The 144,179-nt window shown below is 38.7% G+C and overlaps 7 protein-coding genes and 1 pseudogene across 15 annotated transcripts in view; 3 read left to right on the top strand and 5 right to left on the bottom strand.

Moving 5' to 3' along the window:
* Positions 1–2,700: 2,700 nt before the first annotated feature.
* Positions 2,701–6,792, bottom strand: LOC122007077 (UDP-N-acetylglucosamine transporter UGNT1-like). 2 transcript variants are annotated; one of them, XM_042562840.1, is made up of 10 exons: positions 6,521–6,792; positions 5,360–5,436; positions 4,575–4,721; positions 4,345–4,478; positions 3,933–4,063; positions 3,807–3,851; positions 3,631–3,728; positions 3,361–3,468; positions 3,240–3,296; positions 2,701–3,160 (listed from the first exon to the last, which is right to left on the bottom strand). In XM_042562840.1, exons 1-10 carry the CDS (start codon positions 6,666–6,668, stop codon positions 3,086–3,088), a joined length of 1,020 nt encoding a protein of 339 aa, XP_042418774.1. In that variant the 5' UTR covers positions 6,669–6,792; the 3' UTR covers positions 2,701–3,085. The 2 variants fall into 2 exon arrangements, with proteins under 2 accessions (XP_042418774.1, XP_042418775.1); XM_042562841.1 differs by lacking the exon at positions 3,361–3,468 and having other exon boundaries at positions 2,804–3,160; positions 3,240–3,313.
* An 8,860-nt stretch (positions 6,793–15,652) lies between these two features.
* Positions 15,653–33,658, bottom strand: LOC122004713 (annotated as a pseudogene).
* Positions 33,659–39,991: 6,333 nt separating this feature from the next.
* Positions 39,992–44,442, bottom strand: LOC122007078 (ATPase GET3B-like). Its single transcript, XM_042562843.1, has 11 exons — positions 44,198–44,442; positions 43,665–43,876; positions 43,494–43,556; positions 43,244–43,354; positions 42,310–42,384; positions 42,137–42,205; positions 41,988–42,053; positions 41,038–41,112; positions 40,865–40,963; positions 40,545–40,679; positions 39,992–40,434 (listed from the first exon to the last, which is right to left on the bottom strand). The coding sequence occupies exons 1-11, from the start codon at positions 44,331–44,333 to the stop codon at positions 40,297–40,299; spliced, it is 1,179 nt and encodes a 392-aa protein (XP_042418777.1). The 5' UTR covers positions 44,334–44,442; the 3' UTR covers positions 39,992–40,296.
* Positions 44,443–70,527: 26,085 nt separating this feature from the next.
* LOC122007079 (protein-tyrosine sulfotransferase-like) lies at positions 70,528–91,348 on the top strand. 3 transcript variants are annotated; one of them, XM_042562846.1, is made up of 13 exons: positions 70,528–70,798; positions 72,694–72,765; positions 74,097–74,274; positions 74,366–74,437; positions 75,591–75,684; positions 85,963–86,106; positions 87,036–87,140; positions 87,233–87,377; positions 88,193–88,242; positions 88,317–88,382; positions 88,549–88,668; positions 90,758–90,895; positions 90,993–91,348. In XM_042562846.1, exons 2-13 carry the CDS (start codon positions 72,699–72,701, stop codon positions 91,128–91,130), a joined length of 1,317 nt encoding a protein of 438 aa, XP_042418780.1. In that variant the 5' UTR covers positions 70,528–70,798; positions 72,694–72,698; the 3' UTR covers positions 91,131–91,348. The 3 variants fall into 3 exon arrangements, with proteins under 3 accessions (XP_042418780.1, XP_042418779.1, XP_042418778.1); XM_042562845.1 differs by having other exon boundaries at positions 70,530–70,798; positions 75,396–75,684; positions 88,193–88,236; XM_042562844.1 differs by having other exon boundaries at positions 70,531–70,798; positions 75,396–75,684.
* Positions 91,349–91,943: 595 nt separating this feature from the next.
* Positions 91,944–92,534, bottom strand: LOC122004106. 4 transcript variants are annotated; one of them, XM_042559037.1, is made up of 2 exons: positions 92,277–92,534; positions 91,944–92,171 (listed from the first exon to the last, which is right to left on the bottom strand). In XM_042559037.1, the coding sequence occupies exons 1-2, from the start codon at positions 92,498–92,500 to the stop codon at positions 92,018–92,020; spliced, it is 378 nt and encodes a 125-aa protein (XP_042414971.1). In that variant the 5' UTR covers positions 92,501–92,534; the 3' UTR covers positions 91,944–92,017. The 4 variants fall into 4 exon arrangements, with proteins under 4 accessions (XP_042414971.1, XP_042414970.1, XP_042414973.1 ...); XM_042559036.1 differs by having other exon boundaries at positions 91,944–92,180; XM_042559039.1 differs by having other exon boundaries at positions 91,944–92,196.
* A 6,301-nt stretch (positions 92,535–98,835) lies between these two features.
* Positions 98,836–99,641, bottom strand: LOC122004107 (uncharacterized protein At3g28850-like). Its single transcript, XM_042559040.1, has one exon. It carries the CDS (start codon positions 99,637–99,639, stop codon positions 98,836–98,838), a length of 804 nt encoding a protein of 267 aa, XP_042414974.1. The 5' UTR covers positions 99,640–99,641.
* Positions 99,642–103,616: 3,975 nt separating this feature from the next.
* On the top strand, positions 103,617–105,239 carry LOC122004108 (homeobox-leucine zipper protein HOX21-like). Of its 2 annotated transcripts, none has more exons than XM_042559041.1 (3): positions 103,617–104,212; positions 104,283–104,528; positions 104,793–105,239. In XM_042559041.1, exons 1-2 carry the CDS (start codon positions 103,781–103,783, stop codon positions 104,505–104,507), a joined length of 657 nt encoding a protein of 218 aa, XP_042414975.1. In that variant the 5' UTR covers positions 103,617–103,780; the 3' UTR covers positions 104,508–104,528; positions 104,793–105,239. The 2 variants fall into 2 exon arrangements, with proteins under 2 accessions (XP_042414975.1, XP_042414976.1); XM_042559042.1 differs by having other exon boundaries at positions 104,816–105,239.
* A 36,107-nt stretch (positions 105,240–141,346) lies between these two features.
* The window catches only part of LOC122007081 (protein-tyrosine sulfotransferase-like), a 19,561-nt gene continuing 16,728 nt past the window's right edge, over positions 141,347–144,179 (top strand). For both annotated transcript variants that reach the window (XM_042562847.1, XM_042562849.1), the window contains exon 1: positions 141,347–141,648. The gene's annotated coding sequence lies outside the window, so the exon portion shown is untranslated. The remainder of the gene's footprint in view (positions 141,649–144,179) is intronic.

Here is a 144,179-nt window from a genome sequence, read left to right on the forward strand (position 1 = left end):
TAAGTTAGTCTGTTGTTGTCTGACACTTTGATAAAGTGCGCAGGAGAAGTCCAGACAGGTCGACGGGCCGACCAGATGTCTGGCACGAAGTCCAGCTAGGTCGACGGGCTGACCGGATAGCTGGCGAGAAGTCCAAGCGGGTCGACGGGCTGACCGGACGCTTGGCGAGAAGTCCAGCTAGGTCGACGGGCTGACCGGATAGCTGGCGAGAAGTCCAGACGGGTCGAAGGGCTGACCGGACGTCTGGCAGGTAAGTAAGGTAAGTCACTGGAGGGGAGTGACTGCGAGGACGCGTTCCCGGGAAGGGAACATTAGGCGTCGATCCGGCTTAGATCCATTTCGGATATCTAAGTCGAGATCGTGACTAGATTCCGGTCTCGGAAAGACGGAATCTAAGTCATACTTTGCTTATCTATAAAACTGTGCTAACAATCTTTGCTGCAGGGTACATTTTGCCTCGGACTAACCTTTTCTTGCAGGAGAAGGACTTTCTGGAGAAGAGGGGTCCGGGCGCCCGGAGGCAAGTTTTATCCCCAGGACGACGTTGACACTTGGAGCATGCTGGTTGGGAGTGTTACGTCACATTCCAGGCGCCCGGAAGGGATCCAGGCGCCCGGAGCAGCATATAAAAGAAGCCCCAGGCAGGAGCTTTAATAGATCTGCTTTCTGAGAACTCTGAGTTCAATCACTCTGCTACTCTGCGCTCCAACGACGTTCACAAATCTCCGACGACTCACTCCGATTTTCTTTTAATTCATTAGTTGTCGGTATAGCTTTGTTTTTCTTTCATTAGTAATATTTGTACGTAAATTGTAATTATCCGAATTGCTAGTGAATTGCCCAACGAAAGTACTCAAGGAGTACGGGCCTTCGAGTAGGAGTCGTCACAGGCTCCGAACGAAGTAAAAATCAACCGTGTTCATCTCTTTACTTCCTTACTTTTCCGCTGCGTTTTAACTCGAGATTTTCGAATCGATATTCACCCCCCCCCTCTATCGAATTCAACGGTCTTACATCTTCACTTTTCATCAGAAGATCAAATTCCCTGTGGGAGACCAGGTCAGGGAAGTTAGAGGTGAGCAATTGGTCTCTCGCAGGTGTTACATTGACATGGTGAAGGTGGAGGCTCGCAAGGCTCAACGAACTCTGGATGGTAGGGTCCACGTCATTCAAGAGGAACCTTTGCCTATAGCAGAGGAGCCTATCCCCTGGGAGGAGGTTCAGCTCTATCCTGATCGCTCGGAGAGCCTGATCCGCATATCAAGAGACCTGCCTATCGAAGTCAAGACGGACCTGGTCCAATGCTTGACTCGCAATAGGGACGTCTTCACTTGGTCACCCGAAGAACTACCTGAGGTCAAGCTCGAGGTGGCTGAGCATAGATTACACCTTCTGCCTGATTCCCGACCGGTCAAGCAATCTCGGCCGAGCAAAATAAGATCATCCAAGCTGAGGTGGATCAGCTCAGGAAAGCAAGTCACATTAGAGAGGTACAATTCCCGTCCTGACTCTCTAATGTGGTCCTGGTAGCTAAACCCAACAATAAATGGAGAGTATGCATCGACTTCCTAGATCTCAACCGCGTCAACCCCAAGGATTGCTACCCGCTGCCCAAGATTGATCAGATGGTGTACTCGACCTCAGGATGCAAAAGGATTTGCATCCTTAATGCTTATCAAGGATACCACCAGATTCCTCTGGCGCAGGAAGATCAGAAGAATGTTAACTTCATCATGATAGATGATACCTTCTGTTATACTGTCATGCCTTTTTGATTGAGGAATGCCGGAGCTACCTACCAAAGAATAATGGACAGTATATTTTGGGAGCAAATAGGGCGAAATGTGGAAGTCTACGTGGATGACATCCTCATCAAATCCACTCTGACCATAAATTTGATTACTGACATCGAAGAAACCTGCGGCACATTATGACAGTAATTGTATAAGGAATAATAGAAGCTTGACTGAATAAGTCCTGTGTAGGAAAAGTAAGGAAGGCATACTACCCAAATTTTTGAAGAATAGTCGAGGCAATGGTTTAATTGTGAGGTCCTTTACAGGTGAGGCTTTACAGGTGAGGCTTATTGGAAGAAAACAGACTAAGAATTAGGATAGAAAAACTTATCTCTTAACCTAGTCTCTCTCAAACACCTAGAAACACCCCAAAACAAGCTAAAATCAACACAAATCAACTCCCCGAGCACCCAAACTCATCCAGCAAACTTGAAACAGCCAAAACAGACACTTTGATTTTTAAAAACCAGCACCAAACTACTACCACAGATGTGGTTGGTGTATTTAAGCTGCTTATTTTTAAAAACTAGCACTACAGTGGTTATTGCATGTAATCAAATGAGAGAGAAGAGAGAAGAGAGAATTTTATTTTAATTTAAGAGGAAAGAGAGAAAAATTATTGCATGTAGACGAGAGAGATTAAAAAATTTCTCTCAAAACCACGTTAGGTACTGACATAGGATGTCGACCATGGTCACTCATATAAAGGTGTGCAGGATATCATTTCTCTATATATAATATTAGCTTGTGAGCATCAAGTATATTTTTTTTAAAGTTTAGAGTTTAGAATTTAGGATTTAGGATTTGGGTTATAGTATTAAAGTTAAAGGAATTAAAAAAAAACTAAAAAAAATACACATGATACTCATAAGGTGAGCACCATGCACATGCAATTCACATCCGATAACTCAACCCCCTTCTTACAACATGTATTTGATCACTTAATGGAGTTTAATTTTTAATGACAATTGAGTGGAGTGCTAATTCACGTATTAGCTGACCAAATGGAAATGGAGACTTAATCCTTCATGTAATGTTATCCCCAACATTCCATATTCGATATTTTACACAAAATATATCAGTTCAATTTGGATCGACACAAGAACACTACCATCTTGTCATCAAAATCTAGTGGAACTAGAGATTACTTATATCCAAATTGAACTTTGCATTGATGGAAGCCTTGTTAGATCTTCAAGACACCCACCCATCTCGCATGTAGCCATCGGAAGCCTATTTTCGAGTTCCATTAAGCGGTAGCTGGATGCATGGGCTTAGCTGATGAAATGCTATTTCCCCTTGAGTTTGCAGTACGCGTAGAAGCTTGAGCCGAGGAAACCAAGAGCTTGGCCAATAACATTCAACTGGAAGAAAAGCAGCATGGCACTTAGTTAACAGTGAGTTTAGAAAAGAATTGTAAACGAGGAAGAAATACGAAGTTACCATGTTGAAGGGAAGCCCACCGAACAACAACCAGCCAAGTCCGATGGTAAACAGATCCTGGAGCAATGTAAGTACTAGTTTCAACAAAAACAAACGCATCAGGAATGCAGGAAGAACTAACCTTCAGATTGCCGCACATTGTCTGTGTTAGTGCAGAGTTCAATGTTGTATTTAAGAAAATGCAGTAGTTCAAGAAAAATGCCAAAATGCAAGAAAATAGCATCACAATCTGCAAAGCAAATGAGGAAAATATTTCATGCTGTGGCATGTTGCTTAGATTTGTCAGTTTGCTAGTTTCTTCGGCTGCCTCTACGGTTTGCATATAGTTAATAACTCTGTATTTTTACTCAAAGACGTAAGAGAAGATTTCATTGTGTTGAAAGAAACTCACCTGAAAACCAAGAGAATGAAGATAGGGAAAGTTCATTGTGAGCTCCAAATCACCATGAATGTATGTCCAGAAAAGCAAAATCGGTCCACACACTATTCCTGAAAGTCGATTACACAATTTGAATACCACCTAGTTCACAAATTGTTGAATGATTTCGGTGGAATCAGAGGTTTTACCGTGACACCACATGAGCCCAAAACTATTGAGTCCACTGGTTTTACCTAAAACAAGAACATGAAACGTGAAGACTAATCCAATACACAGTGAAAGTAGGAAGAACAACTGGAAATGTTCAGATATACTAGTGCGGTTTATAGTTGCTAGATAAATTGCAGTCGTCATATTGGCGATGAAAACCATGATATAGCCATAAACATCGAAGGATAAGTCTCGAGCTCCAGCAACAATAGCTCCAAAGACAATCATTGCAACACTGAAAATCATTGGTAATGCCATTAAGCATTAAATATAATTAAGTAATACAGATGGACCACGAGTGCAAATGTATCTACATGCAATTGGGTGTTATACAATTTACTGTAAAGGAACAACTAATGTAAATGGCAAATTTGGTTCTAATGCTCCCTGCTTAAGCAGAGATTACCCTGAAGCAAATCCATTACAAATTTGAATACAGATGTGTATGATTCAATTGAATCTTTTTGCTCAGAAATGGTCCCAAACGCAAGACAATTTTAACAAAAATTAAGTTACCTTGCAACAATTGGGAATGAGTACTTTTGCCTTGTCATTAGGTACTCAACAGTCATTGTAAACACAACAGTTGTGCGCCTAAGCATGGTATACATTGGAACATTTACTCCACGGACACACTCCATAGTAGCCAACTTTAACAAAAAGCAGAAGACAATGTTATGTGATATGAAAAGCAGGAGAAGGAAAAACACAGGCAAGTTCACTGTTGAACTCTGTAGAATGTATACCATATAAAGCAAATATGCAAGGGAAAGAGGAAGGGTGAGCAACACTGTTTGAGGTGGCACAAGGCCTGATTTATGTGCTTCACCATTAGTAAAAGAAATTATCCTCCAACGCCTCATTGTATAAAGAAAGCATGTTGAACTGATCATCTGCAAGGCACGAGAACTTTATTTTGTGAAAATGAATATATATTAGACAAAACCAGATCCTTGCTAATCTCAACAAATGGGAGACTTGAGAAGTACTTGTTGGAGGATTAGGTGATGGGGACTATGTTCCTATGTTTTGCATGGAGAGAATAAGGGAAGGAAAACTAGGATTCAGGTTAAATAATATTAATTCCTAGAGATGTTTGTGGTTGCTTTGTATATGTGATTTTCTCACACCACAAATAATAAGTAAAAAAAGAGGTTGCAATCAGATGGCCAGAGTCCTAAAGTTGTATTGTCTAGCGAAGGATTCTCGTAGAAATAGGTGGTGTTGTATAAGCTCGAGACAAAGGCACCATGTGTAGAAGGCTCAAGGATGGACAAAATCAAAGGGCTATTTGTCTTTTTCCCCCCTTATTGTCTCTTCTTTATTCTCTTTTCAAGTAGAAGAAACAAAGAAAACTCATTTCCCCTCCTCCCTTCCTCACCACTATATTTTTTTATTTCCCTCTTCCTCCACTCAAGTAGACACACCCTAACTGATTCGTTGTATTCCTCTCAATATGATCAAGCTGTGCTAGTGCAGGTGGTTCAGCAAATCTTTGTTCAAGGAAAGAATAACAAAATTAATGGCATACCTGGGATAGAGTAATAACATTAGCACAAGGGAAATTATATGAAGATAGGGCTGCTTTATTGAACATAACAAGTAGAACTGCAAAAGAAAAAAGCCAAGTACATAAATAAAGGAGATAACAATCGCAGAAGTGACAATAATGCTATATCTATAAATATAAAAGATTAAAATCATTCTCAGTGAAGTGGAAATATACTTGTCATGACTAAATGCTAAATTGGAGCTATGTTATATATATATATAATATATATATATATTTTTCTTATGATTTTATATTATCTTTTTGTTTTTTGTTTCTTTGCTGATTTACCAATGGCCGGATAACATTTGTAGCCAAATCCAAACTGAGATGTGTGGTTGGTCTTAATTACCTATTATTTTACCTTGCATATTGTAAAACTCGTTTCTAAATAGAATGCAACATTGTTCCTATCTCACTTAACAAATAAAACATACTTAATGAGTGAGAAAAAACCGCTTCTAAATCAGAAGGGGCTCATAGAAAGAGAACTATTCCATTGGTTGCATCTGATTCAACCCATCTCCAAGGATAGCACTAAACCTGGAACAACGAGTCTGTGGTTCCAAGTCTTGAAAGGTCTTCCTGATGTGTTTTGACAAGAACTTCACTGCATGATATGCTAAGTTGAGTTCTTCTCTACTCTGCTTGTACCATTATTGAAGTTGGTCATTTAGATCTATCTACTCCAGATAGTGTGCCTAGCAAAGTTTGACCACTAATCTCAAACAAATCAAGCTTGTGTGTCGCAAATGCCACAACTAGAAAACAGAATAATATCAAATCTTCACAATACTTTCATCAGAAGTAAACAGTGTAATTGTGATTCAACCTGTTCCCATAATGAAATAAACCATTTCTCCCAAGTTTGTTAGTTTTTATGTGTTACCGGACTTTCCTTTCACTCAAGACTTTTGAAAACAACCACATTGGCAAAAAGAACATCTGAAAACGAGCTTAAAATCTGAGCGCGCTGCATAGTTAAAACTAACAAGGAGAAAAAAAAAAAGCCAATGTATTAAAGAAGAAATGAAGCTCAAGTATCGAAAGCCTTCTTCGCATACATCAAGAGGAAGAAGAAATCATGGAGGAAACATTCGAGGAGAGGAAAAGGCAGTAAGAGTTGATGCAGGAAACAAGGACCTGCGCAGGCCATGTAGGAGAGTGCAACGAAGGCACCTCGCCGGCTCATGGAAGATTCCCGGAGAATGGGGGCGGCGCTTTCGTCCACGGCCCGCAGAGGCGGCGGCGGCGGCTCCGATACCGGAAGCAGAACGCTGTTGAGCGTCATTTCCCCAGATCCTCCGATCTAACCAAGCTCTCAATCTCTCTATCCGACTAGTGGATTCGTTAACTTCCTCGCCTTTGGCCGGCAAGCGAAGGAACGGAAGAGGGAAGAAGCCGGGAAACGAACTGAGTCCGATCGCTTCCTCTAAGTTTGTCTTAATAGAAGCAAAAGATAAAATTTTGTTTTGCCCCCTTGGTTTGTTTCTTTGGCAAAAGACCCTCGATAATTTGAAATTGGTATAACAAATGAAAATATAACATAGTATTTAGAGTTATTTTAAAATTTAGCATCATCATCAGTGCTATGCCTTGTATTATATACTCATGATATTTTTTTAATATATTTTTAATATGGGATTTGTATTCTATTTTCAATCATTGTTTACTTTAGCATGAATGATAAGAAAAAAAATTTATAGAGGAAAAAATCCCATGAAAAAAATTTAAGATGGATATATAAATTTATACTTTCATTTATTTTTAATTTTTTTTAAAAAAAAATTCTCTCAAAAAAGATAAAAAATAGGTGTTCCCTTTCCTGCATGGATGTAGATGTATGATCCTCACTTATAAAATAAATAAGGATCATTCATCCCATCAATATATGTAAAAAGAACATCTTCTAGATCGTAAAATTGATCCAGAAAATCTGGTCTACCATAAATGAATACACTTTACATTTGTACATTTGTAGTCAACTAGGCACGACTTGGCCAGAGGCCACGAGCGAGTCGAGCCTTGCCTGTGACCTCGCCAGTGCCAACCTTTCTCGTCGCACTGCAACGCGCAAGACCGTGGATGAGGCGCAACCTCGCCGCAAGGTCACTCCCTCACACCTCACTTATGGCCTTAACCTCGTCACTAGAAGTCCGACAGGGAAAGGGTCGTGACATCCATCTGCTCACCTTTCCTTTCTCTCTTCCTTCGTTTACTTTTATTTTTTATTTTTTTATTTCCTTTTTATTTTCATTCCCTTCCCTAGGGATATATTTCTACGGTGTATTCCTTTCTCTTTTCGATCCGCATCTATGAGTAAACAGAGTATTAAAGTGATCAAAAAGTAATACACTAAATAATCATTATGCTTTTTAATTATTCACACCATTATTAACTCATTAACATTTAAAATTATAATTTAGATAGATTTGTTTTTTTCGTTTTTTAATCACGCCGCACTATTCTTCTTCTCCTTGTTCTTCGTTGCAGCCAATAAAGTGTGCACGAAAGGCAAAAGCGAAAAATCATACTAGGACAAAATAATGGAATAAGGCCGTTGAGTGGAGAGTAGAAAGAACCTCGAATCAAAGCTGGGAGGGGTCAATTATTGTGGTAAAAGATGAATATATTCATCCCAGCATTTTTGTCAATTTGTCTCAGGATCAACACGAAGGAGGTAAATCACAGACGACTACTGACTTTTGGAATAGTAACTAGCACATAATAGAAGTTATTTATCTCGATTTTATCGAGATTCGAATATCAGACCTCATTGTGATAACACCTCATGTGCTAGTGGGAGGGGCAGCTATTGCTCCAAGATTAGGATGTCAATTCGTATGAATCAGATTAATTCGGGTTGGATTGAAAAAAAAATTATAAAAAATTATGACCTGAGATCCAATCCGAACTCGAATATAATTTAAACTCCTAAATCCAAATTCAAATTTGACCAGTTCCAACTCAATTCAAATAATCCTATTAAAAATATTTTTTTTACTATTTTATTTATAATTTTTTATTTTTATCCTAATATTTTATCGTTATCCTACTAACATTGATATTGATATATGAAAATATCTTAATTTTTAAAATAAAATTTGATTTAACCTCAAAAAAAAATCTATTAACTTAAAAACCCTCCAATTCGAAAACCCCTAATCTAAACTTGATTTTTTTCGGATCAACTCGAATCATATCATCATATTTAGTTTATTTTTAACACGTTTATCTTATAAATATAATTGAGTTAGTACTTGATTAGTAAATTGTAAATGAATCAAATATTTCTTGTGATAAAATTTAATATTTATGTATGTTTATATTCACAAGGTCAATTTAACCTAAATGAATAAATAAAGATGGTATTCATGAATAATATCTATATTCATATTTATTCCATGAGTTTGTGAATCAGATTCACCAATAATTGTTTTAATCAAACTTGTAAATAAACAAAAATCTTTTCAAATAAACAAATAAAATTATAATATTAACATCACTGACCAATCAAATAAATTTAAAAAAATTAAACAACTTCAAATTCATATAAAAAATCAAATCAAATTTGAATAACTATTTTGAGATTTGGTTAATTTTAGATTTTTGATTATCTTATTAAAATTAAATAAATTTATAAAATTTTATTCGAATTAATTCATTTAGCACCGCCCTACTAGGCGCTATTTTTTTTTAAGTATTGTTTGTGTTTTGCCCTAGTGGTTAACATATTATTTGAGATGTAAAGTTCGAGCCCTCCTAATAACAAATAAAAATATAATATTTGTATAATATTACCTGAGATACCGTGTTCGAGTATGGGGCCACTCAACGATGAGATCAGTCATTATAAGAAATCACCCAAGTACCCCGCAGTTTGATCCCCAACTATGGCTCCCTTCGTTTTTAGAGTATGAGGCTACTCAGCGGTGGGGTCAGACACTATAAAAAATCACCCAAGTACCCCTACAGTTTGATCCCCACCTATGACTCCCTTCGGGGGGTTTTTAGAGTATGAGGCTACTCAGCGATGGGGTCAGTCACTATAAAAAGTCACCCAAGTACCCCCGCAGTTTGATCCCCACTTATGACTCTCTTCGGGGGGTTTTTGGAGTATGAGGCTACTCAGCGGTGGGGTGTCACTATAAAAAGTCACCCAAGTACCCGCAGTTCGATTCCGATACCGTCTTTATAGGAATTTTCCTCTAAATGGAGGACGCACCCAAAGGATGTTAGGCTTCTGAGCTGGCCACCGTATGTGCTTCCCGATTTATCCTGGTGGTCAATAAAAATTTTTTGTGGGACCGAATCGATCACCCCGATAAGACTTACTAAGATTATTATTTTTTCTAACTTTTTATAAGTTATTAAAATAATATAATATTTTTTAAACTCCCTAAGTGTAATATACACTAGATGAGATTTGAATCCTAGTTTACTCCATCTTTTACTACCATATCAAAGCCTCGTGGATGTTATCATAATCACTTTATTTTTATTTTTAATAATCCAAATATCTAATTCTTAAATTCAAGAAATCTTAAAGATGATCAATCAAATCCTATAAAAACTTCCCAAGTATAAATAAGAAAGCATGGATAATTAGGTCTCTATAAATAATCCAGCCTCACAAGTTTTGAAACTCCTCTAGTCTAATATGTCATAGATGAAATTTAAATCCCTGTTACTTAAAAAATAATCCATCCTATTTTTTATCATCACCTAGCCCGGGTGGCGGGCCGGGTGGCATCACAATCACTTTAAAACTAACACTTTGAAGGAAAATCGAAGCATCCAACACCAGTAACTGAACACTTATGTGCTGCTCATCATTCTTTTCCCACCAGTGCTAGCGCAGTGCCCGCAATCATTTCATCGGATAGAGTTCCCTACGTTTCTATGTCAAACCACTCATAAAACATCAAACTCCTGTAGCCATCGATGACTCGACCTACCATCCACCAAAAAAGATAGATAGTGGCATTGCACAGTCGACGGATGAGTAAAATTTTGGTTAAATCGAAATAATTAATTTAATTTATACGAGAGTTTCTTTTTTTTTTTTGTTTGTTGTTAAAAAAATATTTCAATTAAATCCATTCCATTTTAAGTTTTGAATTTTTAAAATTAATTACACTGATTTAATTTTTTATTGGATTGATTTAAGTTTTTATTAAAAAGCTTTAATATTTTTTTTATATTTGATTAATTAGTTATTAACTGAATTGATTAATTTATATAGGTTTAATTTATTTAATTGATTCAAAAAACCTAATTAGTTCAATTTCGAATAATTCAAATTATAATTATACTCTACTGTGTAGGATATCAAAAGCTTGTGAAGTAGTGATGCACTCACCTGCAATTTAAATCATTTTTTCATTCAAATTTCTAACAATATCAAAGTCTGAACTAGACAAAACATATAATAAGAACAATAATTATCCCAAGTCAATTATATGTACACTATGAATGACTGTGGTTGATAAACATGACCAGAAAGAATTTCAGAGCACTGTTTTCCTGCAAGAACATGTAGATTTCAGAACTGTTTTAAGTCCTGTAGATTAAACAAATTAATTAATCAAAAGGCTCCTCGATAGCTTAATTTGCATGAAAAAACATTGAACTGATGTTATATATAGTTGCCCACTACAAGCAACTAGTGCCTTGAGTCAAAAAGAGAATTCCCCTTTAAACACTTCATCTAGCATGTCTCCCAAGTGATAAGAGAAAAAAAAAATCCAATTAAAATATAATTAATTCAGTCTAGTTAGAATAAACTAATTAAATCATGGCCTAAATTTAAATTTTATTATTTTATTACTTTGAATGGGAATCCTAGTGCAATGGCGTTGTCTGTATAATTAAGTTATTCAATCATTTCTTTCTCAACTAATAATATAATTCATTCAATTTTTCTTGTGATATAGTTGATCAGGAAAAAAAATTTAATGCTCTTTAATTTTGATAAACTTAGTTCTACACTATACTATAATTGGAATAGATAATAAAATTTTATAAGCAATGTGAGGATTTAGAAAATATTCAACTATTTTCTTCGAGTAATTCACTACATTATTACCGGTTTGACTTCTCTTAGTAATGAGTATCAAATCGGAAAATAAATAATCCCCATTAATATTAAAAGAACTCATGAGTTACAATTTTTAAAATTCTTGCAACACCTCATCAAGTTTTATCATCCTTGTAACCCCTCTCTAAATTCAAAAAAAAAAAAATCAAATGTTTTCTTATATTTTTAAAATTTTCAAATTGAGATTTTATATAAAAAAAACGAGCTTGATTGATTGTAAAGATAAAGTGTTTTTTTTTTTTTTTTTAAGTTAGACGTTAGATATTCTGATTCGGCCGCTTAATCTGAAGGGTAATCAGTCTGGTCTTATAAAGATTTTTCATTGACTACTAGGATAAATCAGAAAGTGTTGATAGTGGATGATCCATCAGTCCAATATTCTTAAATCAACCATCTATTAAAGAAAATTTATCTGCTAATTCGTTTGATACTAAGATTTGATTGTCTAAAAAATTAAAAAGGTATTTTATTATTGCTCGGGGCAAAGGAAAAGTAGTTAAACATAACTCCATGCCCAAATAAAATATTTTTTTTTATCAATGTTGTTTCACTTCTATGTTATCATCAGACATCAGAGGAAGTCTCCTAATTATGTTCTTCCTATCCTCTCAAAGCTCGAAAAATCTGCACGTCTGAATATATCTTTTCTCATATCTTGATCACTTATACTAATAATCAGTAGTCAGTCCATAATTTACATATTAACCTAGGGACAAATTAACAAACGGTAAGGACAGACGAATGATTTTTTGCCACATAATTTAGTTCTTCCCACTGGAAAGAATTTGTGTGCTAATGCAGTGCCTGCAATAATTTCATCGGATAAGAGTGCCCTACATTTATCTGTCAAGCCACTCATAAAACATCCAACTCCTGTAGCCATCCTCCACTATCATTCGGAAGACAGGATTTCCCACTGGAAAGCCGTCTCGGCAAAGGCTCTAGCTACCCACAATGGAGTCATTGCAGATAGGGGTGTCAATTTCGGTTCCTCAACCTGATTCGAATAAATCCAAAAAAATATGGACCGTGAGTTTTCGGATTCGAATTAGAGATGACAATGGGTCGGGTTCGGATTGAATTTTATATCATCCGTCCTCATATCCATTGGGTATAGGATCTTCGATGGATATACTCATACACATTGAAGGATCGGATATCTTCTATAATTTTAATTTTTCTTCTTTCTATCCAATTATTATCATTCAACAAAAATATATTAAAATTAACATCCTATTAAAAAATATATATATAATTAAAAAAATAAATTAAACATCTATATAATTTCCTCCTAATATCAACAAAAATAACAAGTTGATTTGGGGAAAAGAAAATTTTTCTTTAATATATGTATATATATTATTTAATTGAGTATTCGGGTCGGGTATCAAGTATTGCTAGTCCCTCCATACCCTCCTCCATTCAGGTCGGGTATCGAATTCTCCATCTGATTCGGGTGGAATTGTCATCCCTAATTCGAATTAGATTGAGAATAATTTAATTTATATTCGGATTGAAATCGAATCGGATTTAAATCGATCCAGATGGATCCGAATTTATAATTTAAGATTTTTTTTATTTAAATTAAATTTTCTTTTAATTTAAGATGTTTTATGTAAGCAAATAGCATAATATTTAGTATACCAATATGAAATATTGAGATAAAAATAGAAAATTATAAGAAAATAATAAAAAAAAAATCCGTGTCAGGTAAGTTATTTGGGTTGATCGGATTAGCCGAATTTAACTTCGCGTTTAAGATATTCTGATTGCATTTGAATAGGATTCGGATTAAAATTTTTCATAATATTCTTACTTCTTCCATCTAATTTGAGTTTATTTAACTTATCCGAATTGACACTACTAATTATAGAGTTGTGACGGCCTTATTAGGAAATAACTGATCTAATGGAATTAATTTAATTTTTATAAAAAAAATCAATTATTTAATTAAATTAATTATAGTTTGAATTTTTAAAATCAGTTAAATTGTTTTTTTATTAAATAATAAAAATTTTAAAACATTAAGTTTTTATTAAAAAGTATTACGTTTTTACATTTTTTTTTAAAAAATAACTACTTCGATTATTAACGGAATTAATAACTTTTGTGTCGATTATTAACGGAATTAATAACTACTTCGATTTTAATGATTAATTTAATTTAGCGGTCCGATTCTAATATCAAAAGCTCGGGAAGTGAAGTGGTGATGGACAACCTTATGATCTGCAATTTATTTATTACATGTTTTGCAATTTTGGAAAGTTTTTCTTAATATTTTTTAATAATTAAAATATTTAATTCTTCAAATCCTTCAAGGAAGCGTAACTAAGCCAACCCATGCAAGGACAAATCAACGCCAGGTCATATCCATCAATGATGATAAAAAATGAATATATTCATCTCAGTGTTTTTATCAATTCATCTAAGATCAACACAAAGAAAGTAAATCACGGACGACTACTAACCTTTGAAATAAAATTAAGATAGGGTAAACTTTTTAACGTGACTGGTCCCATCGCTTTACGGCTCCATACCTCATAAATCCCCGAATTTTTTTTTGAGGAGCATCAATACCACGTATCCGACGAATAAAAAATTGATAAGAGGACTCGAACTCGGCACCTCAGTCAACATTACCCTAAATTAAGGACTTTTTAATTGATAAGAACTTGCGCAGATGGTAACTCGAACCTGACACCTTAGTCAATAAATAACAACATTATAACCAAAGGACCCCTAGTTCAATTATTCATCCCCTATCCAACAATGCTTCGATGGATAATCTCCTCGATTATCCAAGACATATGACACCGGGATGTACATTTCAAGAGTTTGAAAAACTTATAATCTTGACCATATGTTTTTTAATTTATTTTGATAATGGGTAAAAAAATTTTATGAGATCAAATTAGTTACCTTCTGAATTAATTGGATCATTACCTAAATTATTAAAACAAAACAAAAAACTCGAATGGATAACCAATTTCCGAACACAATGACTAAACCACCTCAAGCAATTAAGCATGAATTGTTATATGGTGAACTGATCTATACTTGAACATTCGAAGATATACAAAAGTTAAAAAAAAAAACAAAGAAAGAAAGAGGTAGAACAGAAAATGATTTGTAACTTTTAGATTAATTTCCTGCATTAATGATCATAGATAATGAATCTGTTTCGTGTAGCTGAAAAAAATAGCAAAACATAAATTAGTAATTTTTACTTTGACCGGTCTAATATTTACCACACTCAAGTCTTACTTGCACACGAGATAATTAATTTTAGTGCAAATTAAATCCGGGATTTACAAAAGAGAGCATTTCACTTAATCACATCATCTTAACTCCACAGTATGATTCGATATAAATCAATCCATTTACCTTAATTTTTTTAATCTACAACTATTTCACATTTTTATTGAAACTATTTTTTTTCGTTCATTTTGATTTACCTTTTCAACAATATCAAGGCTTGCACTAGTTAGAACAGGCAAAACATAATAACAACCCACTAACTGAAATCAATTATATGGATCATTCTATGCCTTTGACGAACTTTGTGATTCAGAAACATGCCCAAAGGATAAAGACACTATTTTCCTGCAAGCACATGAAGAACAGGTAGATTTTACAACTGTTTTAAGTCCTGTAGATTAAACAAATCAAAAGGCTCCTTGATAACTTTGCATGAAAAACATTAAACTGGTGTTATAGTTGCCCACTACAAGCAGCTAGTGCCTAGTGCCTTAAGAGTCAAAAAGAGAATTTCTCTTTAAACACTTCATCTAGCATGTCTCTGAAATGATAAGAGAAAAAAAAAATCCAATTTAAATTTAATTACTTTACTCAAATCAGGTATGTTTGAACATCCTTATATTGTTTATTTTGGTTTTATTGTTTTACATACACTAAAATATGACTCGCACTAGATCTTCACCCATACAAAGTTGCATGGGCAGATTGAACTAGTTGGTTTGTGCCTGGGCTAACTCGGGTTGGCAACCTGTCTAGCCATCCCTGTTCAGCCTAACCCGGGGACTAAGCTAGGCCGAACACAGCACGGCATAAATGGGGTTAGATTCATAGGCAACAGAGCCTGACACTTTGCATCTAGATGACTAGTCGAGCAATTCATATTCTGGTGATGATGACAGAAACCTCAAAGAAGAGGGTTGAAGAGCAGAAAGATTTCAGAGCACATAGAAACAATTCAGAAAACTAAATACAAAGAAGAAAAATATAAGATCATGCATCCCCTGCATCAGTTTTTCCTCCTATACCTGATGATTAAAGCAATGGAGAAAAGGTTGATGACTACTTGGAAGACCACTGTGCCAATGGATTTGCAACTGAAGCAACGAGTGTGGACAGATCTGATCAAGTAGTTCACCACTGTGCCAATGGCATACATATCAGTGAAATCTAGCGCAGCTATCAGTCAGATGTTTGTTTGTTGAACTTACCGACCAGCCTACCATTCGAAAAGATTTTGACTATCTTCCATGGCTGCAGATGAAGGTAGAAACATAAACCACGTTTAACAATTTAAACAGCTTATAGATGCACCAAACAAACTGAAGGGTGCCGAGAGATTCTCATGCATACCTGTTAGAGGAAAAGGGTTAACCTATGTGCTTGCGATGGTTTCCATCACCTCGGTGGTTGAACTGAATTAGAGGCTCCAGCAGCGGCTCCAAAAGACATGCTACTTGCTGATCCATTCTCGCAGGCGAATTACCACCCCATTTTGCTTCTGATTCTAGTGGCTCTAATACATATACACTGCCGTCTGTCATGCCTACGGCAAATTGATTCGGTTCTGATGGATGTGCAGCAATCACTAGTGGATATACAGTTATGCTGTCAAAAGAAGTTGGTAGCAACCTTTAGTAGCTGAAGTATTAAGAGACAAATTTGGTTATCTCTGACAATTAGCAACATAGTTAGCAGTTTAACAAAGTCGCTAACATGTTCAGAGAAGGATTTACAAGTTGGCGTCTTTTGGATGAAAGAAACATAGGAAAATATATAAATACATTATGAAAGATAGCCCAAAAAATTAAACTATAAGAAGATGGGGACTGCAATTTCATGTGATGCTGAAGAAATGCAAGTTAACAACCAGTTAGGTATGTGCTGCTAAAAGTTGTCACAAAGGCACCAATCTCGAAGCACTCTTAGCGCTTGCAACAAGTAATAGAGTATAAACAACATGATATGATAATTAAACATACCTGAAACTAACAAAATAAGCAGCTGGAAGGATGCGGCGTCTCAGACTGAGGTTGGCAGCACTAAATATACATATGGTGGCATCTAAAAAACTTGCATATATCAACTGATTGTCGCATGAGAATGTTGCATGTGCAATGGGAGCAGAACCCAAATAAGGAGACCACTGTAATAGGAAGGTCCAATTTTATATCATAATTCATATGCTACACTATTCACAATCTGACAGAAATACCTGCTTCACAAATTCTAATTTAGTAGTTTCATATAAAGCAATCTGGCTTTCATGCACAGCTAGGAAGTGTATTTGATCTTGATGGAACTGAACGCGTGTCTGAAATGGTTACTGCAGTACACCCAGAAGGAATTTGCAGAAACCTACTTCTCTGTTTCTCCCATCCATCAGTCCCAAACACACAAAGCTGCAAAGAGTACAGTATGAGCATTAAAAGAGGTGCGCCCATGGCATGCTTCTCACCATAACAAATTCTCAATGGATAAGTCCAAAATCACTAAATTGTGTGCAAATTAAGTATTTATATTACAAAGAGAACAGTCAATAACCTGAGCATCAGCTCCAGATGAGACCAGCACATTCAAAACATTTGAAAAAGCAAGACCAGTAATTCTCTTAGAGTGCCCTCTAAGTTTGCTCTTGACCTGCATAAGCATTAACTCCGAAGTTACAATATTCTTTATCCCACCTATCACAGGCTGTGGTAGTAGAAAAGTACCTCATCAACTCGGACATTATAGATCTGAATAGTGGAATCTTCCATTCCTATAACAATTATATTATTGTCTTGTGGATGAAATGCGAGAAAAGTTGCCGCAGGTGGAGGTGACATGAATGTTGTCATTGTCTGCCATGAATAACAAATTGGTTAGTCTCAACTTTAACTTAAGTTTTGTAGTGCTATAATGATCCATTTCTAACCTTAAATGTCATCATGTTGAATAGGGATATCTTCCCTCCTGAAGCTGACATAACATAAGAATCATTCTTTGAAAGTGCAAAGCAATGGACAGCTTTTTCAGGATTTGTGTCAGGAATTTTGTTAGTCATCAATATGCCGCTTGGTGGTTGCCACAACTGAGGAGCTATACCTGTTGTCGCCTACAGATGAAGTATGTAATTAGCAAACTGTGGAACAACATTGTATAGTATTATAGAAAAGATAGCACTTTGAGGAAGTATTGTTCATGTCTTCACCTATCCACTCGAATGGTGTTCATTACGAGGCAACATCCAGTGTACGAGAATTGCATTTGATGCTAAAGCGAGGATGGCAACACCAGAATTGGTGTAGATCAGTTTTGAAATCTGCAATAAGAAGTTCTAATCATGGCCTTCAAATATTTCTTCTTTACTGCTATACATGAAAATTCATCTTAAATTAACAATGGTCTACAAGAGCAACATATTAGAGCAGGCAGCATATTTATTATGTACATTTACTCTGAAACATTTCTAAATTTCGAGACTCTTTCTTCTGGACAGATTTGCCATGTAGAGAGACAGTAAAAGTTGGTTATGGATATTGTTTTAACTTTTGTTGACATTAAACTTATCAAGAATAAATGGGTAATATTTCAGTTCTACAAATGGCCTTAAATAGTTCACAATTCAGTTCTACAGATAACCTTAAATAGTCCACAAGTGGTAATAGTTTTCCCAACATGGAATTCCTTCCACTTGGTTCTAGATTAGTCCTAGATTATTCAGTGAAGGAAATTGAAAAACAATTTTATGAAAGATTTTTCTACAGTATCTATCTTAAACAATATGTACAGAGTGCTTGTAGAACAATCCAACAATAGAAAAGGAAACTAACTAGGCTATCATATCCCATCATGCATGGAATCAGATCCCATGATTTTTTGAATCAGATGATCATCTGATAATTTATAAAATATTTTTAGCTTAATTTCAGAGATATACATGGTTACAAAATCTTCTAACTGTACATTAATCATATTTTCCCACACTCCCCCCTCAAGCTAGTGAATAAGTGTTTATCATTTTCAACTTGAATACAATACTTTGAAACATTGAGTTACTTAACCATTTAGTAACTACATCACTAAGTTGTTCATGTGTAGATATGCAAGGGCACTCTCGAGTTTCTCCATGATGAAGTCTCTGTTAAGTTCGATGTGTTTGGTTTGATCATTTTGTACTGGATTGTTTAGCTATGCTAATCACAAACTTATTATCACAATAAAATTTCATTGGGTCATCCCACTTGATCTTTAAGTCTTCTACGACGATCTTTAACTAAAGTTGTTTACACACCTTGGGTCATTTGTTCCTTGCTCCACGTCATGAGGTTAACCTTCTATTGGCCATTTATCCGGTATCATCAACATTTGTATATATGCCTCTAGCACTAACCTCCATTTCTTTTGAACAGAATACCCTTTTCTGAAATCCCTTTGAGATACCATTCACTCAATGAGCTACTACCAGATCAGCTTTTTTCAAGCTGCATGAATTGTAATAACACTTATTGCATATACTATATCTGGTCGAGTATGAAACAAACAAATAAATAACTTTTCCCAGGTGTTACTATTTTCTTATCAACTGTAGCATCTTCCTCTATCATTTTAAATTTGTCAAATCATATCCGTGGTGATTACTTAAGTCTATATGTTTTTTTTTTAAAAAATTTACATACAATAATCCAAATTTTTTTCATATCTTGATGGGACCTCGATATACATTTCTTCTTCTAGTTCACAATGAAAAAATGCATTATTGACACCAAATTATTGTAACTATTGGATCATTAGGGGGTTAATACTCAACCATTTTAGATAGTTCATTTGTTTACAATTATAATTAATGGCAGCGAAAAAACAAATTACAGAATAATAAAACAAAGAACAATGCTATGTCAACGATTTTATATTGTTCATAATCCTTGTTCCTGTCTGAGAGTTGTCGGGTGAGTCACCAAGGAACAACTGTCGTGGGGAGGAGTCCTCATGGTCCGGTGGCGAAGCAAGCTTCTAGGATCTCTAAGAGACTTAGCAAGAGATTAGAATGGGGGCCAAGGTGGACCTCGACGCGGTCACTCCAATGCTCAAGTTAGAAATGGGATGGTCAGAAGAAAAACTTAGAAAGTAAAGGTTTGAGATGTGTAATGTGCGCGTACCTGCGCCCGCCTAAGAAGACTTTCTTTTATACCTTCTCCTAGGAGGCACGAACCCCACGTTCAGGCCGTGGGACTGTCATGTGGGTTATCACAGTATCCACATTCCCCGCTATTAGGAGGGGGAGCCAGCAACCGTATTAGGAGGTAGGGGGAAAGGGCTGAGCTGCCAAGCCAAGGGAGTTATGCATGACCAAGCTAAGGGAATTGTAGTTGAGTTAAGGGCGTCGGGCATGGATGAGCCGAGGGAATCAGGCATGACCGAGCTCAGGTAGTCAGGCATGATTGAGTTGAGGGGGTCCCTTTAATAGTTACGGATCATCCATTCACTCAAATTACGGTAATGCAAAAGTTTAAGCACCAAGGATAATTGGTGGTCCGACTGGACCCCAACCACTTCACAAGTGGACCACCAACTTGAGCTGGCAGCAAACTTGCTTAATGATGCCGTCAAAAGGATGGAAAATTTCAAAGTGTGAACGTGGTGGACCCTTACCACTACAACCCCTAGTAGTGGCAATACATAACGACCAGCTGTAAAGGCGGTGCAATAATATGAGCATCTAATAATGCTCTAGCTGTAAAGGTGCAATAATAAGAGCACCGAATAACTTTAGTGTGTCGTGTTGTACAGCAGATAAGATTCCCTCTTATCAGGATAAAAAGTAGAACCTGTCGATGGGGCCCAAGGAGCACCCGAGGTTCCTCTTTCTAATCCTATATAAGGAGGATATGTAAACCATTGCAGGGTATCAAGCAATACTTGAGCCCTACTTTGGTAATAGCTTGTAAACGCTTCTCTTCGGGGAATAAATCTTTGAGTTTGAAGTAAGCTGAGTCTGCAACATCAAGTAAGTTCTTATCTCAATTATTTTGAACTCGTGTTTTGATCCAACATCAAGCAATACTTGAGCCCTACTTACTTGATGTTGCAGACTCAGCTTACTTCAAACTCAAAGATTTATTCCCCGAAGAGAAGCGTTTACAAGCTATTACCAAAGTAGGGCTCAAGTATTGCTTGATACTCTGCAATGGTTTACATATCCTCCTTATATAGGATTAGAAAGAGGAACCTCAGGTGCTCCTTGGGCCCTATCGACAGGTTCTACTTTTTATCCTGATAAGAGGGAATCTTATGTGCTGTACAACACGACACACTAAAGTTATTCGGTGCTCTTATTATTGCACCTTTACAGCTAGAGCATTATTAGATGCTTATATTATTGCACCGCCTTTACAGCTAGTCGTTAGGTATTGCTACTACTAGAGGTTGTCGTGGTAAGGGTCCACCACGTTCACACTTTGAAATTGTCCATCCTTCTGACAGCATCATTAAGCAAGTTTGCTGCCAGCTCAAGTTGGTGGTCCACTTGCGAAGTGGTTGGGGTCCAGTTGGACCACCAATTATCCTTGGTGCTTAGACTTTTGCATTCCCGTAATTTGAGTGAATGGATGATCCGTAACTGTTGAAGGGCATTTGTGGTTTGAACAACTACTTGCCTTTGTAGTTGGTGGAGCTATTCCCTGATGCCTTGATCATCCTCGAGGGTGATCGGGTATTGTCTCTGTAGGAGCTTCTGGTATTGTTCATCCAGGTAGAGAGGTTGTCGAGTATCTTGATCATCTCCTGGGCCTCCTTGTTGGGCTTTTGCTGAACTTCCTCCAATGCTTGGGGTACTAGCTCCAGTCCTCCAAGAATCTAAGCTGGCCATTCTGAAATTAAGAGACAATTTATTAGTCTTGAAAGTGAATCTACTAATTGATTGTCTCTGCCTTCTATGTGTTCAAACTGGATGGAAATGCTAGTTCCAGTAATATAGTCTGTGAAGGCGAGCCACCGAACCCTAGAGGGTTTATTTATGGCAGTCTTCCTGAAAAAGCTTATGATCGCCTGGCAATCAATTCTAATAATCATCTCCTTCTTATCTAAATAATATATTTTGAGGGCTTCGAGGGAGTTTATGACGACATATATCTCTGCATCAATGGTAGATTTAATAGGAGAGTAGTTGCCACTCGCGTATGCGCACACCTTCTCTGAGGTTTTAGGATCATATTTACACCTTTTCCATTTGCATACGCCTCCCCATCCTTCAAGGCATTCGTCTACTTCAAGTATTATAAAACAATCTTCAGGAGGCACTTCTAAATCTGGCAGTTGTTTGACGGTCTCTTTAATTTTCTTTACTAAAGACCAATCCTGAAAATTCATCCTTTTGTCACCGGTAGGGAGTCAGGCATGACTGAGCTAAGGGAGTGGAGTCAGGCATGACCGAGCTAAGGGAGTAGAGTGTGGCCAAGCTGAGGGAGTCGGGTATGAATGAACCGAGGGAGTTTGACCTGTCTCAAGTCCACTTTGACCAAAGTCGAGCTCCTTTTCTCTTTAACTTACAACTCAACAAACTTTTGACTGACCGGGGGTGCCACGTGTAGGCTATCTATTTCCGCCACATCAATACTAGTTCCTACTCCATGGCCTATGATCCATCGATGAGCCACTTCTCGAAATTCACTATTTTTCTCCTTCTTCGAAACCTTTACACTCTTCTCTTACAAGCTGGAATTTAGGCTTAAGAAGAGTTACAACAATTATAAACAATTGAAACACAAGGAAACTAAGGCAAAAATTTGAGAAAGCATTTTAGGTAAAGCATTTTCGGTACTTCTCTCATTGCTCCTTTCCTTCATGTTTATAGATCAACAAATCATGATTTAAAATTTTGACATGTGTAGGAGTTTCGATCCCAGACCGGAATGATACAATTTCAATACCGTATTGTTCCATGACGATACAATTTTCATACTTTTTTAATTTTTAAATGTAAATACATATTATTTTATTTTGATTATTAAAATTCACTGATGAAGACTAGAAGAAGGAAGCCCATAACTAATACCATGACAAAAATTGAAAACAATTTACTGTTGTATCTCTCTTAAAAAATGTACAAAGTGGTTATATATATATATGACAAATGGAGGTGCTTGAGCAAAGTAGGTGTTGATAAGGAAGACCCGGAGTTGAGACCTCTTAATAGAGGAAGACTGAGAAGAGAGACTTCTTGGCAGATTAAGAAGACTCGAAAGTGAGGCTTCTTGGCAGAGAAAGATCTAAAGGAGAAGTCTCTTTGCACTTAAAGTTTGAGTGAGTGTTGAGAAATTACGAATGACATGTAATTTTAGGCTTTGGTAGACTTTCACTTAGGCGTAGATTCAATCAAAAAATAGGTGTTTCAAGGTCGTAGTCGATAATTGGGGCTAGATGTTAAGTTGACTAAGCAATAGAGTCAAAATGTTTTTCTCACAAGTTTTATTTCTAGTTAAGCCAACTAGACATTGAGTTGAATTAATTAGGTAGTCGAGTGAACCATTGTTTGAATTTAAAAATTAGACCATTCGAAGAGGATCTTATCAGTTTATATTGCAGATGAGTTGACTAAAGAAAGGAGTTGATAGAGAGGACTTCTGGGATCTATATTTTAGTTGACTGACTTATGTGATTTATATTTCAGTCAACTTGGAATGATTTTACTTAACTACAATTCAACAAAATAGCCGGTTGAAGTTTATCCAAGACTGTTTCAAAATTATAACTAGAGGAGCAAGAGTTGCTCGTCTAACAATTATTGTTATAATTAAAAGCCACCATTATAGTGCTCCACCTTGTTCCTTTTCTAATATGTTATAGTCCTTTATTTTAAGCGTCCAATTATGCTTTTCGAGATGACCTTGGTTTTAATTTTTTTTTATTTTAAAAGGTTTTTTTAAGAGGTTCTCTTCCTCAAATAAAGAAAAAAGATAGTAGGCTTTTAGGGGTGTCTTATGTTGCAAAAAGGTGATATTGCTCACCCCAAGCGGTCCAGTATCGTTAGCCCTATGGCTAGATATAGCAGGTAAATCAAATACCAAGCAAGCCCCCATATGGGAAGGCATTTTCCATGACTTCGCTTGCCTTCCAGGGGTCCCTTATGGTCCATAGACCGTGGAGTAGGAACCTGAGGTTTTGAACCACATCAAATCAATTTGTTTTAGCTTGATATTAAGTGACCCAACTGTTTTAAGTCTTATATTTACATCAAAAAAATTTTTGAACCTTAAGCCCGCTCCTAGTCATTCCTCTCTAGTCGCACCACTAATCCAAACATGCAAAGCGTAGTAAAGGAAAAAAAATTAAAGCCTCAAGAATAAGGCAAATATTTTGTGTGTGTGTGTGTGTGTGGGGGGGGGGGGGGGGGGTTGATGCTTGCACGAGCCTAGCAAGGTTGACATATCATAGAAAAAATCTGCAAATAAGCAGAATTAATTGAACCTAAATGAAAAGGTAGTTAGAAATGTGTTCCCCTTAAAAATCAGGATATGGTAACTTGAACCCATCAAGCAACTGGTACAATTTACAAGCTAAGGACTGAATTTTGAAGTATTTATACTATTTGTCTAGAAAGCCATTCAATGCACATAACTACCCAATATCTAATAAAAACTATAGAGACCTAGAGATCAAACCTTGCTTGTTCTAAGAATATTTGGGAGTCTTAAAGATCGACATTGAGCTGGTTCACTGACTTCAATAAGCTTCCAGATATTTGATTTGTCTATTGATTCATCAACAACTCTAGGTTTCACATCTACCATGTTTCTGACATCTCCATTCTATCAATATCAAAAACAATATTAGCACATTAGTCTATGAAATTCATGAGCTAGACTATAGATGAAATATAGCATAGTTTAAAAAAAATTAAAACTATATTTCAGAACATTGAAAAGAAAATCACAGACCATTCCGGTTATAGCCATAGGTGGAGCAGTTCTATCAGTTATTCCAGAGGTTGTTGCAATTTCAGCAGCAGTAGCAGCAGCAGACAATGGGTTTATTATAGGCTGTATCAGAGAGCAGAAATATCATCAAATTCCTCCTTGTCGGACCGTTGCGGCCGGCTAGGAGGGGATGGTTGGATATCCTGTAAACACAAAAAGACAACAAACCCTTCCTCGAACTCTTTAAGCTAACACTTGTATATATAAAGTAAGCTGATAAATTAAAAGCATAAAGAAAAAGCGAGGCACAAAAGGTTTACTTTGTTACAACCGATGTGGTTGTTAATCCAAGGAAGATTAAGCTTACTAAAGATCTCCTTCAGGCGAAGAAGCCTCGTACAGCAATGTAGCGCAGAAAACAGAAGCTAAACTAGAACAGAAGCGCACAAGTGTTTGGAATTACAATTCAGAGTTCATTAAAAAGCTTCTGGACCAAGGCTATATTTATAGCCTTGGTCGGGGCGCCTGGAAGGGTTCCGGGCGCCTTGGGGGGATAAAACTTATCCCCCAACGTTCAGATCGAGTCAAAACTCGATCTGGTCAATTTTACTGCTTAGGGCGCCCCGGAGGGTTCCGGGCGCCCCGGAGGGCTCCGGGCGCCCCGGAGGGCTCCGGGCGCCCCGGAGGGCTCCGGGCGCCCCGGACTGCTCCGAGCGCCCCGGAGCCCAAAGTCAATAGTTGTTGACTTTTTCGTCCGGGACTTCTTCTCTGGTTCAGTCCCGCCTCGGTCCGGTTCTTCTCCTCCGGATCCGCTCGCTTGGGTGATCTCTGCCATCCGGAAAAGGGCTCACCCGAACCCAACTTCCGGTCTTCTCGAGCAGCCTTCTGCTCCGGCTTCTCGTCCTTCTCGTCCACCAGCGTACTCATCCGCAGTCTTCGTCCCTCGGTCGCACCGCGTGCCGACCTTCTCGCTAGCTGCATCTCTTGCTCCCCGAACAATCTTCCGCTCCGGCTTTCGTCCCTTGGAACCACCGCACGCTTCCTTCTCGTCCACCGGGGTACTCTTCCGCAGCGCCTCGTCCCTCGGACGCACCGCGTGCCGTCCTTCTCGCTAGCTGCGTCTTCCGCTCGAGTACCTGTGCTCCTAAGCTCCTGCACACTTAGACACAAGGTTAAAACAACGCAGGACCTAACTTAACTTGTTGATCACACCAAAACAACCTTGGGGTTCCAACAATCTCCTCCTTTTTGGTGTGATCAACCCAAGTTAAGCTAGAGTTACAAATAGACATAGAATAAAAACAATTTATTGCAATAACATGCAACATGATAGAAAAAATTGAATTTCAAACATTTCAAATTTTAATTTTCAATTTTCTACCTCCCCCTAGACTTATACTTTCCCTTCTCCCCCTTTGATCACAATAAAAATAGGGTTTCAAGAAAAACAATCTAAGGGTTTGACACTTAGAAAAATTATAGAAATCTATTTCAATGTTTTTCAGAGAAAAAATATTTCCAAGTTAAAGAAAAAAATTCTAAGTCAAAGAATGACTTTTGAAAAATTTCTAAGTTTTCACCAAAAATAAATCTTTCTAAGCCTAAAAATTTATGCAAGAAAATTTAAGAAAATTGATAGCATTAGAAAAAATTTTCTATGCATTTATTTATTTATTTTATACTGATACTTATATCAGCAAGTTTTAAATTTCCATTTCAATTTTTCATAACTTCTCAAATTACACTTTTTCAAATTTAAAGCCACGAATATTAAACATGCAATAATTTGTATCATGTTAATTTCTATTATTTTTTGAATTTCAACTTCACAAAAATATTCAAATAGCATAGATTCTAACTTGATAAAATTTTTCGACAATATAAAAAATTCTTTCGGCAATGTGCAAATTTCGTTCGAAAGAATATTTTGTAATTTGCAAGAATTTTTTAACAACAAAAATTCTAATTTACAGGAATCTATTAACAATAGATTTCTTAATCCGAAACACCTTTTCGATGACTCAATTTCTAAATCGTAAAATTCTTTCGAGAGAGTAATTTGTAATTCGAAAAATTCTTCTAATTTGCATAATTCTTTTGTCAAAATATTTTTTAATTTGCAAATTTCTTTTGATAATATTTCTAATTTGCAAGACAAATTTGACAATTGATTTTCTAATTCAAAAAACTTTTTCGGTAATTCAATTTTTAAATCGCAAAAATCTTCAGGCAATTTTTCTATTGAATTAACCGGTTGTTCAGAGGGTAGAGACCATACCTTACTTACCTCGTTGGCCGTTGGTTCTCCCCCTGCTGAATTAATTTCTTCCGAAGATTCTCCCCATTCATCGATCTCGGGATGTACTTCGGCTGTTGGGGCTGTCTCGGTAATTTCTTCCGTCTCGGATTCTTCTGATGACGGCTTGATGTCTATTGAGGGGGACGGCTTCAATCGGTTCTTCGTAGAGTTTTAAGAACTTTTCCCAAAGTTCTTTTGCGTTGTTGTATTCGCCAACTCTATCAAAGTCTTCGTTTGGTATTGCGGTTAAAATGTGAAACTCTGCCCGACCGTTTGCCATTGACTCGTCACGTTGCTTCTTGTTCCATAGGCGTAGATCGAGTTCTTCTCCATTCGTTGTCTTTGGTGCTTCATAACCTGTTTTCATTATTAGAGAAATACCAATATCAGAGTTAAGAAATACCGTCATTTGTTGCTTCCAAGAAGCAAGCTCCCCCTCGAATGCTGGTGGGTAGTCGCTAGCTCCGGCCATTGTTTTGTTGCTTCAGACGGCGGTTAGTCCTTCTGAGGCGTACTCGGATCTGATACCACTTGTAGGACCATTGCGGTCGGCTAGGAGGGGGTGGTTGGATATCCTGTAAACACAAAAAGACAACAAACCCTTCCTCGAACTCTTTAAGCTAACACTTGTATATATAAAGTAAACTGATAAATTAAAAACATAAAGAAAAAGCGAGGCACAAAAGGTTTACTTGGTTATAACCGATGTGGTTGTTAATCCAAGGAAGATTAAGCTTACTAAAGATCTCCTTCAGGCGGAGAAGCCTCGTATAGCAATGTAGCGCAGAAAACAGAAGCTAAACTAGAACAGAAGCGCACAAGTGTTTGGAATTACAATTCAGAGTTCATTAAAAAGCTTCTGGACCAAGGCTATATTTATAGCCTTGGTCGGGGCGCCTGGAAGGGTTCCGGGCGCCTCGGGGGATAAAACTTATCCCCCAACGTTCAGATCGAGTCAAAACTCGATCTGGTCAATTTTACTGCTCAGGGCACCCCGGAGGGCTCCGGGCGCCCCGGACTGCTCCGGGCGTCCCGGACTGCTCCGGGCGCCCCGGAGCCCAAAGTCAACAGTTGTTGACTTTTTCGTCCGGGACTTCTTCTCTGGTTCAGTCCCGCCTCGGTCCGGTTCTTCTCCTCCGGATCCGCTCGCTTAGGTGATCTCTGCCATCCGGAAAAGGGCTCATCCGAACCTAACTTCCGGTCTTCTCGAGCAGCCTTCCGCTCCGGCTTCTCGTCCCTCAGAATCGCTGCGTGTTTCCTTCTCGTCCACCAACGTACTCATCCGCAGTCTTCGTCCCTCGGTCGCACCGCGTGCCGACCTTCTCGCTAGCTGCGTCTCTTGCTCCCCGAGCAATCTTCCACTCCGGCTTTCATCCCTTGGAACCACCGCACGCTTCCTTCTCGTCCACCGGGGTACTCTTCTATAGCGCCTCGTCCCTCGGACGCACCGCGTGACGTCCTTCTCGCTAGCTGCGTCTTCCGCTCGAGTACCTGTGCTCCTAAGCTCCTGCACACTTAGACACAAGGTTAAAACAACGCAGGACCTAACTTAACTTGTTGATCACACCAAAACAACCTTGGGGTTCCAACACTCCTTTTATGTAAAAAGAACAGGTAGTTTTTCCTATTATGATACCTTTGTTATGGTCTCCGAACCAACCCTAGTTGCATCAAAAGAATGATTTTCAAGTGCGCGCATCAAACGAAGTTCATCCCCATTTGCCAAAATTTTAATTCCATTATCATGTGTCGCAACAGCCAAAAGTGTTCCTTCCTTGTTGAATCTCATCCTTGGACTTGCCTAAAGTTACAAGTTGATACATTGTATCTAAGGCTTCTTTTTGAAAAGTATTGAAATATGAGGCCAGAAAAAAAAAAAAGAAGAGAGATTACTGGTAAGCCACCATCAGCATCAACAGTTGTCAGTAGATTGACACTATCCATATCCCAGAACTTGATCATGAATTTATCACCAGCTACCAAAAACCGGTTCCTTGTGGTGTCAAATTGCGCAACTTCTGAAGAACGTTTTCGGAAACCTTGGTAGGTCCTCTTCACTGCTCCTTCACTTTCATTCCACTCCACATCGAATGTTTCTCCTTCTTTACTAAAAATGAGGAAATACAAAACAAAACAAAAAATGTCAGCAGAGAAAACAGAGCCAATAGATACTTATTCTGCAAAATAATCCACTGCTCTAAAAACATACCTGGAACCATCAGCGCTATAAGACACCAGTTCCCTGGAGCATTATAATCCACCCTGGAACCCAAATTGGCATACAACCATGCCTTTATTTTTCCAGCACTGCTGTTGAAAAGATGAACTGCAAGTAAAAGAAGCAAAAAATAAAAAGAATAATAAACCTTAAACAATTCCCAAGAAAAAGTCAACATGTGAATCAATGGTTAAAGAAGAAAGCAATTCTACAAAAGCCAAAATAGTTAAACTACCTGATTGTTCTCCTTGTGATGTGGGCAAACAGAGTAAACAGGTGCCTCGTGGCCTTCAAAGGTGTACTGTTTGGTGCCACTAGTTGCATCCCACACCTAAAGTACCACAAAGCTTGATAAAAAAACTTCAAAATGACAAGCAAAAATACAGGAGAAAATCAGAGTTCTATGTCAACCCTAGTTGTCTTGTCATCTCGGCAGGTTATTATTGAAAGCTGCTTATTAGGATGAGCAAATGCAATATCATTGACACCACCAACATGTGCATCAATCTGTCATTTGAATGTCAGAAAAAATCAATAATAAGATTAAATGAAGCAAGGAAATGATTTAAATGCTCTAGTGCTCTCAAACCTCCAAGTGTTGTTTGATAACATCACCACCATGATAAGAATATATTTGCACTATGTGCCTTGAGTAAGCAGTACCTACACAATAATAAGGAATCTTACTAAAAAAAAGTTACTGATAGTCATCTTTATTTTGCAGTGCAGAATTAGCTCACCAAACAAGGAGCTGTCTGGACTCCATATTATGCGATTAACTGAAACAACAGAATCCTTAACCAAAGAAGCCTGAGTAACATAAAGAGGATGTCAGAAAAACAAAAACAGGAGTACACCACACAGCCTATGTTAACATACTATGGTACAAATTTATCGATCTTCTGTTACTAAAACCTTTTACAAGTGAACCATGGAAGTGTTGACATCTAATATGGTATGGAGAGGTAGAAGAAGAGTCAATTATAGGACACAACAATACAACAGTGCATAATATCAGTAAATGGAAGCATACCTGCACGGGATAGGAGAAGAGTCAATTATAAGAGGACACAAGAATAAAATATTGCATAATATCAATAAATGGAAGTCATACCTGCAGGGGCATGAAGCAAGTTCCGAGATCCCGAACCTTGAAGTTCTTCAGAACTAATCTCTCCCTAGTGCCAACATCCCATAATGCAATATCACCAATGTTTGTACCAACTATGATATGTCAATAAAGAAACCAAACTCAGAAAGAGAAGACCAGAAGTGCTAATATCTAAAAAAATAAAGGCAAATAATAGTTTACTGAAAAGTAGTACCAAGAAGAATGGTCTGCTGGATTGGGTGAAAATCCATGCTCATAGGGTTTGATCCTTGGCTCAGTGTTTGCACAACAGTTTTAGGCAAGTCCTCCAGGGAGAATGTAGCCGGGTTATGGTTCTGAGGATAGGAAACTGGCAGTATATTGACAGGCAGATTTACCTGAATCATATAGTTCAGGCTAACAAATAGTTAGGATCGCCTAACAATCAAAAGAATCAAACATAGCCAAAAGAGAAATAACTTGAGAGTAGAAAATGCCAAAAGACCTCGTCAGAAATCCCAAGGGGCCTTGCTCTTTTAGATACATGGTCAAAATCTACAGATGCATACTCAATAGAAGGGCGGGCTGCTGAAGGAGTCCTCATATGCTTCAGAATTGCAACTTCATTCAAAAGAAAAACCATCATTTGTGTCAAATTATTATTCATAATAACATCCTAGACTCGCTAGCATAATCCACAATATTACTGGGATTTGTAGATGCATTCAACCCAATAGGTCCACTAGAGACAGCTGAATGGGTCACAGCTGAAGGATTAGACATCCAACCAGCAAGGGGTGTAGGAACTGGTGTTGGAGCAAATTGAAAAGGCTGAAGAGGAAACACATTGTGGGTGTAAGTCAAATCTCAATAGAAGAATATGATAAACATAAATATACGAAAATTACCCCATGAGCACCCAATGGAGGAAAACTTCCTGCTTTTGGCATGGCTCCAAGAAGTGGATTGTTTGGAGCAAGTGCACCATTTGGTTGCCCACATGAATGGCCAACAAAAAGAGTTTTGATATCTGGATTTGGCCTAGGGTTCTTGCACAACTGATGTTGCCAGTTTAAACTGCCAAAGTAAACCAATTAGTGGCTCAAATACAAATGAACAAACCCCAGATAGTCCAAGAGTTAAAAGTTGAAACAAACTGATCAGAATGCTAAATGATAAAGATTTCCGAGCACTATAGAAAGTTTACCTTCACAAACTATTATATTTGCCATGTTCCTCTTTAATAAAGTATTGCTAATGAAAAAGTGTAAGCAATTAAAACTCACAATAACTTTGCCACATTGATAATGTACTAGCCATTACTTGCAAAAGTTTATATAATACAGAATCTAATGATAAGCATTCTTATGTGTCGTAGTATTCAATGTCATATACTCCAAACATTTTTCATTGATTTCTGCAAATCCAAGCTATGTGAAAAATGTCAAAAATAAAAAATACCATTATGTAGCACTTGAGATTCCAACAAGTCTCGCATAATTGCATATTTGCAAGCTTAACTAAATCATGCTACGTGGAATCCATAAAATGTCTGGGTGTCACAATTATTGAGGAGCACAAAGAGAATCACTTTATGGTTTAATGTGCAAAATGGAAAAATATAGAGAAGAAGGATGCACGGCAAGACGGCAACAATTCTAGAAAAGGAATCCAAATGAGAAGTCAAGAGAACAGAATCAAACAAACGAAAGATTATATTATCTGGAACTATTTGAAATACAAAGATCTAAAGGTTTGCAGGGTAAAACAACCAATAATTTACTCGGAAGAGACTTAACCACAGGAATACTTTTTATATTGTAAGATAAACACCAAACTTTATCGCATAGGATCATCAACTATGAAGATAAAAACAATTGTGACCTTCACAAGATCATGCTTTGGATTATTTTCCCATCTCTTCAGAAACATATCAGTGTGCAAAATCTAAGGTATGGTGAGCCACAGAGACAATTATAAGAACTTCTTACAGTCTTACCTCTGGTTAATCAACCCACGCAGCCTAGAATATTTTAGGTTTGGAAACTGCAGTTTCTCTTGGAACAAGGAGTTTGCTTCAATCAGCTTCTTAAGTTCAACAAGCATGATTGACCTTGCTGATTTGGTATCCCCATACTTTGAAAGTTGCTCATTTTCCCTAAAAAGCAAGGGTGCTGGCCACATGAGAAACAAGTAAAATATTGAAATATATCTATATATACTAAATGAATTTCAAACCTGAAGTTTTCTAAAATCAAAAGTTGTGTGATTTCCTTAAATAGCTCTTCACTAAATGAGGCAAAGGCCTTCAAATCCTTCACAAGGATTTCAACTGCCTTTGATCGGTCATGCCTACGAAAGAAAATAAGTTTGAGAAAACCAATGATCAGAAATATTGATATATAACGCCAAAAACTGAAGTCTACCTGTCCAGCGCTTCGAGATACTTCTGCTTCCGTATTTCAAAGAAAATTTTCATAGAGTATTGATTGTCATCAACCTTGGTAAATCCAGAGAGATACTTCTCAACATTATCCCAATTCCCATTCTGCACCTCGTCCTCAAAATATTTCATATTGACATAGAACCCAGACTCCTGCTCAAGCCTGTAGCCAAACCACAAAAGTATGATAAAAGAGTCAAACAACATCACAGGTAAACGCTAATCCTTCAGTCAAAAATTCAAACTTCAAAAAAAAAAAAACAACTTGTGAACTGTTTCCTTGAACTTCTCCTCATCAAGGAATTGCAATATCAGAAACACCAACTCTCTACTAAGTGATGACATCGCATCCGCTCATCTCCTCCTCCAACTCTAATTATCACACAAGAAAAATAAAACAATCATATCTTCCCGACGGTATCCAAAACACACAAAAAAACGTTTTGGAGCTATTCCGAAAGTCCAATATCAAGAAAAACTCAAAGTTAAGCCTCTGTCCAAAGCTAAACAACAAGCATGAATGAACAAGGCACCGACATATACCGCCAAAAATACTTCTTTTACTTCAAACAAGATCCGAGTCCGGCATCGGAGAGGACTCGACGCCTAGGGCTCCCACAGATTCTTACTACCACGCCAAAAATGGAGAATCAAGAAACACGAAGAAGAAACACGAGGTGAAGGCAGGCGAAAGTTGGAGAACTTTTCAGGGACGAAAAAAACGGAAGCCGTAACTTTTATCCGACGATTCCAACTCAAAAGGGGGAAGATCCGGGAGGGTATCCGAGCTCACCTCGGAGATGAAGAAGACCGGGGTCGGGTGACGGCGGCACCGGAGACAACGATCGATCCGAGCGAGGCGAAGACGGTGCACCAATAATTTAGATCGCAGACTGCTCCCTTCCCCAGGCAGGAAAGGAAGGAATAAGGAACTAGAGTCTAGAGATCGCTCTCCATCGGGGACGCCAGCGGGGCCGCATTTAAAGGCCGATGAACACATATTTGATACGTCTACGTACTTATCAATTTATAGAATTATGAACACCGTTGATAAATGTTCACGTTGGATTGATAAGCCAACTGACCAACTGACGAGAGTGGGTCCCGCCTCGCATTTGAGGCTACTAATCTCCGGATTAGCCGAGTGAGCTCAAACAAGAAGAACATCTTTGTCCAATAAAACAAAAGCACGTAAGCTTAAGGTCCGCAAGGCTTGCTGAGGACACGCGGTGATCTGCGATTCCTGGATTGGCTCTGCACGCATCTTGGAGAAACCTGGGTTGGACGTCTGTCGGCTGACCTGGCGGATTTCAATAAATCTATCAATAACCTAATAAATTTAATAATAAAATAAAAAGTGTCCCTCTTTACTCTTTAATTATAAAACGTAAGTTATTTTTGGATTACTCTAAATCCGTATCTCTCTATATTAATGTCCAAGATAAGTGATCATAATGCCCCTGGTAATTTTTGTTGGTTTGATCAGCTAAAATTTTTTATCCTTCAATTAAAATGTATACATGTACATGCATATAATTAATGTACACATATGATATTACTAAAATACCCATATGTACACTTACATGTATTGATTCTAGCTGATCAGATTCTGACCATTTAGCATTATCCAATGCCCCCAGTCACAGACGGTGTGATAAGTAAAGGATAGGATGGTATATTCATGTAATTAGATTTTGATGTTTTTCCATAAGGTATATCAAATGCCCATGATGTTTAAATTACTAGTGTTGTTGGACCGTCTGTAGAATTTATTTGTACAATTAAATTTATCTAGTGGTTAATATTGATCCATCCATCTCAAAAATTGATCAAATCATAAAAATTAAATAGCTGGTTAAAAAAAAACTATCATAATGCATATATTTTATAAATGATATTAACAAATAAGACTTTTGAAGCAGTAAATATTAATATATAAAAGTTAAAGGTTTTTAAGTTTAACAGTAGAATAATATATATATATATATATATATTTGATATCCTGCGCGCCCGCACAATACGTGACTGTGTGCACGCGTAGGATATCAACTGTATATATAGAGTCTTAATCTCCTGTGCGATACGCACAGTGCGCGACTGGGAGATCAAGCTTTGTTTTTTTAAAAATTTTTTTATTATTTTAAATTAAAAAAATTAACATTTACTTATATAAATTTCTAATACATTAATATATCCCCTCAACATATTACAATACTCAATAAATACTTAAATTAATTTTATTTTAATTTTTTTAAAAAACCAAACACTATAATCTAATTGAGAAACCTGAACCCCAGAGGTAAAATATAAAAAAAAATAACTTTGATACTATAACCCAAAGTCTGAACCCTAGAGGTAAAATCTAAAAAAAAATAGCTTTGTTACTATAACTCAAAGCCTGAACCCTAGAGGTAAAATCTAAAAAAAAATAGCTTTGATACTATAACCCAAAGCCTAAACCCTAAATAGTTTTGATACTATAACCCAAAGCCTAAACCCTAGAGGTAAAATCTAAAAAAAAAATAGCTTTGATACTATAACCTAAAGCCTGAACCCTAAAAATAAAATTTTAAAAAAATATTTTAATTATTTTTTTTAATTCAAAAATTAAAAACAAATTAAAAAAAACCAAAACTAGTTAAATCCTGCGCGCGCGCATAGTCGCGCACTAGACATAGTAAAATAATTAATAGTAAAGATATCAAGTTAACATATATAAAATTAAAGTTTAATAGTACTCGACATAGTAAAATAATTATTAAAATAGAAGATATCGAGTTATCTGTAATTAAAAGATTTAAGTATTTAGAATCCTTTTTATAAAAGAATGGAAATATTAATAGAGATATTTTATACAATAACAACAACAACAACCAAGCTTTTTCCCACTAGGTAGGGTCAGCTGTATGAATCCTTTTACGCCATTGAGCCCTATCTCCTATTATATCATCATCTATATTTAAATAAATGTTATCTTGTTTTATTGTTGCTAACCAAGTCTTTTTTGGTCTTCCTTTTCCTCGTTTGATATGTATGTTTATCATAGTTTCACATTGCCTAACTGGAGCATTTATTGGTCGTCTAAGTACATGTCCGTACCATCTTAAACGTGTCTCTCGGAGTTTGTCCTCAATAGATGCAACTCCGACTTTCTCTCTAATGTTCTCATTCCTTATTTTGTCCATCTTCGTATGTCCACACATTCACCTTAACATCCTCATCTCTGCAACTCTCATCTTATGCTCATGTGCTCGAGTCATAGCCAACATTCAGCTCCATATAACATAGCAGGTCTAACAGCGGTTTTATAGAACTTACCTTTAAGTTTAAGAGGTACTTTACGGTCACATAAAACACCCGACGCTCCCCTCCATTTCACCCATCCTACTTGTATTCTATGTAAGACGTCTCTCTCAATCCTCCATCATTTTGTAAAAATGATCCTAAATATTTAAATCTCTCGGTTCCGGGCAACTCGTCCTCTCCTATCTTAACAATTGTTTCATTACTTCTAATATTGCTAAATTTAAATTCCATATATTCTGTTTTTAATCTACTAAGCTTAAAACATTTCCCTTCTAGTGTTTCCCTCCAAGATTCTAGCTTAGCATTTACTCCTTCACGTGTCACATCTATCAAAATAATATCATCTGCAAACAACATGCACCACGGTACTATCTTGAATGTGCACAGTGAGTTCATCCATAATTAGTGTAAAAAGATAGGGACTTAGGGCTGATCCTTGATGTAACCTTATCTTTATTGAAAATGCTTCAGTTATTCCGCCTGAAGTCTTTATTCTGGTCGTTACATCCTCATACATATCCTTAATTAGTTCAATATATGTTACGCTAACACCTCTCTTTTCTAAAATTCTCCATATAATTTCTCTTGGGACTCTATCATAAGCTTTTTCTAAGTCAATGAATACCATGTGTAGATCTTGTTTTTGCTCCCGATATTTTTCAATTAATTGTCTAAGGAGATGTATAGCTTCTATTGTCGACCTTCCAGGCATGAACCCAAATTGATTTTCTGTCACTGTGGTCTCCTTCCTTAATCTTTTTTCTATTACTTTTTCCCAAAGTTTCATAGTATGACTCATTAGTTTAATATCCCTATAGTTTGCACAATTTTGTATGTCTCCCTTGTTCTTATATAAGGGAACTAGAGTACTTATCCTCTATTGATCAGACATTCTTTTCGTTTTCAATATCATGTTAAATAATTTTGTAAGTCATTCAATACTTTGTTTCCCTAAGCACTTCCATACCTCTATCGGAATATTATCTGGTCCAACGGCCTTTCCATTGTGCATCTCATTTAAAGTTTGTTTTACTTCTGAAGTTTGAATTCTACGATAAAAATTAAAATTTCTATGCTCATTTGACCTAATTAAATTACCTAAGTTAAGTTGGTCACCTAAACCTTCATTAAAAAGTTGATGTAAATACCTCTTCCACCGCTCTTTTATTTATCCATCATTTACTAATACCCTATTACATTCATCTTTAATACATTTTATTTGACTAAGATCTCTTGTTTTCCTTTCTCTCACTTTAGCTATTCTATAAATATCTCTTTCCCCTTCTTTTATATCCAATTTTTGATATAACCGTTCAAAAGTTTCATTTTTTGCTTCACTCACTACTTTCTTAGCTTCTTTCTTAGCTATTATATATTTTTTTAAGTTTTCCTCGTTCTTACAAATATATAATTTCTTAAGCTATTCGTTTTTCCTTCACTTTCTCTTGTACTTTCTCATTCCACCACCAAGATTCTTTACTTAATGGTGCATGTCCCTTTGACTCACCGAGTACACTCTTAGCTACTATTTTCAACTTTGATACCATCTTATCCAATGTTGTATTAGAGTCATCGTATATCTCACCTAATGCTTGTACTTCTACCTTCTCCTTAAATATATTTTGTTTTCCATCCTTTAACTTCCACCACTTAATTCTAGGAATTGTATATATTTTTTTTCTATTGATACTATGTTTGAGGCATATATCCAACACTACTACCCTATGTTGGGTAGTTAAGCTTTCTCCAAGGATGACTTTGCAATCTTTACAAATCTTTCTATCCTTCTTCCTAACCATAAGAAAGTCAATTTGCGATTTATTATTCTCACTTTTGAATGTGACTAATTGTTCTTCTCTTTTCTTAAAAAACGTATTAGCTAATATAAGGTCATATGCTATCGCAAAATCTAATATAGTTTTCCCTTCCTCATTCCTCGTTCCAAATCCATAACTCCCATGTACTATCTCATATTCCTCATTTTTCACTTCGACGTGCCCATTTAGATCACCTCTTATTAAAATCAATTCACTTGGTGGAATATTTTGTAATATTTCATCTAAGTCCTCCCAAAACCTTGATTTGGTAGCTTCATCTAATCCTACTTGTGGTGTATATACGCTAATTATGTTCATAGTTTCTTTCGCCACTATTATTTTAAGGGCTATAATTCTATCCCCTTTTCTAACTACTCCTACAACTTCATCCTTTAACAAATTATCTACAATGATACCCACTCCATTTATTACTTTACTCTTTCCAGTGTACCATAACTTAAAACCCGAGTTCTCTATCATCTTTGCCTTCTCGCCTATCCATTTTGTCTCTTGTACACACAAAATACTAATTTTTCTCATAATCATCATATTTACTACCTCCATTGATTTACCAGTAAGAGTTTCTATATTCCATGTTCCAAATCTTAGATTATTAGTTTTCTTATCATAGTTGTTCTTATCTAACCTATGGTGTGAGAACTTTTGCGTATTTAACACTACACCCAAGTTCTCATGGAGATGTAGCGGTCCTTGCTAAGACGTTACAGTCGAACCCTGTAACGCGAACTCTTGCATATTTATCACTACACCCGAGTTCTGGTGATGTAGCGGTCCTTGCCGAGACGTTACAGTCGGACCCTGCAACGTGTTCCTTCCGGGGAACAACCTAGTATTAGCACAATAGTTTAATGGATTCATTTATTGAATATTTGTCATAGTTTGACGCTGGTTGGCAACCTAACGCAACCCTCCTCCTTTATTCGGGCTTGGGACCGGCCATGACCGGCCATCATAGGCGGAGTTTAGAGATATTTTATATATGATAAAATGGATAATTAAAATAAAGGAAGTGTTAGATATTTTTTATTATTGTGAGGTACATATAAAATAAAAGAAAGTTTTATAAAATGTTAGTTAGATTTACTATATATATTATATGGAGTTGAATATTGAGTTATACGAATATAACATGAAAGTTACAAAGATAAGAATATTAAGATGAATATGTAAATAACATAGAGATTATTATATTGATATATAATTAGATGATCAATAAATGTCTTAGTTAGGCGATATGACATTAATCAAGAAAGAAAGATTAAAGAAAATCTAATCAATAATACTAAAATATGATAAAATTCATTTGAATATAGATAATCATACAATATAGTCCGGTAAAAATTCAAATAGTTAATCCCCACTTATCAAATAATTAATAAGATTTGGCATATTCATGTAGAGAATCTATCACTATCTAATATATGAGAAAAAAATCAATAAAATAGATAAACTACTACTCATAAATTCAATAAAATAAAGACAAAAGATATCTTAATGTATCTTAAACTTATTAATTTAAAATTATTATCTTTATAATTAAAAAACTATTCAAGAAGAAAATGCTGGTATCCTTTGAATATCCCCTCAGTTTTGAAATATTTCACATGCCAACTAAGCTTTTTGGGTTCATCAAAAATTAATCTTAAAATTTATTAGAATAAATATCCATACGGGTATAAACTACGTTAACTTGTGGAGGTTTTATTATGTTGATATTTAATTCAAATATGTCAACAACTCATTAAATTATGTAAAAAAATAAAATTTATCATCCTTACAGTCCTCCCTAACAACTATCTCAAGAGGGAGTACATAAAAAAATCAAAGTTAATCATCACATGAGAGAGTAATTCTTTGTCGCCTCATGAATATAGCCGAGTTAGTACACAGATGACAAAGATATTTCATTAAACAACAGTTTCATAGAGTTCATTATCCTAAGGATTAAATACTCGTTCATGTCTACATAAATAGCTACAAAATTTCAAAATTTTGTAGTCCCTTTCGGATTAAAGTCATAACAACCAAACTTCAAATTTTCATTTTTTTAACATTTACGGTCTCATTTATCAAAACAATATCATTCAAAACCAACAAAACTACGATATCGTATTTTGAATATGTCCAATGAATTTATCGATGATTAGTGTAAAAAAGAATACTTAGATAAACAAAATGAAAAATAAGATTCTCTTTATCTCCAAGTTGATAAACCTTCGAATGTGCTAATCAGTTGCACCACAAAGGCAAAATATATTTATGTCCTCATAAACTTGTTTTGGGGAAGGCAAAAAGTGAGGGTTGGGGGTATTCTTTGACAAGGTTTGAATCTCTATCTCATGTGAGGTACATAAAATGCCACCATGGATTTCTGGTATTCTTCATAGACTTCGATTGGCATCCATGAAGCGATGGCTTTGCTGCTTAGTAACATGATGTTGCGCTAGGACGAAATCCACAGTTCGAATATGTGATCATTTCCATACTATGTCCCCCATAAACCTTAGGGCAGGAACACCTCTGATTTCCACATCAACCAGCGGTGCTTGGATTAACTTCAATCCTAGCAGCTCGGGATCATTATAGATCATTTCAAGCGCACGCATTTGATCCTGTTCAAAAAGATATCATGACATGAGAGCAAGGTATAGAGATAGACATGATCACATAAAGTCGAGGAAAAATAAACAGAATTCTCGATACTGTGGGTTTTTCATTTTACCTTCCTTTTCATGGCACAAAACTTGCAATCAACAGCAGATGGTGGGAGAACCTGATTGACGACAAGCCTCTTGACTGGTACATTTTCTTTCTTCAATGAAGCACGCAGTCTTGATGACTCACTGACGGCCATGACCTTCAGTAAGATAAAGTTTATTGAATATAATGCATAAGAAACTCGCATGTTTGCCAACATTAGAACAATAAAGTTGAAGGACTAAGTCTGTAGCTACTACCTAAAGCGCAAGGCTGATACCCGTAGTACAGAAAAGATGGTAGGGAATGAAAAAAATATGGATTTAATTTAAGGCAACATCTTACTGTTGGGATTGTGACGATAACGAATTCAGTTGATTCGGTGTCACGGAAAAGCTCCCGCACTTTTATCATCCTCTCCCTTAGTTGCTTAAGTTTATCAGCCTATGCGAGTACACAAAATAGAAGTTAAAGGTATTGCTAGACGTAGTTCTGCTTTGTCTCTATAGCAAACTTACAGCATCCTGCTTTGGTTCTTCTTGTCCAAAAACAGATTTAATAGCCGATGTTGCCGAAGATATCTTTTCCCTTAGCTGGGAAAGTACACAGCAGCATATTTTTCAAAGAAGCAAAGTAGAATAATGTCTTATTTCAGGTAAATAAATAATTTGAAACTTATGGATGTGCCTTGTTAGCATACACTTATGAACTAGCAGGTAGACACGAAAACATTGAAGTATGGTCAAAAGGCATGAGTAGTTTTAAGCATTATCTCTTGATCTTTGGAAACCAAGAGGACGAAGTTCAGAATAGGCTAAATCAAAACCCCAAGTTGTAAACCCATGACAAAGCTAACCCATGCATATCAGAACATAGTGTTGGATGAGATAACAGAAAAGGCATGAACTTTATGTGCAAGGTAATGGGAGAAACCTCCATATAGTTAGTTATACGAACAATATGCCCCAGCAAACTACACGTCCGATGATTGTATGTGCAATTCCATCTAACATGGAGTTTTGGCCTTCTTATCCTCATTCACCTTTTTCGTACCTTTCAAACATGAAGGTTATAGCAACATAAGTTGTTCAATAAGCGTTACCATTCACCTTCTTAATTCAACACAAACAAACATGATCTACAAACAAGTTAATTCAGCAAAGCATCAAAAGAATCATGATAATCATCAACCCTACTGCAACAAAACTGATCATAATATACATTCAAACCCCGATACACTTGGAAATACGAAGTTCATAGATTTAAGCATAGAATAGATCCAATATTATTACTAGTGGAACATGCTAATATACTGAAACAGAGTCCCTTTATGCCACATTGTTTTATTATTAATAATAAGTCAACAAATAAATAGATAAAATAATTTAAGGTAAAAACTAAGGTGTATTTGACAGGAATGTAAAAGACTGTGCTGAACATAATCAAAGTGTCATTCTAGAAAATGTACCTTCAAAATTTTGCCAATTGAAGCATCCAAAAAGTCTGGCAAGGATAACAACCGAAGTGTATGGCCCTGTAAGATATTACAATCAAACTTCCAGGAAAAACAAGAAAGAGCACCAGGAATAGATCCCCCCTTCAACTGAGTATGCTTACTGTTGGAGCAGTATCAAAAACAATACGGCTGAAACTATTGTATTCTGGTGCTTCAACAAATTGCATAACCTTCAACAAGAGTATACACGCTTAGTTATCTGTAAGTCTTAAAAAATTGTTAATCAACAGCCCCTTTATACTCAGAACTACATATTTTGGCATATTATCCATACCTTTGAAATTGCAATAGCTTCATCTAATCCTGGAGGGGGAGTGTCCAACAACTCTCCTAGTTTAAGCTCTCCTAGCTATACCAATAAGAGGATATATACAAGTTAACCCAAATGAACCTATTTTAGTGAGTGAACTGACCAACAGAAGAATACCATCTTTATCCAAAAAAGGATAGTATAAAAAAAAGGTTAATTTGATTCAAGAAAAAAAACAGGCACATCACATGCATCATTGACACAGGTTATTATGATTTAAATAAATTAAATACTTCAGCAGCTACTTCATTGAGTTTTTTGACTTAATATTAATAAGGTATTTAATAGAAACACATATTGTGTGCTTATTATGATAATTCAGCTTTGTTGACAATAAAGAATCAAAGATCATAACAGTTTTGTATAGCTTTAGATTTTCTTGGACTCATTTTGAATCTTTTTGATAACTGTAGAACAACTGAGATAATCTGTATGAAGTTTCATATGAATAAGCCTTATCCAAACAAATTAGTGAAAAATTGTACAGAGATATTTCACATGGCTAAAAATTGGTGGGTCACATATTTTGGAGTTCTTCCTATTTTTCATTGTTCATGTCCAGCTCAATTGATAAGAACTGATTGTTAGGAAAATTATTTAAGATTCTAATGAAGCTCTGCCAAATTTTATTATTTTCACAACCCAGCTAATTGAAGCTGATATTTATGCAAACTGACTGATACTACTTGATATTTATCCAATATAAAATTACCTTCAGAACAAAAATTCTTTTTTATTTAATGATTCATGTGAAAGTGGAGCATAAGTTGCCATTGGATTATAGAGCCTAAAATGTGAGGGATTCTGTAACCAGATCAATTTGTATGACTGTATTCATGAATATTTTAAAAGTCCACCTCGGAAAAAATAAAATCTAAGTATTAAGATAGCATTGCACCTGTTCAACAAGCATTCCAAGACCCATACTATCCATAAAATCTTTAACCCCTGAACTTCCACTTGTTTTATTTGCAGAACGAAATTCTTCCCTTGCTTTCTCAGGATTTATCTGTAAACAAAATACACAACTTACATTTGTCTACTACAAGAATGACAATAAAGAAGCATAAAGGTATACTTATCAGCCTAGGAAAATTTAGAAGTTCAATTCCTAATAAATAAACTAATTTGGTTGATTTTGTGCTTACTTCAAGTGCAAACAATGGTCCATCCAGCCCATCCACAGGCATCAAGGTTCCTCCACTCAAATCCTAAAATAGCCACATATTCAACACTAATTACCACAACACAAATGAATTAAAAAACTGTAGTTGGATTCTAAAATTCAAGCAAAAGAAGAAGCACTGATGATTGCATACCTGTGCAAATGAATCGCTTAATGAATGAGCAGGATCTGTAGACACGACAATGGTGGGATGACCATTATTGGCGAACTTAACAGCTAGAGAAGCCGCACAGCTCGTCTTTCCGACACCCCCTTTACCCCCAAGCATGTAGTATTTTCTCTTAGTACCAGCAGCCATCTCATCAAACCCTGCCACATCTTGCTCAGTGGAAGCTACCGCTCTCACTGTAGACAGTGCGCACATTAACTGAATGAGCTCCTCGACACCAATTTGGAAAAATCCAATTTTCTGCAAGAAACTACTGCAACAATACGACTCGACGAGAGGAAAAAAAAGGCGAAATGCAAACTTGTGAAGGGAAAAAGGCGGGAATGAAGAAACATCGAATATTTGACATTTAATTAAAGGAATCGACTCTCTCGAGCCCTAAACACTGGTGTAAGGCATCAAATTAGAGAGAGGCCAAGGAACAAACTTTCAGCCCTAAGGCTATTACTCGCTAAGAATCTTCACTGTTGAAACAGATGAAATCAAGAAAAAAAAACCTCGCAGGGAGCGATGGATGAGGAGAAATGACCGCAGGCGAGAGACGGCGGGAAACGCCGCCGGCCGAAGCAACGATCTGCCAGAGACCGAGAAGGAGTAGCGGCAAGCGAGTTGGGGAGAGGGAGACAGCAACATGTTAGCTCCGTAGGAGAAGGTCGAGGAGGGTGAGGCCGAAGGGAGCAGAGGAGACAGACGACGACGGGTTCCCTACGCCATTCGGCAGGCAAAGAGCAGCCTTCGTCTATCCGCCACCTGAATCGGATTCGGGTTCCGGAGAAGGAACGAGTCCGGATTGTCTCGATCCATTTAGATTTCAAGTGATATTTTTTAAAATCAGATACATTTTAAATTGTATTTTTAAAATTCATGTAAAACTTATATATATATGAGAATTTATATGCTGCGGTGATTGTGGTGCGGTGAAAATGTCGTGTCGTCCACGTCAGCTGCGGTGCCGTGAAAGTGAACCAAAGAAATAAGCGCGTGAGAAAAAAAAAAAACATCGCAGCGAGAGAGAAGCCGCAACCTCAACCCTAGCGCCTCTCGCCCCCCCTCGCCGCGCCTCTGATCTCCCTCGCCGCACCTCTCACCCTCGCCGCGCCTCTGATCTCCCTCGCCGCGCCTCTCGCCCTCGCCGTGCCTCTGAGATTTGCTGTAGCTCTCTCTCGCTGCGCCTCTCGCCCTCGCCGTGCCTCTGAGATCTGCTGCAGCTCTCCCCACCGAGCGCTGCTCTCTCCCTCGCGAAGCTCAGCTTTCTCCATCGCCGAGCTCTGCTCTCTCCATTGCCGAGCGCTGCTCTCTCCCCTCTCCTACCGCCGCCGCAAGTCCCCTCCTGCCTAAGCAAGGTCTATTGAAGTTATCCTTGGTTAAAGTTTCAGTTGTATTTCGTATCATTTATCCTTGGTTAAGGTTAGATTGCTTTTGAATACAATCATGCTTGTCTTGGCTCAGCTTGGTTTCCATTCCTATGAGCAGGTCTATTGAATTTGCCAATTCAACATTCTGATCTCTTATACACGGGAATCCTTGGTTAAAGTTAGATTGCTTTTGAATACAACCATGCTTGTCTTGGCTCAGCTTGTTTTCCATTCCTAGTTTATTTTACTATGATGTATGCTAAAATTATAGTCATGTTCTAGGGTTGATAATTGCTAGTTGATAAAATTAGATTTATAATGTAATTGACCTACTGTGAGATACTTGGATTAGGAGTTCCATTCCTAGTCATTAACTTGATCAATTGACATTTGTTTTGTCTTTTTTATTCAATTATAAAAATATATAGAGTTGAGACTAATATATCATATAAAAAGTGTTTTACTTACCAGTGATGATATAGTGACTTCTAAATATTAAAAATGTAAGGCTACATAGTGTATCACTTTTCATCCTAATAATGTTTTCTCTCATGAGCAACGTGTACTTGATTTGTCACTATCTATGCTTATGCCTATGCCTATGCCTATGGAAAGACCTTTAATTTTATGTTTAACTTAGATGATGTTATGTTAGAATTTGATGCATCTATATTATAATCACTTTTATTGGAAGAGTTTTTATTTATATCATGTTTATAATTTATTTATCTATTGTCAAATAAAATGCGAGGGCGTCCAGAAATGGAAGAAAATAGAGTTGATGATCAGGAATTCATTCCCCAAGTTGCAGATGATCGAAAGCCAAAAACTGGAATGGAATTCTCATCTCTAGAGGATGCATATTCGTTCTATAACCAATATGCACGAGAAGCCGGATTTAGTTCAAGGAATAGCACGAGCAGGAAAAATAAAATAACAAATGAAGTGACATGGAAACAAATTGTATGCTTCAAAGAAGGGCATACAGATCTAATGCGACACAAGAAACATTTAAACCCTGATCAACAAATAAGGGAAAGAGCACGTGGCACAGTTAGAATGGGTTGTAAGGCAAATATTACATTTGTCAAGAAACAGATGGGACCGGATTGGGTTATTTGTAACTTTATAGAAGCTCATAATCATCCACTCTCGACTCCATCAAAGGTGCATTTGCTACGCTCACATCGTAGTGTTTCGGCAGCCAAAAAAGCATTGACAAAACAATTTTCAGAGGCCAATGTACCAACTTGTCAACAAATGCGTTTATTAGAGATAGAGTATGGAGGCCCTGAATGGGTAGGTTGTACAGAAACTGATATTAGAAACTTTGAGAGAAATCTAAGGGATGAACAAAAGGGTATTGATGCTGAAACACTTATCGAGTTTTTTACATTCGAACAAGAGAAGAATTCAGCTTTTTTCTTTGCCTACGAGACTGATTCTGATAACAGATTTAGTAGATGCTTTTGGGCTGATCATGTATCAAGAAGGGCATATAGTGTATTTGGTGATGCTATTGTATTTGATACAACTTATAACACCAACAAATATGGTTTGATTTTGGGACCATTTGTAGGAGTTAATCATCATCATCAGACAATTCTTTTTGGTTGTGGGGTTCTTAGTGATGAGAAAACTGAGTCTTTTGTTTGGTTGCTTACAAAGTTCTTAGAAGTCATGCCTAAAGGTGCACCAAACATTATCATTACTGATCAGGATCCTGCAATGACAAAAGCTATTGCACAGGTTTTGCCTCAAACAGTGCATCGCTATTGTTTGTGGCACATATTGAACAAATTCTCAGAAAAATTAGATCCTTTGACTTTTCAAAACTATTATCACAGCATAAAGAACGTCATTGCAAATTCTTTAACACCTGATGATTTTGAAAAGTCATGGGAAGAGACTATCAAGGAAGTTAACTTAGAGAAAAATGATTGGTTGTCCTTGATGTATGAATTGCGACACAGATGGGTGCCAGCATATTTTAGTCATGTATTTTCTGCAGGAATGTCAAGTAGCCAAAGATCTGAAGGGTCACATGCATTTTTCAAGAAATATGTCTCAAATAAGAACTCATTAATGGATTTTATCACACGTTTTAATAGAGCACTAAGACACCAAAGACACAATGAGTTAGTTGCGGACCATATCGATATGAATGAGAATCCCAAAGTTAATACAACCTGGCCAATGGAAAGTCAGATGGTTAAGCTGTACACAAAAAAGAAATGGCTCGAATTTCAAAGTGAAATGATCGAGAGTCATAGTTATTATGTGCAACAGACATGTACAGGAGTTGCCTCAGCAGTTTACCACGTGATGAAATTTCAAAGTTCCTCTTCCTCAAAATCAAGAGTGCTCACGCATGACAAACAAAGGGATTACATATCGTGTAGCTGCACCAAATTTGAGTTTGAGGGCATTCCATGTAGACATATGTTAGCTTTTTTTCGTATCAACCAAGTGTTTCATTTGCCTGATATGTATATACTCAAACGATGGACATGATATGCTAAAGTTGGAGCAATATATGCTTTAGGAGAGCAAAATGTCATTGATGATCCAGATTCAGAAAGATATTTGATGTCGAGGCACTCGAGGTTATCCTATAAAGCTTCAGTGTTAGTTGATGATGCATCTTTGAGTAATGAGAGGATAACCTTCTTGGAAGAACAATTTGATTGTATCTACAACAAAATTCAAGAGATGTCCATTAATACAACATGCAGTGATAGAAGTCAAAGAAAAAAATCCATGGATGAGACACTTGGTATTATTGATCCTTCTGTAGTACGAACTAAGGGATGTGGGAAGAGATTAAAATCATCAAAGGAGAAATCAACATCAAATTCTAGGCTTTGTCATGGATGCGGACATCGAGGAGTGTCATATGACAAGCGTAACTGTCCCAATTTGCAACGAGGGTATGTGTCGATTTAATTTTTTATTTTTATTATATTTTTTCTTACAAACAAACTTATTTGATTATTGTATATGACAATATGTCAATTATTAGATCAATTGAAGATAATAATCATATCAGTCTTGACGACACATATGAACCGGATTTGGGATCTATAGTCGGTACTATCAAAGTTTTAATTTGTTAAATTATAGTGATTTATTGTTTATTGAGATAATGAAAATAATAAATTGTCTTTATTTTGCAGGTTCAAACAACATGAGATATGATGTTGTAATTATCCATGGTTGGTAATTTATTGAGATAATAAATTATCTTTAAATTATAGTAAATTGTCTTTACCTAATTGTCTTTCTAACAAAGTATCTATGCATACTATCATACCATGCTTAGTACCCCAATGGTCCACTTGGTTTACATACTATCTTTTTTTTATGTTGTTTCTTGTTGTACATATTTTTACATACTGCTGCCAAATCTCATGTTTTGATTGCCAGTGTAACTATAACCAGAAAACTCATGTTGGACAACAACAATTATGAATGTTGAACTGTTACTTGGACAACAAAGCTTCAACTGGACGATATGATACCATGTTTTTTACTTGAACTGTTACTTGGACGATATGATGTAATTGATTTGATCAAATGAATTAGAACCATCATCTAATTTTACTGGTTCTCCATTGCACTTCAAATCTGTGCTAATTGATATTGATGGATTGCCATATCATCAATATATAGTGAACAAGGTGTCAAATGTCAGCAACATCCACATTTTCAAATCTGGTTCTCCATTGCACTTCAAAAAGACTTTTTGTATTGATTATTTTGAACTTTTTCATTGAATTTATTGTGGCATAATTTTATCTAACGGCATATGCATATTGCTATATTCATGTATAGTAATTGCTTAGTCTTATTTAGTCTTAAGTATTTTCTAATGGATGTAGGTTGACAATGGTTACTGCAAGGATGGAAAGGATGCATCACTCATGTCCTCTCATTATGGATGCACTAATAATATTCTTCAAATGTAGTTTGCCTTGGTTGTGGTTGAAAGTTACTTGATCCGGATGCAACTGACGGGAGCTAAATTTCACAAGCAAAGTTTACTAATGTAGCAAAGGATTCATGTTGCATTCCATAGCTCTAGTCTCCTGCACTTAGTTATCGTACTAGATGATGTGTTATTCCTAGTTAGGCCATGTATTGTATTACAGTTGTTCAGACTTTTTACTGTACTAATTTGGTATCTGGTAAATTCTGTTTCTTTAGTGAAGACAAGTAATTCTAAATTAAGATTGATGGGAAGATACTTTTGTTTTGTTACAAGATTATTGATTTCAAACTCACATGCTATATAGATTTCGAGTAATATTGCACCAAACATGACTAAGTTTGTAAAGGTGTAAAGATCAAATTTTGCCTTCTCCATTTGCATTGCCAGGCCATTGGACAAAAATGAACAACATTTTTAGAATGTTAAGCTGTTGTTAGGTGAGTCATCAAAGTTTTTTATTTTTTATTTTTTCTCTTTTTATTTGGTCGAAAGGGACTTAAAATGATGCTAGTCAATGGCCAATGACCAATCTTGATACTAGTCTTCGAAAAGGCTCATCATATTCTGAATGTTTTACAAAATGTTAACTGAATCTCTGGCAGTGTGTCAGTGCTAGAAATTGTTTCTCTAATGTTCAAGGAAAGAAAACATTTTTGTTACTGATTTTCTCTATTTATAAAAAAAGTGAAAAGACCATTGATTTTCCAAAAAGAAAACTAGATCATGGCCCCAAGTTTTTGCCGGTTTACGTGCTTGGTCTGAGCCATTTCATGGCAATTGGGCACTGAAACTTTGCTAGCCCTTGCTGTTGATACAGTCTGACCTGGCTGTTGTTTTGATGTTGACACTGATTTAAGTTTGTATCAGATATTAATTAAACTCAGACTGATTGATGATCAAGGTTGATCATGAGGAGAGGAAAAGTCCAAGTACGGATACTTGGCACGCAAAGTCAGAGAGGGCTCGGTAGCTCGTTCTCTGGACCGGACGAAGTCGGAGAGGGCTCGGCAGCTCGTTCTCCGGACTAGGTCAGAGAGGGCTCGGTAGCTCGTTCTCTGGACCGGACGAAGTCAGAGAGGGCTCGGCACTGCTTCTCCGGACTAGGTCGAGAGGGCCTCGTAGCTCGCTCGACCGGAAGACGTTAGGGTTTAGGGTCGATTCTAACATTATTATATTATGGAGTGTCGCACCCAACGATCCAAATGACATTGTTGTCCTTACATGTATTAAATTTTTAATCGATCGGAACCAGATAAATCTAAATTACTAGAATATAAATTTATTTTATTCGATCATATGTACATCATAATAACTACAAAAGTTTTTGTTATCTGATCATGATTATAGAATTATAACTGCTAATTACGATTTCTGGTTATCTGATCGGTCTGTGGACCGATCAGTAACCACACAGAAGCATTCTGTGGGTTATCTGATCGGTTTACAGACCGATCAGAAAGAAGCGCTGGGATGCGCTGGGACTCAAAGCGCTAGGGGGGATCGGTCTGTGGACCGATCCACCCATAGGCTGATCGGTCCACAGACCGATCAGACACTTCCCAGACCGATCAGGATGAGTCCTGATCGGTCCAGAGAGCTATGGATCGGTCTGTTGACCGATCCACAACATGTCGTTTTGTTTTTCTCTGATATGTCTGATTCACTTCTGATTCACCTGATCAAATTGATTGGATTTTTAAAGAAGACTATTCACACCCCCCTCTCTAGCCATCCGAAGGTCCTAACACTTGCAACATGTGAAAAACTTCAACGAGCTTACAAGAAATCCAACAGTTGCATCTTTTTCATCAATAGAGGACAAGAGTTGCTAAATTGCACCATCTGTGCATTGGCTATGAATGAAGAACAACTAATTCCTGCTTTCACTAATTCACCATCTGTGCATTCACTAGAATACAGTAGTTTTTACTTTCGTCACACTTACTCCGATCACTTTTTAGTGCCAAATACCTGTACACTAAGAAAGAGAAGTAACAAACTACAAGTAGAAGGCAAGATAAATGATGTCGAAGTAGGAAAGAATTGATCACCTCAGTCTTTCCAACAAATGTAATGGGTTCTAAACCTGCAACAAGAGGGACTCTAATTGTACAAGATTAAATGTTAAATTACCATGCAGAAGTATGTCAAATACATTGATTCAACTCTGTCAAATACATTGATTCAACTAATAAAAAAGTCTACTGTCAAATACATTCATCCAATTAAATAAAAAAGTCTACCATAAATTACATTCATCCAACTAAATAAAGAAGTCTACCGATTAATCACTAATATTAACAGAGTCAATTTTTTTTTTAATCTCTTCACACATCTCGGCGATCTTAGCTGCATTACGACGATATTCATCAGCTAAATCTAGCTGGCTTTTTATCAACTTCGCTAGTTCTTTAGTCTGCTTCATTTTTTCACCAGAACTTGAGGATGGAGTTGAAGTTGAACCCAAAGTTGAGCTTGAACATTTTTGGACAGTAGGGGCAAAGAAACCATGTTGTCTCTCCTTGTATGTGTAAGACCGTTAGATTCGACAGAGGGGGGGTGAATATCGATTCGAAAATCTCGAGTTAAAACGCAGCGGAAAAGTAAAGAAGTAAAGAGATGAACACTGTTGATTTTTACTTCGTTCGGAGCCTGTGACGACTCCTACTCGAAGGCCCGTACTCCTTGAGTACTTTCGTTGGGCAATTCACTAGCAATTCGGATAATTACAGTTTACGTACAAATATTGCTAATGAAAAAGAAAGAAAACAAAGCTAACCGACAAACAATGAATTAAAAAGAGAGCCGGAGTGAGTCGTCGGAGCTTTGTGAACGTTGTTGGAGCGCAGAGCAGCAGAGTGATTGGACTCAGAGTTCTCAGAAGACTGATGTTTTGAAGCTCCTGCCTGGGGCTTCTTTATATCGCCCGGCGCTGGATCTCTCCGGCGCTCGGAATGTGACGTAGCACTCCCAACCAACATGCTCCAAGTGTCAACGTCGCCTGGGGATAAAATTTGCCTCCGGGCGCCTGGCTCCTTTGCTCCTGCAAAAAGTGTTAGTCCGAGGCAAATAAACCCTGGCGCACAGTTTGTTAGCACATTTTACAATAGTAAGAATTAAATTAGCAAGTAGTATGACTTAGATTCCGTCTTTCCGAGACCGGAATCTAGTCACGATCTCGACTTAGATATCCGAAATGGATCTAAGCCGGATCGACGCCTAATGTTCCCTTCCCGAACGCGTCCTCGCAATCACTCCCCTCCAGACGCCTCACTTACTCGCCAAACGTCCGGCCAGCCCGTCGACCCGCTGGACTTCTTGCCAGCGTCCGGTCAGCCCGACCCGCTTGGACTTCTCGCCACCTATCCGGTCAACCCGTCGACCTAGCTGACTTCTCGCCAAGCGTCCGGCCACCCCGTCGACCGCTTGGACTTCCGCCAACTATCCGGTCAGCCCGTCGACCTAGCCGGACTTCGTGCCGGACATCCGTCACCCGTCGACCTGTCTGGACTTCTCCGCACACTCGATCAAAGTGTCGGACAACAACTAACTTAACCTATTTGTCATTCATCAAAACCTGGGTTAGACCGTTAGTGCTACCCGCACTAACAATCTCCCCCTTTTTGATGGAATGACAACCTGGTTAAGTTAGTGAAAGCATATGTACGAAACAACATGCATTTGTGTGGTTTTTAAAGTTAGTTTGAGTTTACAAATTGGTTTAGCTAACTTAACCACCTAACCCTCCTCCCCCTTTGGCATTCATCAAAAAAGAACAAGGGTAAATAAGCATAGTGTTTAAGTTACCTAATCATGAAAAATAACTGAGTTTGGTTCAAAATTCAAGGATAAAAGTACACTCTTTAAATCCAAGAAAAATCAATTTGACTTTGGGGGAGCTTAAAAAAACTTGTTTAACGCATTTGTTCTTTAGCTTTTGAAAATTTGCTAAGTGTAGATTGTCTAATTTTCAATCATAAGTGTATAAGGTCTAATGTTTCAAACCAAATTTCCAAAACAAGTTTGAGAAAAAATATTTTTCAAAACTGATTTATTTTTCAACACTAAGTTTGTAAAAGATTCAATTTTCAAAATCAAAGAAGATGATTTTGAGAAGCTTAGTTTGTAAAATTTAGCTTTGAAATTAAGATCATATTTTTAGAATGTATTTGTAAAATTTTTTTTCTAAAATCAAATTTTCAAAGTGTAAAAGTGTTAAAACCATGGTTTAAAATACTTGAAAATGTCAGTTTTCAAAGACTAGGAAAAATGGATAAAAAGTTTGTGAGGTAAAAGAATTTCACAATTTTAAACAAGTTGTTTTTAAACTTTGATTTTCAAAATTAAGTTTAAAATTCAATTTGGAAAACTACAGTAGTTTTATTTCTCCCCCTGAAATTGATACTTAACTCTAACCAGCTGTCTAACCAATTAGGTACTAACTAACTATCAGAAGATAGTAGCTTTCACTAGGTTAGTCAGATTAAGGAAATTATAATCAGTCAGTGTTTGACTTGACTGATGAACTTTAATCTGATTAATATCTGAATTGTATTTAACGTCCAAACTTATGTTGATGCACTGGAATAAGCATCTTAAGTCCAGACAGTTGGCCTATGCATCTCACCCCTTTCTATGTTTATCAAACACAAGCAAGGTAAACCTAAGATGTTGGTGAGATGCTCAAAAACTAGTCCTATGGGTACATGCTTTCTAAGGATGTAAACCTAGTCTAAGGCCAAAACTGTTTTTGAAAATCTAAAAATGGAAAGTTTTGAAAGCAAACAAGTTTAACCTATAATTTGATAAAATCATTTTTGAAAGTATTTTTTGAAATTTCATAGTCTATTAAGATAGAACATATTCAATGTAAGTTTGAAATGCCACTAGATAAATCCAAAATATTTTACAAATAGTGTAGCTACAGAAGTAGATCATCACTAAAGCTACTGAGATGATGAAGGGGGTGGTCCAGATCCCAAGGATCGAAGAAGTGCCATCAGCTCAGTGTGGCGGGTGTCCCCGGCAGCTCGTAACTCGGCAACCTCTCGTCGTATGTCCCGATGAAAGTCGGAGTTCTCCTGCTGGAGACTCGCCATGGCTCTCTCTAGTCCGGTCATACGGTCGGCTAGAGTGCGGGGAGCGTGTCGTGGTGCTCGAGCTGGGGGTGGTGGTGGAGCCGGTGCGGCTTCCTCCGGAAATAGTGCGAGCATGAACTCGTCCATCTGTGCGTCTGGATCGGGCTGGTGTTGTGCCCCCCTCCGCCAAGTCATAGTCCCATCATCTCTATCTACCTGGATGTCGGCTAGGGAAAAGTTCCGAGAGGATATAACATCGAACTCGGTCATATGGGCAACGTATCCTCTAGTGACATCAATGTGCAGCGAGGACATATAGGCTGTCAGAATGTGACCAAATGGCATATGGACTCGACTGTCAGTCACGTATCCGGCTGAGTAAATGATGGTGGAAAAGATATGTAGGCTAATGTCAATCTCTAACCTATGAATCAGGGCATAAAGTAGGAATGAATGGAATGGGCGCATCACAGCGATGTCCCGAGTGGTCAGTGGTAAAATGCAAAGAACTACAACCCTATAAAGAGCGTAGTCCTGAACTCTAAGTTCTACTGACCTAAACTGTGTCACAGTGGGATCTCTCGCTCCCCCAAAAAAATACGAATACATCGTATCGAGAGTAATATGTGAGTAGGGATCGTCGAACGGTAGATCCCTCGGAGGATAGCATAAAAAGGGGCAAGTAGAAGGACGCAACTCTAAAAACTCTCGGATAGTCGTAGGGGAAAATACGATATCAGTGCCTGCCGCCCTAGTGGTATAGGTGAAGTCGTCTACTTTTACTAGGTTATTGCAAAATTCGGCACATAGACTTATGTTTATTGGACTGGTACATTCGATAAGGTTCCTTAAATTGTAGTGGCCTATAACCTCTAAGGCAGAGGGACATGACCTTAGGAAGAACGCTCTATCTATGCAAGTAGTCCTAATGGCCTTATAAATTGTGGACTCAAATTTAATCCTAAGTTCGTCTGTGGGAAACCTAGGGTCTGTACTAGCATTGGAGGGTCCAGCACCAGTATTTGTTCGTTTCCTACTGTATATAAAGAATATTTAAAAAAATTTAGAAGACAAAAGAAATTTTTAGAGAGTGGAAGAGTGTTTTACCGAGGAGCCATCGAAGAAAAAAAATATAGATTTGACGACCTCGGTTGAATCGCAACAGCGTCGTCACCGCAAGAAGATTTTGATTTAGAGTACTTTCGCACTGAGGTTCAAAGTGAACCTTGGCAAAAGTGAGAGGGAGTGGGGCAGATGTTGGGGGCGCCTGCTGCCCCTTATTTATAGGGGACTCCGGGCGCCCGCCCCTGGTTTTGGACTTCCTTTTTTTTTTTTGAAATTAATTTAAGTTAAAGTTTTTTTGAAAATAATTTTTAAGTTAAAAAATTAAGTTAAAATTTTGAAAATAATTTTTAAGTTTAAAATTTTTAAGTTAAAATTTTGGAAATAATTTTTAAGTTTAAAATTTTGAAGATAATTTTTAAGTTTAAAATTAAAGTTTTTAAGTTAAAATTTTGAAAATAATTTTTAAGTTTAAAATTTTGAAGATAATTTTTAAGTTAAAATTTTGAAAATAATTTTTAAGTTTAAAATTAAAGTTTTTAAGTTAAAATTTTGAAAATAATTTTTAAGTTTTGAAAATAATTTTTAAGTTAAAATTTTGAAAATAATTTTTAAGTTTAAAATTTTGAAGATAATTTTTAAGTTTAAAATTAAAGTTTTTAAGTTAAAATTTCGAAAATAATTTTTAAGTTTTGAAAATAATTTTTAAGTTAAAATTTTAGTTTTTAAGTTAAAATTTTGAAAATAATTTTTAAGTTTAAAAATTTAAGTTAAAAATTAAAATTTTGAAAATAATTTTTAAGTTTAAAATTTTGAAATTAATTTTTAAAGCCTTATTCATCTCACCCGAACTATATTATCAATCAGGGAAACCTATGGTTTTGTGAGATGAAATTGGTTTGATTATAGAGTTTTGGTTTAACTAGTGTTAGATTCAGACTTAGCTTTAGTTTCCACAAATAGGCATTCTTCGGATAAACTTCTAAGCTTGGTGAGTCTCATGGACATCATTAGAAGTAACCAACCTTTCGAAGTTTTCCGAATAGTCCTATCCACGGAACTTAGTACTAAATCTTGGTCTAATTGGTTAGGATTCGTTTAAGGGTAGCTTCGGTCAGTTCCACTTGGCCAAATGCACCAGATCGAAGTCATATCTTTCTAGACATGCGATGCCCAAGCTTCCCTAACGTACTATCATCCAAAAACTTCACCAGTACCATGAGTCAAGTTAAACTTGGTCTCTTTTTACTAATCCTAATTACCCTGTCGGATTAGTTTGTTTTGGGTTACCCTGTCGGGTATGTTAGTTTTGGAGGTGCCAGCTATTCTGGAGCCTCCCCCTGAATTATTGGCCCTTAATTTAGATTTTGGGTTTGTGTCGATTCTTTTTATAGTTATAATCAACTTGGTGATAATCTAAATTTTGTTGAGTTTTGAATTTTGATTTTAAGTTAAATTTATATTTTAGTTTTTGATCTGATTTATTCAAGTTTATATAATGTATTTTATCTTTAAGTATATAGAATTGATTAAGTCCTACTTGCGTGGTTAAGCACGCTTTCGGGACCCAAGCTTGTTTAGTTGCTTTGTGTTGGGTTAATAATGATTTAAAGGTTTTGTTTGAGTTTGACTTATATCCAAGTCCGGTTTTATTATAGCATGCCTTTTGGTTATTTAGAATTAAATCTAAATTTTTAGATCTTGTTGTGAATTTTTCCAACAATTCTTTTAACTTATTAATTTCATTTTTAATGATAAATTCTCCTCCTCGTGTTCGATCTTGAGTTGGATTCGAATTTTTAATTGTTCCTCGAGGTTTTGATTTTCCTCAAGAAGCGATTTATTTTCATTTTCCAACTTAACTACTTTTTATTTAAACACGAGATAATTCTAAAGAATTTACGATTTAAGTTTAGGTATACCTCTTGAACCTTCGGAAACGAGTGCGGACTCGTGGCTCGATTCGGGTTCGGACCCGTCTTCCGATTCCTCCGATTCGCCTTCGTTTCAACTCGGAGCCATCAGCGCGAGGTGACTTTGGTGCTTTGCCTTTCTCCTTCCGATTCGTCCGAGGAGGAATCGTCCCATGTTGCTTTGAGGGCTTTCTTCTTTGTTGACTTTGGTTTGTCAAGTTTCAATCTTGGGCATTCATTCTTGTAGTGCCCTTTTTTACATCCGAAACATGTGACATTTCTTGAGTCTGCTGGCGAACCGATCTTCGAAGATCCTTTGTGAAGCTTCTCTTTTTCTTGGTGAACATTTTCCTTACCAGTTCACCAGGTGTTCTTCGTCTTGAGTCTTGATCGGAATCTTCTTGATTCGGGTTTGTTCTTCTTTTCTTTAGAGGAACTCGCAAATAAAGCTACACCTTTCTCGATGTTAGTTTGCTCATGAAGTTCTAATTCACGAAAGAGTTCATCCAATTTTAATTTAGATAAAATTTTGAAATTTTGTAGGCATCTACGATTGATGCCCACAAATTGTTTCGGAAAAGCATTTAACGCGCACTGATTAAGTCTCGGTTCTCCATTTGGTGGCCTATCGCGTGGAGACCGTTGAGGATATCTTTGACCTCGCGTGGAGTGACTTGCCGCTTTCTCCTTCCCGCAATTTTATATTAAAAATTTTATTTAACAGCAAATCTCTTTTTGTTACCTTTGCGCGCTTGTTCCTTCGTGCAGCTCGATCAGTTTATCCCAAAGCTCCTTAGCGTTTTCATGTGGTCCGACCCGGTTCAGTTCTTCTCGTGTTAGTCCGCAGTGTAGAGTATTGATGGCTTTGTTTTCAATTGATGCCTTTTTCTTTATATCATTTGTCCATTCTTCATGGTCTACTATTTTCCCGGAGTTGTCTACTGGAATTTTGTAAGCCTTTGTGATGCACATCCATTGGTCGTAGTCTGTCTTCATGTAGACCTCCATTCTCCTCTTCCAGTACGAAAAGTCATCCCCGTTGAATAGGGGAGAACGTACTGTGCTGAAGCCTTCTTGTTGAGACATCTTATCCTGCACACACTAAATTAACTGGAAAAAAAATCCCAAGACTTCGTCTTGGATTAGCAGTGCGGGAGAAATAGAAACTCTAAGTTGGTGTTGTACCAATTTTGATTTTAAATGCAACGAAAAAAAAAACTTCCAAAAAGATAATAATATCAGTTTGGAATTAAAAAAAAATGATTTCACCCCCTGTCTGATTGGTGGTTGCACCAAATCAGAGCGGTACCTGCTCTGATACCACTTGTAAGACCGTTGAATTCGATAGAGGGGGGTGAATATCGATTCGAAAATCTCGAGTTAAAACGCAGCGGAAAAGTAAAGAAGTAAAGAGATGAACACTGTTGATTTTTACTTCGTTCGGAGCCTGTGACGACTCCTACTCGAAGGCCCGTACTCCTTGAGTACTTTCGTTGGGCAATTCACTAGCAATTCGGATAATTACAGTTTACGTACAAATATTGCTAATGAAAAAGAAAGAAAACAAAGCTAACCGACAAACAATGAATTAAAAAGAGAGCCGGAGTGAGTCGTCGGAGCTTTGTGAACGTTGTTGGAGCGCAGAGCAGCAGAGTGATTGGACTCAGAGTTCTCAGAAGACTGATGTTTTGAAGCTCCTGCCTGGGGCTTCTTTTATATGCTGCTCCGGGCGCCTGGATCCCCTCCGGGCGCCTGGAATGTGACGTAGCACTCCCAACCAGCATGCTCCAAGTGTCAACGTCGTCCTGGGGATAAAATTTGCCTCCGGGCGCCCGGACTTCCGGGCGCCCGGAGCCATTCCGGGCGCCCGGACCCCCACTGTTTCCTACCTGCAAAACAGTGTTAGTCCGAGGCAAATAAACCCTGCAGCACAGTTTGTTAGCACATTTTTACAGGTACGCTCAGTAATAAAAATTAGCATCCAGAGTATGACTTAGATTCCGTCTTTCCGAGACCGGAATCTAGTCACGATCTCGACTTAGATATCCGAAATGGATCTAAGCCGGATCGACGCCTAATGTTCCCTTCCCGGGAACGCGTCCTCGCAGTCCTCCTCCAGTGACTTACCTCACTTACCGCCAGAGGCGACCATGACGGGCCGTCTGATCCTCAGGTCGCTCGAGCTCATGGATGTCGACATTTTTCGGTCGGGTCTTCCTAAAGACTTCTATCATACCGGTCAAGTCGACTTCGTCGTCAAGTAACGGTTATCCTTAGACTGGATTAGTAGTAAGAAGGGTGGGTCGCTACACCGTCGACCTGTCTGGACTTCTCCTGCACACTCGATCAAAGTGTCAGACAACAACACAACTAACTTAACCTATTTGTCATTCATCAAAACCTGCGTTAGACCGTTAGTGCTACCCGCACCAACAGTATGAACTAAAAGTTCTTAATGCTTCCTCTTTACTCAGATATGATCTATGCAATGCACTGCTATATCTGTTAACTTGAGTATGAGTTTCTTCCCAACTATCATAAACACCGGGATTCCGTCCAACAAAAACTACATATGTTTTTCCCTACATTACAATTAATAAACATTTCAAAAATAAATGCTAATCTTATAATACAGATTTTGAAATTCAAATAGGAAGCAAAAATCAAATCAAATGGCTAACCATTTGAGTAATGAAATCCAGCTACGGCATCAACCTATTTAATTCAATATAAAAGTTAAAATTCCATGAATCAAACATATTGCAAACAATAGAGAATTACATAATCCAAATATAATTTTCATCTGATTCTGTTAAGTGTTCCATCTATCTTAACCTACTTGAACATTATTCATTGCACTTGTAATAACTTTGTCAAGTAACCAACACATGCACACTTGAGAAATCATATTAGTAACCACACAATATAGTCTGTCTTAAATTTTTAACCAAACATCAAGACTAGTTAGTTGAACTCGACCACTTGTGTGTGATTGTATCAAAGATCATCCTAATTTCTTAGTTTCTCCAAGTATCACTTAATTGATCGAACTCGAACACTTAGGAAACAATTACACCAACATGTATAATCTTCCTTGAGTAGTATAAGGATTCTATCTATACCAATTTTGAAAAATTATTATTCAGACATTGTGCTAAGTGTCAAGAATGGTGAACCAAATCCTTGGAAGAACATGGAGTTGAATTTTTATTTCTCCTGTTTCTGCATATGTACTCCAAAATATATGCTTGGTAAGAGGTGATATTTTAATGAAACTGATTGTGAAGGTGAAACTTGTAATGTGTGTAATGAACCTTGTTTGATACTATCCATTGAAGTGGAGGCTAATGTTAGTTAATAAGGATGTCAACAACTATGGAAAGAGTTTCTTATCTGGTAATTAATGGACCTTGTTCAAGGAAAAGAGGAGAGGACCTGTCGTCGCTTCTGCTAGGGCTCGCGGCAGAATAGAACCTGTCGCCGAAGAGAGGGATAACTCGGCGCTTCTGCTGGAGGGGACTCGCGGCGACGGCAGGAGAGGGGAGAGAGCGAGAGGCACGGCGAGGGCGAGAGGCGCAGCGAGAGAGAGCTGCAGCAGATCTCAGAGGCACGGCGAGGGCGAGAGGCGCGGCGAGGGAGATCAGAGGCGCGGCGAGGGCGAGAGGCGAGAGGCGCGGCGAGGGAGATCAGAGGCGCGGCGAGGGGGGGCGAGAGGCGCTAGGGTTGAGGTTGCGGCTTCTCTCTCGCTGCGATGCTTTTTTTTTTTTCTCACGCGCTTATTTCTTTGGTTCACTTTCACGGCACCGCAGCTGACGTGGACGGCACCACATTTTCACCGCACCACAATCATCGCAGCATATAAATTCTCTCTCTATATATATATATATTATTGTTTTTGAGAACATTAGAGAAGATAAAATAGAAATAAAGAAGTGAAAAAAGGGAAATTTTATTTTTTTCATTAACAATCTTGACTAGTTTCGATGAGTTCATCAATAACACAAACAGAGCAAGGTAAGACAAACCGTGACTATTTTGTTATGCCAATAAAATCCTAAAAAATATTAGAAGAGGAAGAAGATAGGAGGGTTGATGGTTGTTTGATCTTGTTGCTAGAAGAGGACAGCAACTAGTATTACATTTCTTGCTTGCTGGAGAATGAGAAAGGAGAAGAAAAAAAGCTCTTGTGCTTTAGAAGAGGAGAGGAAAAAGGATAAGAAAAGGAGAAGAAGCAAATGAGAAAAAACAGGAAAAAAAATAAAAAAGAGGAATGAACGAAGGGGTGATATACATTATGGTTGGCATGTAAAATGCATAGGGAGAAGAGGGAGAAAAATGAGAGAGAAAATGAAAGGTTTCGTAAAATATCCCAATTTTTTTAAAATCGTTTGAACTCGTTTAAACATTAAACTTGGTATGGTCATAACTCAACTTCAAATCAATTCCAATTTGAACCAATATAATACTTATCTCCATATCTATTTGTTGAATTTAGTTCAAACTCGATTCAATTTTAATTTAGCTTTCTTACTTTGTGCCCTACGATTTAGTTTATCCATTTATTATTATATATTTTATTTTAAAATTCAATACTTTATATTTCAAATCATGATATTTCCTCGTAGAAGTGGTACCAATGGAACTTAGGTTATGAAGTTCTCAAATATGTGATCAATTTTAATTTTATGATGATGAATCTGTAACGCCCCGCCCCTCCTGCTAAGGCGACGGAGGTTACTTACCCATACATACCTACTTATTACAGCGGAAGTCTTATTTATAGAAGTTAAAAACTTTTATTTTCTTTAAAATCAACATGACTAATCACCTGGACATATAAAACCGCATAGCATACTTAACATGATTTGTAAGTCATAATGCCCAAACACAAAATTAAATGTCATGTAGTCATAAAGCAGTAACATAACTAGGTATAGTTCTTATTAAATAAAAAGCAGGTCTTTCTCCTTTAGCCAAGGCACTACCACACACATCCTTCTAGCCCCTCCTGCTGCTCCCCTAGTTCATCCATTCTTTGCCTTTATCTGTGGTACAAGAAAGTAAGCTGTGAGCACTCATGGCTCAGTAAGTTCCTTTCCTACTCACAAAAACCGTATACCATATCAAAATCACAAGACATAATACATGGAGGCAATTCATCATATCATGCAGCATATCATGGCATATCGTAACATAAACGTAAGGTATCATGACATAACATAATATAATCATCAATTGCACCCTGACATATCATAACATCATCATAAATATCATGACATAATCATAAGGTATATGCAAGGCGAATTCCTAAAACATGTATCATGAAAACATATGCAATATGTCCTTTGAAAACTTATAATATACATACTTAAACATAATCTTAACATGATTAGGGCCCTGACTTGTACCACATACATAAATGCGCGCGTCCTATGTAGGTCCAAGGTAGCAAGTCTTGAACCCTACAAGGCATACATACTAGGCCCGTTTTTTAGTCCATCGACCTAGGGGCACTTAGGATCTCATCCCTAACGAGACCCGTTTCTTAGTCCATCGACCCCGGGGCGCTTATGGAGCCCACCCTTGATACAAGCCATACATAAAGTAAAATAGCATGCTTTTACATATCATGGTTCTTATATTTTCTTGTACATCGTGTCACTTATCATATCATACCATATAGACTTTTGGGCACACAGCTCATCATAATGGTATGTAAAGATTTGGGCACACAGCACATCATATCTTTTATGCATAAATTGGGCACACAACACATCATATATTTCATGCATAAATTGGGCACACAGCTCATCATATATATCATGGATAAATTTGCACATAGCTTCATCATACATAATACACACCATAGCATAAGGGTCTCCATCATATATAGATCATAAGTGTGCACAATCAACATAGAAGCATAGAAATCTCAAAATCATGGCATATAAGATTCATGGAAAACATAATTCGATTTATAACCCTAATGTCTTTTAGTGGCCGAACCATATAGGTTGAGTTTTTTTTTTTGTAAAACTTCATACCAACATGTGAACCCTAAGTAAGCATCATTTCTTATACCATAAGAACTATCATGAGCAAGTTTAGATAGAGTTCTAGGTCACTTAAGCTTACAACTTATCATGGCCGAAATTTATCAAGCATACATTGGGTTAAAAACTATCATTCAAGCTTGTGAACCCTAAACAACCTTCATAGCAAACATTTTAAGGAATAACATGAGCATGGTTGAGTTAAGTTCCAAGTTTCCTAAGTCCTACATCATGTAATGGCCGAATGTTATAGGGCTTAAAATTTAAGTTCAAGTGTCCTAAAAGCATGAGAAACCTTAAACAACCTTCATAGCAAATATATCAAGGAATAACATGAGCATAGTTGAGTTAGGTTCTAAGTTTCCTAAGCCCTAAATCTTGAAGTGGCCGAAACATGTAGGGCTTAAAATTAGGGTTCAAGTGTCCTAAAAATATGAGAACCTTAAGCAACTTTCACAGCAAATATATCAAGGAATAACATGAGCATGGTTGAGTTAGGTTTCTAAGTTTCCTAAGCCCTAAATCTTGAAGTGGCCGAAACATGTAGGGCTTAAAATTAGGGTTCAAGTGTCCTAAAAACATGAGAACCTTAAGCAACTTTCATAGCAAACATTTCAAGGAATAACATGAGCATGATTGAGTTGGGTTCTAAGTTTCCTAAGTCCTAATTCATGAAGTGGCCGAAGGTTATATAGCATGAATTTAATTTCCATACAACAATAAACATAAGCACATTAGATTAGCTACATAACATTTCATCAAGGAGATCATGAGCATCTTAGATTTGCTTTAAATTCTCCTAGGCTTTTTAAGAACAAAAATCTAAACATAGCCGAACCTTCATGGACATAAAATAGAGTTCAACTTAACATATAATCATGGGCATATCATAATAGTTTCATATCTTATCTTAAGGAGATCTTGGCACACTTAGTTTTAAATTAAAGCTCTCCTAGGCCCTTAGTTCTACCATGGCCGAATACTCATGAATCTAAGTTCTACGAAACATTTTAACATAGATAAATCCTTACCATAAAATACATGCTACAAGAGAAATATCAAGCATATAAATTTTTAGATCCTTTCATTCTCTAGGTCCTTCCTTTGGTCTTATCTTGCTTAGAATTTCTTCTTGATGTTTTCTTAACCTTTTCATGTGACCGAATCTTCATAGAAAAATAAGAGCTATTGTACCACAGGTGAGGGGAACTTACATCCTTTCGCTTGTGGTTTTTCCTTAGAGAGAAAAGTGTTCTAGGTGATAAGGAAGGTGGAAGCTTCTTCTTCTTGTACCTCCTCTTGTTTCCTTTACTTGTAAGGGCTAGAACTTGAAGTTGTTGGAACCCCAAGGTATTTTGATGTGATCAAACAAGCTAAGTTAGGTCCTGCGTTTGTTTAACCCTTGTGTCTAAGTGTGCAGGAGCTTAGGAACACAGGAAGTCGAGCGGAAGATGCGACTAGCGAGAAGGACGGCACGGGAGAGAGCCGATGGGCTCGGTGCGTCCGAGGGACAAGGTGACCGCGGAAGAGTACACCGGTGGACGAGAAGAACGTGCGCGGCGTTCGAGGGACGAGAAACCGGGAAGGAAGGCTGCTCGAGGAGAAGACTGGAACATGGATTCGGGTGAGCCCTATTCCGGATGGCCGAGATCACCCAAGCTAGTGGAGCCGGAACAGAAAACCCGGACCGAGACGAGCTGAACCAGAGCGGAGCGACTGGACGAAAAAAGTCAACCAGAGTTGACTTTTGGGGTCCGGGGCGCCCGGACCGAAGTTTTTGACCAGATCGAGTCAAACTCGATCTGAACGTTGGGGGATAAAGTTTTATCCCCCCAGGGCGCCCGGAACCCCTTCGGGACGCCCCGACCAGTGTTATAAATATAGCACTGATTTGCACAGATCATTTAACTTACTTGTAATCAATTTCTTCTGTGCTTTCAATTATGTTCTTTTCATTTGTGCTGTCAACGTTGTAAAGAGGCTACTCCGCCCAGAGGAGAATCAGATAGTGCGCTTACATTCCTTGGATTAGCAATCCCCTGATTGCAAACCAAGTAAAACTCTGGTGTCTGCGTTTCTTTACTTAGTCTCTTTTATTTATTTATTACAAGTGTTCATTATACAGTTGAAATCCGAGAAAGGTTCGAGTTTTATTTTGTAGGGCAATTCACTCCTCCCCTCTTGCCGGCCTCCAAAGGGACCAACAAGTGGTATCAGAGCAAGGCGCTTCAGGAGGACTAACCGCCGATCGAAGCAACATAGATGGCCGGACCAAGCATTGTTCCACCAAAATTCGAGGGGAACTTCGCAGACTGGAAGCGTCGTATGGAGGTATTCCTAAAAACAGATTTTGAAATTTGGTTTGTTATGAAATATGGTTTTGTAGCTCCAATAGATAAAGATGGAAAAGAAAAAGAAGAGAGCGATTGGACAAAGAAGGAGCAGAATGAGTCGGTAGCAAACAACCGTGCGGAACATCACCTGCTGAGCGTGTTACCGCCTCAAGAGGTCAACCGCATCGGAAACTATTTATCTGCTAAAGAACTTTGGGAGAAGTTCTTGGAACTCCACGAAGACACGTCCGAAGTGAAGCTCGCTAGAAGGGACATCCTCCGCAACAAACTGATGAACATCCGTCTGGAGAAAGGTGAGAAAGTAGTCGGTCTATATGCAAAGGTAAAAGAACTAGTTACTGGTCTCGAAAACCTTGGTGAAATGGTAACAAACCGGGGCACTATACGCTACGCGCTCAACGCGTTTCCAAGAACTCCAGAGTGGACATCAATCGTCGATGCTTACTACATCTCAAAAGACCTGGAGGTAAGTACTTTAGAAGAGTTGTTTTATACCCTTGAATTACACGAAACTAGATATGCAGAGATATCAAAGGACACTACACAGACTATGGCGCTGAACGCAACCAACAAGGATGAACCCGAGTCAGACTCCGAAGACGATCAAGAAGCATACATGGTAAGAAACTTTAAAAAGTTTTTTAGATCTAATAAATTTAAAATGCAGAATAAAAAGAATCAAAAAGGTAGAAGAAAGGTACGGTGCTACCAGTGTCAGAAGGAGGGAAGACTGCCCAGAACTCAAGAAGGTCAAAATGAAGACACCCAAGAAACACAACCTAAAAGCAACTTGGGACGACACTTCTTCATCCGAATCAGAAGCTCAAGAATATGCCGGGATATCACTAATGGCAAGCTATGAAGGACAAAGTACATCAGAACCCAGCATCGATGAAGGGGGAGCGACCTCAGATGGAAGTAGCGAAGCAGGGGGAGATTCAGGCTTCAAGTCTGATATGGTAAGTGAGGTATGCCTCTTACCCCCTGATGAACTTTACTTTGGAATCAAAGCTATGACTAAATCCATGTATAAATTAGAAAATAAAAATGTCAAATTAGAAAATGAAATTTTAGAAACAAAGAGAATTTTGGCAAAATCATGTCTTATAGAGGATTTTGAAAAATTAAAAATTGAAAATGAAAAACTAAAAGAAGAAATAAAAAGATTGAAAACATCTAATGGTTCAAATATTTATACTTTTAGAAATTATAGAGGTTTAAATTGGTATTATAGATTTCATCAAAGTCAAATTAGAAATATATCAAAAATCTATATACCTAGGAAATACTTGGTTAATCCTGTAGGTAGGAACCTCTACTGGGTTCCAAAAACCTGTTTAATTTAAAATTAAAGTCAGACTTAGCATTTTCAGCAAGAAAATTAAACAACTAATTTCTTTATGAGGCTTTGTCTAAGGAAGTGGTTGTTGCTCCAATAACCAAGAAGGCCTAGTGTCTCGCCACGACCTGAAAGTCAAGTATCGAAATGAAAAGTTTAATTGACTAACTGAAAAAGCATTAGTTTTAATTATTTAATGCTTTAAAAGAGTTATTCAATTTGTGTTAGAAAATATTTTAAAAAAAAATTATCTTAGAAATTTTTATAAAAATTGACTTAGAAATTTTTTTTTTTTTATGAAAGTTATCTTAGAATTTTTTTTGCCTTATAATTTTTCTTAAAATTGACTTAGAATTGTTTCTTATGAATATTAACTTAGAATTTTTTTTAGAAAAGTTTTTTTTGGGAATGTTACAATAAGTTTCAAACTTAAATTTTTTTTTAACACTTATGACTATTTTTATCTGAAAAATGTTTTACTTAAATTTTTCTCGAAAGAAAAATTTTGAAGAGTGTCTTTACTTAGACATTTTTTTTACACTCAAAGTTTTGTTTGAATTTACCTTAGACTTGTTTATAACCCCAATTTTTATGTGATCAAAGGGGAAGAAGTATGTTAAGTCTAGGGGGAGGTAATATAATTTTTCATTTGAAAATATTTGGACTTATTTGAATATAAATTGTTTTTATTGCATGTGTTTACCCTAACTTAACTTGGGTTGCTCACATCAAAAAGGGGGAGATTGTTGGAACCCCAAGGTATTTTGATGTGATCAAACAAGCTAAGTTAGGTCCTGCGTTTGTTTAACCCTTGTGTCTAAGTGTGCAGGAGCTTAGGAACACAGGAAGTCGAGCGGAAGATGCGACTAGCGAGAAGGACGGCACGGGAGAGAGCCGACGGGCTCGGTACGTCCGAGGGACGAGGTGACCGCGGAAGAGTACACGGGTAGACGAGAAGAACGTGCGCGGCGTTCGAGGGACGAGAAACCGGGAAGGAAGGCTGCTCGAGGAGAAGGCCGGAACATGGGTTCGGGTGAGCCCTATTCTGGATGGCCGAGATCACCCAAGCTAGTAGAGCCGGAACAGAAGACCCGGACCGAGACGAGCTGAACCGGAGCGGAGCGACCGGACGAAAAAAGTCAACCGGAGTTGACTTTTGGGGTCCGCGGCGCCCGGAACCCTCCGGGCGGCTCGGCCCGAAGTTTTTGACCAGATCGAGTCAAACTCGATCTGAACGTTGGGGGATAAAGTTTTATCCCCCCAGGGCGCCCCGACCAGTGCTATAAATATAGCACTGGTTTGCACAGATCATTTAACTTACTTGTAATCAATTCCTTCTGTGCTTTCAATTATGTTCTTTTCATTTGTGCTGTCAACGTTGTAAAGAGGCTACTCCACCCAGAGGAGAATCAGATAGTGCGCTTACATTCCTTGGATTAGCAATCCCCTGATTGCAAACCAAGTAAAACTCTGGTGTCTGCGTTTCTTTATTTAGTCTCTTTTATTTATTTATTACAAGTGTTCATTATACAGTTGAAATCCAAGAAAGGTTCGAGTTTTATTTTGTAGGGCAATTCACTCCTCCCCTCTTGTCGGCCTCCAAAGGGACCAACAGAAGTTTCCTTCTCGGAAATTAGCTTTCTTGGAGAAGAACTTAACTTAGAAATTATTAACTTAGAAATTGGTATGAGGAGAGGAAAGGGGTTTCTTGGTTCGGTGAGAATGAAGAAGGGAGAAGGAGGAAGAAGAAAATGAATTAAATCCCTTGTTTTTCTTCTCTAACCCTATTTATTCCTTTGCCAAATGAAACATGTCCCCATTCATTCCCTCAACTTCTCTTTTCCCTCACTCCTTTAATTCCCACGAAAATAGAGAGAGGGAGGGGAGTAGACAATCCCTCTTTTGCTTGCTCCATTTTCTTAACCAAGAGGGAAAAGAAGGTAAGCAACTTGGTTTTCTCTTGTTCTTTTTGCTTAGCTTTCTTTTCTCCTTTAACTAAATTTTTCCTTCCTTCCTATCCAATCATTTCTCCTTATCCTAATGGTTATCATTCATAAATTTATTTCCATGTATTGTGGGAGGTTCAAGGTTCAATCCTTGACCTCACCTCTTTTTATTCTATATATTTTTTTGTTTTTATTTTCCTTTTTCTCCTATTTTATGCTTTAAGGAAAATAATATTCCTACACTTATAATTTCGTGGATGTTAACTACTCAAATGTGCACCCTCTCTCCTTAAGATGGTTACATGTGTGTATATATATATATATTTCTTTTATTTTTAAATGTAAATTAGTTGATAGACTAGTCTTATATTTGAGAGGGTGTTTTATTTTTATTTTATTAAATTATGAGAGGTAAAGTAAAAGGTTGGTAAATAATGAGGTGCAAAATGATTTTTAATCTTTATTTAATTGAGGAAATGCTTTGAAAAAATTAAATATTTATTCCATTAATTTAAATACCTATGTGATTTTTAATTTTCAACGATTATTATAATATACGGACTATTTATTTATAGAAAATAGTGGTGTTATAGTGAGGTGGACATTGCTTATAGTGGTCTGTTTTTTAATATATTTATAACAAGATAGGTTAATACGTAATGAGTCGATCATTTGGTGGGATGGGATGAGGAGGACTGACCCATTATATTAGTGGATTGGAAAATCCTTAATCTAATTCAACTTAAGACCGGTTGTAGATTCGACGAGCTAACCCATGAATCTATCGCAAAATAATTTTTTTTTAAAAAATATAAATATAAAGATTAAAAAAATTAAGTTTAAATTACATATTAAGCTCATGAGTTTATTAAAATTTTCCACTTTAGGAGACAAATTTTTTTTTTTTCAACTCATGAGCCTACCTAAGTCTGTCGCGGATTAACCTACGTAGGTTATGAGTCTAAGTGACTCGGTCTATCTTGACATATTTTTAAATAGATTGATAAATTTTTAATTTAATATATTTAAATTATTTAATAAGATGAACTAACGCCATAGACCCAATTTAAATTGATGATCTAATTACCGGGGCTTAGGATTCATTTGGATAAGATGAGAGGAAGGTTTATTGCCGGAAAAGAAGTCAGGGAAGCAAAGAAAATGAATGGGAAATTAAGGGTGCATTTGGTTTGTCCTATTTTTATTTTCTGAAAAACGTACGTTTTTCAATTTTTAGAAAATAATTTTTCTGTATTTTTCGTTTTCTTAGAAAACGCTCTCTCGTTTTCTTAAAAATGGACGTGAAAAATACAAACCAAATGTGTTTTCTATTTTCTCAGAAAATGAAAACATAAAATAACATAGAAAATATAAACCAAATGTTCCCTAAGTATTTATGTTTTTTTAATTTGGGAGATAGAGTATTCATTAATGGTAACGTACGAGAGGAAAGAAAAAGAGATTGGAAGGAAAGTGAGGGGATGAATGTTAAGCATATAAAGCTATAAAAATACACTCACCTCCAAAATTAGATATTTATTTGATTGAATTAATATTTTAAATTAAAAATGAGATTGAAAAGGATTGAGAAGGAATATTTAGAAACAGTTATAAAATTGGAAATGCAAAAAAAAAAATCTTTGGATTCACTTCCCATTACTTATCCCCAAATTGAGATATAAGAAATTGGGGAAAGAAGGTTTAAAGCTTACCGATCTCTGCCTTTACCTTTTCACCTTACTTACTCACCCCCCTTCCCTCTCCTTATTTACCCCCTTCCCTCACTTCCTCCCAAACAGGCCCTAATTCTTCGCTGATCGGCGGCGACGAAGCGGCGGCAGTGGCCGAAGCTGCACCGTCCTCCCGCCCCCTCTGGAAAGGAAAACTGAAGAGTTTCTCTTTCCTCTCGCGGTGGGTGGGTGGTGTCTTTCCTGGATTTGCCTTGCGTGGCTTGATCACATTTCTCTCTTCTTCTTCCTTATCGTTTTTCGCTCACGGAAATTGCAGGTATCAGAACGTTTGCCTTTGTTCTTTTTTATAATTTTTTCTGGCTTTGACTCCTCCCATCAGACTGTGGCTGCTTGATTGTTATTGTTCTGATTCTTTATTTTCATGCATCCAAGAAAATCTTGTTGCTAACGTGCTGCATGTTGGAAAAATGTGCATAGAACATGACTACGACTTGTGGCATTAAGACTGGTATAAAATGTAGGAGGGGTTGCGAAGCTATGGCTCGGATTATACTAACCTAAGAGCTTCTTGACCGTGTTTGGGGCGTAGCGTGTCCACGTGAATCAGCCAAAGGTTGTCATAATCCTCTTTTGAATTCGTGACTCCACGTGTCACATGCGTTTGCTTTGTTTTGCATGCCACATGTATTTGCTTCTACACATACCTTGCTTGCATGCATGCCTTGAGGGGACGAAGGGAGAATGCTTAGGAATGGTAACGTGTGTGAGAGTAAAAAGTGTCCCAAAAACTTCATTGACCCAACAAACATGATTCAGTTGGTTTATCCCAGCATAAACTTTGTTTAGCCCTAAACTAATTAAAATATGTCCAAATCGAGCTTAGTTTATGCTTGCTTGACCCTAAACACTACACCTACCAATGCGTCCAACTAAATCTAATTTGACATCAAACCAATCTCCAAAAGCTAAATTATAGATTCAATTCAGTTCAATTAGTAGCCAAATTCAAAATCTAATTACAATAAAAAAAATTAAATAGGATAGAAATTCCATATATACCGCACACAACCTATAGTTGTTTTCCCAAATCTAGCATATCTTACATCCTTTTTCTCAATTCTAACATAAATGGCTACAATTTATGCTAGAATCCAGCATTTGCTAACTTTTTATATATCTGCTGTTAAAACATTGATGTGGTATTTACATGACATCATGCCAACTTAGTAAATGCTGACATGGATGCCAGAATGGATTAATGATGACAGTTGGTGCAGCAAGAAAGATGATGATGCTGTTGCACGTCGACAGTTGATCATCAACCAAAAAGATGATTGCTGCCATTAAATCATAGATTTATGCTAACATGCACTTTAGCATTTTGCTGAGTTGGCATGATGCCATATTAGCATTTTAATACCAGATGGATGGAAAATTAATGGGTGCTAGTTCTTAATATGTCTTGTGGATGTTATGCTAGATTTGAAAAACAAAAAATGAAAAAAAAAATGTGTTAGATTTGAAAAAATTCTAAAAGTTGTGCTACATTAATGTTTAAAGTTACAAGTTACAATATGATAATTTTTCCTTGATTACAGTGCAAGAGTCACAAGATCAATTGACCACAATGTTTAATTGCTTTGGTACGGAGATTAAAATTTTGAGCTTGTACCAGCCATGCTTAATAAAGTTTGTGCTTCCCCCAAAATGATTAATTCAAATGTTTTTTTGTTGTCTAGAAGATTTGTTTAGTTTTTTCCTTTATTTGCACTGTGCATCTTGCAAACAGTATCCCTTTTCTTCATGCCTTCAAAATTTTCTCATTGCATGAGCTTTTGGATTTTAGAGAACTGCATGTGGCAATTTATGTGTCATTAATAACCAGTTGACGTGCACAAATGGTTAACTCAACTTTGCTGTGAGTTAGTTGAAGATCTCTTTGGTTTTCCATTTGTCTAACCACCTGTTCAAATCAACCACCAATTGTGAATCTAAATCCAAGTCTGAAAGTGTATCTGCCGAATGCCAATCAAATACTTCTTATCTGATATATGATTTTGAAATAATAAGTGATTATGCTCAATATCTTTTCTATTTAAAGCAAAAAGCTTTGATGGATATGTCTAACTGTGGTTTCTGTTCTTTCTAGTATGTCTTATCATCCTTGTTTGGATATTCGTTGTTGCTTCATTGATTCATATTCTTCTGCAGGCATCATGACACCAAGATGTAAAGGAATGTCACAAATATTCATATGTGATTTATTGATCTTTATTTATTTAGGTATGGTCGCTTATTACTTTGTACATGATTTATAGACTCAAGTTGCTTTTTCCATACAACATTGATATACTCTTATGTATTGTCTATTTGTCAAGCAATAGATTAGTTTGACTAGGATATTCGTTCTGCTTTCTCCTCTTCATTGTTGTGTTTCCTGAAGTTGAATGGACAGTAAATGTTTTTTTTAGTATTCTAGTTTTTGCAAATTATTCTGGATGTTGCTAGAAACTAAATGTGTACACTTGATCTATATTTGGATTCTTTGAATGAGTTCCATGTGCAAATTTAATCAGATTTATTTCTTTAGTTTTGGAAGAACTTTTCCCTTTTTAAGGAGAGCATCTAGAGATATGGTTGTTCCATTCCTCTCTTCATAGTTATAACAAGTGAATTGGAAATCCAACCAGAGATTATGTGGGCCATCTGTTCATTGGTAGATCTTGACTAGCTAATTGGTCAGATGCCCAATTAATTGGTCTAGTTGCATATTTATCACATCCATTTACATAAAAATCTTTCAAAACCCTCAACAACAACAACAACAACAACCAAGCCTTTATCCCACTAAGTAGTGTCGGTATATGGATCTTCCTATGTTATTGGGCTCAATACCCCATTATATCCTCATCTATATTTAAATGAGTTTTATCCAAAACCCAAAATCTACTTATGAAAAATTATAATTATATATAAACTAATGTAATAAAAATTAATTTACTGGCAAGCGAGGAATAAGTATTGATATAAAAAATAGAACAACCAATTTACAATCATATTTTAAAGAGGATGCTATGGTTTTTATAGGTGTACTTATCATTGGGGTCAGTTAAATTATGGAAAATAATTATGTTTCTACTACAAATTTAATTATGGGAAATCGTCAGTGAACATTTTTTACTTTTCAAATGACAAAATTGACACAGTTTTCCAAAACTGGCCTGGTCTTATGGGTTTGTGAAAACTGGCCGTTCAAATCAATTTTTGTTTTTTTTTTTTACATTTGAATTGTTGACTAATCCAAGCCAAAGAGTTATCAGGTTCCAGTTTTGTCCTGTCCAGCTGACTGTTTGGTCTGGGTTTTATAACTAAGACTTTACCCCCTTTTCTTTTTAAGTGTCTTTTATATACTCTAGAAAGGGCTTATTACACACGTTGCAAATTTTTATTCATGGTTCAATTAATTTATCATGGACAATAGCATACAAATTATCATATTTGATATTGCTTGCACAGATATTTTATTTTAAACCACAAGAGTTTTGACTTTTTGTCTGATAAGCTGTGATGGGCCTCTGCACTGACAACTGATTTGTAATACTCACTTGTGGCAGCATCAACCGTATTAACGGTGTCTTCTAGTGGCGATGGTTATTTGCACTGTGAAAGTATCATGAGAAACTGGGTTGATTCTTCCATTGAAACAAAAGCCCATACAAATGAGCTGATACTAGAGGATTTATTGTTTTTCCTGCATGTTCCAAGAACTGGGGGCCGAACATACTTCCAATGGTGAGTATTTTTGTTCTTGATGTGTATCAAGTCAGATCATATCTTTCTTCAGCTGAGTTGGTTTGCTGGTAATGAAATCAATTACTGACAGCCTTTTGAGAAAGCTTTACACGAGTCCTCAGGAGTGTCCACGTTCCTATGACAAATTACGACTCAATCCAAGGTGATTTCTGGGTTTCATTGGCTATATCATGTTTATATTTTATTCTATATCCGTGACTTGAAGTCTGCAGTAAAAATGTTATTATGATGCTTTTGCCACTGTATGGAACTTGCTGTCCTCTGTTTAATCAGTGAGCCTTATAGTTTGATTTAGAATGGGTACAAGTCTTACTTCTTTGGCCAAAGGAGAAATGAAACTGCATAAAAACTAGGCAGAAAAATTAATCCAGCTTGTGTAAAAGTTATTGCTGTTACAAGTTTCTCCTGAATTAATTTATACTAAAATTTAATTCATTAATTTATATATTTGTTTTCCTTTTTCAACATTCTCAAAGCAAAGTTAGCCAGTAATTGGATGGTAGGCCAAGCATGTATATATCGTGAGTTATTCATTGTGTTATTATCATGTGCAGTAGTGTCTAGCACATTTACATTACAGAAGTTATGACAAACAAATGATAATCATGGAAGAAGTGTTTGTCACCATGTTAGTGCTGCATTAACTGTTATATTGTTTTTTATTAAATTTGATGCAATGAAAAAAAGAGGAAAAACTGAGTAACAAGTGTAAGATGAATTCTTTATTTTACAATTAGATTTTCTGTTTATTTTGAAGTTTCTTTAGAGTTATTCAGTATTCTAGAAGCTATCACCTAGGACAAGGGAAACCGTATCCTTGGTTCAAAATTTTGCTTAAATCCTCGTTGTCTCTTTATCTAATGTCTTACCAAGTTCTTTTATGCTTTACCAAGTATTGATAGCATTAGAATAATAATATGGCTTAGTTGCACGCTGTTTCTTTTGCTAATACATAAGTTTTCTGCGTTAACTAATTGTCTGAGAACATCAGTAATCACTGGAGTAGCACTCGACCTTTGTATAAATAAATAAATAAAACAGATTTATATTATTACTCTTAGGTGATGCTTGACATTTATAAGTTGAATTTGGTGGTCTAGCAAACCAAATTGCAGATTGATGGTTGCCCATGATGACTATAGCTTGCTATCCAAATTACCAAAGCATAAAACGTCAGTTGTAACAATTTTAAGGGATCCGATTAACCGTGTGTTCAGCACATATGAATTCTCTGTCGAAGTTGCAGCTAGATTTCTTGTGCATCCAAATTTAACTTCAGCAACCCAAATGTCTAGACGGATACGCCCAAAATCTCATGGTGTTAGTACACTGGATATCTGGCCATGGAAGTATTTAGTTCCTTGGATGAGGCAGGACTTATTTGCAAGGGTATGCTTTTCTTCTCTGTGCTGCCTACTGTATATTATTTGTTTGTTTATGATCTTCACTTTCTTGTGTTACATTGATTGTCTTCTTTCTTGTTTTTACATGTTTTTTTATTTTCTTTTATATTGAAACGTGCTCTACTCTTATTATCTTATTAAAACACACCTTGATCATTTCTTCGTGCTATACATTCTATTTTATAATTTCCATCCCAAATGTTTCATGGGTTTGATTTCAAAATCAATTTATGCAATGTTTAAAATATGGTTTCCACTATAATGTTACCATAAAAGTAACATAATTGATAAGTAAACACATAATTACAATAAAATACATTATATTTTAGGTTGTAATGAAGAAAACTTAAAAGGTATAAAATATAACAAAATCAAAAATTCATTTCATATAAGCACTTTGCAAAAAATAACAATATATCATAATAATCAACGTCTCATGCTAAAATATCAAAACATGAATAATTAGTGTCATACAACAATCAAGTAAGAGTATAACAATTATGTCTAGTCCTCTTTAGTAGGAGAAAAATTATAAAAGAAGAAATCCTAATCAAATTCTCATCATCGACACTCTCTAGACAGTACCCCTTTAAATCAATGACTTCTTCATCGATCTTGTTGAGGGACCAACTAGCCTAAAGCTCCCCTTTGTCTTAGAAAGCTCATTAGCTCATAATGCATTTGCAACTATATCTCTTGTGAAGCCTCAGGACTACTTGCTCTTTTAAATCTCCATTTATCTATTCTTAAAAACACTTTTCACTGTAAGGGATTTCTTTCCCATTCATTGATTCTTTATTTTTTGCATTAGACTTCAAAATTCTGTGGCGGAGTTTCAAATTTTGATTGAAACGATGTTGTGTTGGTATCATAATGTTGTGTTGGTATCGTTCCGATGTTTTGACGTATGGTGCCAGATCAGAATTGATGGGAGCAGGAATGAGGTGAAAAATAGAAGAGAACACAACTATATACGTAGCTTTGGAATGTGTCCAATCTGAAATGGTACAGGCTAACACAATACAATTTTTATTGAAGTGTTTTGTAGCATGCCAAGGGGCAATGCATGACAGTATGACATGATACTCATTGACATAACTAAGGCAACAACACAACATGATTGACATGCTGAATGATAGATTATTGATTAGTATTGAGTTTTGGTAATTTAGAAGGGGAGCCTTGGCGCAATGGTAAAGCTGTTGCCATGTGACCAAAAGGTCATAGGTTCGAATCCTGGAAACAACCTCTTGCAAAAAGCAGGTAAGGCTGCGTACAATGGATCCTTCCCCGGGGCCTGCATGGCGGGAGTTTCGTTCACTGGGCTGCCCTTTTTTTTTATATATATATATTGAGTTTTGGTAATTTATTGGAATTATACGTTTTGACTGTGTTGCTTGACACAATACAAGGTTTCAAGCAATGATTTGCATTAAATTGGACATAGATTTTTCTTTATCTTCTTTACTAGTCTATTCTTTTTCTTTGTATGAACAAATATTCGTTTAATGATTGACAATTTATGTGCAACAAAAAATATTCAAGATATAAACAATTTGAGTTTGTTAAGGTCACTGTTCAACTTACCCTTTCAAATGCACTCCAATTCCTCTTACACTAAGAGGAGTATAAGGGGAGCTATATGTTAGCTTAAGAATCTTGATAACTGATACGGAGAATAGGAAGAGTGGCCATGAGGGCAAAGAAGGTCAAATTGGCAAGTTGAGTTGTGCTAAAGCTAAGGGAGGTCAATAACCATCTTTCCTGACTAACCCGACTAACCAATCCTCCAAGGCCAAACTGCTACTTTTTCGGGCTGATTCGTCACTTTGGCCGATCCGTCACTCTTCCTGCCTAATCCGCCAATCTTTTTGGTCGATTCGCCACTCTTCCTCGCCAATCCGCCACTCTGACCGATCTACCACTCTTTCTGGCTGATCCGAGTAGATCAGTTTTCCTGACCGAGTCGAATCCTCAAGGTGGTCTACATCCTTTATCAGAGGTGACTCCCTTCGAAAGCAAGGTCCGATTGGACGATGGAGGGGACTTAGTTGTCCTATCAATGGTTCACCGACTCAACACTCCTTTTTGGCGTTTTCTTCTACGGATGACAGAATATTCTATATGCAAGCAGTATATTAGAAGCTTCCACCCTGCCAAACGCAGGGATTGCGAGTCCATTTTGGGAAAGGGTGCATCTTTATGGTCTGCACTTTTTTCGAAACACTTTGAGATTCATGCACAAACAAAAGTAATACTATAAAAGGGGGTTTCCATCTACAGGCGCAGGTATGCGATGCTACACAACTTTACATACTCATAGCTTCATTTACTGTTTATCGCCTTTAACTGGATCATTGAATTGAGCGTCGGAGTGCCTGCGCCGGGGACTCCCTCCCTGGACTAGTTGCAAATGCTCCTTTGGACACACAGGACCGTTCGAAGTCATCTTTTCTAGCTTGGAGTCTTCACATAGTCAACACCAGAGCTACCTACCTAGCACGTCATCTTCCCCACTTTCAGACAGGATCATATTTGGCACGAGAGTCCAGAATCGACCTATCGACGCAAGAGTCTGAGACTTGATCATGAGAGCAAGCTCACTTATAACTTGGCCGAACAGTCCGAGAGTCTGGACATGGGCGCATGAGCAAGCAAGCTTATAACTCGGTCAAGCGGCGCGAGAGTCCAGAATCGGCAAAGTCATAATGGACAACATCCAAGTGGCCCAATTCTAATCACATGCAAAATTTGGTTGGCTGCAATTAAATTTGAATGAGGCAAAAGATTCATTCCATTCGGCACTTTCCAGGTTGGCGTTCGATCGGCAAATCAAAGGACCAAATATTTAACACTGGTCAACTTCACTCGGCAATTGATTGCCAAATCCAATTGATGAATTCCATTCGGCAAATCCAATCAATAGTAACCGATCGACAATTAAATTATGAGTGACAAATTCAATCAGCGTGGTCTCCAAATCCGATCGACAAACACCATTTGGATCGCATGCATCAGACAATGTCTCAGTAAAAGAAAAATTATCATCCAATAGCTTCAATTTGGCAGCTTTAATCTAAAAAAAACCATTTGAAGGTTTTGAATCGTTCGGCAAATCCAATTGGCCGCAATGGACGAACTCAAGAACCAAAATCCGATCGGCTTCCATTCATTCACAATTATGCCAATCAAATTCTAGGGCCAAAGCTGCTTGGCAGTATTAAATGGTCACTCACTCAAATGCGAATGAAAGGAACGTCCGATCGGCAAAGACTTGGCAAATTCAAGATAGAGTCCAATTTATATAGTCTATAAGTATTCTAAAGGGCCACTTGGCTGGTATTCCTCAATCGTCAACTCCGATCGATCGTTAAATTGGTAACTCCAACTCAGTCATCCTAGACTCTCGGACCGTTCGACCGAGTTATAAATGAGCTTGCTTTCACGACCAAATCCCAAATTCTCGGACCGTTCGACCTAGTTATAAGTGAGCTTTCTATCACGACTAAGTCCCAAACTCTCTCGCTGATCAGCCGAGTTATAAGTAAGCGTGCTCTCATGACCAAGTCTTAGACTCTCGGACCGTTCGACCGAGTTATAAGTGAGCTTTCTCTCACGACCAAGTCCAGACTCTCGGATCGTATGGTCGAGTTGTAAGTGAGCGTGTTCTCATGATCGAGTCCTAGACTCTCGGACCGTTCAGCCGAGTTATAAGTGGGCTTGCTCTCACAATCAAGTCCCACACTCTCAGACTGTTTATAAGTGAATTTGCTCTTGCGCTCAAGTCTCAGACTATCTGAACTTCGTTACCTTGTGAGATGGCGACGCTCACCTTTCTTATTCATTTAGTTCATGGTTATGGTGAATAGTGGTCTCAACGTGCCCTATGGAGGCCTATGACTCAGTTTGCCTGGGACGACAAGTTATTCTCATGTCGTGATTTGGAGTGGTTTGAGGCCCGCCCCACTCTACCCAATTGCGACGAAGTCGGGTGTTCTATAAGTGGTCGGTTGGGTCAGTCGCTTGAGGGCGGGGGTCAGAGGATCATATTCGCCTTTGGGAACTATGTCAAGAAGAGTGAGGCCGGTCCATGACTGGCTAATGCGGGTTTTGGAGAACCATGGATCTTGACCAAGTCCCAGACTCTCGCATCGATTGGTCGAGTTATAAGTGAGTGTGCTCTCACGACCAAGTCTCATACTCTCGCGCCACTTGGCCGAGTTATAAGCTTGCTTGCTCACGCGCCCATGTCTAGACTCTCGGACTGTTCGGTCGAGTTATAAGTGAGCTTGCTCTCATGACCAAGTCTCAGACTCTTGCGTCGATCGACCGAGTTATAAGTGAGTGTGCTCTAAGCTCCAGACTCTTGTGTTGATAGACCGAGTTATAAGTGTGTTTGCTTACGCACCCATGTCCGACTCTCGGATCGTTCGACCGAGTTATAAGTGAGCTTGCTCTCACGACCAAGTCCCAGACTCTCGGACCGTTTGACCAAGTTATAAGTGAGCTTGCTCGCATGCCCAAGTCACAGACTTGGACCGTTCGGTTGAGTTATAAGTAAGCTTGCTCTCATGACCAAGTCCCAAACTCTTGCGCCGATTGGTCGAGTTATAAGTGAGCGTGCTCTCACGACCAAGTCCTAGACTCTCGGACCGTTCGACCGAGTTATAAGTGAGCGTGCTCTTATGGTCAAGTCATTCGGTCGAGTTATAAGTGAGCTTGCTTTCACGCCCAAGTCACAGACTCGGACCGTTCAGACGAGTTATAAGTAAGCTTGCTCTCATGACCAAGTTCTAGACTCTCGCGTCGATCAACCGAGTTATAAGTGAGCGTGCTTTCACGACAAAGTCCTAGGTTCGTCCGAGTTATAAGTGAGCTTGCTCTCACGACCAAGCCCCACACTCTTGGACTGTTCGATTGAATTATAAGTGAGCTTGCTCTCACAATCAAGTCTCAAACTCTCGCGTCGATTGGTCGAGTTATAAGTGAGTGTGCTCTTACGACCAAATCCCAGACTCTCAAACCATTTGGGCAAGTAATAAGTGAGAGGGCTCCAAGTCCCAGACTTTCGCGTCGATCGATCGAGTTATAAATGAGTGTGCTCTCATGACTAAGTCCTAGACTCTCGGACCGTTCGACCGAGTTATAAGTGAGTTTGCTCTCACGACCAAGTTCCAGACTTGGATCGTTTGACTGAGTTATAAGTGAGCTTGCTCTCACGCCCAAGTCCCAGAGTCTCGGACTGTTCGACCGAGTTGTAAGTGAGTTTGTTCTTACGACCAAGTCCCAGATTCTCGTGTCAATCGGCTGAGTTATAAGTGAGCGTGCTCTCACGATCAAGTCCCAGACTCTTGTGTCACTCGGTTGAGTAATAAGCGTACTTGCTTACGCGCCTATGTCCCAGACTCTTGGATCGTTGAGGTATAAGTGAGCATGCTTTCACGACCAAATCCCAGACTCTCAGATTGCTCTCACGACCAAGTCCTAGACTCTCGTGTCGTTCGCCGAATTATAAGCATGCTTGCTCACGCACCCAAGTCTTAGACTCTCAGATTGTTCAGTCGAGTTATAAGTGAGCTTGCTTTTACGCCCAAGTCCCAGACTCTCGGATCGTTCGACTGAGTTATCAGTGAGCTTGCTCTCACAGCTAAGTCTCAGATTCTTGCGCCAATCGGTCGAGTTATAAGTGAGCACGTTCTCATGACCAAGTCCAGACTCTTGTGTGCCGAGTTATAAGCGTGCTTGCTCACACGCCCATGTCCTAGACTCTCGGACCGTTCGGTCGAGTTATAAATGAGCTTGCTCTCACGACCAAGTCCCAGACTCTCGTGCCACTCGGTCGAGTTATAAGCGTGCTTGCTCATGTGTCTATGCCCCAAACTAATGTCGCTCGATCGAGTTATAAGCGTGTCTGCTCACGCACCCAACTCCAGACTCTTGTGTCGTTCGACTGAGTTATAAGCATGCCTACTCACGTGTCTGCTCACGTGCCCAGAAAATCTAGACTCTTGGTCCTTGGCTGCTCACTCGGCATGACTCGGTTGCTCACTCGGCACGACTCGGCCGCTCGCTCAGCACTATTCAGCTGCTCGCTCGACACTACTCGGCCGCTCGCTCGGCACGATTCAGCCGCTCCCTCGGCACGATTCAGTCTCTCCCTCGGCACAACTCAACCTCTCGCTTGGCACCACTCAGCCGCTCGCTCGGCAACACTCGGCGATCGACATTTTCAAACTCAAGTTCCAATCACAAAGCTTCCGATCAACAACTTTCAAATTCCAATTTAACTTAGCAGTTGGAAAAAATCCACTTGACAGGCTATTTCAATTAGCATCTCAAATTAACCAATCGACAATTCTCAAGCAAAGCCGATCGACAACTTCAAACAGAAACACCCATGCGGCTGCAATCTGTAAAACTACAAATCCCAAGTGGCAAAATCCACTCGACTTCAATTGGGATCTAGTGGTCAAACCGATCGGCATTTCACTAGTCCAATTGGTTAACACAATCTGACAGCTTCAATTGGTTCAGTAGTCGAGTGAAAAAGTCCCCCAATTAAGAAATACCTATCAGCAACACCATAAATCTTCCATTTAGAAGCTTCTCATCCAATCATAGGGTTATGCAATTAATTCCAAATGACAGCTTCACTGAGCATTCAGCATTTCCAATGAAAATTCCAAATCAAACTCTAGATTGGTAAAAGCCATAGGCAAGTTCCATGCCAATTTGAAATAGGAAAGTTCGATCGGCTTCATTCGACAATTCAAATGGAAAATTTTCCATTCAGTTGCAAAAAGACCACATCTGATCGGCTTCCATTGAAACAATTTCCAATCAGCTTCGGGTGACACAATCCACTGAGTAATCCCAAAACAGCAGATCGGCATGATCCAACCACAAATGAAGGGGTCCAACTCAACCTTGGCCCTGTAGTGGGAATGCAATTCAACCTTGTGAGGGGTTTAATCCAGTCTGTCAGACTCGTGCCTCCTTCGACTAGACTTGAAGGGGAAACTTGTGATACGGAGAATAAGAAGAGCAGCCACAAGGGCAAAGAAGGTCAAATCGGTAGGTTGAGTTGTGCTAAAGTCAAGGGAGGTCAATGACCATCTTTCCCTACTGACCCAACTAGCCGATTCGCCAAGGCCGAACCACTACTTTTCCTCGCCGATCCGCCACTCTTCTCGGTCGATCTGAGCCAATCAGTCTTCTTGGCTGAGTTGAGTCCTCGGTGTACATCCTTTATTAGAGCCGACTCCCTCCGAAAGCAAAGTCCGATCGGACGATGGAGGGGACTTAGCTGGCCTATCATCACAGCATATTAATGGTTCATCAGCTCAACATTCCTTCTTGGCGTTTTGTGCTATGGATGACAGAGAATATTCTATATGCAAGCTGTACATTAGAAGCTTCTACCCTGCCAAACACAGGGGTTGCGGGTCCATTTTAGGAAAGGTGTTAGAGCATCTTTATGGTCTGCCATTTTTTTTTGGAAACACTTTAAGATTCATGTATAGACAAACAATAACACTATAAAAGAGAGTCTCCATCTACAAGCACAGGTATGCGACGTTACACAACTTTACATACTCATGGCCACTTTATTCATCGCCTTCAACCAGATTACTGGCTTGAGCGTCGGAGTGCCTGCGCCGAGACCCCCAAACTGGCACGGTTACTAATACTCCTTTAGACACGCAGGACCGTTCGAAGTCATCTTTTCTAGCTTGGAGTCTTGCATAGTCAACACCAGAGCCACCTACCCGCCGTGCTATCTTCTCCGCTTTTAGACAAGATCAATAACCATCATTACAAGTGGTCAATACCCAATCCACACATTGAACACCAATGTTCTATCATATTAAGGGGTCAACAATATTAGTAGAATCTACAATTTATTCAAATGACTGTGTTATTCGATGATACCCGAGCTGAAATCTTCATTTTTCTTATATTTTTTGATTCAAAACTAATTGCTTTCCAAAGAGTTCGGATGCATCATTCTATGCCAACAATTCCACACTATCATATTATCTTTAAATGGTAGAATTGGGAAAGAAATGCCCCTATAGAAGTACAAGTGAGTATATTATTCATGATAGAAAATCATAAGGATTGCAATTTCTTTTCTTTCATTGCAAACTTTTATAAATGCCCAAGCAAAGTTGAGGATCATGTTCTCTTCGGATAAGCGAATACAATGCTCTAAAAGTTTATTAAAGGTATGAGTGTAGACAAAATGACCTTTTGAAGAATGCAGAGTTTTTCTTACAGACTTGTGAATCCCATTATTAAATATACAAAGGGGAAATTAGATAATGCTCTTAATATTATTGTTTATTACCTCAATCCCTTTTCCTATTATAAAGACTATGGAGAGACATACTAATGTGGATTATATACTCATTTGTGTAGAGAATTTCTTTCCTTACCCTACCATCTAAGCTAATGCGATGTGTGGAATTGAAGGCATATGAAGAGTCAACCAACCTTTTTGAAAGGCAATTAGCTATGAGAGAAAGTTCAAACAATAATGAAAATTTTAGCCCTTGTCTTAGTAAATTAGTATTGTTATTTTGAATACATTTCAAATTCTACTAATATTGTCTATTACTTAAATTGATAACACAATGGTGTTTATTGTTTTGATCATGTACTCTTCATTCCTAAAAAATGACAATGAGGATTCTTAACCTAACATGTAGTTCCTTTGGGTGTGACACAAATAGGAGTGCATTTGAAAAGATAAGTTGAACAATGACCTTGACAACCTCAAATTGTCTATATGGGAATATTTTTGTTGGATATAAATTATTTACCAGTAGATGGTTATTTAATCTAACATGTTTCCTCCAAATGGGACGCGCAACCACGTGATGTTGGGCTTTAGGGCCACTCGCCGTAAGCGTTTCCTGATTTACCTTGGCAGCCGGTGGGAAACTTCCGTGAGGCTAGGCTAGTCACCTCATGTTCAGTGTTACTTGGTTCATCATATACAAAGAAAAGGAATAAATTAATTGTAAAGACGATGAATGATGTCCAATTTAATGCCAATTTAAAGAATTACAAAATGAGAAGGAAAGACTCCCGCTGGAGTCAAAAAGTCATAGAGAATGGATGAATGGAGATTTAAAAGAGGATTAAACTATTTGTGAATGAAGATGAATTAGTTCCTAGACCAGGCCTGGGATTTAGTTGTAGAAGCCTTATAAGCTAATGAGATTTTTCAAGGAAGGGGGAGCTCTAGTTTACTAGTCCCTCAACAAGTGGAGAAATTAATGAAAAAACAATTGATCCTGAGGAAGAAAGTGAGAGTGATGTTGATGAAAAATTTAATGACTTTTACAAGAGTGGACTAGACTTGACTTTGATGAATTTATTTGATTATACCATAACACTAGTTGTCCATATTTTAATACGCTAATTATAAACTTGGTTGTTATGACATATTGTTTTTCATTTTCTTTCAATGTGTCTATATGGATCTATGAATTTTATATTTTATTGTCTTTTATACTTTTTTGTTTTCTCATTGCAATATGATATATGATGTGGTTTGGTGTTGTTACATATTTATTTATCAATTATGATTTGACTTGTTTACTCGATTGTAAATTTGTTTTGATTATTTAGTACACTTTGTTAGATATGTATGTTAGCAATTTTTATTGAGAATGCATATCTAATTTAATTTAATAGTTTTCTAATGTGACCACGGACCACCTAGGCTCCCCCTATCGCCTGAGTGCTAGGTAGTGGTCTGTTCACCTGCTGCTTAAGCTGTCTTTTTAAACCTTGCCTCTAATTGTTGGGTATGCTTTGATATCCAATTGGATATGATTGATTATTCAACCTTTAAAGTTATGGAGATAGCATCTAGTAAAACACCTCATCTCTCTTTCACATCTTTCTCCCGCCTGTACATATTTATTGAATCCTTTGATCTTTTGACTTGCCCTACATTTTCACCATGTTGTCTTTATCAGTCATAATCCTATTAAATGCTATAACCTGAGACATCTTTATTGATATGGAAAAACAGTAAAAACAGTCGGTCAGTGGAGAAAATTCAAATTGGCCATCAAGGCCTAGACCTGATAGTTACATTAAAGGTTGTTGTTTCACCAATGGCATTGAAAAATCATGAATCTGCCAGATAATAATTGAATTACTAATTAGCTTTATGGAAGTTTTGCTTTCTCATTCTTTTTTGTTTGATATATTTATCTCACCACTTTATTCTCAATGTTTTGTGCAGAGGCATGCTAGAGAACTTGGAAGATTTAGAAAGACTGAAGAGATGAGTAACCCATATGACGTGGAAGAGATGGCCATGCCCTTACAAGAGTTCATTAATGACCCAATAGCTCATGAGATCATTCACAACGGAGCAACTTTTCAGGTGCTATAGTACATTGTTGCTGGTGGCATTATGATATTTAGTTATGATTCTTTCGTTGTTTACTTGAGTTAATACTGAATGTCTAAAAGCCAACAATATCTGTCTGCCCATGCAAAATTAATGCTCATGTGCTGTTTCTTTATTCTTAACAGATTACAAGTTTAAATATTAATTCACACTATTAAATTGGCTTTGACATGAAGGTTCCTATGCCCAGCCAAACAAACATACAAAAAAAGAGGGGATATGCTGGTGCATTTGATGTTTGGCTGAACTCTTTCATTGTTTCTTGTGTTAACAGTGAATGCTTCATGGCTAACACAACTAAAAAGGCCAACACGGGTATTTTTACTTGTGAAAAATGTGTTCTCATGTTCATTTTCTTCATACCATCTACTGACCCAAATAAGTTGGTCATAGGCTTGTAATGACGATCGAGAACGATGATCATTACCTTTATTTTTAAATAATATTTTTTTACTCATTTAGTTTGTGTTTTTCAGTTGTCTTTGGACATTTTGTAAACAATCAAAGGAAAAAATAACTCCATAATAGTTACCCTCTTCAGTATCTACATTCAGTGGCAGTTCTCCACGCACCCCCCTGCCCCCTGCCCCCTTCTTTGTATTGGCATCAGTAACATTCAATGTAAATATCATTTGTGTTTCAACAGTCCTATGACTATGAAGGTGCTTTGGCGATCTCATCCTACTTTTATCCTGTGATGTAGTTTCCACTTTTTATTGCTTAAGTACTTCTTCATGCTGTGTTTATTCTCATTTTGTTAATCGATTGTGCTCCATATTTCTCTATAAGGTTACTTTTGTGGCCACTTCCAGTTCCCAAGCAAATTACTTCCATGAGACTTATCGCATGACTGTACGAGTAATATGGAGCATATCTGTTAATACTGCAATTTCTTATGACAGGTAGCAGGATTAACAAACAACTCATATTTAGAAGAATCACATGATGTCCGCAATTGTGTTAGGAAGCACCCTGAATTTGGCCATTATGTTCTTGAGGTCGCAAAGGTGCATTTTGGAAAGGACTGATGCCATTGTCTTACAACTGCTGCATATCAATATTTGTTTTAACTAGTAATTACAGCGTTCTAATGGTACAGCATAGGTTGGATCATATGTTATATGTTGGTCTTACTGAAGAGCACAAGAAGTCTGCTAATCTGTTCGCTGAATTGGTTGGAGCACAAGTTATTTCCCAGTCTGAAGCCTTGAGCTCTACTGAGCAGGAAACAACCAACAAAACTGGTACATTATCGAATTAATTCATGCTGTTACATGCAGAATCAGACAATCATGTTTACCTACGCACCTGCTTAAATTTGATGTATATTATAGATTAGTGTTATTATTTGTGAGAATAAGTAACACTCAGAGAGAATCTGAATTTTGAAATTCCAAAATAACTACTAATAGGGCCAATTATGTTCAATTCTCTCTCTAGCTAAATAATACCCACATATTTAGTTAAATGCCATGGACTATTGGCTAAAAACTATTTACTAGAAAGTGAAAATAATAATCATAAATGAAGGATCAGTTTGACATTTTTCCTAAGATGGAAAAACACAAACTGTTTACTGCTTTTCTCAAAATACCCTTGGCCTAGTTGCTATGCTTTCGACAACCAAGTCAACTGCCCTTTTATTAATCTCCTCGATTCCAACTTCTTCGACAATGGTAATGTTTGGCTCTCCCTTGCTTGTTGTCCTTTCCCTCGACATCACTAACAGAGTTGTTGCCGCAGAGTACCTGGTTCATCCCCAACCTTTTCAGCCTTAGGAAACAGATCCTAAAATCAACAAGCAAAATATTGCATGTAAATAGTTGGAAACTTGTAGCAACAATAAGGATCAACGGGGATGAATAAATTCCATTTCAACTCACCCCAGATTAAGTTTTGAGGCATGACAGAAATGAAAGCTTAGATTGTAGATCCTGTTGAATAATTTCTTATTAGTATGCTATTGACTCAGTTGTAAGATCTTGCATATCATGCTAAAGTGGGCCTGAAAATTAATGAAAATTGTGGAGCATCTCTTATGTAGATATCTTCTCTGCAGAACCTAGCTTTTCTTCTTCAGATTCTGCTGATGGACTAAACCAGGTCGAGGTAGTTCAAAATAGAATTATTTTATGCATATTATTCTGTCAATAATGTGCTAAACTGCTCTGCATTTATGATAGGATATTGCTGGCTATCCAAAGAAAACCGAGGTTCCTTCACCACATGATGAACCAGGAAGAGAAAATGTATTACCTCTTAATATGTAATTTAACTAATTAGTTCTCATTCTTTTATTGTTCATTTATGAATTTAAAACCTATTGTTATATTGTTCTAGTAAATAGTATCCTCTAATTCTTCTTGGAATGCATTCTATATTCTTCTAAATCAAGCATTTCTTCGCCATTTATAGATGACAGTTGGAAAATTGATGGAGGCATATGAAAAATGCAGTTCCAATTTACGGAAATCTCAATCAACCCGACGCACAATGTCTCTGAAAAAGATTTCCCCTGTGAATTTTTCAAAGAAGGTATATGACAAGAGATAGTAGGAAGTCATGAAATAGAATAGTATGTTTCTTTAACTTCTTTTTTAATCTTATTATTTGTTGCACTTTCTGGGTGAGTTAACAAATTTTTTTATAAATTTGATGAAAATTATTGGTTTAGTTAAACTTGTTTCACCTCCTTTACCTCTTATTTACTTAACCTTGTGACATCTAGTTATTATGTCAGAAATAAGCTTAGTGGGATGAAGGTAAATCTGTGTGCTTCTGCCAATGAACCTAACAGCATAGTGGGCCTCGACAAGAGCTGGAATAGTTTTTAGCAGCTGGGATTGATGAAACCAGAAGGGTTGGAGTCTCTTTTATAGGCCTAACAATAGCTTGGTCTTCTGATACTAGGTGTAAACTAAATTTGGTTTGCAAAAAAGAGTAAAAATTAAAACTAGAATATGATTCACAATAATTTTTAAAACCAATTATTTAAAATAATCCATTATCATTTGCATCATGTTCTTCTGCCAAGGAGAATAGTTTTGCTGCCATCTCTTGGGTTGTGCTTTCCAAATGTACAAAGCAGTTGCATTGCCATCTTTGTTCTGACCTTCCAAGTACAACATTTCTTCATTATATCTTTATTGGTTGTCCCTTCCAATGAGAGGAATTGTTATATCTTTTGTCTGTGCTATGGTCTCTGATCCTGTCTGAGTCTCCAAGGAATCAAATTTCTTTATCATCTTCTTCTTGAGGCATCTCTTCCAACTAATAGGAATTGCCCCATGGTATATGCCAATTAATCAATCAAGGAATGCTGTTAAATTTAATTGGCCATCAGATATAGGTAGTTTGTTTCCTAATTTATGCCTAATTCTATGTTCGTGATTATTAGGGTATATGACATAGTTTGCCCAACTCAGCTGACCAACTATGTCTTGATTGAGTTGGATTAGAATTGAGAAGATCCAATCAATTTAAAGCAATTTCTTGACACATCTTTGACACGATGACGAGTGGCTGCACTGCTGTTAGTAGAGACGCAAGCACAGTGCTGATGGAAACATAAGTAGTTGGAGTTACAAGTGGTTGCTGCTCTGCATGACATGATGACAAGTGCACAGGAGGGAGGGAGGGAGGGGGGTGAGTGGTGTGAAGGCAAGCAGTGTGGGAATTACGATAGGGAGAAAATGGACTTACAACAATAACCAAGTCTTATCCTACTAGGTGGGGTCGGGTATATGGATTCTTGTATATCATTGAATTTTATCCCCCTATTATATCATCATTTATATTTAAATAAATTTTATCTTGTTGTTGTAAAACCTATTAAAATATGGGCAAGGGATTAAAAAAACCTATTAATAGGTATTAGATTAATAAAAAGAAGCAACTAGTATACATTTCAGATTAATATTAGGGGAGATAGGATAAAAATTTGTTTGAATGATTAATTTATTTAATGGATTAAAATATGATTTGAGGATGTTATTTAGGGGTTGTAAGAAATACTAATTAAATGTAGAAATTTAATGGATTAAAAAGTTAAACAAAAGTAATTACAATTTTATAGGAATTATGCTAACCAAGTCCATTGTTGATGGTGCCACAATGAATTTATTGGACCGGTTTACTTAATTTATCAATTATTGTTTGAATCAGCTCTGTAAAGTAGAGCATGGTGATACAATGGTGCTTAGAAACCTGGTTTCAGAAGCTTCTTTTCCTAATTTCGCAAAGTTCTACTCTGGGTATCCTAAGTTCAATGTAGGTTTTGTTGATGCATTTTTAAGCAACATTGACATGCTAATTAGGATGGTAGCCACGTTCCAACACGAAGATCCATCTCCACACTGGAGTGATGAAGTCCAAGAGAAATTTTCTTTTACTTTAATCGCCTTTTCTTATTAGACTGTCTGAACATTAACTATTTCTGAAATTCCAAGTTACTTCATATCTCGAGATAACTTCACTATATCGGAGGGTGGTTGTCTCAGAAAGTTATTCATCAGATTGTATACATGTTTGGTTTTCTTCTTGCTTTTGGCTAATTCTTCACTCCAGTTTAAGGATGGGATTAAAGTTCCTCTGAGCTAAACATGCAAGGAAATTGTATTTTCAGGCACGCCGTTCTGTTCCTGCTTCGATTCTTGATCAAATACAATATCTGAACAGTCTTGATGTGGAACTTTACAAACATGCTCAAGATATATTCAGGCGGCAGGAGAAACATGTGATGCAAAATGATGACAACCAAGAGGTTAGTCTGTCGCATTAAACTTGTAGTTCAATATTTGATGTCAAAATCTATATTCGAAAGCAAATGCTTTGTATGCTAAAGTATCTTTTGTTTGCAGGAACTGCAGACATCAGGATGTGGCAGCTTATTTAGTTGCTCGGCATGGAAGATTTTATCGATCATTGCATTTCTTGCTGTTATTGTTCTTGTGATACTAGTAACTAAACGCGGGAGAGCGGGTAAATTGAAGATGTGATTCGAAGAACTGAAAGTGGATAATTTTGTTTGTATGATTGGAGAATGTTTTGACAAAAAAAAATAATGGCATGTCCTACTGGTGTTGTGTTCCGGTCCACTTGAATCGACTTGGCCAATTGTACTATGTTGATTATATTGATCAACCCACTTGGACCGTCTCCTATGGCAGTTGTGTAAAAAGAAGATTCATGCAATTAGAGTTTCATGTTTTCTTAATTTAATTTTTGAAGAATATTTTATTTATTTATTTTGATATTTTGATTTTTTTTTTATCTTACAATGAACTATGTCACTCAGTAAAAGCAAAAATATTCAATTTCACGGAAATTTTTGGCCTTGGGAAGTGTAGGTAGGTCTTCACGAATGATTTAGCGTCTAGGGTGGTAAATAAGTCAAGCTTTGGAGGATTGAAATTTGTTTTATTTTTTATGAGTTTGAGTTTAGTTTAAATTTGATTTAAACTTGATTTATTTAGATGTTATCAAGTTTACAATTCAAGTTTAGTTTGAATTTGATTCATTTGAATATTATCGAATTCTCAATTCAAATTTTTTTTGATTATTTTAAATTTTTATTTATTTAATTGATTATTAAATTTAATAATTTAAATTTGTTTGTTTATTTTATTTTATTTTTATTTATTTAATATGTTCATAAAATTTTTATTAATAAACATACAAAAAATTATACATGAATATTATTTATAAAATTAAATATATATATATATATATATAAACTTATTTATTTAGTTTAATAAGTTATTTAAACTTATTGCATATTCTAGTTAGTTTGATTCATAAAAAACCGTCGATTAGTATGTTTTTAACTAAAAAAAAATTATGAAAAATTGTTTTCGACAAATTAAATACATACTTTTCTCAAGGATTATTCCTGAGAATCTTTTAGTGAATCTTTCTGGCCTTCAGATATGAAATATATCAGCAAGAAACAGAATGGGACAACAAAATAAGCTGCTATCTTCAAGAACTCCTCTGTCTCCTTTGAGATTGCTCCAATGCGAGACCAATCTCCACTGTACCTGGTTCCACTTCCATAGAAAACATCTGTAATTTCTACTTGGAAAAGAAGCACGATTGATCGCTAGCTAATGAGCACACAAAATTAAAGGAGTTGAGTTACGTACCCTGCGTCAAGGAAGCCCAGTCCAAAGGCAGCGACGGCCGGCCTTGCGAGGGTGGAAGCGGCGGCGCTGAGAGAGAAGGCACTGGTGGTGTTCTCCTCTGCTTTGGTGCCGCCGCCTTCTGCCTCTTCTTTCTTTGCCCGTGTCGCCGGAAACTGCCTGGCGGCTCTCTTCCATGGCAGGGCAGGAGGAACGAGACAAGAGGGAAAGCTCGTCGACGATGCCATCGAAGAGGGGACAGCAATTCACAGCTCAGCGGTGGATAAGGGAAAGCACACTATTATTATTTATTTATTTATTTATATATATATATTTTTAACCTTGACAGAAAATGGAAAAGGCATCCAATTTAATTTTTGTTAAATATCAAAATAATACTTCATCTGTGATTTTCAATAGAAGCTACCTCTTTATACATCTCATAACTATTTTAGCATTTCCTCTTCATATGTGAGAAATATCCTTCGTCTAGTCAATTTCTTGATTTATCTTTTTATAAATCATTGTAGAGCTAGTGTGGAGTGGCCGATGTTAGAATATGACTATTTGTTAAATCATAACTATTTTAGTTTAACGGGACTCTATGTGATGATAAACGGACAGATGGATTCTCACGTTCAAATTAGAATGTTAAGTGAGAATCAGGGAGGAGGCTCCTAGTAGAGATATTTTGATGTTCAAGTTAGAATGGTAGTTGGATGAAATGGATAAGATGAATAATATAACAGTAATGTGAATGCGCTTATGTGCATGCATATTTGGCCAACAAAAAGGACCCATTTTTATATCCCTTCTCATAACCTCCACAATAACGAGGCATCAGAGAATGTCTGATGTTATAATATACCGAGTAGTGGAGGATGTACGACAACCCTCCCCTAAGCAGAGGAAGATTCTATTGCATGTATCTGTCAGAGTAGCGAAATATTTCCTGGTAAGTAATAATTATTCTCTGACAGGTCATTGTGATTCTGTGACAATTTTGTCTCATAGAGAGAGAGTCCAAGTGACTTGGAGTCGATCGGATTTATTAGGGAGTCGTGCCCATGAGAAGTGGGAAGTTGATCCCCATAGATCCGGCTAGCTCTGGGGTTGATCAGGTTTATGTTGGAAGTCTTACTCATGGAAGAGGGGAGCTGAGCCCCGTAGGTCCGACCGGCTTTGTGACCGATCAGGTTTATGCCGGGAGTTTTACCCATGAGAAGTGGGAAGCTGAGCCCCATATGTCTGACAGGCTCTGAGGCCGATTGGGTTAATGTTGGGAGTCTAGTTCATGAGAAGTGGGAACTAAACCCTGTAGGTCCAACCGACTGTGGGGCCGATTGGGTTTATGCTGGGTGTCTTGCCCATGAGAAATGGAGAGCAGAGTCCCATAGGTCCGACCGACTCTGGGGCCGATTAGGTTTATGCTGAGAGTCTTGCCTATGAGAAGTGGGGAGCTGAGCCTTGTAGGTCCGACCGACACTGGGGCCAATCGAGTTTATGCTGGGAGTCTTGCCCATTAAAACTGGAGAGTTGAGCCCGGTTAAAAGTGGTCTGTTTGGCTATCTCCACCTTGACTTTGATTGTCACCTCACCTTGACTTTAACTATCGTCATTCCATCTTGACTTTGACTATCATCCCACCTTGACTTCATTGCCACATTGTCTTACTATTGACCCCCACATTACCTTTGGGATCCTTCACCATGTGCTGCATCAAAGGCCAATCGAGTTCACCTCCCACTTCTTCTTTACGATGCTACTATAGAGGATCACCAACCCAGCACCGATTGCAATCCCACCAGCGCCGCAACCATCAGCAGCCATGAGTTGTCCCTGTTGTTCAACTACTCCGGCGAAGCCTCACTGATTGTCAAATTCGACAGCAAAGACATGATCAACTTAAAAGAGAATCATTCAATACGCTAAAATAAAATTATGACCTATTAATTATTATTATTTCATTTTCTACACTGTCAATTGACAGAATCTTATAATATTTTCTTTGTTTATTACTTTATCAATTGACGGAGTATTAAAATGTATTTATAAATTATTTATTTATGATAAACCATAGCAATCAATAATTTTATTGTTTCATCCTTCATCATTTCTGTCCAATTTTGTCTCTTTCATGGTGTCAGAGCCAAAGCCCTTCTTCCTTAGGGCACTCTCGAAGACACTCCTCGGAGTCTTTTCCATTAGTTTCTTCAAATTCTATAGATCTCGCACATGAATAGCTGGAATTATGGATTTCTTGGAATGACTCAAACTTTGCTGTTGCAACGCCTTTCTTCTTCCACATGTTATCACCATCGTCGCTCAAAAGAGGAGGCCAGTGGCTGCTGACCTCCCCTTCCCTCAACCTTCTCCACCAATCGTGTCATCATCATTGCCGCTTGAAAGAGGAGGCCTTGACACCTTCCCTCTTTCTCTCCATCGGTCCCAATATTTATTTTCTTACCTGCTAAGTCATCCCCTCTCTCTCTCTCTCTCTCTCTCTCTCTCTCTTTTTTTAAAATCCTCATTGTTGTTTGTTTCCTTACTCTTGTTCTTTTTTTTGTTTTCTCCCTTTTATTTTTTTTTCCTTTATTAATCTTCTTCTAAATCCCTCATTATTTTTTTTCTCTTTTCTTTCTTTTCTAGCAAGCCTAAAGAAATGAACAAAGCCTTCACCCTAACGGGTCAAGATGGAAGTCTCATTGTCTGCGAGATGAAAGCGAGAGGAATTTAGAGCGGTCATGGAGTGCGAACCACCTACAACCCTATCAGGTCGATTAGTAAGTGCAAAATTGAATTTATGAAATTTGTAAAAATATCCGTTGCATGAATACAGGGGAATTTGAAAGAAATCTCTAAAATACTCAAGGCTCACATGATGAGTGGCCGTGTTATAAGTAGGCATGTCCTCACGCCAAGTGTCAAAGGCTCACGTGCCCGAGTGAGTGACAGTGTTATATGTGAGCCTAGCTAGGCACGCTCAGTGCCAGAGACTCCTGTGCGGAGCGGCCAGGTTTAAACTCAAGGCTCACGTTCCGAGCGGCCGTGTTATAGGTGGGCATACCCCCACGCCAAGTGTTAAAGACTCACGCACCCTAGTGACCGTGTCATAAGTGAACCTAACTAGCCACGCCAAGTGTCAGAGACTCCTATGTCGAGTGGCCAGGTTTAAGCTCAAGGCTCATGTGCCGAATGACCGTGTTATAAGTGGGCATGCCCCCACGCCAAGTGTTAAAGACTCATATGCCCGAGCGTCGTGTTATAAGTGAGCCTAGCTAGCCATGCCAAGTGTCAGAGATTCCTATGCTGAGCGGTCAGGTTTAAATTCAAGGCTCACGTGCCAAACGGTCGTGTTATAAGTGGGCATGCCCCCACGCTAAGTGTCAAAGACTTACGCGTCCGAGCGGTCGCATTATAAATGAGCCTAGCTAGCCACGCTAAGTGTCAGAGACTCCTGTGCCGAGTGACTAGGTTTAAACTCAAGGCTCACGTGCCAAGCAGTCGTGTTATAAGTAGGCATGCCCCCACGCTAAGTGTCAAAGACTCACGCGCCTGAGCGACCGTGTTATAAGTGACTAAGTGAGCCTAGTTAGCCACGCTAAGTGTCAGAGACTCCTGTGCCGAGCGGCCAGGTTTAAACTCAAGTCTCACGTGCCGAGCAGCCGTGTTATAAGTGGGCATGCCCCCACGCCAAGTGTCAAAGACTCACGCACCTGAGCGGCCGTGTTATAAGTGAGCCTAGTTAGCCACACCAAGTTTCAAAGACTCCTAAGCCGAGCGGCCAGGTTTAAACTCAAGGCTCACATGCCGAGCGACCATGTTATAAGTGGGTGTGTCCCCATGCCAAGTGTCAAAGACTCACACACCCAAGCGGCCGTGTTATAAGTAAGCCTAACTTGCCACTCCAAGTGTCAGAGACTCCTGTGTCGTGCAGCGAGGTTTAAACTCAAGGCTCACGTGCTGAGCGGTCGTATTATAAGTGAGCATGTCCCTACGCCAAGTGTCAAAGACTCACATGCCCGAGCGGGTATGTTATAAGTGAACCTAGTTAGCCACGGTCAGTGTTAGAAACTCCTGTGTCGAGTGGCCAATTTTAATTTCAGGCTCATGTACTCGCGCGGTCGGGAGCAGCTGAGTGATATCCACAAACTCCGGGCCTTTGATTGTCGAGCGGCAGATCCAAACCAAGAAAGTCGAACGACAAAGTACACTAATAGTCCAATCAATCAGACTTACAACCTTCTTCGACTAGACTTGAGGGAGAGACTTGTGATCCGGTAATGACGTGACACCCTACCAAGGATACGTGAAGGTCAAAGGGACAGGTCGACGTGGAAGGTAAAGTCAAACATGGTTCTTAAAGCCGGTCGAGCGGATCCGACCAAGCGAACTGGGGAAAACATCCGAGCGGACCAGGTGTACAACTGAGCGGATAACCTATGTCCGAGCAGATATTGTATCGCAAGCGAGCCATGCATGGTCGAGCAAGGAAGACAAGAGAACGAGCGAACTAGAGATACGATCGAACGGACCAGTGCACAGCCCAGCATACTTGTGCATGGCTGAGCAGACCTAGTTTGCGGCTGAGCGACACGTGCAAGACCAAGCGGCTCCAAGTTGGTTATGTTTAATCTGACTAAGTATATCCTTTTGGGAGTTGATGTCGCCGACACAAAACAGGTGAATTATACTTCAGAAGCTTCTAGATTGTCACGTCAAAGAGTGGTATGGTTACTTAAAGAATTGGTGGCAGGACACTTTTTTGAGCTGTTTTTTCATAGGACATATGCGAAAGTGTGCCCATGACTTGGGAGGTGTGCCTAAACGCTACAATGACCCTATAAAAGGGGGGGGGGGGGGGGGGTTTCCCTTCGACGGCTGGGGGTATTTACAACTCCATTTCTTTACACGCTCAAGTTATAATTTTTTTACTATTCTATTTCACCGAAAAATTAACTTGAGCGTCGAAAAATCAACGCCGAAATATTTTCCGATTCGATATTGACATTTCTCGTGCTTACAGGATTAATAAGAAATCTTCATCGAATCAATTAATAGGCCACGCCATCAATTCATCATCTTCTCATATTTTGAACCGAATCAATATCCAATTCTTCACTTGGCCTCCTTCACTCTGTCGTTTTCTCCTTGGTCTCTTCTCACATGAGATCTTCATTTATTTTTATTTTTTCACTTTGACAGAAAATGAAAAAGGCACCCAATTTAATCCTATTTTAAAAAATATATATCAAATTAGCACTTAATTTATAATTTTCAATCCAAAACGCCACTATGTACTCCATTCATAACTATTTTAATACAATTTTAATTAAAACTACTCCAAAACAACTCTGCCTTGTATTAAACAACTCTTGATTAGCTCTAAGATTATGCTATTTCAATACTTTTTGAAAAAACTTTGGCAAAATTTTAAAAAAAAACTCATTTCAGTCTTACTTTAAAAAAATATTAAAAAACACTTGATCTATAATTTTTAATCAAAAATACCTTTGTAGGCCCACATTGTACAAATCGGATTCTAACTAGCTCCAAAATAATGCTATTTTGTATAAAATAAAAAAAAAAAATATAGATGGAGTATTATTTTAATAATATTTGATAGAGAAATTTTTTTGACGATATAAATCAAAACGACATTTTTTTAAAAAAAATTTCTACCTTTTAACTTATCTTTCATCTGTAATATACTTTGATCAAGTGGACATAAATTTTTTGAAATGTTTCAATTATTAAAGAGATACTTTATTATTCAAAATATATATATATATATATATATATATATATATATATATATATATATATATATATATATATATATATATATATATATATATATTCATTTAACATCCTAAATGCATCTGTTTTACTCTTACGTTTAAATTGAATAATGGGATATATATAATAAACTTAAACAACTTATTGAGCAGCTTCTTAATATTCATGAATAATATTTCTAATTAATATCCACAAATAAAGTTTATGAAATATATTTATAAATAAAAGTTAGCTTAATAAATAAATAAATAAAACTCACAACAAATAAACTTATAATATCAAGGTCATTAATCAAACATACTAACTTAAAAATATAAAAAGTTTAATTAAAAATTTGATAGCATCTAAACAAATTAAATTCAAACTAATAAAAATATAAGCAAGAAAAACTTTTACAATCGTTTCATTTAGTTTATTTACTCGTTTACCTTCCTACGTAGATATAGACAAAATGAAAATTAAATGAGTGCCCTTTATTCTTATTATCTATAAAAACATCATTTTATATTAATAAATATTAAAAATTATTTTAACACGGATCAAAATTATTTTATTATTGATCAATTTTTTTAAAAAAATAAGCAATCTTAATTAATATTTAGCTAATTTTAATCAAATTATTTTTGACTCAAAACTGCAGTAATAATGATTTTTAATATTTTTTTAAAACAAGATGTCTTTATAAAATCTAATTGTAATGAAAAGGAAAAAGTTTTTTTTTTTTCAATTTTTACAAAAAGAAAAAGAAAAAACATAGCGCAAAAATAAAATTTGGTGGAACGATTTAGCAGCTACAGAGCGGACATCGAATGAGGCCGTTCTCGTTGCAAGCCGGGCACATCCGGAACCCCCCCAATTCCGCCGCCAGCTCCGTCGCCTGCAGTGCTGCATCGCAGTACACCTTGCGGCTGCCGGCGCAGGTGCCGCAGGGCACGAATCGCACGTCTCCGCATCCCTCGCAGGCCGCGCTGCATCCCGCCGCCCTCTGGCACGCCTCCAGCACCTTCCGCAGCTTCCCCACCTCGTGCAGATGCCTCAGCTCCTCCACGCCGCCCACGTACTCCCCGTTCGAGAAGACCCTCGGGAGGCCGCATCCCGGCCCGAGCGCGCCCAGTAGCTCCGCCTTGTACGCCGTGTGCAGCGACAGGTCTCGCTCGTCCACGCGGACGTCGTAGCCCTTGAGGATCATCCTCGCCGTCCAGCTGTCCTCGAAGGTCCGCCGCACGCCGCGGAGGCTGGTGAAGTAGAGCACCACCTTCCCCGCGCTGTCGGGCGGGGATCGTTTCCGATTAGCTTCGGCGGCGGCGGCGGCGGCAGCCGCCGATCTCTTCGCGTCGATTTTGCGCTGGAACTCTTTAACCCTAGCCTCCACGATGCCGGCGGCGCTCCAATCCCCGGCGCCGCTTCCGGAAGTGGATTTCTCGTTCGGGCCTTTCTCGTCGGAGACGTCGGTGGTTCGTCGGAGATTGAGAGGGCTGGCATTTTCGAGCCCTGCCATGATTTCCCAGGCGTCGATCACCTCGGGCTCGTTCTGCGGCGTCAAAGTCGGGGTTCTAGAGCTCCCCTGAGTTTTATTCTCCGGCCGCATCTTCACTTGGCCGTACTCCTTCCTGGTCGCTGTCCCCGCTGCGAAGAAGGGGGCGTCGTCATTGTCGCACTTCATCATCACCTCGCCGTCGAAGCCAAGATCCCGGTCGAGCAAGAGCATATCGAGAGCGGCGGCGGCGGAATTCCGTTCCGAGCTCCGGCGTCGTCGGTAGCCTGAATGTAAGCGGACAGAACAACAGCCACCGGACCGCCTCGGGCCGCCACGGCCGTCCATCCTCGAGCCAATACAACCCATGGCAACTCTTGACAGGGGTAGCCTCCGCCGGCGATTTCGAACTCCACGTCACCGGAAAAAAATGCAAACTTTACGCGACCGGCGAAATCAAGATCGAATTTTGATCCCCAAAGGCGTCAATTTGATCAGAATCCATAAAGAATTCAAATTAAGAAGGAATCAATCGAGCTGGAAGTAGGGAAGCGCCGCTCCTTCCGTACCGCTCCGCCATGGGAGGGCAAAAGAAGGAAATCCAGAAGCAGAACAACTCCGAAGTCGACTGGGAATTAAATCAATCGGCAAGGAATTGGGGCACAAGAAAGAAGATCAGATAGATGGAGAAATTGATGGAAGAAGATACGGGAATCCGTCGGCCATCGTCGATCTTCAGTGGACTTCCTTTTGACCTTCCTGAAATCCTCTCCTCTCCTCTCTCGACGGCTGCTTCAATCTTTGTCTTTATATTCTGTTCTATTTGTGGAATTAAGGTTGCCCCGTCATTTACGGGGGAAGTCCAATTATTAAATTTACCTTAAATAGTAGTTTTTTTTTAAAGAAGAAATTAATAGTTTAAAAGGTTCATATAAAAAAGATATGGTGTAATTTGGGCAAAAGTGAAAAAAAATCATTATTATTTGAAGGGTGGTATACATTGAATATAAAATATCAAAAAGGATAGTTCGCCCTTAGTTTTATATTTAAAATACATTATTATAATATTTTCGAAAGGGATATTTCACTCTTTTTTTTATTTTAAAAATATGTTATAATATTTTTGGCTTTAAATATATTACTATTATTATAATAATAGTTTTAGTCAAAATTTTGACTTAAACTATTGTGACATAGAATAATGTAGACTAATCAAAAGTATTTGGAATAATTTTGATTAAAAAACAGTTCACTTTTTTAGGATGAAATATTATTTTGATATTTTTTTGAGCAAAAATTATAAGGACAAATTTTTGTTAAAAGGGCACTATTTTTTATATATATAAAAAATCAAAAATAACGTCTCATTATATTTTTCAGTAGCTACTATAATATTTATAAAATGTTTTTTTATTAAGTTAAAATATTGAAATAAGGATATTTTTAGATGAAAAATATAATGAGACATTGTTTTAATTTTAATTTTTGTTTTTAAAAAAATGTCTTTTGACGGCATCGTAATAAGGGGAGTTCCTTTTTCTTTTTGTGATTTTTTAAAATATCTCTCCCCTTCCCGTTAATCCAGCCGATCCAGTCCATATAGATCAGACCCGAGATCTGATAACTCATGAGGACTTAGGAGCATACCCAAAACTCATACTAAACTAGGGCTAACTTGCATTTCATCTTCCTCCAATTTAGTATTGATTTGACTGTCGGAGTGGCTCGGACGCACTAAGAGAAAAAAGCCGTAACAAATATAAAGAAAAAAAAACAATAGAAAAGGAGATGCCGCCATGAATAAGAAGATTGGATGCAAAGTCTAGTGGTCCAAGGATAGCAACTGATCAATATCTTTGAAGATAAACCTTTTTTTTTTTTTCCAAATTGCTACATTAAAAGGTTATCGGTTCATAGTTGGCTTTCTATCACGTTCTTGAATAGATGAAGATGAGAATTGCATATCACTGTATAATTACTAATCTCCTGTCCTCTTATACCCAATATACACATGCTATTAGGTATACATTGTTCCTAAACAATTATAGATGTGTGGTTCGATAAAGCCCTAATATATGTACTACGATTTGATATATTCATATACTATATATAGTTTTAAATTCAATATGATGAGTTTTCTAATTATAGTAAAAAATGATTACGTTTATTTAAGTACTTTCATAATTCGTCCCCAAATTATATAAAAGAAAATAAATCATAATAATATGACAAACCTTCTATACTATAGACATTGAGTTGAGCGGCAATAATGTATCAGCTAAGGAGGCCTTAAAGATGAGGGAACTGTCCTAGGCTTTAGTCCATCCTAGGATAACTCTTATGTTCATGTTAAGCGAAGCATTTTTTACATAGAAGAAGAAGAAATACGACTTTAGGTTAAACTAGCCTAGCAAATTATTTCCATTAAGGTCGATTTGTAGTTAGAGTGGTGCTCGTTGTCTTACTTTGTGATGATGATTTGTAGCAGAATGAAACACGAAACACACTTACAATGTTAATACGGAGGATTTACTTGATATCCACCTCAAGATGAGATGATTAATTCAAGGATCTACACACGCAAGCACTCTCCACTAAGAAAGAAATACTCCTTCTCGGTAACTACCGGAGGTGGAGAAACCTCGTACAATACTCACACAATATACAACACAACGCAAGAAGAAAAATACAAGTACACAAAGGAAAAATCTCTTCTTGCTTGACCTTGTTGTAGTTGATCGCCTCTTGAATCTTGGAAGTGCGGCAGCACTTGTCCCCAAGAGCTTCCAAGAACTGGCGAGGAGTGTCGGAGAAGATCGCGTGAAGATCGAAAGAAGGATTGCCGTGTTTGAACGTTTCGTCACCTTTATATATGTGTTTCAATGGGGCTCCTCTCAATCGATTACCCTGTCAGATCCCAGAGATCTTGGTTGTTCAAAACCTGCATCATGCACAACGGTCGTATCCCAATCGATTGACCAATCGATTGTGGAGGCTTGAATCGATAGGATGATCGATTCAGAGTACCTCTGTGCTCTTTGCTGGAAAAGCCTGAATCGATTGACTGATCGATTCAGCTTTCTCGCGTCACACGCGATTTCCAGCCCCCAATCGATCAGCTGATCGATTGGGAAGCATTCTGTTTGCGCGATATAAGCTCCCAATCGAGCATTTTGATTGATTGAGTTGTTGTTTATCGCAACACTCTCTCAATCGATCGGTTGACCGATTGAAATTCGGTTCAATCGATTGGTTGATCGATTGACCACCCTTGACTTGCTTAACTCAAGTTCAAGGGCCCCCAATTCCAACATTCGGTCAATCATGATCTGTTGGAACTCCTCATGCCTAGCATCCGGTCAACCTTGACCTGTCGGGGCTTCTTCACCAAGCAGATTGTGAGATTTCTCGAGTCAAATCGACCGCAAACTCTCTGAAGTCCGACGAATATCCTCTTTTTTTTAAGTTTTTTTTTCATCTTAGGAAAGGGAACTTGATGTAACATGATAAAATTGTTAGTGTGACCTAAAGTCGCATATTTGAATCGCAAAAATAACCTCTCGTAACTGATCCTTTTCCTCCGTAGATCCACACACGTCGGAGTAAAACACAGAGCATGCATCTAAGTGAATGCAGAATCCAAATCGAGGCACTGGCCTGCTAATTAATCTCAAAGATCAACCGATCATGCATGTTTTCTACGCTCGTCGTCCTCCTCTTCTACTCTAACATACGATAAATAATACGACACGATACACAGAGTTTGGATAACTACACCTCGGATCCCTGAAATGCGTGGCGATCGCCATTGGAGATCCACCACCATGATCATCATGCCCATGGCTATCCGACTGTCAATTTCATGTGGCCGCACCCCATCCTCTCTCTCTCTGTAACTAATGACTCCGTCCTCTCGGAACATACAGATGGTTAAAACATGATATGAGGTGATTCTATATGAAATTTTGGATTGAAATTAGAAACATTTTAGCATGTCTTTTCTTATATCTTGAGGATCTACATTAATGGTTAATGATCATCCGTAATTTACTTCTTCAGTATTAACCTAAGAGCGCGAATCGTCTTTCACCAAGTGTAACTAATTGGACTCACACCTCATTCTTCGCCTAGCTCGCTACCTTGTCCATATCCACAACAGTTGCAGTACCGCACACAATCTTTCTTTCCATATAAAGAACTCCGCCGATCCCTCTACAATCTCACTCGCGCGCTTGTAGCTTCTTGTTCATCCTCCATGACTACTTACCGTGGAATGCTCCCCTTCTTCCCTGCAGCCAACCTGCTGCTGCAGCCCCATGTGGATGCGGAGGTGGAGATGGATCAGGGGAAGAAGAGAGCGGCCGATGGCAGCCTGGAGGAGACCGGCCTCTCCGACACCGGATTAATGGCGGCGGGGGAGAGGAAGAAACGGCTGAGATTGGAGCAAATCATGGTCCTGGAGAAGAGCTTCGAAATGGGGAGGAAGCTGGAGCCCGAGAGGAAGGCGGAGCTGGCCAGGGCCCTCGGGCTGCCGCCGCGGCAGGTCGCGATCTGGTTCCAGAACCGGCGGGCGCGCTGGAAGAACAAGCGGACGGAGGAGGAGTTCGACGAGCTCAAGCGGCAGCTCGCGGCCATCCGAGAGGAGAACGCGGAGCTGGAAGAGGAAAACCAGAGGCTCCTCGCCGAGGTAAACGAAATCCGATCGATCGAATTGTCAGCGACGCAATCATCGACGACGTCAATTCATGATCTTTCAGCTTCTGGCGCTCAAAGGGAAGGAAACCGCCTGCGAGCCCATCAACCTCAACAAGGAGGCGCAGGACTGCTGCGGCAGGCCGGTCACGGCCCCGGAATTTCTCTTCCACGGCGCCGCCGGCGGCCGCCGCCCCTCGCACCGCGAAGACGGCGACCTGTGCAGCATGCTAGACGGGCAGTCCGCCTTCTGGGTATGGCCGGAGCACAGCAAGTTCCACCCGCACTGAACTTCCACCATGGACAAACCTGTAAGTTATTAGGATCCTGTTTTGCAGAATCGTAATCGGGAGCATGATCGATAATTGATTTCATGCATTTTTTGTTGGACTACTTTATTGGTCTTTAAATAGTAGCATCTTGTGAACTACGGCAATATTTGTATAAATATGCAAAATTATTAATGTATTTTTTATATAAATAAATTTTTAGATATTGTTTATTATTAAGCATGTAACTAGAATTTTAAGATTTTTTAACTGATCCTTTTAATCCGACATACGAACTATGGTTAGATTAATTTCAAGGCATTTGAAAGGTGAACATTGGAGGAGAATATCTACAGAAAATTCCCTCGTCGTTTGTGAACGATCATTCAGTAAGAAACAGTGCAGAGCATCGCAGGGTATCTCCATTTCAGGCAAAGGAAAAAGCATGTGAGTGCGTGGTTTGAGAGAGACGCAGAGTGAGGACATGTGGAGGAACAGTGTTCCTATTGTTCACATCAGACATGATGTCTCCTTGGACAACGATATGTGCATGCATTCAGTAATTACAAAAGCTTGAGGCATCTGTTTGGATCTCTACCAAATTTCGTCCGTCTTCGATTTGTTTTTTTTTTTTTTGAATGATTGAGGGGCATCACTAGTTGTTGTCATAGCAAGGGTGGCAGGTATTTAATTTGTTGTCAAAGTTTGTAAACTCTTGGGCGACTCTTAATTATTTGGCTAGGGTTTCTAAAAGCATGGGTTAAGATCATAGTCTCACATAACCTAATTGAAATGTTTATTGATTGTCTTAAATGTGCCTCTTAAAATTTTCTTTCAATATATATGATCATAATTTTTTTATTCTATCCATCCTCGTATATCAACATATTTATTTTAACATCTTCATCTTTATAATCCTCATCTTTCGCTCATATGATCGATCATAAAAAAAATCTTGCTCTCTCCTTCATGTTTATCGTCCTATTTATATCAAATGTAAATTTCTATCAACTTCCCTATCTTTTTATAAAAAATGAAAATAGACACTTAACTCCTCGTCTCCTATAATAATTGTCTTACTATATCTACCACTATTAAACTTAAATTCATATATTTTAACTTTATTATTGAAACACACAAATCCCTTGAACTCAAACTAAACTTATCGAGAAAAGGTCAAAACAACTCAGGTTTTAATCTAGCCAATCCCAACTCAACCTTTAAACGACCTCTAATTGGATCCATGTCCTGGAAAGCATTATTTCCAATTTGACATTCAAAACATGCATGCTCAAAAGAACAACACTCATATTTAGTAGGGAAAAGATCTTAACCATAACACTAACAGATACCAGTATCAGGGATTTACAAATTCTATAAAGACTTGTAAGATCACTGATCCAGCCACAAATAGGTGCTCTACCTATCTTGAACTATATATTGTATTAATGTTGACAGAAATAAAATCCTTGAGTCTGAAAATTTCTCTCCGTATATATATATATATATGACCACATCTTGTTCAAATTTACCTAGCAAGATTTTATAAATATACCATGGTAGTTTTTTTTATGATCAACCAAGTCAAGTTAGGTCATATTATTTTTTTGATGTCTTTTATCTAAGTGTGCAGGAACTTAGGAGCACAGAAAATCGAGGGAAAGACGTGGCTAGCGAGAAGTGTTAGGACCAAAAGTAGCTAGAGGGGGGGGGGGGGGGGGGAATAGCTCGTCGCGTGCTCGTCGCTTGGCGTTGCTTGTTTCTTCAAGGATATGCAGCGGAAAATACAGAAACAAATACAACCACGCTAACACTAGGATTTTACTTGGTATCCACCTCCAAAGGAGGTGACTAATCCAAGGATCCACACCACGCACGCACCCTCCACTATGAAACACTCCTTTTCGGTAACTACCGAGGGCGGAGAAGCCCTACAAGACTCTCAGTACAAGAAGAAGAAAGGGTAGTAAAGATTAAGTAAAAGCTTACAAGAAATGCAGTGAAAACCCTAACCCTAACTTCTTCCTCTTGCAATGGATCCGCCTCTTGACTTGGAAAGCCTCCAAGAACCTTCAAGAACTGGCGATCACGTGCTTGTAGAGAGCTGTGGAGAAGCTGGTGAAGAGCTGGAATGAATCGGTGAAGTGATGCCGAAGACAACGTCCGCCTGCGGCTATAAACCCGACGCAACGGTCGGATCCCGATCGATTCGAATGTTCCCAATCGATCGGGGAGGCTTTGGATCGATCCATGGATCGATCCAGAGCGCCTCTGTGCTCGAAATACGGATCGATCCAGCGCTTATCGCGAGAAGCCTATCTCAATCGATTCACCGATCGATTGGGACTGGATCGATCCACGGATCAATCCAGACCCGCTGGAAAAGGCTTGGATCGATCCACCGATCGATCCGCTCTGGATCGATCCATCGATCGATCCTTGGTTTTGCCCAAAACCAAGTCCCAAGCCTACCAAACCAACACCCGGTCAACCTTGACCCGTTGGTACATCATGCCTAGCATCTGGTCACTCCTTTGACCTGCTAGGACTTCCCACCAAGTGTCTGGTCAATCCCTTTGACCCACTTGGACTTTTCTAGTCGTGCCAAGTATCCGGTCACTCCCTTGACCTACTTGGACTTCCACCAGATGTCTGGTCAACCTTGACCCATCTGGATTTCCTCATGCCAAGTATCCAGTCAATCCTTTGACCTACTTGGACTTCCCAACTCCAGATGTCCGATCATCCTTGATCCATCTGAATTTTCCCTTGCCTGGCTTCACTCACCAGGACTTTCACCTAGTTTCACTCACTAGGGTTTTCCATCTGCCTAGCTTCACTCACTAGGACTTTCCATCTGCCTAGCTTCACTCACTAGGACTTTCACCTGGCTTCACTCACCAGGACTTTCACCTGGCTTCACTCACCAGGATTTCCTTCTGCTTAACATCCCAGTCAGGACTTCCCAGTCAAGTATCCGGTCAATCCTTTGACCTACTTGACTCTCCTTGAATCAGTATCTTATTGTCAAACATCTAAACTCAAACCAAGACTCAGCTTGGTCAACCAGGTCAACCTTGACCTGAGGGATATTGCGCCAACAATCTCCCCCTTTTTGATGTTTGACAATACCACAATAACACTTACAATCCCACATGTAAGTTAGGCTAATCCTATAGCCTCCTTCTTCATGCCACTAGGTAATGAACACATAAGTTAAGCTTTTCATTCTCCCCCTAAGAGGGCAAACTCCCTCTAGGTAATGAAAACCTACCTTACTTCCTTTCATTCTCCCCCTATTGGCACACATCAACCCCCTACTGATAAAACACATCAACCCATCTTTGGGCACACATCAACCCATGCCCCAATTTTGGGTACACATCAACAAATCCATTTGTTGACGACTCTCCCCCTGAAGAGTTGCGCATCGTTGTTCACAACATCACTCGTTGTGATCAACACGATAATGAAGGTCCCATACCCTCCATCTATCCCTAACTTCTCCCTCAATGTAGACAAATACCCAACCCTGAGCATTTTCTAACCACTTGAGTTTCCACTTGAAATAATGAGGATATCCACTCCCCATTTCAAGTTCAAAAGCTCGTCCATGAGCATTTTCTTTAAAGAAGGTTAACCACCTTCCAAGGTTCATGAAAAATAATTTTCATGCCTTTAAAGAGTCCCTCCCCCTAAAGACATGGTGGTAACTTCTGTCATTGCACCAACAATGACTTGGAATCCCTAAACCATTAGGAAAACCAATTTTAGAAGTTTTGAGGTTCAAATATTCAAAATTTGAAACAAACCTCAATCTAAACTTCAACTTAGCCTTCCTTAACCAATCCATCCTTGTTTTCACATGAAAACACCCTTTTTATGTATACAAATGTATTTTAGGGGTTTGGAATGGTCACATAGACTAAACATGGTTCGAAGATACTGAAATCAGCCTTCCCAGCCAAAATCAGCAACTTGGATCGATTGGAGTTGGGTTCCAATCGATTGAACCTGTCTGAATCGATCCACTGATCGATTCAGGCCTTGTGGATCGATCGGCTGATCGATCCAGCGAGCTACTGCTCGCGAGAGTTGCCTTCTGAATCGATCCACGGATCGATTCAGGCACTCCAATCGATCCATGGATCGATCGGAGTTCTGATAGTTGCTGAAATTCCATTTCAGTCAACTTCAGAAACCCCTATAAAATTCTACAAAAATCCAAAAATCATGAAATTTCGTGTAGACATTATATAGGGCATACTTAATCATGGAAAAATAGTTTTCTATGAAAATACTTTATATTTTCAAAGATTGACACAAACTTGAAAACTTGCAAAAACTTTAGCGTTTTCTTCAAGTTTGTGTCTAACTATTCAATGGTGATTACTATCAAAAGATAGCCTTCACCAAAGTTTTCCAAAAACATTTTGAAAACTTTTTCAAAACCAATATCCCACCATATTCCTTGGGCTTAATGCACATGACTTGTACATTAGCTTTCCCAATGATGGGAAAACACATATCTATGTGTTTTGATGAAACTAAAACTCAAAAGAATGCACTAAATCAACATCTTGAGTTTTGTTCATCATCCTAACATCTCACTTGTATCTAATGTGCACTAAAACACATACAAGTCATCTTATAGGTCTTTGTGAGATGTAGAGATTTTGGTTTTTGCCCTAATCTAGGGATCATGCATATCTATCTAGGCATTTTGGAGATATTAGACACCCACCTAGGATGTCACTTGTTAATAAGTGTTGTTAAATGCCTTTTGTCCTTAATTACAAGGAATTAAACTAATGCATGATAATGTTATGGCATACATCAAAAGGAAATAATTTTCAAAAGAAAATATCCTATAACTACATGATGTATGAATGTCATGACATGGTATTTTTGTATTTTTCATAATAAGTCATGAATGCAAAAGTAGACATGATGTCATGGCATATGATGGGCAAACAATCATGGCAAGATTTAGCATAAATAAAATATACCTAGATTAACTATCTAAGTATCCTTAAAACCTTAGCTAAACTTACAACTTAAACCTAGATTGCCCTTAAGTGCGTCAAGAAAACGCCAAAACCTAAATTGACATTTCTAATTCCCTTGATTAATTTATGCCAATTGAAATTAAGCATATTCCTCAAATGTTGGCATATTTCATTTTTCCACAAGAGTAGCACTTTAAAGTTAAGGCCCGGATTGCCTTAAATTTCCTAAGAACATACCAAAATCCCAACTTGGTAGCTCTTATGAATTTCCCAATATGTGCCTTTTAAGATTAAAATCAAATTTTCACCACTAGGCACATTTTACTCTTTCAAGGAGTAAATAATAGTTCCATTTCATTTTCAAAGGTTAACAAAACCTTGAAAATGCTCCTTGAGTGTCAATTTCCTCAAAGTTGGGTTAACTACCCTTCTACTTGGAGTTGACACTCTCTAACCCATTTATGGGGTAGAGAAGATGCTCCTAGGAACCCAACACCTATTGGTGCTCCTTGGATGCTCTAGGTACTCACTAGGGATAACTTCCCTAGATACCTTCCTAGTGACCTTGTTGGGCTTCTTAGAAGCCTTGGTCACATTTTCTAGGTCAACCCTAGGGATAGCCTCCCTTGTGACCTTGTTAGTGACTTTCTTAGACTTCTTAGAAGTTTTAGTCACTTTGGTTGCAAAAATACTCTTAGGGATGACTTCTCTAGTATTCTTGACTTGACCACTAAACCTAGGGTTTGTTCCATAACTATATGGAACCCTATGATAACTAGGCACATCCTTCTTAGCCTTTGGTTTGTATCCCAAACCTCTATGGCTATTTGATGGCTTTGACTTTCCTAGCCCTAGGTTTTGCTCATTTTGCCCTTTTAGGATATTTTCCATCCTTTTTAGGGTCTTTTCCATTTTATCAAGTCTTGATCTCAAGACTTGATTTTCTATCATTAAATCCTTAGAATTTGGTTTTTCATTAAGTCCATGAGCATTTTGGTTTCTCGGCTTGTATCTAAAATCCTTAGAGTTATTGCCTAGACTTTTACCTACATTCCTAACCCTAGGAGTGATAGTCTTAGCATGTAGGGCCACATGCTTTTCCTTAAAGCCCTCATGCTTTCTATTCTTATGGTAAATTGCATTAAAATGATAAAAGTTAGACCTATCATGCTTTTTACCATAATGTAAAGGAGTATGCTCAATAAATGTTACCTTCTTCTTTACCTTGGAGGCTCCCCCTTGACTAGTGCCTCCTTGAGCCTTGACCCTCTTCTTCCCCTTGGGGCATTGACTACGATAATGCCCCTTTTGATTGCAAGAGAAGCATATAATATGCTCCTTGCTCTTCTTTGTGTTGGGGATGGCCTCCTTGTGCTTCACCTTGCCCTTTTGTGCCACTTGGCCCTTCTTCTTGGCTAATTTAGGGCACTTGCTCTTGTAGTGCCCATGTTCCCTACATTCAAAGCATATAATATGATTTTTATTATTAATTGAAATATTTATACCTTTGCTTGTAGGGGTGGCATCTTTTTCTTTGGATCCGGAGGTAGAAGCTTCCTCTTGATCGGACCTTGATTCTCCTCCATTTGATTTTTCTTGACTTGTGGAGGTAGAAGCTTCTTCCTCCTCTTCTTGATCCGGTGTCACCAAGGATTGCTCCCCCTCAATCCTAGAGGTGGAGGCTTCATCATCTTGAATATGAAACAAGGAGTATGCTCCCTCCTTGTTCCCTTCGTTGCATTCCCTTGAGGATGAAGCTTCTTGGATTTCCTCTTCTTCGGAGGTTGAGCATCTCTCAACCTCGGAATCCTCCTCTTGGTCTTGCTCCAAAGAGTCACCCTCTCTGGATTCTTCATGATCTTGTACAGTGGAGGGGATCTCTTCATGAAGCTTGGCCAATTTGCTCCATAGCTCCTTTGCATCTTCAAACTCTCCAATTTTGCAAAGGATGGTGCTTGGCAATAAATTGACCAAAAGCTTGGTCACTTTGTCATTTGCCTCGCACCTTTGGGCTTGCTCCGGGCTCCATTTGCTTTTCTTTATAACTTTGCCCTTTGAATTTCTTGGAGCCTTGAAGCCTTCCATTAGAGCAAACCATTGCTCTATCTCCATCATAAGAAAATTTTTGATTCTTGATTTCCAAGAATCGAAACTCGTAGAAGTGTATGGTGGAGCCACCCTTGTATCAAATCCAAGCCCATCTTGGAATTGCATCTTGAAGTTGAGCTTGATAAAGTCTTGAACTTGAAGAATTTGCTCCAACTTCTTCACCCTCTAGCTTTTCTTGATATGCTTGACCCTTCCGGCGATGATTCCGGTGAAGAGCGGCCTCGCTCTGATACCACTTGTTAGGACCAAAAGTAGCTAGAGGGGGGGGTGAATAGCTCGTCGCGTGCTCGTCGCTTGGCGTTGCTTGTTTCTTCAAGGATATGCAGCGGAAAATACAGAAACAAATACAACCACGCTAACACTAGGATTTTACTTGGTATCCACCTCCAAAGGAGGTGACTAATCCAAGGATCCACACCACGCACGCACCCTCCACTATGAAACACTCCTTTTCGGTAACTACCGAGGGCGGAGAAGCCCTACAAGACTCTCAGTACAAGAAGAAGAAAGGGTAGTAAAGATTAAGTAAAAGCTTACAAGAAATGCAGTGAAAACCCTAACCCTAACTTCTTCCTCTTGCAATGGATCCGCCTCTTGACTTGGAAAGCCTCCAAGAACCTTCAAGAACTGGCGATCACGTGCTTGTAGAGAGCTGTGGAGAAGCTGGTGAAGAGCTGGAATGAATCGGTGAAGTGATGCCGAAGACAACGTCCGCCTGCGGCTATAAACCCGACGCAACGGTCGGATCCCGATCGATTCGAATGTTCCCAATCGATCGGGGAGGCTTTGGATCGATCCATGGATCGATCCAGAGCGCCTCTGTGCTCTGGAAAAATGCCTGGATCGATCCAGCGCTTATCGCGCGAAGCAGCCGCGTCCCAATCGATCCACTGATCGATTGGGACATCTGGATCGATCCACGGATCAATCCAGAGGCTCTCTGTTCGCTAGGAAAGGCTTGGATCGATCCACTGATCGATCCAGTACTTGGTTTTTGCCCAAAACCAAGTCCCAAGCCTACCAAACCAACACCCGGTCAACCTTGACCCGTTGGTACATCATGCCTAGCATCTGGTCACTCCTTTGACCTGCTAGGACTTCCCACCAAGTGTCTGGTCAATCCCTTTGACCCACTTGGACTTTTCTAGTCGTGCCAAGTATCCGGTCACTCCCTTGACCTACTTGGACTTCCACCAAATGTCTGGTCAACCTTGACCCATCTGGATTTCCTCATGCCAAGTATCCAGTCAATCCTTTGACCTACTTGGACTTCCCAACTCCAGATGTCCGATCATCCTTGATCCATCTGAATTTTCCCTTGCCTGGCTTCACTCACCAGGACTTTCACCTAGTTTCACTCACTAGGGTTTTCCATCTGCCTAGCTTCACTCACTAGGACTTTCCATCTGCCTAGCTTCACTCACTAGGACTTTCACCTGGCTTCACTCACCAGGACTTTCACCTGGCTTCACTCACCAGGATTTCCTTCTGCTTAACATCCCAGTCAGGACTTCCCAGTCAAGTATCCGGTCAATCCTTTGACCTACTTGACTCTCCTTGAATCAGTATCTTATTGTCAAACATCTAAACTCAAACCAAGACTCAGCTTGGTCAACCAGGTCAACCTTGACCTGAGGGATATTGCGCCAACAATCTCCCCCTTTTTGATGTTTGACAATACCACAATAACACTTACAATCCCACATGTAAGTTAGGCTAATCCTATAGCCTCCTTCTTCATGCCACTAGGTAATGAACACATAAGTTAAGCTTTTCATTCTCCCCCTAAGAGGGCAAACTCCCTCTAGGTAATGAAAACCTACCTTACTTCCTTTCATTCTCCCCCTATTGGCACACATCAACCCCCTACTGATAAAACACATCAACCCATCTTTGGGCACACATCAACCCATGCCCCAATTTTGGGTACACATCAACAAATCCATTTGTTGACGACTCTCCCCCTGAAGAGTTGCGCATCGTTGTTCACAACATCACTCGTTGTGATCAACACGATAATGAAGGTCCCATACCCTCCATCTATCCCTAACTTCTCCCTCAATGTAGACAAATACCCAACCCTGAGCATTTTCTAACCACTTGAGTTTCCACTTGAAATAATGAGGATATCCACTCCCCATTTCAAGTTCAAAAGCTCGTCCATGAGCATTTTCTTTAAAGAAGGTTAACCACCTTCCAAGGTTCATGAAAAATAATTTTCATGCCTTTAAAGAGTCCCTCCCCCTAAAGACATGGTGGTAACTTCTGTCATTGCACCAACAATGACTTGGAATCCCTAAACCATTAGGAAAACCAATTTTAGAAGTTTTGAGGTTCAAATATTCAAAATTTGAAACAAACCTCAATCTAAACTTCAACTTAGCCTTCCTTAACCAATCCATCCTTGTTTTCACATGAAAACACCCTTTTTATGTATACAAATGTATTTTAGGGGTTTGGAATGGTCACATAGACTAAACATGGTTCGAAGATACTGAAATCAGCCTTCCCAGCCAAAATCAGCAACTTGGATCGATTGGAGTTGGGTTCCAATCGATTGAACCTGTCTGAATCGATCCACTGATCGATTCAGGCCTTGTGGATCGATCGGCTGATCGATCCAGCGAGCTACTGCTCGCGAGAGTTGCCTTCTGAATCGATCCACGGATCGATTCAGGCACTCCAATCGATCCATGGATCGATCGGAGTTCTGATAGTTGCTGAAATTCCATTTCAGTCAACTTCAGAAACCCCTATTGAATTCTACAAAAATCCAAAAATCATGAAATTTCGTGTAGACATTATATAGGGCATACTTAATCATGGAAAAATAGTTTTCTATGAAAATACTTTATATTTTCAAAGATTGACACAAACTTGAAAACTTGCAAAAACTTTAGCGTTTTCTTCAAGTTTGTGTCTAACTATTCAATGGTGATTACTATCAAAAGATAGCCTTCACCAAAGTTTTCCAAAAACATTTTGAAAACTTTTTCAAAACCAATATCCCACCATATTCCTTGGGCTTAATGCACATGACTTGTACATTAGCTTTCCCAATGATGGGAAAACACATATCTATGTGTTTTGATGAAACTAAAACTCAAAAGAATGCACTAAATCAACATCTTGAGTTTTGTTCATCATCCTAACATCTCACTTGTATCTAATGTGCACTAAAACACATACAAGTCATCTTATAGGTCTTTGTGAGATGTAGAGATTTTGGTTTTTGCCCTAATCTAGGGATCATGCATATCTATCTAGGCATTTTGGAGATATTAGACACCCACCTAGGATGTCACTTGTTAATAAGTGTTGTTAAATGCCTTTTGTCCTTAATTACAAGGAATTAAACTAATGCATGATAATGTTATGGCATACATCAAAAGGAAATAATTTTCAAAAGAAAATATCCTATAACTACATGATGTATGAATGTCATGACATGGTATTTTTGTATTTTTCATAATAAGTCATGAATGCAAAAGTAGACATGATGTCATGGCATATGATGGGCAAACAATCATGGCAAGATTTAGCATAAATAAAATATACCTAGATTAACTATCTAAGTATCCTTAAAACCTTAGCTAAACTTACAACTTAAACCTAGATTGCCCTTAAGTGCGTCAAGAAAACGCCAAAACCTAAATTGGCATTTCTAATTCCCTTGATTAATTTATGCCAATTGAAATTAAGCATATTCCTCAAATGTTGGCATATTTCATTTTTCCACAAGAGTAGCACTTTAAAGTTAAGGCCCGGATTGCCTTAAATTTCCTAAGAACATACCAAAATCCCAACTTGGTAGCTCTTATGAATTTCCCAATATGTGCCTTTTAAGATTAAAATCAAATTTTCACCACTAGGCACATTTTACTCTTTCAAGGAGTAAATAATAGTTCCATTTCATTTTCAAAGGTTAACAAAAACCTTGAAAATGCTCCTTGAGTGTCAATTTCCTCAAAGTTGGGTTAACTACCCTTCTACTTGGAGTTGACACTCTCTAACCCATTTATGGGGTAGAGAAGATGCTCCTAGGAACCCAACACCTATTGGTGCTCCTTGGATGCTCTAGGTACTCACTAGGGATAACTTCCCTAGATACCTTCCTAGTGACCTTGTTGGGCTTCTTAGAAGCCTTGGTCACATTTTCTAGGTCAACCCTAGGGATAGCCTCCCTTGTGACCTTGTTAGTGACTTTCTTAGACTTCTTAGAAGTTTTAGTCACTTTGGTTGCAAAAATACTCTTAGGGATGACTTCTCTAGTATTCTTGACTTGACCACTAAACCTAGGGTTTGTTCCATAACTATATGGAACCCTATGATAACTAGGCACATCCTTCTTAGCCTTTGGTTTGTATCCCAAACCTCTATGGCTATTTGATGGCTTTGACTTTCCTAGCCCTAGGTTTTGCTCATTTTGCCCTTTTAGGATATTTTCCATCCTTTTTAGGGTCTTTTCCATTTTATCAAGTCTTGATCTCAAGACTTGATTTTCTATCATTAAATCCTTAGAATTTGGTTTTTCATTAAGTCCATGAGCATTTTGGTTTCTCGGCTTGTATCTAAAATCCTTAGAGTTATTGCCTAGACTTTTACCTACATTCCTAACCCTAGGAGTGATAGTCTTAGCATGTAGGGCCACATGCTTTTCCTTAAAGCCCTAATGCTTTCTATTCTTATGGTAAATTGCATTAAAATGATAAAAGTTAGACCTATCATGCTTTTTACCATAATGAAAAGGAGTATGCTCAATAAATGTTACCTTCTTCTTTACCTTGGAGGCTCCCCCTTGACTAGTGCCTCCTTGAGCCTTGACCCTCTTCTTCCCCTTGGGGCATTGACTACGATAATGCCCCTTTTGATTGCAAGAGAAGCATATAATATGCTCCTTGCTCTTCTTTGTGTTGGGGATGGCCTCCTTGGGCTTCACCTTGCCCTTTTGTGCCACTTGGCCCTTCTTCTTGGCTAATTTAGGGCACTTGCTCTTGTAGTGCCCATGTTCCCTACATTCAAAGCATATAATATGATTTTTATTATTAATTGAAATATTTATACCTTTGCTTGTAGGGGTGACATCTTTTTCTTTGGATCCGGAGGTAGAAGCTTCCTCTTGATCGGACCTTGATTCTCCTCCATTTGATTTTTCTTGACTTGTGGAGGTAGAAGCTTCTTCCTCCTCTTCTTGATCCGGTGTCACCAAGGATTGCTCCCCCTCAATCCTAGAGGTGGAGGCTTCATCATCTTGAATATGAAACAAGGAGTATGCTCCCTCCTTGTTCCCTTCGTTGCATTCCCTTGAGGATGAAGCTTCTTGGATTTCCTCTTCTTCGGAGGTTGAGCATCTCTCAACCTCGGAATCCTCCTCTTGGTCTTGCTCCAAAGAGTCACCCTCTCTGGATTCTTCATGATCTTGTACAGTGGAGGGGATCTCTTCATGAAGCTTGGCCAATTTGCTCCATAGCTCCTTTGCATCTTCAAACTCTCCAATTTTGCAAAGGATGGTGCTTGGCAATAAATTGACCAAAAGCTTGGTCACTTTGTCATTTGCCTCGCACCTTTGGGCTTGCTCCGGGCTCCATTTGCTTTTCTTTAGAACTTTGCCCTTTGAATTTCTTGGAGCCTTGAAGCCTTCCATTAGAGCAAACCATTGCTCTATCTCCATCATAAGAAAATTTTCGATTCTTGATTTCCAAGAATCGAAACTCGTAGAAGTGTATGGTGGAGCCACCCTTGTGTCAAATCCAAGCCCATCTTGGAATTGCATCTTGAAGTTGAGCTTGATAAAGTCTTGAACTTGAAGAATTTGCTCCAACTTCTTCACCCTCTAGCTTTTCTTGATATGCTTGACCCTTCCGGCGATGATTCCGGTGAAGAGCGGCCTCGCTCTGATACCACTTGTTAGGACCAAAAGTAGCTAGAGGGGGGGTGAATAGCTCGTCGCGTGCTCGTCGCTTGGCGTTGCTTGTTTCTTCAAGGATATGCAGCGGAAAATACAGAAACAAATACAACCACGCTAACACTAGGATTTTACTTGGTATCCACCTCCAAAGGAGGTGACTAATCCAAGGATCCACACCACGCACGCACCCTCCACTATGAAACACTCCTTTTCGGTAACTACCGAGGGCGGAGAAGCCCTACAAGACTCTCAGTACAAGAAGAAGAAAGGGTAGTAAAGATTAAGTAAAAGCTTACAAGAAATGCAGTGAAAACCCTAACCCTAACTTCTTCCTCTTGCAATGGATCCGCCTCTTGACTTGGAAAGCCTCCAAGAACCTTCAAGAACTGGCGATCACGTGCTTGTAGAGAGCTGTGGAGAAGCTGGTGAAGAGCTGGAATGAATCGGTGAAGTGATGCCGAAGACAACGTCCGCCTGCGGCTATAAACCCGACGCAACGGTCGGATCCCGATCGATTCGAATGTTCCCAATCGATCGGGGAGGCTTTGGATCGATCCATGGATCGATCCAGAGCGCCTCTGTGCTCTGGAAAAATGCCTGGATCGATCCACGGATCGATCCAGCGCTTATCGCGCGAAGCAGCCGCGTCCCAATCGATTCACTGATCGATTGGGACATCTGGATCGATCCACGGATCGATCCAGAGGCTCTCTGTTCGCTAGGAAAGGCTTGGATCGATCCACGCGATCGATCCTCTCTGAATCGATCCATCGATCGATCGGAGCTTTTTGCCCAAACCAAGTCCCAAGCCTACCAAACCAACACCCGGTCAACCTTGACGTTGGTACATCATGCCTAGCATCCGGTCACTCCTTTGACCTGCTAGGACTTCCCACCAAGTGTCTGGTCAATCCCTTTGACCCACTTGGACTTTTCTAGTCGTGCCAAGTATCCGGTCACTCCCTTGACCTACTTGGACTTCCACCAGATGTCTGGTCAACCTTGACCCATCTGGATTTCCTCATGCCAAGTATCCAGTCAATCCTTTGACCTACTTGGACTTCCCAACTCCAGATGTCCGATCATCCTTGATCCATCTGAATTTTCCCTTGCCTGGCTTCACTCACCAGGACTTTCACCTAGTTTCACTCACTAGGGTTTTCCATCTGCCTAGCTTCACTCACTAGGACTTTCCATCTGCCTAGCTTCACTCACTAGGACTTTCACCTGGCTTCACTCACCAGGACTTTCCATCTGCCTAGCTTCACTCACTAGGACTTTCTATCTGCCTAGCTTCACTCACTAGGACTTTCACCTGGCTTCACTCACCAGGACTTTCACCTGGCTTCACTCACCAGGATTTCCTTCTGCCTAACATCCCAGTCAGGACTTCCCAGTCAAGTATCCGGTCAATCCTTTGACCTACTTGACTCCCCTTGAATCAGTATCTTATTGTCAAACATCTAAACTCAAACCAAGACTCAGCTTGGTCAACCAGGTCAACCTTGACCTGAGGGATATTGCGCCAACAAGAAGAACGACGCGGGAGAGAGTTGACGGGCTCGGTGCATCTGATGGATAAGGTGCTATGAAAGAGTACGCTAGCAGACAAGAACGAAGTGCATGGAGCTTCCGAGGGATGAGAAACCAAAACGGAAGACTGCACGAGAAGGTCGGAAGATGGATCCGGATGAGTCATATTTCGAATGGACGAAATTATCCAAGCGAAAGGAATCGAAATCGGACCAATTAACTTAAGATGATTGATCCGGGCGCCCGAACCGTCCAGCCGCTCGGACCATCCGTGTCACGCCCCAGAGGAGTCCCTGTCCGAAGAAATTTCGACAGCATCTCCCCTGTACGGCATACAATCTGAAACTTCTACATAACACATATACCTCAGCCACAGGCGGCTGAAATTATAACAATAAATAAAAACAATCACCACGCAGTTTATATAGATATTTAGCCTCTGGCTGTCACAACCACGCAGTTAATAATGTTGGATATTGGGGCCTTAAATAGACCAAAACGATTTAGAGGAAGGAAGCCATCAATTGTTGAAAGTCATAATTGACTTCAAAATTGAAATCTACGATTCGCGTAGATAGATTTAGACTATTAATTTACTCAAAATCGATTAAGGGTGAATGAGAAATTAATGTTTAAAGTCAGCACAAAATAACATTTATTATTCATTAATAAAGTGCATGGGAGAATAGTCCCACATCGGAAATTCTCGATGTGTATTCTCTACTTATTAATGAAGATGTGTTAATGGAGTTAACACAAAAAATAAAAGGACAGGTGACCCCTTAGCCCAGGGCGAGCAGGTGCTCGCACCTGTGAGCCCGCCACCCGCCACGTGCTCAATGGGCGCTTTGTAGGCGCACTTTGCACTTCGCACGTACGCATTGAGGAGCTTAAATTTATGCTCCAGGTGACGTTGCAGTGCCTACGTGGCACTCGGGTCGTACCTGACGTGGCAGTACTTACGCGGCATCCTCGTGGGCAAAGGGAGATGACTGGACAGTTGACTTAGGGAATGGATGGCTACCGTTGATCAACGTTGATCAAATAAGTATGATGGATCGCTTGTGATGCGATCTAGAGCGTTAGATCGCAAAGAGTAACGATCTGATGGCCTGGGATGAGACTTGATCTGAAGCATCGAATCAATGGATCCAGATCCGATGGCCGATGACAATAGGCGGATCTGAGGGTCACAACTCCTCAGATCTGATGGATGAGATTGAAGTGGGTTTGGTGAAGGGTTACAACCCTTCAGAATAGATGATCTAGATCGATCCAGCCCAAGGAACGCATCCACTCACCCAAAGGACACTCAACCTCTTCTTTCAGTATAAATAGAACCCTCCAGATGATGGAATACTCACTCAATCCTCTCTTCTCTTCCTCAAGCATTCATCTCATCTTGTGCATACAAGAGTCCAAGAAGTCTACTAAAAGGTTCGCTGGTCTCGGAAGTCGGAGTGCTACGATTCCGAGACGTTCGTCGTTGTATCTTGGGAACGAATTGCAACAATCCATTAAGCACCGTAGAGGAGCAATATCGTTTACGGAGATAGTGTCGAACACTAGCCTCGACGATCAGTTTGCATACTCCAGAAACTACCCGGGGATCAACAGTCGTAAACGATATTCCCTGCAAACTGATATGGCTACCAACGACATTCCGACCGTCGTTCCGACAACCATTCCGCACGGAGAAAAGCCGGAGAAATTCACCGGAACTGACTTCAAAAGATGGCAGCAGAAGATGTTGTTTTATCTAACAACGCTAAACCTTGTACGGTTTTTGCACGAAGACACGCTAGCCGCTACGGAAGGTATTAAGGCTGCTAGCGATGCGTGGTCTCATGGAGATTTTCTGTGCCGCAATTATATACTCAACGCCTTGGACAACACGTTATATAACATATATTGTTCTCTGGAGACGGCAAAATCTTTGTGGGAATCCCTTGAGAAGAAATACAAGACCGAAAATACTGGATTGAAGAAATTCATCGTCGGTCGGTTTCTGGATTTCAAGATGGTGGACTCAAAAAGCGTCTCATCTCAAGTCCAAGATATGCAATTGATCTGGACGCCGAAGGCATGAAGCTGAACGAGACATTCGCAGTTGCTGCGGTAATTGAGAAGCTCCCTCCGTCATGGAAGGATTTCAAGAATTACCTAAAGCACAAGCAAAAGGAAATAGGGTTGCAAGACCTGATCCTGAGGCTACGAATAGAGGAGGATAATCGAAAGTTATCCGACTCCAGAGGAACCAAGCGGACTATAGACGAAATGTCCAACCTGGTCGAGCCGAACGCCAAAAAGCCGAAGCAGTTCAAAAAGAAGGCTCAAGCAAAGAAGTTCAAAGGCTCCTGCTACAACTGTGGAAAGGCAGGACACCTATCCAAGGACTGCAGACGCCCAAAGAAGCCAACCAAGGGGCCAAAGGATGTTGCGAATCATGTCGCAACCTCTCTTGAGGACTTGGATCTCACTACGGTTGTATTTGAAGCCAACTTGGTGGATACCAACCCGAAGCAGTGGTTCATTGATACTGGAGCAACTCGTCATATCTGTTCCGATAAAGCGATGTTCTCCAAGTATACTCTGATAAATGGCAGGAAGCTCTATATGGGTAATTCCACGACGTCGCCAATTGTTGGACTCGGGAAAGTTGTTCTGAAGATGACGTCCGGAAAGGAGCTAACACTCATTGATGTACTCCATGTTCCCGACATCAGTAAGAACCTAGTTTCTGGAGCGGCATTGGTAAAGGCCGGATTTAGGCTAGTGTTCCAGTCAGACAACTTTGTACTTACGAAGAATGGTGTCTTCGTAGGAAAGGGGTACCTAGAAAAGGGTTTATTCAAAATGGTTGTAATGCCTGTACTCCGAAATTTTGATGGTAATAAAATAAATGCTTCCAGCTATGTTGTTGAGTGTTTTAATTTATGGCATGATCGACTCGGACATGTGAATAATAATACTCTCAAACGTCTCGTCAAATTAAATTTATTACCAAACGTCAATGTTGACGGAACACACAAATGTGAAGTGTGCGTGGAAGCGAAAATGACGAAACTACCTTTTCATTCGGTGGAAAGGACAACAACTCCTCTAGAGTTAATACATAGTGATCTATGTGACTTGAAATTTGTGCAAACTAGAGGAGGTAAAAAATATTTTATTACTTTTATCGATGACTGCACAAAATTCTGTTATGTCTTTCTTTTAAGAAGTAAAGACGAAGTTCTAGAGGCGTTCAGAACCTATAAAACAGAAGTTGAAAACCAACTTGACAAACGAATTAAAATAATTCGAAGCGATAGAGGTGGAGAATATGGTGCACCGTTTGATGAATTTTGTACAGAATCTGGCATTATCCATCAAACAACGGCGCCTTACTCACCTCAATCAAACGGTGTTGCCGAACGTAAAAATCGGACACTAAAAGAAATGATGAATGCCTTGTTGATAAATTCAGGCTTACCTCAAAACTTGTGGGGGGAAGCAATATTATCGGCAAATCACATTCTCAACAGAATCCCTCATAAGAAAAATGATAAAACTCCATATGAACTATGGAAAGGCCGCGAGCCATCGTACAAATACCTGAAAGTGTGGGGGTGCTTGGCAAAGGTCGAAGTACCTAAACCAAAGCAAGTAAAGATCGGACCTAAAACGTTCGATGCGATATTTGTCGGATATGCCCATAATAGTAGTGCATATCGTTTCCTAGTTCACAAATCAGACATTCCTGATATACATGTGGGAACAACCATAGAATCTCGGAATGCGATATTCTTTGAAAACGTAATTCCAAATAAAAAGGGAAACGTTGAAAGTGATAACAACGGAAGTTCAAACAAAAATGACGTTACCGAACTTAGCTGTTATAAAAGGACTATTGATGATCAAAGTGAAGAGCCACGTCGTAGCAAACGGTCTAGAGTTGAGAAATCGTTCGGGCCAGATTTCATGACTTTCATATCAGAAATGGAACCAAGAACATTAAGTGAAGCTCTCTCTAGACCCGATGCTCCAATGTGGAAAGAAGCTGTCAATAGTGAAATTGAGTATATCATGAATAATCATACTTGGGAATTAGTAGACCTTCCTTCTGGTAATAAACCATTAGATTGTAAGTGGATACTAAAACGTAAGTATAAAGCTGATGGATCAATTGACAAGTATAAGGCCAGACTTGTAGCCAAGGGGTACAAGCAAGAGGAAGGCCTTAATTACTTCGATACATACTCACCGGTGACAAGGATTACGTCCATACGAGTGCTAATAGCCATTGCAGCACTGTATGACCTTGAAATACATCAAATGGATGTTAAGACTACGTTCTTAAATGGTGAGTTGGAAGAAGAAATTTATATGGAGCAACCCGAAGGGTTCATGGCTCCTGGAAATGAGAAAAAGGTGTGTCGACTTGTTAAGTCGTTGTACGGACTTAAGCAAGCCCCTAAACAATGGCACGAAAAATTTGACAAAGTAATGCTCTCAAACGAATTCAGAATAAATGAATATGACAAATGTATTTATGTCAAAAACACACATGAAGGCTATGTAATTGTCTGTCTATACGTAGACGACATGCTAATAATGGGCAGTAATCATGATGTAATCATGACTACAAAGAAAATGTTGACCAGAAATTTTGATATGAAAGATATGGGTCAAGCAGATGTTATATTGGGAATTAAAATTCTCAGGACATCAGAAGGGATAGTTTTAACACAATCCCATTATGTAGAATCTGTATTGAAAAAATTCAATGCGTACGATCTCTCTTCAGTGAAAACACCTATGGATCTAAGTCAACACTTAGCGAAAAACCATGGTGAGACCATATCGCAGTTGGAATATTCTCGGATAATAGGCAGTTTGATGTATCTCACAAACTGCACACGTCCGGATATTGCCTGTACGGTCAACAAACTGAGTCGTTTTACGAGTAATCCAAACGACACCCATTGGAAAGCATTGATGCGAGTTCTCGGATATTTGAAATATACTATGAACTATGGATTACATTATGGAAAATATCCCGCTGTGTTGGAAGGATATTGTGATGCTAATTGGATATCGGATACAAAGGCTCCAAATCCATTAGTGGATATATATTCACGATCGGTGGGGGCGAGTATCTTGGAAATCCACTAAGCAGATTTGCATTGCTCGGCAACTATGTCGAGTTTATAGCACTAGACAAAGCAGCTGAGGAAGTGAATGGTGTGGAATTTCTTGGAAGATATTCCTAGTGGGTGAAACCTGTGCTGCCGTACTAATCCATTGTGATAGTCAATCGGCGATTGGAAGGGCACAGAGTAATATGTATAATGGGAAGTCACGACATATCGTCGTAGACATAATACCATTAAGCGGTTGATCTCGAATGGAGTGATTGCAATCGACTATGTTAAGTCCAAAGATAATTTGGCGGATCCTCTAACGAAGGGGTTGAGTCGAGATCAAGTATACCGCTCATCAAGAGGAATGAGATTAAAATCTACAACTAAAAACGATTGTAGCGGTAACCCAACCTTGTTGATTGGAGATCCCAAGATCTTGGTTCAATGGGACAACTACATAAGTTGTGGTCCAGCACATTAGATAGTTTATCTCTATCCCAATCCTAGGATGATTGTCCTACCTCATGTAGTAAGGTTAAGCTTATGCTTTTAGTGACTTCTATACCTGATAAGGTGGAGTATGGTAGGATACTCTTGATAGAAGTGTCACCTATGTGAGTGTGAAGACAGGCTGCTTCAATGAAACACTCATGAATCCAAGATGGTATCCATGGCCGAAACGGAACCAACCATGAGAACCTAAAGTAGGTGAGATAGATCTCTGTGTGGGTGTTATTGTCTAAGTATACACCAACAGCTGAGCAGTTCAAGACATCACGTTCACTGCGCAGCCTAGTATACTCGATAGCATTTCACTACGGAAGGTTCAAAGCCACAAGCTACCTCTCCCGATGCAGTGACTTATCGATTGGACTCTTGTAAAATGTCAGTATGCATACACGCATTGCATTAATTTCCATTCATGTGGGGGATTGTTGGATATTGGGGCCTTAAATGGACCAAAACGATTTAGAGGAAGGAAGCCATCAATTGTTGAAAGTCGTAATTGACTTCAAAATTGAAATCTACGATTCGCGTAGATAGATTTAGACTATTAATTTGCTCAAAACCGATTAAGGGTGAATGGAAAATTAATGTTTAAAGTCAGCACAAAATAACATTTATTATTTATTAATAAAGTGCATGGGAGAATAGTCCCACATCGGAAATTCTCGATGTGTATTCTTTACTTATTAATGAAGATGTGTTAATGGAGTTAACACAAAAAATAAAAGGACAGGTGCCCCCTTAGCCCAGGGCGAGCAGGTGCTCGCACCTGTGAGCCCGCCACCCGCCACGCGCACAATGGGCGCTTTGTAGGCGCACTTTGCACTTCGGACGTACGCATTGAGGAGCTTAAATTTATGCTCAAGATGACATTGCAGTGCCTACGTGGCACTCGGGTCGTACCTGACATGGCAGTACCTACGCGGCATCCTCATGGGCAAAGGGAGATGACTGGACAGTTGACTTAGGGAATGGATGACTACCGTTGATCAACGTTGATCAAATAGGTATGATGGATCGCTTGTGATGCGATCTAGAGCGTTAGATCGCAAAGAGTAACGATCTGACGGCCTGGGATGAGACTTGATCTGAAGCATCGAATCAATGGATCCAGATCCGATGGCCGATGACAATAGGCGGATCTGAGGGTCACAACTCCTCAGATCTGATGGATGAGATTGAAGTGGGTTTGGTGAAGGGTTACAACCCTTCAGAATAGATGATCTAGATCGATCCAGCTCAAGGAACACATCCACTCACCCAAAGGACACTCAACCTCTTCTTTCAGTATAAATAGAACCCTCCAGATGATGGAATACTCACTCAATCCTCTCTTCTCTTCCTCAAGCATTCATCTCATCTTGTGCATACAAGAGTCCAAGAAGTCTACTAAAAGGTTCGCTGGTCTCGGAAGTCGGAGTGCTACGATTCCGAGACGTTCGTCATTGTATCTTGGGAACGAATTGCAACAATCCGTTAAGCACCGTAGCGGAGCAATATCGTTTACGGAGATAGTGTCGAACACTAGCCTCGACGATCAGTTTGCATACTCCAGAAGCTACCCAGGGATCAACAAATAATAGTAATCACAAACAATAATACTCTGACTCGAATTCCACCCTACTCAACTACATTCATAAAACTCAAATCCGACGAACTCACCTCTTCTGCCGTCCAGGCATGCATGTAGTAGAATAAAATCCAAATCATACCAAAAGTCCATCAAACGGAAGGATTTCATACAATATCCATATGTAAAATCCAAAACAAGACTAAAACAAAGTCTGATAGAGAAAAGCTAAAATAAAATAACAACTCAAAGACCAGCAGATGGACTAGCACTACGTGCTGTGGGGACCAGCGACTGGAACGCCTCAACATGAAAATATATCAACAATGGAAGCAGGGTGAGTCCAACACTCAGCAAACCGATATGCATAATAAAACAAATAACGAGACAACACTAATCATGCGGTCTCACGAATACTAGAAGGATAAATCTGTTGAAACGAAATTAGGATATAAGCTGTACTAGGGATCAAAGTACAAAGGTAACAGGTCGTCAGACCAAAAATCTCATATGCATGTCAATCATATGCATCCATATAAATGCAATCATAAACAATAAATGCAATAAATGCATATGGTGACGTGCACTCGATATCATCGCTCGATGAGCGACCAGGTGGACGGGATCTTTGTCGGAGTACTCCTCCTCGACCCCAAATCATAAATGGGGAGCTCAGTGCTCTCATCTCCGGTACACAATGACGGGAGGATATCTCTACGGCTACCACGCTGAAGTCACACCAACGGAGCCAAACGAGTCCACCATCTGCCGGCTACCACTGCTACACTAAATGCCAGTGAGCCAAACAGAGCGGCTACCACGCTGAGTCCTCGGACCAACGGAGCCTAACAGCAGAACCGCCACACTGTCTGATATACCACTAACCCATGGGCGGTGGTGGTGTGTGCGACGCGATGAGAGGAGAGGGAGGAAGTGGCGCAGCATGCAATCATGATGCATGACACTAAGCATGGCAATCTCATGAATAACATAGTAATGACCATATAAATAATACAAAGTGTGTACCACTGGAAGATGTATCAGATAGAAGGTACACAAATCATATAGGGCATCAAATAAACCCTAGATCCAGAAGATAACATAGCATGTGGTTAGGTCGCTACCTAAAGCATATATGATCAGGTAAATAATATGCAGTGCAGAATAAATAAACAAGCAATCATGTAACTATCATGTAGTGACCAACCGAAACAAAATGATTACACAATCACTGCTATATATTAAACATATTATTATGCATATCAAAGACATAAGTCAAAGTACCCGCCTCCAATAGGAAAATAAGATCAGTCCGGTCCAACTCGGACGTCGAGATGCTCGTCTCGAATCAAAGTCCCGTGTCATAATATTTAGTTTAGTTAATTCTATCATGCATTCATTAACTAAACTAAATCCTAATCCATTGATCAATTAGGGTTAATGAAATTAACCCTAATCGTTCCACCTTCTAATTAGGACTTACTATAACATGATCCATCACAGATTCAACACAAAAACACATCTAAATATGTACAAACACATCTAAATATGTACTTACCCACTGCTAGGGAAGGCTGCTGCCGAACCAAGAACACTCCACAGTAAAGCAAACCCTATAACTCCTCGGCGGCAATACAACAGCGTGATCAACACCCAAAAACCCTAGCAGCAGTGTTTCTTCCCTGCTCCAACAGTAAGACAACGAAATCAGTGACTTTTACCACAGTAAATCGTCAATCGGTTCATCACAGGAGCCCAAATCAAAATCCTACAATGAACAACCCTACCCAAAATCTGCCTTACCTATTTCGGAGTTAGGCCACAGAAAGGAGGAATCCAACTAGGGCAGAGGGATCTGTGGTGTGTCTGCGCTGCTCCGTGCAACGACGATCTAGGGCAGAGGAGTTTGGTCGGTTGCCGACGCTCGAAAGAGGAGAAGGGCCGACGGTAGGGCTGAGGAAGGCCGGCGGCAGCGCTGGGTCGGTGGCGACGAAGCAAACTCGGCGGCGGCACAACCCAATCTAGGTCACGGCTGGCGCTGCTCCGGTCCAGAGAGGGTAGCGGCTTCGGCAGGGCTCAATGGCGGCCGACGGCTAGGGCATAGGAGGTGCGGCGCTGCTCCGTGCGTCGCCGGCGGCTAGGGCACAGACGATTGGGGCGGCAGTGCAGAAGAGAAGAGAAGAAGAAGTGGAAGGGATCGTCAGTTAGGGTGGTTAGGGCTCGAGAGGAGAAAAGAACGGCGTCGGGAAGAAGAAAGGAGCGGCTCGGGTGCGCGAGGGAGAGAAACGGAGGAAATAAAGAAAAAATATAAAGAAAAAGAAAAAGAAAAAGGAAAAGAAAATAAAACTTTTCCTTATTAAAACTGGGTAGCCTAAATAGACTTTTCCGGGCCCCATCTTGATCCCCGTTAACTCATCCATACGAGCTCCGAAAAATTCCCGAAAAATTTCCAACAATTCCTGAAAATTCCCTTATTAATATTCGTATATTTTCGGTATTTTACAATCCGGACACCCGGGCCGTCACGGCTCTCGGACCATCCGGATATGGTCCAAGCGCCCAGACCCCTCGAGGCAGCCCGGGGGTGCCTCGACTTGGTGACGATGCAGATAAAAGTCAACAAGAGTCCAAGCGCCTGGAGTTGTTCCATGCGCTTAGACCAGAGAGGTTTTATCCAGATTAAACTGTTGTGATCCATAGCGATGTGGATAAAGTTTAATCTATTCCCAGGTGTCTGGAATCCTTCCAGGCATCCAAAGGAGGGCTGTAAATACAGCTATGGTTTCGGTAGCTAAAAACAACACACTTTGTATTACTTTCTAACTCTTGTTTTAAGTGTTCGTGCTTTCAACGATTGTAAGAGGCTACTCCACCTACTTGAAAGGAGAACATTAGTAGAACTTTTCATCGTCTTGGATTAACAATCACAATCACCTACGTTGTAACCAAGTAAAATTCCTTTTGTCTCTTATTTATGTTGTTATTTTTATCTAACTAATGTGAGTGTGTCTTTGCTAAATTCGGAAAGCAAAAGAAAGTATAAATTTACATTGCAGGGCTATTCACCCCTTCTAGCTGGCCGCCAAGGGACCAACAATTGGTATCAGAGCCCAACCGCTTCAGAAAAACTAACTGCCGACCGAAGCATAAGAAATGACCGGAGCTAGCATCTACTCACCAGTGTTCGAGGGCGAGTTCGCGTTTTAGAGACATCGAATGGAGGTATACTTTAAAACCAATTTCAATATTTTACTAACGATTAAGTATGATTTTGATATGCCCAAAAGCGAAGAAGGAACATAACTTGAGAAGCATCGATCACTGAAAAGTAGCACAACGATTTTATAGTTAATGAAAGACTGAGTTCCATCTTCTAAGCGTTCTGCTTGCCCAGGATCTCGACAGAATCAACAACTACAAGAGTGCAAAAGAACTTTGGGAAAAGTTCTTGAAGCTCTATGAAGAACAAAAAGAAGCCAAATCCAACTCTTTGATGGACATCGAGTCGTTGTCAGAAAAATCCAAGATTGAGAAAATTGTCGGAACAACACTGATTGCCAAGTACCTACCCGAAGACGACGAAAGCACCTCGGAGATGAACATCGATGAAGGTGGAGACATTGCAAAAGAAAGCAACAATGAAGGGGGAGCATATATTGCCAAGTATGATATGGCAATTCAGATAAATAAGCTTCCTTCAGAGTAATTATATGAAATTGTGCAAATGCTAAGTAGATCCTTATATAAAAAGAGAATAAAATTTGTAAAGTTAAAGAAAGAATATGCATGCCTAAAAGAATAATTTAAAAAATTAATAGATGATAATACAAAATTAAAAGATAAAATAAAAATACTAGGAAAAGATAATTCATGCTTAAATTTTTTGCATGCTCCAAAAAGAAATTTTAAATATCATCACAAATTTAATTGAGATTTTAGATATTATAATGGTCAAATTAAAAAATTATCACAAATATTCTAAGAAAGTTTTTGATTAACTCGGTATGAAGGAACCAGTTCAAAATCTTGCTTTGATTAAAATTTTTATGCATATTTCACTTTTAAATTGATTTAATTTTACTTAAAATTGACTAACATTCTAAATAAATTGTTTTATTTAATTTCTATTGGAAATTAAGAAGATATTAATTTTTCTAACAAAGATGATTTCATTTTTCATCTGTAAAAAAATTATCATAATTTTCTATTCATAATATTATTTTTTTTATAAATTTTCTAAAAAACTATATTATTAATTTAAAATTTTTCCACAGAATTATCTTTTGAAAAAATTATTTTTATGTGAAAAGTTAACATGTTCTATGTAAAAAAATATTTTCAATTTTTTTTACTATTGTTAAATTTTCTATAAATTATTTATCCAAACGCTAATTTTTAATATTAAAATATTTCAAAATTTAATTTTAAAAAATTTATTTTTTCAAAAATACTTACTCTAATACACTCTTAGAAATATTCTCAAGATTTTTTGTGTTTAGAAACTATTTTTTTTAAATATATCTTTATATAGAAAAGAATTTATTACTATTTAAATTAATTTTAAATTTTTATGAAATTTTTTTCACTACTTTGAGTATATCTGTTTCACCATTATAAAAATTTTCAGAATTTTCCCACTATTAAAAATATTTTTTCCAAATTGTTTTCCCAAAAATAGTTTATAAATTGTAAAAATCTAGATTTTCGAAATTTAGAGTTCATGATTTTTTATGGATGATAGTCACTGTATTTTTTTTTTCCTTAGACTTTGTTTTGAATTTCTTTCAAGTTATACCCCTATTTTTAATATGTTCAAAGGGGGAAAATTAGAGGTTAAGTCTACGAGAGGGTACATATTAATTTTTTTTGTAATTTTTTAATTGTAAAATTTATACTTATTACCTCACTATTATTTATTTTTAGTTTACCCTAAATTAACTTGGATTGCTCCCATAAAAAAAGGGAAGATTATAAGTACCATATAGTAGTTTTTGTTGTAATCAATCGAGTCAAGTTAGGTCCTGTTATTTTTTTGAAGCCTAGTGTATAAGTGTGCAGGAACTTAAGAGCACAGAAAGTCAAGCGGATGACGCAGCTAGCGAGAATGACGACACGGGAAAGAGTCGATGGGCTCGGTGTGTTCGAGGAATGAGGTACTGCAGAAGAGTATACTGGCGGATGAGAAGGAAGCGCGCGGAGCTTCCGAGGGACGAGAAGCCGGAGTGGAAGACTGCTTGAGTAGGCAGGAAGATGAGTCCGGATGAGCTATTTTTCAGACTGTTGAAATTACCCAAGCGGAAGGAACCGAAATCGGACCAGTCAGTTGAGGCTGACTGACCTAGGCACCCGGACATGGTCTAGGCGCTCGGACCCCTAGGGCATCCCGGGAGCATCTTGACTCGGCGATGCTGTGGATAAAAGTCAACAAGGGCCCACACGCTTGGAGCTGTTCCAGACGCACACTTGGATTATCACAAAAAGCCTATATATAAAAGGTACTCATTCGGTATATTATGCAGAATTGTGCTCAAAGGGTAATAGACTTAGCTTGCAACAATGTTCACGCCATGAACTTGAGATTAAGAAAATGCAATAATTCCCCTATATATCAGTAGTGGAGAGTTTTATGTATGCTCAAGTATATATGTGTCCAGATCTTACATAAATTGTGGGGATGTTGGGTAGATATTTGAGTAGGACCACCTCAGGTTATGCGGTATTTGTAAAGAATGGAGGATTACATACTCACATATCGAAGATTAGGTCATCTGGGAATCTTTGGGTATTGAGACTCCGATTTTTCTGGATGCTTAGATAGCAGGAGGTCCACCTCAGGTTATGTCTTCATGCTGGCGGAAGGAGTTATATCATGGAAGAACCTCAAACAGATGCTAAAAGCTACTTTTAATATGGAGGCAGAGTTTAGAGCCTACAATGAACCCCCCAACCATGGGATATGGATTCGAAAGCTTATCACATGTTTACAGATCATTAGGAGCATTGACAGACCATTAATGATCAATTGTGATAATAAAGATGTAGAATTGAATACCAAGAATAACTCCAGTTCATGGAAGTCTAAACACATCAACATAAAGTTTCTGATAGTTAAAGAAAGAGTCAAATTATGATAAAGCATATAAGAACAGATTCCATGTTAGTGGACCCGCTCGCCAAGGGCTTGTCACTCAAGGTATTTTATCAGCATGTGCTGAATATGAGGTTCTTCCTTTTAATGAAGTACCAATTTGGTAGGAATTTGTATTTTGTGTGATGCTCTATATTAATGCACACATGTATTTTTGGCTTATTATACGTACTAAAGTTTTTATATGTGTATGAGGTTTAACTCTAGACATCACGATTTACTATTACAGTTTTGCATATGATATTTGTAAATGTGATGCAGGATTCAATTTTGAGTCATAAGGTTGATCCATGATTTACCATTGCAGTTTAATATAAGGTTTTGATAAATATGATTTTAACTCGGCTTGTTACAGTTATAGTAACTCTAACTTTTTAGTCCTATACTAATTGATTTAATGGAACAAATTATTTAAATGGTTATTTAACCCATAAAGGTCGGCATGTTGAGCTCAACTAGGGGGTTGTGTGGTGTATAAGGGATCGAGTATAATCTAAGTGGGAGATTGAAGGCCCAAATGGGAGATTGAAGGATTAAGTCCATATTAGTGGGCTTAAATCTCCATAATGTAGGTATACACTTGATTAACACACACACGACTAATTGCTATTAAGGAAATTAAATTCCAATTAAGTGAACTAACGCTTTATACATGAAGGGGGTTTAAGATATTAGATGTAGATTCAATGTATAGATTCGTTAACCTAGTTCATTAACATTAATGGATTGTTAATGATGAATGAACTTTTATGTGGAAGGCCCCTATAGGATAAGCCAATGTATATAAGGGAAGAAACTCATTGATTTGGGTATCTTGAATCTTTGATTCAATTGAGTTTTTTCATCTTCCTCCTCTCTTCCCCATTGAGAAGGATTACGGATTGCTGCCCACTTTTATAGAAGATCATTCCACGCTTTTAAAAACTCCAGCGACAAGTAAGAAATACAATGACACTAGCTATGAACTTAGGCCAGCATCCAGTTGTTGGATATTGGGGCCTAAATGGACCAATACGATTTTGAGGAGGAAAAATCGGAAGCCATCAATTGTTGAAAGTCGTAATTGACTTCAAAATTGAAATCTACGTTTCGCGTAGATAGATTTAGACTATTAATTTGCTCAAAACCGATTAAGGGTGAATGAGAAATTAATGTTCAAAGTCGGCCCAAAATAACGTTGGTTATTCATTAAGGAAATGCAAGGGAGAATAGTCCCACATCGGAAATTTCCGATGTGCATTCCTTACTTATTAATGATGTTGAGTTATTGGAGTTAACTCAGAAAAGTACCAGGTACTCTCTGCTCAGGGGCGAGCAGGTGCTCGCACCTGTGAGCCCGCCACCCGCCACGTGCGCACGTGCGCAATGGGCGCTTTGGGCGCTTTGTAGGCGCACTTTGCACTTCGCATCGTCGCGAGGAGCTTAAATTTATGCTCCAGGTGACATTGCAGTGCCTACATGGCACTCGGGTGACGTGTCAGGCTAGTACCTGACATGGCAGTGCCTATGTGGCATCCTCGTGGGCAAAGGGAGATGACTGGACAGTTGGTTGGGCGAACGGATGGCAGCCGTTGATCAACGTTGATCAAAGAAGTATGGTGGATCGCTTGTGATGCGATCTAGAGCGTTGGATCACAATGAGTCACGATCTGACGGCTTGGGATGAGACATGATCTGAAGCATCGGATCAATGGATCCAGATCCGATGGCTGATAGATCTGAGGGTCACAACTCTTAGATCTGATGGATGAGATTAAAGGGGCTATGTGAAGGGTTATAACTCTTCAGTCCGGACGGCCCAGATTAATCCACCCAAAGGTCACACCCCTCCCTAAAGCCTCTTCCTTCTGTATAAATAGAACCCTCCAGATTGGAATCAAATCACTCAACTTAATCTTCTCTTCCTCAAGTATTCACTCACTCATCTTGTGCATTCAAGAGTCCAAGAAGCCTACGAGAAGGTTCGCTGGTCTCGGAAGTCGGAGTGCTACGATTCCGAGACGATTGTCGTCGTTGTATCTTGGGAACGAATTGCAACAATCCGTTAAGCACCGTAGCGGAGCAATATCGTTTACGGAGATAGTGTCGAACACTAGCCTCGACGATCAGTTTGCATACTCCGGAATTTACCGGAGACAACAGTCGTAAACGATATTCCGTACAAACTGATATGGCTACCAACGACGTTCCAACCGCCATTCCGACCGCTGTTCCGACGACCGTTCCGACCGCCGTTCCGACATCCATTCCGCACGGAGAAAAGCCGGAGAAATTCACCAGAGCCAACTTCAAAAGATGGCAGCAGAAGATGCTGTTCTACTTAACAACGCTAAACCTTGTACGATTTTTGCGTGAAGACCCGCCAGTCGCTACGGACGGTAGCAAGGCTGCTTGCGATACGTGGACGCACGGCGATGTTCTGTGTCGCAACTACATTCTCAACGCCTTGGACAACACGTTGTATAACGTGTATTGTTCATTGGAGACAGCGAAATCTTTGTGGGAATCGCTTGAGAAGAAATACAAGACCGAAAATGCCGGATTGAAGAAATTCATCGTCGGCCGGTTTTTGGATTTCAAGATGATAGACTCTAAAAGCGTCTCAACTCAAGTCCAAGATATGCAATTAATACTGCATGATCTGGATGCCGAAGGCATGAAGCTGAACGAGTCATTCGTAGTAGCTGCAGTAATTGAGAAGCTCCCTCCGTCATGGAAGGACTTCAAGAATTACCTCAAGCACAAGCAAAACAAGATGGGACTGGAAGACCTGATCCTGAGGCTACGAATAGAGGAGGATAATCGAAAATTATCCGACTCTAGAGGAACCAAGCGGACTATTGACGAAATGTCCAACCTGGTCAAGCCAAACGTCAAAAAGCCAAAGCAGTTCAAGAAGAAGGCTCAAGTAAAGAAGTTCAAGGGCTCTTGCTACAACTGTGGAAAGTCAGGACACATGTCCAAGGACTGCAGACACCCGAAGAAGCCGACCAAGGGGCCAAAAGATGCTGCAAACCACGTCAGAACCTCTCTTGACGACTTGGATCTCACTGCGGTTGTATTTGAAGCCAATACTGTGGTGGATAACCCGAAGCAGTGATTCATCGATACTGGAGCAACTCGTCATATCTGTTCCGATAAGGCGATGTTCTCCAAGTATACTCCGATAAATGGCAGGAAGCTCTATATGGGTAATTCCACGACGTCGCCAATTGTCGGACTCGGAAAAGTTGTTCGAAGATGACGTCAGGAAAGGAGCTAACACTCATTGATGTACTCCATGTTCCCGACATCGAAAGAACCTAGTTTCCAGAGCGGCACTAGTTAAGGCCGGATTTAGGCTAGTGTTCCAGTCGAACAACTTTGTACTTACGAAGAATAATATCTTCGTAGGAAAGGGGTACCTAGAAAAGGGTCTATTCAAAATGGTTGTAATGCTTGTACTCCGAAATATTGATGGTAATAAAATAAATGCTTCCAGCTATGTTGTTGAGTGTTTTAATTTGTGGCATGATCGACTCGGACATGTGCATAATAATACTCTTAAACGTCTCGTCAAATTAAATTTATTACCAAACGTCAATGTTGACGGAACACACAAATGTGAAGTGTGCGTGGAAGCAAAAATGACGAAACTACCTTTTCATTCGGTGGAAAGGTCAACGACTCCTCTAGAGTTAATACATAGTGATCTATGCGACTTGAAATTTGTGCAAACTAGAGGAGGTAAAAGTATTTTATTACTTTTATCGATGACTGCACAAAGTTCTGTTATGTCTTTCTTTTAAGAAGTAAAGACGAAGCCCTAGAGGCATTTAGAACTTATAAAACAGAAGTTGAAAATCAACTTGACAAACGAATTAAAATAATTCGTAGCGATAGAGGTGGAGAATATGGTGCACCGTTTAATGAATTTTGTTCAGAATCTGGCATTATTCATCAAACAACGGCACCTTACTCACCTCAATCGAACGGTGTTGCCGAACGTAAAAATCGGACACTAAAAGAGATGATGAATGCCTTGTTGATAAATTCAGGCTTACCTCAAAACTTGTGGGGGGAAGCAATATTATCGGCAAATCACATTCTCAACAAAATCCCTCATAAGAAAAGTGATAAAACTCCTTATGAACTATGGAAAGGCCGCGAGCCATCGTACAAATACCTGAAAGTGTGGGGGTGCTTGGCAAAGGTCGAAGTACCTAAACCAAAGCAAGTAAAGATCGGACCTAAAACGTTCGATGCGGTATTTGTCGGATATGCCCATAATAGTAGTGCATATCGTTTCCTAGTTCACAAATCAGACATTCCTGATATTCATGTGGGAACAACCATAGAATCTAGGAATGCAATATTCTTTGAAAACGTATTCACAAATAAGAAGGGAAATGTTGAAAATGATAACAACGGAAGTTCAAACGAGAATGTCGTTACCGAACTTAGCTGTTATAAAAGAACTATTGACGATCAAAACAAAGAGCCACGTCGTAGCAAACGGGCTAGAGTTAAGAAATCGTTCGGGCCAGATTACATGACTTTCATGTCAGAAATGGAACCAAGAACATTAAGTGAGGCTCTCTCTAGTCCCGATGCTCCAATGTGGAAAGAAGCTGTCAATAGTGAGATTGAGTCTATCATGAATAATCATACTTGGGAATTAGTAAACCTTCCTTCTGGTAATAAACCATTAGGTTGTAAGTGGATACTAAAACGCAAGTATAAAGCTGATGGATCAATTGACAAGTATAAGGCCAGACTTGTAGCCAAAGGGTACAAGCAAGAGGAAGGCCTTAATTACTTCGACACCTACTCACCGGTGACAAGGATTACGTCCATACGAGTGCTAATAGCCATTGCAGCACTGTATGACCTTGAAATACATCAAATGGATGTTAAGACTGTCTTAAATGGTGAGTTGGAAGAAGAAATTTATATGGAGCAACCCGAGGGGTTCATAGCTCCAAGAAATGAGAGAAAGGTGTGTCGACTTGTTAAGTCGTTGTACGGACTAAAACAAGCACCAAAACAATGACACGAAAAATTTGACAAAATAATGTTGTCAAACGAATTCCGAATAAATGAATGTGACAAATGCATTTATGTCAAAAGCACACTTGAAAGTTATGTAATCGTCTGTCTATACATAGACGACATGCTCATAATGGGAAATAATCATGATGTAATCATGAGTACTAAGAAAATGTTGATCAATAATTTCAATATGAAAGATATGGATCTAGCAGATGTCATATTGGGAATTAAAATTCTCAGGACATCCGATGGGATAGTTTTAACACAATCCCATTATGTAGAGTCAGTATTGAAAAGATTCAATGCGTACGATCTTTCTACTGTAAAAACACCTATGGATCTAAGTCAACACTTAGCGAAAAACCATGGTGAGACCATATCGCAGTTGGAATACTCTCGGATAATAGGCGGTTTGATGTATCTTACAAACTGCACACGTCCGGATATTGCTGTACGGTCAACAAGTGAGTCGTTTCACCAGTAATCCAAACGACGCCCATTGGAAGGCATTGATGCGAGTTCTTAGATATTTGAAATATACTATGAACTATGGATTACATTATGGAAAATATCCCACTGTGTTGGAGGGATATTGTGATGCTAATTGGATATCGATACAAAGACTCCAAATCCACTAGTGGATATGTATTCACGATCGGTGGGGGTATCTTGGAAATCCACTAAGCAGATGTGCATTGCTCGGTCAACTATGGAATCGAAGAGCTCTAAAATTAGGTGCGAAAAATGGTCATGAACTTCTTGGAAGATATTCCGAGTTGGGAAAAACCTGTACTGATCCATTGTGATAGTCAATCGGCGATTGGAAGGGCACAGTAGTATGTATAATGGGAAGTCAAGACATATACGTCGTAGACATAATACCATTAGGCGGTTGATCTCGAATGGAGTGATTGCAATCGACTATGTTAAGTCCAAAGATAATTTGGCAGATCCTCTTACGAAGGGGTTGAGTCGAGATCAAGTATATCGCTCATCAAGAGGAATGGGATTAAAAATCTACAACTGAAAACGACTGAAGTGGAAAACCCAACCTTGTTGACTGGAGATCTCAAGACCTTGGTTCAATGGGACAACAAAGTTTCAGAAGTTGTGGTTCAGCACAGGAGATAGTTTATCTCTATCCCAATCCTAGGATGAATTTGTGCTGTCCTACCTCATGTAGTGAGGTTAAGCTTATGCTTTTAGTGACTTCTATACCTTATAAGGTGGAGTATGGTAGGATACTCTTGATAGAAGTGTCACCTATGTGAGTGTGAAGACAGGCCGCTTCAATGAAACACTCATGAATCCAAGATGGTGTCCATGGCCAAAACGGAACCAACCATGAGAACCTAAAGTAGGTGAGATAGGTCTCTGTGTGGGTGTTATTGTCTTAGTATACACAAACAGCTGAGCATTTCAAGACATCACGTTCATTGCGCAGCCTAGTATACTTGATAGCATTCCACTACGGAAGGTTCAAAGCCACAAGCTACCTCTCCCGATGCAGTGACTTATCGATTGGACTCTTGTAAAGTGTCAGCATGCATACACGCATTACATTAATTTCCATTCATGTGGGGGATTGTTGGATATTGGGGCCTAAATGGACCAATACAATTTTGAGGAGGAAAAATCGGAAGCCATCAATTGTTGAAAGTCGTAATTGACTTCAAAATTGAAATCTACGTTTCGCGTAGATAGATTTAGACTATTAATTTGCTCAAAACCGATTAAGGGTGAATGAGAAATTAATGTTCAAAGTCGGCCCAAAATAACGTTGGTTATTCATTAAGGAAATGCAAGGGAGAATAGTCCCACATCGGAAATTTCCGATGTGAATTCCTTACTTATTAATGATGTTAAGTTATTGGAGTTAACTCAGAAAAGTACCAGGTACTCTCTGCTCAGGGGCGAGCAGGTGCTCGCACCTGTGAGCCCGCCACCCGCCACGTGCGCACGTGCGCAATGGGCGCTTTGGGCGCTTTGTAGGCGTTGAGGAGCTTAAATTTATACTCCAGGTGACATTGCAGTGCCTACATGGCACTCGGGTGACGTGTCAGGCTAGTACCTGACATGGCAGTGCCTATGTGGCATCCTCGTGGGCAAAGGGAGATGACTGGACAGTTGGTTGGGCGAACGGATGGCAGCCGTTGATCAACGTTGATCAAAGAAGTATGGTGGATCGCTTGTGATGCGATCTAGAGCGTTGGATCACAATGAGTCACGATCTGACGGCTTGGGATGAGACATGATCTGAAGCATCGGATCAATGGATCCAGATCCGATGACTGATAGATCTGAGGGTCACAACTCTTAGATCTGATGGATGAGATTAAAGGGGCTATGTGAAGGGTTATAACTCTTCAGTCCGGACGGCCCAGATTAATCCACCCAAAGGTCACACCCCTCCCTAAAGCTTCTTCCTTCTGTATAAATAGAACCCTCCAGATTGGAATCAAATCACTCAACTTAATCTTCTCTTCCTCAAGTATTCACTCACTCATCTTGTGCATTCAAGAGTCCAAGAAGCCTACGAGAAGGTTCGCTGGTCTCGGAAGTCGGAGTGCTACGATTCCGAGACGATTGTCGTCGTTGTATCTTGGGAACGAATTGCAACAATCCGTTAAGCACCGTAGCGGAGCAATATCGTTTACGGAGATAGTGTCGAACACTAGCCTCGACGATCAGTTTGCATACTCCGGAATTTACCGGAGACAACACCAGTTTGTTGTTGTATCAGTTTCGGATTTCAATATTGCCTCAAAGATAATTAATGCATCATTGAGGATTGTTTTCGATGTATCGCTATTGCTTTTAGAAGAAACATCCAATATTTGACATTTAATTGAAGGAATAGACTATCTCGAGCCCTAAAGAATGGTGCAAGGCATCAAATTAGAGAGAGGCCAAAGGTACAACCTTTCAGCCTTAAGGCTATTAGTCGCTAAGAATCATCATTGTTGAAACAGACGAAATCAAGAAAAAAACCTCGCAGGGAGCGATGGATGAGGAGAAATGACCGTAGGCGAGAGACGGCGGGAGACGCCACCGACCTAAGCAACGGTCCGCCAGAGACCAAGAAGGAGTAGCGGCAAGCGAGTTGGGGAGAGGGAGACAACAACATGTTAGCTCCGGAGGAGAAGGTCGAGGATGGTGAGGTCAAAGGGAACAGAAGGACGACGACAGGTTCCCTACGCCATTCGGTAGGCAAAGAGTTGCTCTCGTCTATCCGCCACCTGAATTGGATTCGGGTTCCGGAGAAGAAGCGAGTCCGGGTTGTGTCGATCCATTTAGATTTCAAGTGATATTTTTTAAAATCATATATATTTTAAATTGTATTTTTAAAATTCATGTAATATGTTTTTAAAATTTTATGGTAGAATTTATTTTTTATTTTTTGATACTTCTTTTTATTTTTTAAAATGTAAATTAGTTGATAGATAGACTAGTTTTATATTTGAGAGGGTGTCTTATTTTTATTTTATTAAATTATGAGAGGTAAATAATGAAGTGTAAAATGATTTTTAATCTTTATCTAATTGAGGAAATACTTTGAAAATGTTAAATAGTTATTACACGATTAATTTAAATATATATGTGATTTTTAATTTTCAGCTGTTATTATAATAAGCCAATTATTTATTTATTGAAAGTCATGGTGAAGGAAAGGTTAAAGTAGTTATGTTTCTGTTTGTTGGGAGAGAGAAAAGTAAAGTGTTATCCTCTATATATATATATATATATATATATAATTATAAAAATACTTTTAATTAGATGAGAATTAATATTTTAAAATGAGTATAAAATTGGAAAGGAAAGAAAATCTTTTAGTATCCCTATATAAAAAACATCTTCCTTTCCTTTCTTTAACTCGTTCGAAAGTTCAAATTGTCCTTCCCTTTATTTACCCTCCCCTTCCCTTTATCTACCCTTATCTTCTCTGGCCTCACTTCCTCCCCATTGTCCCCAACAGACTCTTGCCTCCCCTTGCCGCACTTCCTTACAAACAGACCCCAATTCTTCGCTGATCGGCGGCGACGAAGCGGCGGCAGTGGCCGAAGCTGCACCGTCCGCCCGCCCCTTCTGGAAAGGAAAGCTGAAGAGTATCTCTTTCCTCTCGTGGTGGGTGGGTGGCGTCTTTCCTGGATTTGCCTTACGTAGCTTGATCACATTTTGCTCTTCTTCTTCTTTATCGTTTTTCCGTCACGGAAATTGCAGGTATCAGAACGTTTGTCTTTGTTTTTCTTTTATAAGTTTTTTTAGCTTTGACTACTCCCATCAGACTGTGGCTGCTTGATTGTTATTGTTCTGATTCTTTATATTCATGCATCCAAGGAAATCTTGCTGCTAACGTGCTATATGTTGGAAAAATGTGAATGAAACCACAGATTTGTGGGTTATTAGTCCCACATCAGAAATTGTGACATCAAGACTGGTATAAAATACAGAGGGGTGCGAATTTATGACTTAAATTGTACTGAATCAAAGGATTAGGGGTCAGGACACAGTGTGTCCATATGAATCAGTGAATGCTTGTCCTAATTCTCTTTTGAATACGCGACTCCACGTGTCACATGGATTTGCTTTGTTTTGCATGCCACGTGTATTTGCTTCTACACATGCCTTGCTTGCATGTTTGAAAGTTGCTCGGTCATGGTTGGGAGCTTCTTATAAATAAGCTTGTACAGAACAAGCAACGGAGAATAAGAGGGAACAAAAAACTAGAAAGAATTCTTTGAAGAATTCTAATAGAAGGAAAAGAAAAAGAGAATTCTATTAGATTCCCTCATTTCTTCTTGGTTTTTTCTGTTGTGCAATTCTTCATTTGGTAGACATCCGTGATAGCATTTAGGTATATGCACGGTTCGTCATGACAATCTGTGTTAAGTTGTGTTCATGGTCTCGTTGTTTTATTTTGGAAAACAGATGTTCAATCGTGACCTCGTAGCATTGCTGTAGGGGACGAATCTATTTTAAGGAGACTGTCTCGCTGCAGGACTGGACATCTTTGTTCCTTGGGTGATGCCCCTCATGCAACTCGGACTCCGGCTCCGGATTTGGTCAACGTTCATCTCGAGCCTTCCACATCAGCTTCATCGACTCAACACTCGAAGCACTCTCAGACTCGGTAACTTGGCGAATCGACGACTCGACAAATTCCCACTCCCACTTGGACTGGGGCAGCTTAGGCAAAGTCGACAATCGACCAACTCAGTCAGGCCAACAACTTAAGATAATCAGTTCAAGTCATCTTGACTTATAAAAAATCCTTATCCCTTTGGCGGATTGTGGATAAAGATCCAACAATCTTAAAATAGATTCATTCTATTGAGATGGCGATAGAAGATGTTGAGATGCAATAGACTCAACATGTGTCGGCCTCCTCTGCCCCGATTGGAAATGTTCCAATCAATCATGAGGAAAAGCTAAAGAAGTTCACTGGGTTGAACTTCAATCGGTAGTAGCAGAAGATATTCTTGACTATGCTGAACCTGACACGGATCTTGATCAAGGAACCTCCTAAGTTTGTTGAGGGTGTAAGTGATATGAAAATCATCACTACAGTGGACAAATGGAACCAATCTGAATTCCTATATCGAAACTATATCCTTAATTGTCTTGCCGATTCATTGTACGTTCTGTACAGTGAGAAGAAAATGACAAAGGAGCTGTGGGAGTCCTTGGATAAGAAATACAAATTGGAGGATCCTGGGCCCAAAAGTTCATTGTTGGACGCTTTCTAAACTACAATATGGTTGACTCCAAATCGGTGATCAGTTAAGTCCATGAGCTTCAAGTGATCTTGCAGGAGACTCACTCAGAAGGCATGATGTTGAGTGAAACCTTTCAGGTGGCAGCAATCATTGAGAAGTTGCTTTACGGTTGGAAAGATTTCAAAAATTACCTGAAACACAAATGAAAGGAGATGAATGTGGAAAAATTCATTGTTAGACTTTGCATTGAGGAAGACAGCAAGAGTTCAGAGAGAAAACGGTTCTCTCATGCTACTGTGAAAGTCAACGTAGTCGAGCATGGTCAAATCTTGAAACAGAAGAACGCCAAATCTTCCAAGATGACACCCAGAGGAGCTAGTTTCAAGAAAAAAAAATTCTCTAGGAAGTGTTAGTGATCGAGTTGGTCACAAAGCTTCGGAGTACAAAAAGCCAAAGAAGAAGCAGGAGGCCAACTTGAATGAGGAACCAAACATGGACCTTTGTGCCATTGTCTCTGACGTGAAACTGATAGGTTCCAATCCGCGACAATGGTAGATTGATATTTGTGCCACCATACAGGTCTGCCGCAGCAAGGAACTGCTCCACAACTTTGAAGAAGTCAAAGATGGGGACAAGTTGTTCATGGGGAATTCAGAAACTCCAGACATAATGGACTAAGGGAAAGTGGTGCTGAAGATAACATCAGGCAAGGAGCCGACTCTGAATAAGGTGTTGTATGTTCTAGAGATTCGAAATAATTTAGTATCCGAATTGCTTCTCAGCAAGCATGGTTCCAGATTGTGTTTGAGTCAGACAGGGCTATGTTGTCCAAACGTAGAATGTTTATAGGAAGAGGCTATGTGAATAATGGACTGTTTAAGCTCAATGTAATGCCCATTCGGCCTAAGATAAATAAAGTCGAAAACTCTTCTGTGTATTTGCTCGAGTCTTTCAGTTTGTGGCATGGCAGACTAGGACCTGTTAACTACGATGCATTGCGTAGATTAGTTAACATGCAAAGCATACCTACATTCC

This window comes from Zingiber officinale, chromosome 7B (genome assembly GCF_018446385.1).
Source record: "Zingiber officinale cultivar Zhangliang chromosome 7B, Zo_v1.1, whole genome shotgun sequence".
Classification (NCBI taxonomy): domain Eukaryota; kingdom Viridiplantae; phylum Streptophyta; class Magnoliopsida; order Zingiberales; family Zingiberaceae; genus Zingiber; species Zingiber officinale.

Bases quoted from the DNA above. Each gene is read 5' to 3' on its own strand.
- LOC122007077 (XM_042562840.1), bottom strand. From the start codon at position 6,668: ATGACGCTCAACAGCGTTCTGCTTCCGGTATCGGAGCCGCCGCCGCCG. The intron at 4,722-5,359 runs GTATGCCATTAA...CGTGCCTTGCAG, and splicing joins ATGTTATTACTCTATCCCAG to ATGATCAGTTCAACATGCTT. The intron at 3,852-3,932 runs GTATATCTGAAC...TTCTTGTTTTAG, and splicing joins AGCAACTATAAACCGCACTA to GTAAAACCAGTGGACTCAAT.
- LOC122007078 (XM_042562843.1), bottom strand. From the start codon at position 44,333: ATGTTGCTGTCTCCCTCTCCCCAACTCGCTTGCCGCTACTCCTTCTCG. The intron at 43,355-43,493 runs GTAAGCACAAAA...TTTTGTTTACAG, and splicing joins GACCATTGTTTGCACTTGAA to ATAAATCCTGAGAAAGCAAG. The intron at 42,054-42,136 runs GTAAGCATACTC...AATATCTTACAG, and splicing joins TTTTTGATACTGCTCCAACA to GGCCATACACTTCGGTTGTT.
- LOC122007079 (XM_042562844.1), top strand. From the start codon at position 72,699: ATGACACCAAGATGTAAAGGAATGTCACAAATATTCATATGTGATTTA. The intron at 72,766-74,096 runs GTATGGTCGCTT...CACTTGTGGCAG, and splicing joins ATTGATCTTTATTTATTTAG to CATCAACCGTATTAACGGTG. The intron at 74,438-75,395 runs GTGATTTCTGGG...TTGGTGGTCTAG, and splicing joins AAATTACGACTCAATCCAAG to CAAACCAAATTGCAGATTGA.
- LOC122004106 (XM_042559036.1), bottom strand. From the start codon at position 92,500: ATGGCATCGTCGACGAGCTTTCCCTCTTGTCTCGTTCCTCCTGCCCTG. The intron at 92,181-92,276 runs GTACGTAACTCA...TTTCTATGGAAG, and splicing joins CTGGGCTTCCTTGACGCAGG to TGGAACCAGGTACAGTGGAG.
- LOC122004107 (XM_042559040.1), bottom strand. From the start codon at position 99,639: ATGCGGCCGGAGAATAAAACTCAGGGGAGCTCTAGAACCCCGACTTTG.
- LOC122004108 (XM_042559041.1), top strand. From the start codon at position 103,781: ATGACTACTTACCGTGGAATGCTCCCCTTCTTCCCTGCAGCCAACCTG. The intron at 104,213-104,282 runs GTAAACGAAATC...ATGATCTTTCAG, and splicing joins ACCAGAGGCTCCTCGCCGAG to CTTCTGGCGCTCAAAGGGAA.